This window comes from Mesoplodon bidens (genome assembly GCF_964165515.1).
Source record: "Mesoplodon bidens genome assembly, chromosome: 16".
NCBI classification, from domain to species: Eukaryota; Metazoa; Chordata; class Mammalia; order Artiodactyla; family Ziphiidae; genus Mesoplodon; species Mesoplodon bidens.
The window spans coordinates 62,841,280-62,959,302 of record NC_138173.1 but is presented as its reverse complement, the minus strand read 5'-3'; the positions used below and the strand labels follow the sequence as shown (position 1 = coordinate 62,959,302).

The following is a 118,023-nucleotide window of genomic DNA, read 5'->3' as shown; positions in this document are numbered from 1 at the left end:
TATATTCTTCCAAAGTCTAACTTTGATTTAATGCAATGTAACAACGAAAATTAAAGTCAACATAATTTTTAAATCTTTGTAAACCATTGTTTAGGGAATTATAGCAAACATGAGCACCTGCTAAATTCATCTTTTTTGTTTATCAACAAATATTGACTATAGTGTAAGACACATCACAAACTACAGAAGTAGACAGGGGATGGTGGAAGTGAACTTACACCTGCTAAATCAATAAGACACGGACCTTTGGAAACTTGACCATCAGAAGAAAAGAATCTAACTCAGTAAGCAGAATAGGAAAGATTAGTATAGAAAAGATCCTAATGCAGCAAGTAGCTGAGAAAGAAATTTGAAGGAGGAAATGGTAATGGGTCAAAGCTATGTATGGGAAAAATCCAAACAACAAGCTCTTCTAAGTAGGAACTGATGACAGAGTTTGGCTTATGAAACACAGGTGCTAATTAAAATACTGATCTGCCTCATTTCCCCCAAGGCGCCAGTCTTTGAGAGACGGGAAACAAAGCAGTTCAGAGAGACCATAGGTTAATCCATAGGGCTCAAAGACCCCTGCGCTGGGAAGTTCAGGAACAGGACTGCTCCCTCAAACACCAGGAAGCAGGGCTTCCCTGGTGGCGCAGTGGTTGATGATCTGCCTGCCGATGTAGGGGACACGGGTTCGAGCCCTGGTCTGGGAAGATCCCACATGCTGCGGAGCAACTGGGCTCCTGAGGCATGGCCGCTGAGCCTGCGCGTCCAGAGCCTGCGCTCCGCCGCGACAGTGACAGGCCCGCGCACCACGATGAAGAGTGGTCCCCCGCTCTCCGCAACTAGAGAAAGCCCTCGCACAGAAACAAAGACCCAACACAGCCAAAAATAAATATAAAAATAAATAAATTAAAAAAAACAAAACAAAACACCAGGAAGCAAAAACAACTCCTTGGGCTCCACACATAGCATTCATTACATCATGGAGCCTTTCTGGTAAACGATGATGTCCATTCTTTTAGGTCTTTGACTCAGACCCCCTACTATTTCTGCTTCCGTAGACCTTTGCTATTCAAATTCCAGAGAGGTCAGAAACTGCAGAGTGTTAGAAACCCGATTCCAGAAGCTACCATTCAAATTAACCTTATGGGTAAACAGTGTGTTCAGAAACACAAGTGCAACGACATTCCATCTTATCCGGCTTTACCAACGTGGACTAAGGAAAATTACTCAGTTGTCTTGAGCAGCTGCCCTATCAGAAAGACTACAGAACCATTTCATTCCCACAATTCCAGCAAAAATAAGGAGCAGAAACAACCCGGAAGTAGGGCGCTATCTGGTGGACTAATTTCACAGACTCCAGAGTATCACTCCCTGTGGTAGATAGAATAGCCCCCAAAGATGTCCCCATCTCACTCCCTGGAACCTGAGAATATGTTGCCTGATATGGCAGAAGGGGCTTTGCTGGTGTAAGTGAAGGATCTTGAGATGGGGGTATATCCTGGATTATCCGAGTGGGCTCAATGTAATCACAGGGTCCTTAGGAGAGGGAGGCAGGAACGTCAGTCAGAGACGGAGACGGGACAACGGAAGCAGAGGTCGAAGTGACACAGGGCCCCAGGGCAAAGAACATAGGCAGCTTCTTGGATCTGGAAAAGGAAAACAGATTCTCCCCCAAAGCTTCCAAAAAGATCATAACCCTGACAACTCATTTTGGACTTCTGATCTCCAGAACTCTAAGATAATAAATTTGTGTTGTTTTAGGCCACTAAATTTGCGGTAATCTGTTACCGCATCCATAGGAAATGAATATACTCCCACAACCATCAAATACTCCAACACCCAAACAGCTGATCAAATTCATAATTTCATCATTAAATCGAATTTCATAATTAGACCATTGTAGTTGAAGTATAAATACCCTTAGGAATAATAGCTTCTGAGCCTTATCGTTTTTTAGTATGTACAAGCTACCACATCTTTCTCTGAGAGGAAGTTTGAAAGAGAAAGAGCTTGGGGATTAAATGAGGCCAAGGGAGGACCTGTAGAGGAGGAAGGGGTGTCTAGAGGGAAGAAAGAGGAAGTCCCTGCGAACATTTTCTGTTTCACAGTTTTGCCTGGGCCTGCCCTTGGCCATGGTTTTACCTCCTGCACGTGCTTTGCTCTGTTCCACGAACCAAGGCATCACCCCTGACGCTCAGCACCATGACCTAGCTTGTTACCACCTCACGGCTTTTGCCCTTGCTGTTCCCTTGGCTTTGAATGCCTTTCCCCAGACCTTTGCAAAGCAGGCTTCCTTCACTCCACCCATTGTCACTTAGAGTGGCCTTCGCCAAATTCTCTGTCCGACCCAGCCACTTCTCCCCCACCACTCTGCAACACATTATCTTGGTTTATTTCCTTTGTTGAAAAGAATCACTAATGGACGTTATCCTGCTTGATTTCTTGTTTATTATCTGTCTCCCCAGCAAAAATACAATCTCCATGGAAGAAAGAACTTTGTCTCATCACCAGTCTATCCCCAGTACCTAGAATCATGCCTCACACATAGTAAGCACTCAATAAATCCCATTGAATGTACTGAATGAGTGAATCAGTTATGTGACACCCGAGCTCTTCCATGTCACCTTCTTGGTTCAGCCTTCCCCAACCGCGTTATTTAAAACTGTAACACATCTCCAGTCCTTCTCAGCCACCTCCCCTACATTACTTTTCTTTATAAGATTTATTACCATCTAATATATTTAATAATTTACTTAGTTTTTAAATTATTTGTCTCCCCTATCAGACGTGAAACCCCCCAAATGTAGGAACTTCTGTCTGCTTTGTTCTCAGCCTTGTCCTCAGCCTTAGAACAGCACATAGTATCGAATGGATGAACAGATGTTGCATAGGGAGCAGAATTCTCCTAAAAATCCAGATTTGGGGATCTTCTTGAAAATGTGGGAAATCCCACAGCATTGGACACCCTTCCCCACACCAGTCAGTGGAGCTGAGGACAGGCTACCTGGATTAGACAGGACGTGGGCTTTCTCAGAGCCACGTTCTCCACCACCCTTACCTCTGTTAAGAAGTTGTCAGTTGCAAAACCCATCTCACTTGTACTTTATCTCAGGGTAGAGAAATATTTCTCTAACCTTGTCTCTGTCCAAACTGAAGGAAATGGACGCTAGACTGGAAGGCCCAGCCGTCCATTCTCACTCACATTATAGACTTCAGAAATACCAAGACATTTAGAATTCCCTAAACGTGCCACACTCCGTAATCCCTTTGGGTCTTTGCATGCAGAATACCCCTGTCTGGAATGCTTTTCCTCCTTCTCTACCTGAAAACCTTCTCAGCCTGACACTGTGAATGGAACACTGAAGAATCAGGAGGTGAGAATGGAGAGGTGAGATGAAGCACGATCATATGGGACCACTGTCCTCTACATTAGGGAGTTTCTAGGATTTTCTTCTACAAGTGATAGAGAACAACTTAAGAGCTATCTGTTGTAGAGAGAAGCTGAGAGATTCTTTGCCATATAGCCTGGGAAATATGAATATGATATATTTATATAATAAAGACAATGTTATATTTCTGCCACCTGAAGTCAGTCTGTGTTTAGAACATTTGTGGTCTGACGTGGCAGTGAATACTGTTCCAACGGCAAGCCACGTCACCTCAACACGAAAAGGCTGAACAATTGTAATCGTTACAGTGCCCACTAGGGGCTGATCTCACACAACATTTCTATACCTACAACCTAAGCTCTACCCTTCCTCATTTCTGACTATTGACTTTTATCCACACCATTCTCTCAAGCCTCCGAGTCCTTCTTTCTCTAATTTGTCTCCAGTATCTGATAGCACCAAATACTTCCTTGGAAACGGACGGAGTCAGGACGGCTGAGCAGTGGTCCAGCTGAGGTTTGTACCTTCTCAAGGTCACCACTGAGCCTCGAGTTTTGTGCTCCTTGGTAGCTCTGGTAGACAGGATAAGTCAGTCAGCTACAAGGCATGGTTTATCCTTAACTGAAAATATTTTCACAATATCCATGATGGGGAGTAAAATCACATTTTGAGTGAATAGGATTTGTGAATTCTACAGTAGGTATGCAACTTAATTTTTTAAAAAGAGGTTGGACTAGCTGGAAAAATAACTATAGAGGTAAAAGGGACAAGGTTATGAAAGCCCAGAGAAGTGAGGAGGCATCTGGAGAGTTTCTCTCATTTCTCCCCCTTTACCTCATCAAATCAGTTAATTTAAGTAAGTGGATAAGATACAGAATAAAAATTTTAATGCCATTTATTTTACTGGGGGGAGAGGGTAGTTCTAGGAGCATGAGGATCACCTGAGAAGTTTTTTAAACTTACCAACATCCAAACCTCACACCAGAGCAATTCTATCAGAATTCTTCAGTTGGAGCCCAGGTAATGCATGTTTTTAAAATATTCCCAGGTGACTCAAAGCACAGTGTTGGCAACCACTTCTCAGGCCTCTTTGGGCCTCAGGTACTCAATGAGCACTTGTTGAAATGAATTTGTAAAATGAGGAGATTAACAAAGATGACTTCTACTGTCCATTCTAACTCTACAGCTCAATAAGTCCATGGCCAACTATAATATAGCTTTTTTCATATTCAGAATAATCCCCCCAATCTAGACTTTTCTGTACGAGAAATAAGCAGGCATCTATTCAACACTGGTGTAGACCGAGGAAGTAATTTCTCTACCCCTTGGTAACCGTTGGGAGAGCCATGAGATAAATGAAGAATTACATGCTATTGGACTAATATGGAAATTATCTGAGTTTGCGGTACACATATGGTATGGGTCCATCTCAGATCTTTTTAGCTTATTTGGGTGTATTGTCACAGTGGCTTAGAACTTGGCTGAAATGAAGTATTTTTTGTTTCCTTCTACATTGTGTCACTCAAACTTTGCACCTTTAGCAACAGGTAATCTAACAGTCCAATAAGAAATACGAGTTTGTCTACTAGTATAATCTGTGATCAAGGATTAAGTGAAGTATAATAGGACTGTTTCATGACCTCTGTAAACGAGATCTCAGTGACAGACAGGATATTTTCTTGGCTCCCATTACAACTGATTCCAGGAAAATGGAAATTGGCACTTTCTTGGCCCAGGTCTATGTAAGCATTTGTTCTCTCACTTTACGGAAGTAAATTCTCTTTCTTTTAGAATTTGCAAAGATTGAATTCAATGTCATTAGTGACCATATCTTTTTAGAATTTGTATAGCCTTAATGCACAGCAATTTCTTTCTTTCTTTTCTTCCTTCCTTCCTTCCTTCCTCTCTCTCTCTCTCTCCCTTTCTTTCTTTCTTTCTTTTTAAAGGATATTAAAAGCCAACTGAATCATGTACCTGGTAAAAGGTAAGCCCAGGAAAGCAAAAGTCAGGAAAAATTAATTAAAAAGCCAGTATCATCCACTTGCCTTTGAGCAGATAAGGATTATTACAGAGAAAGACAAAGTCAAGGTTCATCTTTTGAAATAAAAAAATAGGATTTCTGAGTCTAAGACAGTAGTCTTGAAAGCCAGGCTTTGTTGAGAAACAGTTTTCTGAATTAGTTTATTTTAGTTCCCACTGGCATATCTTGAGGAGAAACAGGGGAGAAAGATGAAATCTTCAAGGTGGAGCATAGCTGAGTAGAAACCATTGCCCCAATGAGATGGCTGTATTTAAACAGGAAGAGACCAAATTAAGAGTAATGTATACCTGAAATTAACACTATTATAAATCAACTCTAATTTTTTTTAAAGAAGAGTGTCTTAAATGGTAGATTTAAGGCCCCACCCCCTGCACACACACTACCCTGTGGGGTGAGAGTGTGAGGACAAACTGATCCACCTTCAAAAATAAAGCAGCTATAATATTATTTGTCAGTGTGAATGGTCGTGTATGAACATCCTCAACCCCAAAACAACTGCCAGCTTTAATCGGAGCTAAGACTCATTTTCTGCACAGAAAAGATAAGGAGCAAGACTGAACTGGAGGGCTAGTCCCTCACTTAATTCGATGCAGTATAAAGAGGACTACAAGGATGGGTACAAGATGATAAGTGGGGCCAGTGGAAAGAAGTGGTTCTTCTGATTATGACTTCTGGAAGCAATCGTGAAGGAGGTGACTTTCTTGTCGGGCTTTAATGCTCAGATAGATCTGAAGGGATTGGAGGGAAGGTTTTGGCTGGCAAAGAATGGCATGGGAGATGCCATGAAGGCCGGGGCACACTAAAATAAAAAGGATTAGGTGATGCTCTTGCTAGACTCTGGTGTCTAGTAAAATTTAATGATTTAATGACCAGAAAGCCCTACCTGAGAGATGATTTGTCCTTTCATAGCTCTTCAATGTTTTATGACGTATTAATACATCATGAACATAATATTGATCATTGTATTGAAAATCCTAACAACCATATTCAAATATAGAGAATGGACATAATTTATAATCTGTCCTATTTTTACATAGAACACCACCCGCAAAAAAAAAAAAAGAAAAAAAAATTCTTGATGTGATCAAACACCAAGTCAGGGAAAGAAACATGTACTGGCTTAAAAATCTAAAGAGACTGAGGTCACCTGTCATTTCTTGCCAAGTGTACAGCCACTGGATTCTAGAAAAATGAGAAGCTGGTTGTTCATTTTATAAGTAAACCACAAAGTTAAAGATTCACCACATATTGCATTAAAAATCAATAGCTGGTACAAGCTGGTACTATGTATTTATTTCTGATATGAGAAATGAGACACGCCTGCTGTTAACGAATAATGACACATGATACTGTGGAAGACTACCTAGGAAAGCATACCAGAGCTGCTTAGTCATATCAGTTAATCTTGCTGGTAATTATTTCAGGGCTTCTCACTGAGAGACTTCAGAATTCTCTAGGCCAGGAGTTCTCAACTGGGGGCAATGTTATCTCCAGGGGACATTTGACAGTGTCTGGAGACACGTTTGGTTGTCACAACTGGAGAAGATATACTGGCATCCAGTGGGTAGAAGCCAGAAAGGCTGCCCTAAAATGCATAGGATAGTCCCACACATACACACAAAAAAGAATTACCTGCTCAAAATATCAATAGTGCCGAGGTTGAGAACTCTCCTTGGCACGAAAATGAGTACTCGAAAAGCATTCACCCCCACATTTCTGACTCCAAATCCTAAATCGGTTCTGCAGATTTTTGGTGCAATCATTGTACAGGAATCTATATCCACCCTAATATATGCAGTTGTCAGGTAGAAAGTAGTGGCATGAATTCAAATCCTCACTTGACTATTTATTGAGTGAACTCTCGTTTAACCCCTTTGGGCCTTAGGTCCTTAGCTGTAAAATGGGGAAATAATAGTAACTATCTCATAAAGTTGATGTGATGTTTAACTAAATAAACAAACGTAACATTCTTAGAACACGGTCTTGCCCACAATACTAAATAAATGTAAAATTTTGTACTGTTAGTGTTAATTTTATCCTCATCATCATTACTTGACATAAAGAGGAATGTAAAGATTTTCATTTATCTAGACTAACTTCCAGAAATTCAGTCATTTGACTAGTAATTTTATTATTTCCAGTATCATCTCAACTACTATTTACTTAAGGTTTTTCTTTAACTTGTCACACTTCACACTCCTCATAAACTCTTCCCGTCCTCTGCAGGTTTGATACCTTAACTGTATCTTCCTAAATGCACATAAAATAATGCCATGCTAACACAGCACAGATTTATCTTGCTGGAGGCAGAGTCCACCTCCCATCAAAGAAGTTATAAACGCCAATATTCCCTTTCCCAGCTGCCTTTGCAGCCGAGGCATGAGCACGTGACCTCAGCCTCACCAACCAGACGTGCTCGGGCCGGAGTGTGAATCAGGAGCTGCTGACCAAAAGAAGCAGGCATGTGTCAATCTTCTCAGTCTCAGCAAGATGAGCTTCGGTGGCTATAGTGGCATGCAGCCCTGTGAGGCTGAGGTGGCAGAGATTCTCTCGCTGACCCAAGATTACCCAGTATTGAGTGAATTCCCAGAACTGCAAACTCAAATGCTAGAGGGACCAAGGCAAGTAAATGAGCAACGCGAGCCAGGTCAGGGGGTAGCGGGGACGGTGCAGTCTTGAGCTCTCGTATCCACTTCTAACGTGGGCATCTACTGCTCGGTTCCAGCCATTGGTTTTCCTGTGGAGATAGAAGCCCTGTACTACCAGGTCTGATTTTTTGAGAGAAACAGGAACTCTGAATTTTATGTGCACTTGATGGGCAACCAATTCAAACACACAAATAAACACTCACCGTGTAGGGCATCATTGATGGGCACGTGCCTGTGAGCCGGCTTCTGTCCTCAGGCCACCTATATGCAAATGCCGGGGTATTCCTAAATCCTCTCACTTCTTATCTCGCCTTCAGTGGAAGGGTTAATGAAGAGAGAAGTTAAAGCAGCCTCTCTATACCCCTGTAATATTTGTAAGGCTTCAAGTAGCTGATAATATTAAGTAAAAACATCATTAGTAATAATAATATTATTAAGTAGTAGTATCACTTATTACTTATTAATATTATTAAGCAGTAATAATAACTGTAATATTAGTAAGACTTCAAGACTTCCATATTTTCTTCTTCTTTTTTTTTTTTTTTTGCGGTAGGCGGGCCTCTCACTGCTGTGGCCTCTCGCGTTGCGGAGCACAGGCTCCGGACGCGCAGGCTCAGCGGCCATGGCTCACGGGCCCAGCTGCTCCGCGGCATGTGGGATCCTCCCGGACCGGGACACGAACCCGTGTCCCCTGCATTGGCAGGCGGACTCTCAACCACTGCGCCACCAGCGAAGCCCAAGACTTCCATATTTTCTACTAGTCTTCCACGCAGAAGCCTTATTCCCTGAATACAACACAGTTCCATGTCTGTATTTTGTTCATGTGGTTTCATCTTCCTTTATCAGCCCCATTTTGCCTGACTCCTTTTCCTTCTAGACCCTATTCAAGGCTCACCTCCTCCTGGAAGCCTCTCCTGGTTTCCCTTCCCACTTCTTCCTCCCCCACTCATCCACCTTAGGTTAGGTACCCCAAAATAGGAACAAGGATAATGTTCCAAACATTTTAAAAAAACAATGTCTTTGTACCAATTCTCTAGAAAACAGCTAGACAAAGCTTACCTCTTAACAGTTTATCAGGGGGTATAATCCCAGGGCAGCAAGAGTAACGGGGAAATGACTGGAGTTGGGAAAGGACAAATAACAAATATAAGACACTACGTTCCTAAGCAGGCCACCACTTCTCAAGAAAACACAGTTGGTTGCTAAGTCCTGTGTGATACCTCTCAGACCCAGGATGAAACTGCTGTACCTCAAAGCAGTTACGTGGGTGATAGGAGGGGTGAGGGATCCATATTTTAGCTCCTTCCTGCCTTCAGCCTCCCACTGGTCAAAACGTGAGCCGAGGGTTGGCGACGTCCCCACACCGGAATGAGTGGCCACGTGCACACAGACCTAACAGTGGGCCTGCCTCGCCCGTGGCACTTCCCCATCATATGAAATGATGTGTATGTGCTTTTTTCAACAATTACACGATCAATGACACCAACAGCATCCTTATCACTTACGTCTTTAGCATTTACATATTGCCCAGCACACAGGAGGGAGGGAGGTGAGTTTGGTTTAGGTCGGCAGGTATCCGTAAAACATCTAGAGGTTGTCAAGTGGAATGAAACCCATAGGTGGGTGATAACCATGTTGAAATACAAAAATCCATCTTTTTTGGCTGTGCGGCTTATGGGATCCTGGTGCCCTGACCAGGGATCAAACCCGGGCCCTCAGCAGTGAAAGCTCGGAGTCCTAACCCGTGGGCTGCCAGGGAATTCCCAATACCGCAGCTTTAACGGGCCTTGTTGTATAAGTCAGGGTTCTCCAGAGAAACAGAATCAATAGGATATATAGATAGTTATATATAAGAGGAGATTTATTATAGGACTTGGTTCACACAGTTATGGAGGCCAAGATGTCCCACAATCTGCCATCTGCAAGCAGGAGGAGCGGGAAAGCCCGTGGTATAATTCAGTCTGAGTCCAAAGGCCTGAGAACCAGGAGCGCCGAAATCCCAGGGCCGGAGGAGATGGAGGAGAGCAGGAATTGGTTCTTCCTTCACCTTTTTTGTTCTATTAGGGCCTCCGGAGGATTGGATGATGCCTGCCCACATTGGTGAGATCGGATCTTCTCTACTCAGTCTACTGAACCAAATACTGATCTCTTCCTAAAACACCCTCACAGACACACCCAGAAATAATGTTTTACCAGCTATCTGGGCATCCCTTTCCCAAGTCAACTTGACACAGAATTAACCAGCACACCTAGCAATCCAAGGTGCATGGGCTTCTGGCCTTGCTCTCCATTCCTATACCTCCCCCACTGCCTCTCCTACCCCCTCTGGCCTCTCAGGCATCTAGATTCTCTTCAGGTCCCACAGGACAATCTTACCTTGGGCGGTGGCTCTGGATAAAATGCCACCAAATTTAAAATATCTGCAGTGTATATAATATCTACCATTAGGCACCTGGGGTTTTACTCTTGTAGATGTTGAGTGATGTTCACACGCCTATACAATGCAGTTGACTTTTCTACAAGAAGGTTTTTGTGTATTTTTTCAACCAAATAAAAATGTTCCTTTTAATGGTCTCTATTGTACTAATTAGTTTTAAACACTTGCCCCCAGTAGAGTTTCTCTCCACCCCCAGAATTCCCCTGATGACACAGAACCAACAACAAAGGAGCATTTTTACATAGAAAAGGAGTCCTCACCCATATGGAATTTTTGTATTTATTAGGGGGTAAAAAGTGCCTTTTGCAATTCTTTTCACGTTTCATTTTGTGCATCCACTTAGCACATAATTATTCTTTGTGTGTTTGTTTGTTTTCTCAGCTATTTACTAGATGTCTGGCTACATAGCACCTGGCTAGATCTCTTCATTCACTGATACTTTAAAAGGCTTCATGTTTTCTAGCCATTTAACATGTATCCCAAAAGTAAACTGCAAAATTTTCAATTTTCTCTTCTCCAGGGGCTAATAAATATACGAGTGGGATTAAAAGGTGGATTTTAAAACATAAATTATGGAAAATAAAATAAGTCACTGTATCTAAATTACGAATTAAACTCTTAGTAATGCTTGATTCCACTTATTACTTTAAGAATCCTATCTCTAAAAGTAGTCTTGACGATCAGGAAAGATAAAGAAACCTAGTTATCTGTTAAAAAGTGACACATAAAGTTCACCACTTCACCCTTTTGGCAACTACACTTTGAATGGCATACTGGTCAGCAGGTGATTTTTTAACTTTCTGTTGTATCAATTACTTATCTGTTATCACTGTGCATGACTTATATTACAATTTGCTACAGCCTTTCTTTAAAGATAGTTTGGGAATATTCATGAGATCTGAAATGCAGGCTGAAAAAAAAAGATTTTTATGGAACTGCATGACTTAGTCTACCTTTTGCCATGTGTAGTTCATCAAATAAAGCTTAATCAGACTGCTAAGAGGAGCCCACACAGGCTGTGGTCCCTGGGAAAGCAAAGGGCCTCAGAACAAATAACTTTCAGCATGTACCTTCTTTATAGAAAGTTCAGGCCTTGAAGTCAGCCAGTAATATAGAGCCAAAATATGGGGGAGTTCAAAAGGCTTGGAACCCTTATCTCAGGCATCGTAGTCACAGTGTACCCTTAAAAAGTAAAATTTAATTTATAACATGAGTCAGGCTTTAAGATGCCATAAAAGTAACAGGAGTTTGAAAGTGGGGATTTTGCATCTTGCTACTGACACTGCTTTGCCCAGAATCATGAAATGAAAGTCAGAAATAAAAATACTCTTTTGCACATCGACACAGGCAATGTTAGCCTTGGGCAAATTTTTGGAACAACGACGAAAAACGTCTTTCATTGGTGCTAATACACTTTAATAAGAAAGGTCTCCATAAATGGACCTAGGTGGAATCGTAGAATCAAAGTCATCTTAAAACAGAAGGAAATTTACAAGGTACTTGGCCTAACCCTCTTGGCTTTAGAATCATAAGAATGGAAGCACATAAAGAGGAGGGAACTTGGGTATGGTCATCAGATAATTACAGAGACACGGGATGGTGTGGAGCATCTTGTGGCCGAGGTGACCAAGGAGACCCACGTGTCCTGCGTGACCTTGTTGTACACTGCCACGTGCTCTAACTCACTGCAATCAGGCCAACTCTGATTCTAATCAGCCCTCTTTACACAAATGAAATTATATTTACTAATGAAAAACATTAAAGTAATTAAAGTTTATTATTAATTTGTAATGAAAAAATAAAACCATCTGAGAGAAGATTGCTTCTGTTCATGTGATATGTATATTCCTGAAAACCTGCAAGGTTAATGTTTACAGTCAAATATAGTTTAGATACTTGTGCTCGCTTCATATGGCTCCCAGGGGTACTCAGCATGGTTAACTGCTTTCTTTCTTGAAACACTCTCTTATCTTGCCTTTCTAGCCACCACATTCTTCCAGTTCTCCTCTGCTCATACTCACGGCTCCTTCTCTGCCTTCTGCTTTCTCTGTCCAGCAGGTGACCACTGGCACAGGTAAGGCTCAGTCCTGGGCCTCATTTCTCTTTCCTTCTCTCTCCTTTTCTCTCTCCTCACACTCTCTATCAATAATCTTCCTCTGGGACTTCCCTGGTGGTGCAGTGGTTAAGAATCCGCCTGCCAATGCAGGGGACACGGGTTCGATCCCTGGTCCGGGAAGATCCCACATGCCGCGGAACAACTAAGCCCATGCGCCACAGCTACTGAGCCCGTGCGCCACAACTACTGAAGCCCACGTGCCTAGAGCCCGTGCTCCGCAACAAGAGAAGCCACTGCAATGAGAAGCCCGCCCACCGCAACGAAGAGTAGCCCCGGCTCGCCACAACGCAGCAACGAAGACCCAACACAGCCAAAAATAAATAAAATAAAATAAAATTGAATTAATTAAAAATACTACTAATCTCCCTCCAGCTTATGACTTCATACATGCCAACGATTCCCAAAGTTTTCTCTAACCCAGGCATCATTCAGGCCCAATTGCCAGTCTGCCGTCGCCACCTGGGTATCTAATAAGCATCTCAAACTGAACATGACCAAAGCCCAAAATCTTGATGCCCTGCTGGGAGATCTCTTCAATCCACCCCGGCCTTCCTCACCTCACATCTGGGAGGGACATCCTTGATTTTCCTTTGCCCTCTGTCCCCACATCCAATCCATCAGCAAATCCTCTTGGCTCTACCTCTAAATCCGAGCCCACCTCTAAACTCCGCCTTTGCATCCAGGCCAGCTCCACCGCTCACCTGCTCAGCTGCAAAAGCCTCTTCACCTATCTCTTCTGCTCTGACTCCCTGGGATCCATCACTACACAGAGCAAGGGCTATCTTTTAAACGCTAAATCGGATTGCGCTGCTCTCTTCTCGAAAATGCTTTAGTGATTTTGCAATTCTCTACGAGTAAATTCCAAACCCCTCACCACAGCCCTCGAGGCCCTGTTCGGTCTGATCTGCTTTCCCTGCTCTGCACTCAGCCCTCTCTCCCCACCCTCCCCTCCAGCTGCCACAAGACATCTTTCCTCTGTTATTCAAAGGCACCAAAGCCTTTTGACCTCAAGACGCCTTTTGACCTCAAGACATCTTTTGGCCTGAAATCGCCTCCCTTTGTCCTGCAAACGCTGTGTCTGTTCTTCAGGGCTCATCCCCCAGCCCCTTCCTCCTACTTGCCTCTCCTTCCTGCCCCCTGACAGGTGGCCTCCCCAACTGTTCACCCTCATATCACCCTGTTTCTTTCCTCACAGCCTCACACTTTTCACAATCTGTAACTATGTTGTTTGTGTCACTGTCTAGTCTTTATGTTTTCTCCAATAGAATGTGAACTCCACCAGGGCCGGGACTTGGCCTTGTCACCACCAACCCCCAGAGCCATTGGCATGTAGTAGATACTCAATAGATTATCTATTTCATTCATGAACGAAGTAGTGGATTAGTATGCGCTAATTCTCCACACTTACAAGAACGGTCATGGGAAACAATTTAAGAATTACAGAATCACTCACACGCACATACTTCATCTGTGGGTATGTAGGTGAGAATCCCAGCCTTTCTAACCTGTATTGGTTTAAAGTGAGAAAAACATGCACAGACACACACACACACACACCACACCTATTTCCAGCCAAATCATCCATTTATTAAAGGAATATTTACACGAATTAAATTCCTGCTCAAGAAATTTTTCCATCCCTTGAGGTTTGTCACAACAAGATCTGGTCCGTGACAGACAGCTTTCTAAGGAATTCCTTCCTCTCACTCACTCACTCACCAAATACATGTTGTAAGTCAGCTGCTGTTATTTCCACGTGACAGGTGCCATACAAGCTCCGGATACAGAAGGGTAAAGAGGAGATATTCGCTGCCCTGTTCCAGGGCGAGAACATGCAAACAGAGAAACAAATAAAAACAATCCAGCGGGGTGAGGGCTGACCTGGAAGAGACAGCCTGCATCCCACGATGCTACATATGCATTTGTTTTATCTCGTTTCTTTTTTATCACTTTCTCTGATGAACCGTCTGACTTCTCTGATGAGCTCTTTCTTTTTACCACCCACCAAATATGCTTTCTGAGCCCCACCTTCAGCCTTCTATTCCCTTTCTCCGTGCTCGGCCTCTGCACCTCTCAAGACGCTAACACCCCCTGGGTGGATGGCTCCCTGACCTGGCTCCGTCCCTGTCTTCTCAGACAGGCCCAGCTCTTCCTCCTCCAACTGCCCTCTGAACTCCTCTCTTTGGGGGTCTTCTGGAACCTTGGCTTCCACGTTTCCTTGCTAGAGTAGCTCCTTCCTTGGTTGCCCTATTGCTAAAGGTTGGCACCAAGTCCCAGTCACTCCCGTTGGAAACCTTGGTTTCAAGTTTTCCGTTTGCTACTATTCCAGTGCAGCCATTCTCATCCACATCAACTTTCCAAGGTCTCCTCAACCCTCCCCCTGTCCCCTCCACATATCACACTCCTGGTCGCCTCCTGATCATTCCCCAAACAGCATTCACCACTTCCAGCGCTGTCCCCCCATGCCCTTCCCCCACCCCTTTCAAATTCTTGCCACGTCACAGCCCCCAGAGTAAGGTTCATGCCCCCAGCAAGTCTTCCTCAGCCCTTTGGGATAGTCATTTACTACGTCAATTATATCTTGGCTTCCATCCTCTGCAGATAAATGTTAAGTTCCAGGAGGGCAACCAGTCTGTCTTTTACCTTCCTTTCTTCTGCCCCGTGGTGCCTAGCACAGCACTATTACGCTCCTCACTTAGCGACTGATACAGATGTGTTGATGAGTCAGTGCTGGGTTCTGAAATCCTGCAGTGTAGACCGAAGGTGTTTCATCTTCAGAGAAGCCCTGACAGCGGAGCCCTGTCAACCAGTCAGCACTGAGTCAGAGCTCACAGGGGCAGAGTCAACAGGACGGAGCCATCAGGAGAGGGATGCTGTGCGGGTACCTGGGCAGCTGTCGAAGGTGCCGGCGGCAGTGGCCAACTGCAGGCAGATCAACCCAAGAGGATGCACAGAAAGCTGTACCAGAAGAGAAAGTTCCAAGGGAAGGGCATTCTGCTCCCCTTTTGGTGGCTCCAGTCAATTCTCAGCCTCTGAGAGGCTTCAAAACACTCTGGGCTACTATTTCCACCTCCTCCTCCCATTCTCACAATTTCTCCTTTTTCCCTTTCCTTTCTCTTCTCTTACTCCCATTATGCCTTCCCTTTTGCCCTTCTGCAGTGGACATCTCTTGCTTTGGCCAGCCTACCATCCATTCACCCTCTTTTTATTAAGAGCACCCCAGTTTTCTCTGGGTGACCAGGCCCCCCCTCCCACACTCAAACCTCGTGGTTTGGAGGGGGTTGGCTCCACTCTCAGCTCCAGAGGTGACATGAAACCCAGTCCTCACAACCTCCCTCCAGCTACAATGGCCAGTTCACAGATGCGTGCTGAGTCCCAATTTGGGCCAGAGAATCGGACCAGGACATACAGTGAAACTTACAGGAAAGGAAAAGCTCTCATGTTCTTTTCTATAGCTTTGGAACTGGGAGGATGAAAATATGAATCCGCTGGCAGCCATTTTGCCTGTGAGAGGGGGGATCTCTTTAAATGGGGAGAAAGCAGAACTGAGAAATGGAGAGGGACAGTGGATCCTGGGGATATAGTTTGAGTAGCTGGATCCAGCTATGCCGGAAGCTAACTACTTTTTCCAGTTATACGAGCCATTAAATTCCTTGTTTGTTTAAGTTATTGTTAATCAGATTTTTAGTCACTTGCAACCAAAAGAGTCCCAACATACCTTCCTAAATCCAACTGTTCGTAGTATTTTAGGACTGGAAGTAAATGTAGAGAGGAAGTCCAGCTCTTACATTTACTTAGTTGAAACCCAAGAACAGGAGACTGTGACTCTGATAGTTGTACCAGAGACCAGCCTAAAATTCAGGTCTTTGCTCTCCCAGAGCTACGGTTTATTTTTTGGTTTGGGTTTTTTTTTTTTTTTTATCACAAAATGCTACATTAAATCAAGGTGTTTCCTCTTATGTAGATGCTTTATTCCTCCAACCAGAACATAAGCATCTAGCTGTGGGAACTGTGTCCTAAATTTTTCACATGCCCTGCAGCTTAGCATGATGTCTTACATGTGGCAAATATGCAATAAGCCCTTGTTAACCAATCAGTGAGTTAAGAAGGTATTTTGATCTGTGAGAGTTTTGCTTTTATGCTTACAAGATGAAATGTGTTACTTTCAGCGTTTTTACTACTGAAAAAAATTTGGAGTATGAAAATACAGTTGTTTTCAGAAACTATAATCATTTCCTGCAGATTTTAGTCTTTTTGTCTTAAGCAAGATTTATTAGCATCTACATTTATTATTTAATGTAGAGAAAAAAAGTATAAACAAACATGACAAAATATTAACTTTTTTGCTTTTGTTTATGTGGAAGAAAATAGCAGTCCAGGGACTTCCCTGGTGGCGCAGTGGTTGAGAATCTTCCTGCCAATGCAGGGGACACGGGTTCAATCCTGGTCTGGGAAGATCCCACATGCCGCGGAGCAACTAAGCCCGTGCGCCACAACTACTGAGCCTGTGCTCTAGAGGCCGTGAGCCACAGCTACTGAAGCCCTCGCGCCTAGAGTCCGTGCTCCACAAGAGAAGCCACCACAATGAGAAGCCCGTACACCGCAACAAAAAGAAGCCCCCGCTTACCACAACTAGAGAAAGCCCTCACGCAGCAGCGAAGACCCAATGCAGCCAAAAAAAAAAAAAAAAAAAAAAATCAGTCCAAAAATCAACTATAATTTTTGGGTTCTAATTAAATTACTCTAAATAAAGAAAATACTATTAATTCTCCCTGCAGAAATAGATATTAGGCAAGTGTTCAACTTGACAGTTCTATTTAGAAAATCAGCATCTGTGTATTTTTGTTATTTTGAATACTGTATGGCTACAATATAATCTGAAATACTTGTTTGTTTAACATATGAGCTTTCACCAGGGTATTTCTAAATGGACGTTTTATTAAATACAAATTATCCAGCATAATGTATTTGCTCTGAGAATCATAGCAACTGATGAGATTCTTTTGTTTGTTTTTTGAGATGTTGCATTAGTTTCCTAGAGCTGCCATGACAAAATGCCACAAACTGAGCAGCTTGAAACAACAGAAATGTATTCTCTCATGGTTCTGGAGGCTAGAAGTTCAAAATCAACATGTTGGCAGGCCTGTTCTCCTTCTGAAATCTGTAGGGGAGAATCCTGCCCTGCTTCTTCCTGGCATCTGATGATGGCTATCAGTCCCTGGTGTTCCTTGGCTTGCAGCTAAATCACTCCAATCTCTGTCTCTATCATTGCAAGGCCTTCCCCTGTGTGACGGAGTCTTCATATGGCATTTTCCTCTTCTTATAAAAACACCAGTTATAGTGGGTTCTGGCCCATCCTAAGTACCTCCTCTTAGCTTGGTGACATCTGCAAAGACCCTATTTCCAAATAAGGTCACATTCAGAGGTACTGAGGGTTAGGACCTCAGTGTGTCTTTTTTTGGGGGGTAGGGGTGAGATACAATTTAACCCATAGCAGATATATAAGTAACATTTTTAAGAAGTGATAGAGGGCTTCCCTGGTGGCGCAGTGGTTGAGAGTCCGCCTGCCGATGCAGGGGACACAGGTTCGTGCCCCGGTCCGGGAAGATCCCACATGCCGCGAGCAGCTGGGCCCGTGAGCCATGGCCGCTGGGCCTGTGCGTCCGGAGCCTGTGCTCCGCAACGGGAGAGGCCACAACAGTGAGAGGCCCGCGTACCGCAAAAAAAAAAAAAAAAAAAAAAAAGTGTTAGAAACTTAACCTTGGTGGGCTAAGAAGGAAAGACTCTGGCAGGATTGATTTCTGACTTGCTATTGAGACACATAAAGTTAGGAGATTAGAACTCTGCCTGGCATCACCACTCTGAGAACCACCAAAATCCAAGAGATGTAAATAAACAGGCCCAGCCTAATAAAGAAAGATGCAGCACCTGTAATAATTTAGAATCACTAAATATTTATAGATACTAAAAAAATAAAATCCCCAAACCCCTCCCATCACCCCTCTTATGCCCTCTTTTCCCCCATCAAGTCTGCTCACTCTTCTTTCCTAGGCAGTTCTTTTTCTGCCCTCTGGACCTCCAGCTATGACATCCTTCCAGTAATGGCCTGGGGTCATAGGAATTCCCCCTTGCGGCTGTTGCTTGGAATTATCCCAGCCACCTCCTCACACCCCCATGGGGAAGGAGAAAAGGATGAGATGATACCAGAAATAGTTCTGTTTCAGTCAAATCCAAACTTGACTGTGGGTACATTTAAATTATCAAGAGGTGGCTGTAGTGGTGGTGATCTAGAAAAATAAGGTGTGTCAGCTTCTTCCGTGGCCTCTAAGCTTTCTATCTTTCACCTCCCTGGAGCCATAAACCATATCTCTTCTTGATGAATTGCCGGTGTTCCATAACTGGGCAGAACTTATCTCCACGCTGAGCACGGCACTGTCAAATTGCCCCGGCTCCTCCTGAACTTTGAGCTTCAACACCCTGGGGTGGGAGAGGAAGGGAGGGAGGAAAACTGTCACTGATCAAGGGTTCTAGGAGGGGTTAGTGACACAGAGATCATTCCAAAGCCAGCACGGAGGTAGGGCAGGGAAGACTAGGCCCTGAGAAGTCTGGGGCTGGGAAAAGGAGGTAGTGAACTACAGAACGCAAACTAGACACCAAAGGCAAAGTAATCATGAATGGTCAAAGCGATCGTTGTCAACTTCTATCTTCTTGCCTTCTGCTCCATTCCACTGTCAGTGCCCAGAGGACAGCTGTGTCTTGTTTACCACTGCATCTCCAGCACCAGCATCCCACCTGGCACACAATGGACTCCAATCTCTTTGGCCATCTTTCATTTCCTGTAATTTGCAAAGCCCTGTCCTATTTCTGAGGTGTAGCACAAACGAAAACATCTGACCTGGAACACTTTCTCTTTTCAGATGATGCTCTTCTTCTCATCCCTTGGTTCACAGCCTAAATGTTAGCTCCTTGAAGAGTTCTATCTCTATTTAAAGTAAATTATACATACTCTCATGCACACAAGTGTGCTCGTGCACACACACTTTAGCTTCCATCACAGCATCCTGTCTGGTTTCTCCATAGCCCATACAACAATTTGTAATGATTTGTTCTTTGTATATCTCCTCCACTTGGCTGTACATTCCAGAAAGAGAAAATTCATATCCCTTTTGTTCACTGTTGTAGTCCCAGCAATTAGCCCATCCAAGAGGTGCAACAGATAAAGGTTAAAGAACAAAAGAATGAATATATAAGCAGAAGCTAATAAACCTATACGAATTTTCATACTATGTTACATGGGAAGGTAGCATAAAATAAGGATGGCATCTTAGACCAGAAGAGGAAAGAGGAAAGATTAATAACATCTAGGATCGATTGAATAACCAAAACTAAAGCTGAATCTATTTCTTCCTTATTCTACATCAAAATCAATTCCAAATGAATCAAAGATGTAAACCTTAAAAAATGAAGTCGTTAAAAAAAATTGAAGAAAATGTACAAGAAGTCTTAATCATCTTAATGCAGAGACTTTTTCTAAGCAAGTGAAAGAAGAAAAGATAGTTTTTATGTATTTAAATATATCTAACACTTTCTTCACACACATATATGCAATGAAAACATCAACAGAGACAAAAGATAAATTGGGGAATTATAACTGTTATGCTTGACAAAGGCCTGGATTTTATTATATATATTGTGACAAGTATATAATGAAAAAACTAATAACTCAAAAATAAAGGACATAAACAAGCAGACCACAGTAGAATTCATGCAAATAGCTTTTAAGGATCGGGATATATAATTTTAAGAATATCAAAGGAAAGGAATGTAAATTAAACAGTGAGATAACCATTTTTTATCTTTGAAATTGGTAGAAATGAAAAAGTTTGAAAATCTTCAGTGTTGGTCATTATGTAGAGAAAGGAGCACTGGCATATTACTGTAGGAAGGTATACACTTTGTCTTTGTCTTTTTTTTTTTTTGCGGTACACGGGCCTCTCACCGTTGTGGCCTCTCCCGTTGCGGAGCACAGGCTCAGCAGGCATGGCTCACAGGCCCAGCCGCTCCGCGGCATGTGGGATCTTCCCGGACCGGGGCACGAACCCGTGTCCCCTGCATCGGCAGGCAGACTCTCAACCACTGCGCCACCAGGGAAGCCCATACACTTTGTCTTTTGAAAGACAGCCTCGTGGGTCAGCTGGCCTTTGAAAGTCGTTCAGCATTTTTATGTCTGTGTATGGGACAACTTGGCAACATCTCTCAGAATTTTAAAGCACATACACTTTGGCCAGCTATTGCATTTTTAGATTTTATTCTACAGATAAACATGTACACATATGCAAAGATGCGTAAATGAAGATAGTCATTCAAAAGACCAAAATAACCTAAATGACCTTGAATAGTGGACTGATTAAATAAGCTTTGGTTCATACCCATAGTAGACGAACATGCGGTCACTGAAAAAGAAATGTGCCAATGTCTTGTATCTATTTAGTATATGAAGCCCAGAAGGCATGGAACAGAAGGCAATGTACCAACCCATTTGTTGAAAGAAAGCATACCAAAGATAGCTAGGCAGATAAACAGACAGATAAACACCGCTGTGTATGCATACCATTTCTGGAAGGGCTCAAACCTCAGGGCAGGGATTGAGTGGTCAGTAAGCTTACTTTTCACGGTACCTCTTCATATTATTAGGGGGAAAAATGTACCATCTGCACATATTACTTTTTAAATTTAGAAACTAGCTAAATTATAAAAATGATGTTAGCATAACTCAATGTAGCCTTCAAAAAGATCCTTTGTAATAATAAGGGTGATGTTAGTAAAATAAGACGATTTTTCAGTCTTGTTTGGTTAATGCTTTTATCACTCCAAGGCATAAAATCTTAGTGAAAACGTACACTTTTTTTTTTTTTTTTTGGCCACGCCATGCTGCTTGCGGGATCTTAGCTCCCCGATCAGGGATCGAACCCATATCCCCTGCTTTGGGAGTACGGAGTCTTAACCACTGGACCACCAGGGAAGCTCCTAAAGGTATAAAATGTTAAATGAACACCTAAAATAAAAAAGAGTAACTCTTTCAATAATCCAGGAGTGAGAAAGGTTTAGCCCTTTAGTTGTGAATAAGATATTCAACTTGAAAAGCCAACACTCGATTTATTAATAAATATTTTAGTTTTAAAAGATGGCCAACCAAGGCAGCGTGGGCAGATTAAGGTCATTTGTAGCTACTGCCACTCCCTACCCATCCCCAGCAATGTATTCAAATGCAATGCCAACGGTTACTTATTAAACTCAAGAGATAATATGCCCTGGGAAAGCCATTATAAACTTGGCCTGTAGGAGAGCTGACCTCTTAATGAAATACAGAACAACTATCTCTGAAAAAAAGAAAATGGGCAATCGCAGTGTAAGTATTTATTGCTTTCGGGAATCAAACCAAGTTCTAAATTTTGGTTAGCATGTGGAGAAATTTAAACTATGAAATCATGATTGATACTTTTATACTTTATCATTGTGATCACTCCTAATTGTTGGTTTTCACAACAGCAAACCATGCTTTCAAAATGCATTTGGAATATATTTTTTTCTCCATTAGTCAGAAATCTCTTTGGAGGCGTGAAAGAGAAGTATTTAAAACAAGGTGGTAAACAGTGCCTTGCAGAGAGCAAGTAGTTAAAATAGTATTTAAGGAATATATGACTAAAGATGTTAGTTTGCAGCAAAGCTGCACAAAGTTTCATAGACTGTGCCCATCGGTGTTTTGGGAATACAGGCTCATGTTGCAAATATCAGTAGGTAAAGATACAAGTACTCTCACAAACCTATACAACTTGGATTGAAAGGCGAAAATATCCCAGTATTTTTTCTAAACAGCACCAAATGACCAGATATTTGCAAATATTCACGGAATGGATTTAATATTTTACTTTTCTTCTAAAATGTCTAGGCTCATGTGAATAGCATGTCTATAAACTATTAATGGCTAAAAACTGACAAAAATACTACCATTTGGAGCTAACTATGCACAAGGCAGGTCAGAGTTAAATCTTGATTTTTTTTTTTTTTTTACAGTGAAAAAGGTATACTTAAAGCTATGGCGATAAGAATTTTAATAAGGTTTTGCTGCACCTAATGTGGCTTCCCACAGGAAGATGGATTTATTGTGTGTACACTAGGAGCGAAGAGAATAAAACTCCAAACTCTTCTGTAAACTAGAACTCTGTTAATAAGATTTTCTCCTTTGCTCTAAATCAAACTTGTGCTCAGATGGTGGCAAATCTAGAAGCGTTTTCTTCAAAGAGGCATTATTTTTAAAATCATCTGTTAAGTAGCATTTTCATACTAGCCAAGGTTACGAAGCTTCCATTTAGATTATCTTTCAGAGAAACTGAAACCTACTTTTAAAATACTTTTGAACCTGGAAAAAAATTTTTAAATAATAAAATAAAATACTTCTGATCCTGCCTGGGCTCCCTGGTGGTCCAGTGGTTTGGACTCCAAGCTTCCAGTGCTGGGGTCATGGGTTTGATCCCTGGTCAGGGAACTAAGATCCCACAAGCCGTGCAGCGCAGCCAAAAGAAAAAAAAATTTTTTTAATCAATAAAATAAAATACTTGTGAACCATGCAGAGGACCTCAGGAGAAATCATTGGCTCCTGGTTTAGCAGCTTAAGAGGATGTTTTCACCCTCTGAAAGTCACCCCTTGAAAGCGGCAGCTGGCTTGCGTGAGTGGTCTAGCATTTTATGTATTTCTTTTTTGACTCCCCAGAGCCAATCTTACTCCTTGTCAGAAGGCAGTCAACAGTTGTACGGGCAGGCCCAACCCTCGGCAGCCGTGCAGCCTCTCAGCCACCCATCAGGGAGTGGAGAGCCAGAGTTCCATCATCCTGTAAGCACTTTATTTTCCCTCCAAATCATAGGTATGACCAGGCTTCCTCATGGGCCCATATTACTCACCAGTGACTTGTTATACTGGACCGTCCACAATCCTCTGGTCTGAAAATGTCACCATCAGGCATTACTTCCAAGCAGGGAAATTTTTCCCTAGAAAATGTTTGTTATAACATTTGCAGCTAAGGTAAAAATGTAATTTAGGAACTCAGCTTCTCTTCCCAACAGTGTCCGCTTAATGGTGTCCTGGAACAGAGTACATGATCCTACACTATGCCCCTGTGACGTTGTAGAAAATATTAGTGGAATTTAACATGTGCATAAAGAATGAATATGTTCTAAGACTGTGTTTCTAGATGAGTAAATGCGAAACCTTTTTAAAGGACAAATTACTGCATTAGACAATGACTTGAAGATGTACAAACTTAAAACTACGACGCTTATAGTTTTAAAGCAACTACACACCAAAACAAATTTGCAAACTAAATGCTAGTAAAATTCAAGTCCATGATGTGCAGAAGTATGTTATTGATTTAGTGTAATAGATAATGTTATTTTGCTGAGATTAAATGTAAAAATGGCGCAGATTGCTATAATGTGGTTTTCCTGAGTTGCGGCATGTCTAAAATATGATGCAGTGTGTGACTTCTTAGTTCTCCTGTCACGTTTCTCTATCCAAACTACTGAGAAACTTTTGTTTGTAAGACTCCCTGTAAGACAATTGGGCCTTCTCTTGGCTAAAATGCAGGCTTTTTATATTAAACCTCCCTCTGTTCTCTGTTCTTTTACCATGAGTTTGTAACAATTAAAGTATGGCTATTTGGCATGCTTTTTACATAGAAACACAAATGCAGGCATTGAAATCATGTGCTAGCCCCTGCTCATCCTGATGATCCAGTATGCTTTATATTTGTTTTTATATATTAGTTATTATCAGCACTGAAGACACTATATAAAAAGTCTACTAGGAAGGTTGAATTCCCCAAAATATGTCCACAAACCAGAGTCCGCAGATAACTGCTTGACAAATATTGCTCTAAAGCCAATAGAATGTTGGCCAGGAAGTTACATTTTCCAAGGTACTCTGATATGGAATCCTAGCCAATTCTGAAAACTTAAAAATTACTTTTTTTTCGCTTTGTGCTTTCCTCCAATCCTTTTGCCATCATTTTTTGAACTCAAGACATGGTGTTTGTGCCTAACCTATTTGGAGCAGTAATAACGGATACTTGGATATTATCATTTGCTGAAACACAGTGTTCAGAGCTTGCTCAGCCTGGAGGCCATGTCCCTGTGCTCAGTGAGCTCTGTGCAGAGACAGAAAAATAGATCTACAGGAAAAAGCTTAGGTTCAGCCAGATGACTCTTCTATTCTACTGTGTGAATTGTTTTCAAGAGAATCACCATCTAGAGGAAAATAGAATATTGACACAAAGAGTGAGATGACTTTGCCATAAGAGTGTGGCTATAGGTGGCAGAGTCATAGACAGGGAGCAAGATCTAGGGGTGCCATGGGTAAATGTGGAAATAATCACAAACTCAAGAGGACTGTTGATTTCTGGACATTTTTTTCCAGACTAATGAACAGGCGCTAGAAAGGACTGCTGCCTTGTTACTCATAGTATGGACCCTGGGCTAGCAGCAACATCCACATGGCCTGGGTGCTTTTAGAAATGCAGAATCTCAGGCCCACTCAGACCTACTGAATCGGAATCTACGCTTTAACGAGATCCTCAAGTGATTCCCATGCAGGTTAAAGTCTGAGAAGCAATGGACTGGGGAACAAGTTCTTAAACTTAGCTGGGTGTTGGAGTCACCTGGGGAGTTCTAAAAATCACGGATGCCCGAGTCCCACCCCCCGAGAGTCTGAATTAATTAGTCTGGTGGTTGGCCCGGGTGTTGGGATTTCTAAATGCTCCCCAGGTGATGCTAATGAGCACAGAGTTTGAGAAACAGTGAACTGCACACCACGATCCTGACAAGACTAGCTCAGCACACCGCTGATGAACGAAGTGTCATTCTGAGTGTTGGTAAATGAAAACAAACTTGTAAATGTTAGAACATCAGCTCAGCGATCTGCCACAGTGTTTGTCAACGTGTCACGTTTATGACTCACTTGTGCTAATATTTAGCCAACACAGATATTGTCTGAAATGGAGACTAGTTTGGGACTTGTAGCAGGAGTTCCAAACCAGCCAGCTCAGATGAAGGTGGATCGGGAACACCTGGGAGCTATATGACAGGTGGGGACCAGGTCCAGATTCCTGAGAAGAGAAGGGAGGCTCTAGAGACAGGTGAGAATGTGTTTGGGAATTTGAGACAAAAGTAAGCACGGCTTCAACCAAGAGTGTACATTCAACTGTGATCCTCAAACTCAAAGAATCGCAGTGAACCCCAAGCAGAAACCAGCCTACACCGTGCAGTAATATGTCTCCTATCAGGAAACCTTTTGTCCCAGAAAGTTAGTCCTTCAATTACCACTATCCATAAGAGGAAACAAAAATGGCCTCTGATGTGAAAACATGACATGCACTAAAGCATACCTTCTCTATTTTTTTTTTACATCTTTATTGGAGTATAATTGCTTTACAATGGTGTGTTAGTTTCTGCTTTATAACAAAGTGACTCAGTTATACATATACTTATATCCCCGTATCTCTTTCCTCTGGCGTCTCCCTCCCTCCCACCCTCCGTATCCCACCCCTCATATCTTCTCTATTTAAGGACAACTCACCCACTTAAAGGCTAGCTACATTTTTGGCACAATTACACAATCTGGGCTGTGGAGATTTCTTGGCTATAATAGATTAAAAGCAGTCCTTTTAAAGAGGTCGGGGGGAAAGGCTGGCAAGGACAAAACCACTGACAGAAGGAAGAACGTGCAAACTGAACACTTGACCCAAGAACTCTAAAGTTATAGGAACCCAGGGTCACTTCGTGCAGGGGATGGATTCCAGCGTATCCCAGCACACCTGGGCAACTCTGCTCTACAGCTCGGCAACGTGAATCCAAAGGCCCAGCAATGATGGGCATCCCTGTGGGTTTAAAGGGGCCTTTTGAAAAGATGAAGATGATGATAATAACAGACATTTTTCAAGTGCTTGCTAGACTGTGCGCAGTTCTGAAAGCTGTGGTCCTAATGTAGAAGCATGGGTCTACTATCGGGTATTCCTCAGTGCAATAGTCCCAGATATGGCCCCCAGGCCAGCATCATTAGTATCGCCTAGGCTTTTGTTAGGAATGCAAATGATCAGCTCCCCACACCCAGACCTACTGAATCAGAAACTCTGGGGGAAGTGCCCAGCAATTGCTGCTGAAAAAGCCCTCCAGGAGATTCTGATGTTCGTTAGTGTTTGAGAACCAGTGTTGAAGCAAAAGCCTCTCACGGGCCTCACTAGAGCTGTGCCCTTGCTCTGAGCATAAACCATCCCCACCCCTCAGCCTGCCCACAGGCCCTGACCATGGCATTTCAAGCCTTCTTAGCCCCATGCCCTCCTCCTGGGCTTCTTACACCAAATGCAACCCAGAGAACTACCCCTTTCTGCTCCTTCCTCCACCCCAGACCAGGCCGCACACTCTCCTGCCTCCCATCTTAGAGCTGCACAGTGAGCTGGCGGCAGAAAGGCAGGGGGCCACTCTCCATCCTCTCAGCCAGCTCGACATATTCTTTTAGAGAAACTACCAGAATCCAGGTACTGTTTGAGGCTCTGGAGATAAAAAGAGGAATAAGATAAACGACCACAGTCCATGCCCTCAACATAGCTCACAGTCCGGTCAGGAGGCACACAAATAAATAATTATAATGACGTGTGGTGGACACACTCACAGAAACGTGTCCATCGTAACAAGGTTCAAAAGTTGGACAGAGGAGGGAATGATGCCCTGTGGGAGAAGGGAGAGTAGAATAGGGTTTCTAGAGTGGAGAAAGGCATTCCTTGTAATGCAGGGGCACAGAGAGGTCCAGGAAGGCTGGTGCTGCTGGTGAGTTGAGCTCTAGCCCTGCCAAAGCACTCAGCACATCCTACAGCAATTGCCTGGGCAGCTGCTACCCTGTCCCGCAGGCTGTGAGCTTCTGAGGGCAGACGCTGTGTCTTACTCACTGCCGTAGCTCTGGGGCTTGACACATAACAGGCGTTCCATACATATTTTTGATAGAAAGATCAATGAGCAGGGACAGAGACAGGAGACAAGACTAGACAGGAGCACAGGGTTGAGACCCGACGTCCCTCGCATGCCATGCAATGTGTATTGGTTTCCTAGGGCTGCTGTGCAAACTACCACAAATTGGGGGGCTTCAAACAATGGAAATTTAGTCTCTCAAAGTTCTAGAGTCTAGGGACTTGGAAATCAGCATGTTAGCAAGGCCACACTCCCTCCGAAGGCTCTAGGGAAGAATGCTTTCTTGCCTCTTTCAGACTCTGGTGGCCCTGGGGCACTGCACTCCTTGGCTCGGGGCAGGATAACCCTAATTTCTGCCTCCATCTTCACAGGGCCTTCTTCCCTCTGGGTCTCTATGCTTTCTCCTCTTCTTCTAAGGACACCAGTCATTGGAATTAGGACCCTCCCTAAGTCCAGAATGAGCTCATCTTTCTTTTTCTTTAAACCACCTATAGAGGTTTGGTGTTTCTTCCTTATTTATTTATTTATCTTTGGCTGCGTTGGGTCTTTGTTGCTGTGCGTGGGCTTCCTCTAGTTGCCTCTAGTGGGGGCTACTCTTCGTTGCAGTGCATGGGCTTCTCACTGCAGTGGCTTCTCTTGTTGCAGAGCACAGGCTCTAGGCACGCGGGCTTCAGTAGTTGTGGCACGTGTGCTCAATAGTTGTGGCTCGGAGGCTCAGTAGTTGTGGAGCATGGGCTTAGTTGCTCTGCGGCATGTGAGATCTTCCTGGACCAGGGCTCGAACCCGTGACCTCTTCATTGGCAGGTGGATTCTTAACCACTGTGCCACCAGGGAAGTCCTGAGCTCATCTTGAGATCCTTAACTAATTACATCTGCAAAGGCTCTATTTCCAAATAAGGTCACATTCTGAGGTTCTGAGTAGACATGAATTGGGGGGACATTATTCAACCCATTACACCAAGGAAATTGCGCTTTATTGCCTTAAGCTAGTAGTGGTTTTTAAACTTTGCACAACAGATTCCTTTGGAAGGCTTGTTTAAACAGAGAGCGGGGCCCCATCAGCAGAGCGTCTGATTCAGTAGACACTCTATGGCGGGGCCTGAGAATCTGTATTTCTGACAAGTTCCCTGGTGATGCTGATGCTGCCGGTCTAGGCACCACGCTTTGAGAACCACTACCTCAGGCAGTAGAGAAGCCCTAATCGATCTCAGACAAGGGAATGACAAGGGAAGCACTGCCCTTTGGATGGACTATGCTGGAAGCTGGTGGAGAAAGGTCTGGAGAGAAACATGACCAAAGGCAAGTAAAGCACTTGAAAGTGGAGAAAGATGATGAACCCCTGCCCCCAACTAAAACAGTGACGATGGGATTGGAGAGATGAGGATAGATTGGAGGGTCAAATCGACATAACTTGCTGACTGACAGGATATGGGAGGTGAGGGACAAGAAAGACTACAGCGGGACTCCAAGGTAACTGGCTTGTGCACGCAAGTGGATGATGGCGATGCACCCGGGGGATGAGGCAAAGTTTGCAAGGTGAGAGGATGAGTTTGGTTTGGGGATCTGTTGAGTCTGAGATTTCTGTGTTCCACCTGGGTTTAATGCCTAGCAGGTAGCTGGATCTGGAACTCAAGAGAGAAGTCTGGGATTGAGGGAATTTGTGTGTATAAATTCTGGTTTTTTGTCTGTTTGTTTTGTCTTTAAGTTAGTATGTATTTGTTCACAGACTATGGGACTCACAGTGGCTTAAATAACAAAGCCCTTTGATGATTAACCCTAACAGGAAGTCTGAAAGGAGGGGACTCTAGGGCTGGTTCAGCAGTTCAGTCACGTCGTTAAGGACTCAGGCTACGTCTGCCTTTCCATTCTGCCCCCCTTGAGGTACTGGCAACATCTCCCCTCCTGGATGCAAGACAATGGCCATGTGTGCTTTCAAGTTAGTAATCTCACATGATAGGGTCACAAGAAGGAAGGAAGGGGATGGAGAAAAAAAATGTCTTTCTCCTCCTGTACCAGTCCCCTATCAGTGAGGAAAATCTTTTGGGAACGCCCAGGCAGACATCCCTTTCTATCCCATTGGCCAGAATCGGTCAAAAGCCCATCCTAGACCAATCACTGGCAAAGGTGAAGAGGATAGTGATGGATCCTGATTCCTCTCCAGGGCTGGGGAAATCAACTTGTCAGCTAGTGTTCTTTCATTCTCTTTCTCTCTCTCACACACACTCTTTTTCTTTCCATGTCCTAGCCTTATTTTCTCCTATTGAAAATGAACTTTTTCTTTTCAATGATGGGGGAGGCAAAAGGAGTTGATGAAAGGGAGGCCTGGCCACAGATAGTTCAGGCACCACAGATGGCCTCACATAACTCCTGATTAACTACCCCAAGGAAAAGAGTTTTCTCTAAGCTTCTATACATACAATGCCAGGGAAAATTCTGATTGGCTGAGGTATGTGCCTACGTCTTTGAATATCACTGTGGCCAAAGTTGACCTTACCTATCGTTAGGGATGGGCAACATTGCTTTATCAGTATTGCTTTCTTATAACTATTGTTTTTATTAATATTACTACTACTACTTCAACGACTATGACTACTATTGGATGGACTGAAATAGAAAGGGAATGAAGATTTGAAGATCAGATGGGAAGGCAGTAAAATAATTCACCCTTTCAGTGATGGAGGTTTGGATTGTGGTGGGAATGAAAAGGAAGATAAAAATGCTAAGAAGAATTTTAAAGAAATAATTAATAAGTTTGGATCCAATGCATATTGCAACTCTCTTACCAGGGGGAAGAATAACATTCATTGTTTTGATTCTGGAGGAGACAAAAACTTGCTCAAAGCAAATTTAGCTCTTTCACCTTGTTTCCTTTTCAGCAAATCTGAACTTGTTCACATACCGTTGGTTATGCCCTACTACACAGCACTATTCCATGCTGTAACGGCTCAGCTCAGCCCCCAATATTTTCACTTTTCAATTCCATCTGCCCAGTTATCATTGACTCTGGAGGATGCCAGAGTACACTAGCTTCCTTTTTTCCTGTAAGCGATGAATCCCAAGTTCATACTCTCACTGAATTGGCAAAAAAGAAAAGAAAAGAAAAAAAAAAAAAACAGCCTTTGGCAATAGAAGAAGGAAATGGATAATTCTTTTCCAATGAGAAAAAAGTGCTTCATTTTTCATAACTCTTGAAGACATGGTTCCTTTCACAGTTGAGAAATAGTCATCACCTCCCCATCACCACCTTTCCCTCAACTTTTGTTGAGGCGGTACAGCAGTCATTGGATATCTAGAGGTGTAACCCTCTTCAGAGGTCTCTAACGCCCCAAACCATCAGTGGACAACCTCAAAGCAGACATTTTCCCCAGGACACAAAATCTGGTTTCAAGACAATGCATGTTATTCTGCCTCTAGAAGAAACTCTGAGTGGTCCAGACCAACACAGTACTGAAGGGCCCCCAAGAATGAGCCAACTGGGGCTGCCACTCCTGTGATGACAATGGCAGCTGAGAGGTGGTGGTTTTCCCCCAAAAGGCTGTTAGCTCATAAGTTAAGTTCTGATGGCGAGAATGCAAAGGGCCTCCCTGCAGAAATACCCAGTAACAAGGCTGCTAAGCTACTGGTTTTCCTGCCTAGGTGAACAGTGCTCATCTGGAAAGACATAATCATGAGTGAAATAATCAGGAGTCCATTTGCTCACCTCTCCTCTGGGTGTAGCCCCCAAAAGGGCTGCCCCAATAAATCCTCCTCTACCAGAGCTCAGGGCGTGGTAGGCCCATCACATTGTTTGCGTTTCTGAGTGTACTGCCAGTAACGTTGGAAACAGTGGTACCCACCACCTTGAAGAGTCTTAAGTTCACATGTCCTTAAGGTCAGGTCTCAACCCCATAGTCACCTTTGATGGTAAATATCACATTGACATGTATAACCCAGACAGCATAGCCTAAGGAAGCTTGTCTTTCTGGAAAATGACCTAACTATACCAATCTTCATTAAAAGGTGTTCTTAAAATGCCAACATAAAAATAACCCCAAGTTTAGGAGAAACAATCACTTTTTTAATCTAAAAAGTTTCACTTAGTTTTCAGAACACACAGCATATGTAAGGATATATCATACTGAGATCTGATCCAAGGGGATGTTTTTTCTATTTTCAGCCTTATTTGACGAATGATGCAAATATTTGTACCCATTTAGAATGATGGCCAAACTACTAATAGTCATACCTGTCACTTTATAACTGCATCTCTGAAAGGGTGAATAAACAGCAGCGAAGCGCTCCCTGTGTTCTCAGCACCCTTCAAAGGTTTCCTAACACACTTTCCTAGCTATCTTGTCTACACCCTTGGCTAGCAGACTTCAAAAGCTGAGCCAAGTGAGAATAGGATCTAAGAACGGCGGAATCAGCTTTGTTATCAGTGAGACCACGGTGACCATTAACTTTTTGCTCTGACAAGCACTTACGTAGATTTTGATTTAAAACCAAAAAAAAAACAAGACTTTTAATCAAATTTATTGTTTCAAGGAAACCACACCCAAGAAGCAATCAACTTAATTAAACAATATGCCACTAATTACCCAAGATTCATGTTTAAAGATGTGAATGACCCCTCTATTGTGTTTCAAATTGCCCATCAGTGTCTACTAAACGTATCTGTGGAAACGTCGCCAGGATATTTTCCGGCTGAATTCAGTTCATTGACTTTAAATAGTGCAATGCTTTGCATTCGTGCTAACTGGTTTCAAAGTACAAATGAGGGACCAGTTAGAGGTGAAAGAACATTGTCCGGAGAGAGAGGAGTCCAGTTTTTACCATAAGCAAGTAAGTGACCCTGGGCAGATGACTTAACCACCAAGCCTCAGTTTATCTGTAAAATGAGGGAACTGGATACATTGAATAATGTTTCCCAGACTTCAGACATAAGTGTGACCTCTTGAACATTGCCAGATATATGTGCCACATGTTGTACTAATAATTCCAGTAACTATTTTCTTTAAATCCACTCATCTTTTTGACACAAATTTATCTTAAAAAGAAACTCTGTATTAGTACCATAAATGGAAAACCAATATCAGTTGATGTTAATACAGAAAGTGAGTGTATTACATTCGAACTAAATACTATTGCCAGCCAAAGGCTCAGATCCTGTCACCTGTTTTCTGATAAAAAGACCTTTTGCGGGCTTCCCTGGTGGCGCAGTGGTTTAGAGTCCACCTGCCGATGCAGGGGACACGGGTTCATGCCCCGGTCCGGGAGGACCCCACATTGCCTCGGAGCGGCTGGGCCCGTGAGCCACAGCCGCTGGGCCTGCGCGTCCGGAGCCTGTGCTCCACAGCGGGAGAGGCCACAACAGTGAGAGGCCTGCGTACCGCAAAAAAAAAAAAAAAAAAAAAAGACCTTTTGCATGAAATAGAGAAGGTGCTTGCAAAGTAACATTTGAGGCTTTCTGGACCATACAACCTTTGTTGCAGCTACTCAATTCTGCCACTGTAGTGTGGAAGCAACCACTGACCAAATGTATATGAGTAGGTTGGCTATGTTCCAATAAAACTTTACTTACAAAAACAGGTGATGGGCTGGATTTGGCCCCAGCCTACAGTTTATCAACCCCTAGATTGGAGGAGTATGAAAGACATACTATTACCTGGCAAAGACTAACTATTCAGAAGATTCTAGAGAGAATTTTATTTTATTTTATTTTTTTAACATCTTTATTGGAGTATAATTGCTTTACAATGGTGTGTTAGTTTCTGCTTTATAACAGAGCGAATCAGCTATACATATATATATATATATATATATCCCCATATCCCCTCCCTCTTGCCTCTCCCTCCCACCCTCCCTATCCCACCCCTCTAGGTGGTCACAAAGCACCGAGCTGATCTCCCTGTGCTATGCGGCTGCTTCCCAATAACTATCTAGTTTACGTTTGGTAGTGTATATATGTCCATGCCACTCTCTCACTTCGTCCCAGCTTACCCTTCCCCCTCCCCGTGTCCTCAAGTCCATTCTCTACATCTGCATCTTTATTCCTGTTCTGCCCCTAGGTTCTTCAGAACCATCTTTTTTTTTTTTTTTTTTTTTTTAGATTACATATATATGTGTTAGCATACGGTATTTGTTTTTCTCTTTCTGACTTACTTCACGCTGTATGACAGACTCTAGGTCCATCCACCTCACTACAAATAACTCAATTTCGTTTCTTTTCATGGCTAACATTCCATTGTATACATGTGCCACATCTTCTTTATCCATTAAAAGGAACTCCTTTCTCAGTTGGAATCTAATGGGCTTTAATACCTTCAGTGTTCCATGTCACTCACTTTGAAAAATGCTTGGTTGAAGTTCTACCCTAAGAATCTATGATAAACCTCTTCCCTTTATCTTTTGCTCCTTGGATAAAGTCTAGGATTTCTTACTTGTACAGCCCTCAGTGTATATATTTTTTAAGTTGTCTTTCTCATTCACTGGGATGTCAATGGGAAAGTTCCTAATTTTTATCAGACCAATGGTTCTCAAGCTTGGTTGCACGTTAGAATTATCTGGAGAGTTTTAAAAATTCCTATACCTAGTACATACCTATATCTTAATGATTCTGATCTAATAGGCCCAGGATGTGACTCAGGCATTTGTGTATGCTCACAATTGGCTGTGGCAAACTTGCAAAGTCAGTCCCAGCCAGGGTGACCAACTAGCCCGGTTTCCCTGGAACGGGCCCAGTGTTAGCACTGAAAATCCAGGATTTCCGGGGAAATCCCCAACCTTCGGCAGTCAGACAGCTGTTCACCTTAGTGCCGGCCCACCACTGGCAGAAAATCCTCGACTCTCTCCAAGAGGGGCAGGAACAGTTTCAGAGAGGAGATGAGGCTTCAGCAAATTTCCTTAAGTAGATCCATTCTCCACTGTTGCCCCTAGAATCAATGGTGGGCAACCAGGTGTTTAAGAAATGGACGGGCACAAGGCTCCGTGCTGTCAGTCCCCAAGCTTCTTTGGCCCTCTGAGGACTCAGGTAGCACAGTGAGGAATCCATCAAAGCATCTGTCCTCTGCCTCCCCTACCTCACACTGATAGGCCTCTTTTGCTAATAAGACAAACCGGCAGTCATTGTGCATAGATTCTGTCAGGTAGGGAGAAGTGACCCTTTTTTTTTTTTTTTTTTTGCGGTACGCGGGCCTCTCACTGCTGTGGCCTCTCCTGTTGCGGAGCACAGGCTCCGGACACGCAGGCTCAGCGGCCATGGCTCACGGGCCCAGCCGCTCCGCGGCATGTGGGATCCTCCCGGACTGGGGCGCGAACCTGTGTCTCCTGCATTGGCAGGCGGACTCTCAACCACTGCGCCACCAGGGAAGCCCGAGAAGTGACCTTTTACCTGTGAAAATGTTGGACAGTTTATTAGGTTGGAAAGCAGTCACCCAAAAGGAGCAAACATCAGAAACTGGCCATCCTGCTGGCCTCATGCCTTTTCAGTCTTCAAAATGCCTCCACTAAAATGCAACTCCCTGGCACACCGTGGTCCTCGAACGACGATCCCTGTGAGCTAAGGGCAAGATGCTTTAGGAAAAGGGGGAACTGGAAGATTTGGGATGAGATGGGGAGATAAGGAGGAAGAGTCCTGAGAGCCTGCTGGAGAAGTTCAGAAAAGCCAATCCCTTCCTGGCCAGCTCTGATCACCATTATGAGATCTCTCTGCCCAGTACTCTCGTTGTCTTTTTTTCCCCTGCTTTATTGAAATACAATCGACGTATAACATTACGTAAGTTTAAGGTGTACAATGTGTCGATTTGATACACTTATATATTGCAAAATGATTACCAGCATAGCATTAGCTAACACCTGCACCATGGCACTTAGTTACCATTTCTTTTTTGTGGTGAGAACAGTTAAGGTGCTTTCTTAGCAACTTTCAAGCATATAATACCGTTTATTTACCGTTTATATATATAGATTATATATATATTTGTATATAATACCATTTATATATATTATATATATATATATTTATATATAATACCGTTTATATATATATAGTTTCTGTATTATTTAACTATCATCACTATGCCGTACATTAGATCACCAGAAAGTATTCATCTTATAACTGCAAGTTCGCACCCTCTGGCCAACCTCTCCCCCTTTCCCCCAGTCCCTGGGAACCACCATCCTAGTCTCTGTCTCTATGAGTTCAGCTTTTTTAGATTCCACATATAAGTGATATCATACAGTATTTGTCTTTCTCTGACTTATTTCACCTAGCAGAATGTCCTCAAGGTCCATCCACGTTGTCACAAATAACAGGATTTCCTTCTCTCTCGTGGCTGAGTAATATTCCTTTATATATAATATTCCTTTTCTCCCTTCCTTCCTTCCTTTCTTTCTTTCTTTCTACCACATCCTCTTTATATATTCATCGATTGACAGACACATATGTTGTTTCCATATCTTGGCTATTGTGAATGATGCTGCAGTGAATCACATTGTCTTAATATCTTCCTGAGATTCTGCTGGGTACAGCAGGTATTAGTCCCATTTTACAGAAGAGAAGCAGAAAATATGATTCTATTTGACTCAGAAGGAATACTGGGAGCAGAGTTTGACAATAACGCCTCTTCTGCACACACACTTTGCCCTGAGAGAGGCTGTCCCTTTTGCCTTGCAAATAGTGATAACTGGCCTTCATTTTTCATTTCACTTCCTATTTTCTCATCATCAAGAACATTTATTGGGGCCTCCCTGGTGGCGCAGTGGTTGAGAGTCCGCCTGCTGATGCAGGGGATACGGGTTCGTGCCCCGGTCTGGGAGGATCCCATATGCCGCGGAGCGGCTGGGCCCGTGAGCCATGGCCGCTGGGCCTGCGCGTCCGGAGCCTGTGCTCCGCAACGGGAGAGACCACAACAGTGAGAGGCCCACATACCGCAAAAAGAAAAAAAAAAAAAAAAAAAAAAAAAAGAACATTTATTGATCCCATGGTCATGCAAGTGGTCCTCAGCTTCCCTGGTCAGCAGACAAGTCACAGGTCTCGAGTGGTGTTTCTACTAAAAAAACAGCATTCTAATAGTTGAAATGAGCTTTCTATCATTAAAACTTTTTAAATAAATAATTCTGACAGGAACAAAAAAATGCTTGATGAGAAGTCAATAGTAGAGTTTCTGTATCCAGACTGTGTAGGTTTGAATTCCATTACTTACTAGCTGTGTGACCTCAGGCAATTAATTAACCTCTCTGTGCTCTGACTTCCTCATCTGCAAAATAGGAGGTAATACCTACTTCATAGGGTTGTTGGGAGGCCTGAGTGACTATACGTAAATTGCTTGGACCAGCGCCTGGCCCTTAGCAAGCGCGTTATATTCAGCTGTCATTCTCAATTTGAAGTGTTTCTCCCATAAATTTCTCTTAAACTCTTAGCTCCTGTTACTACTTCTCTACAAGTACAAAATCGTTTCTGATTTAGGAGAGAATTATGTAATCAGCTATTTTAAAGTTGCCACACAAGGCACCATGTCAGGCGCTCATTCAACACTCGGCAAGAATCAGGTCAAGAGGGAAGGAAGTAATAAAAATAACGCTGAGCCCTCACCACATGCCAGCATCCTGCTAAGCACTTTTGATCCATATCCTTAGAACAACCCACAAGAGATAGATACTATTATTACCATCTTTCAGATGGGAAAACAGAGACTTAGAAACCATAGGGAGAGAAATAGCATCACGCCAGATTCAAGGGTAGATATCTTGGAACAGGGGGGTCACCTATGTGATCAGAAAGAAGTCTCTCTCCCGAAATGAACCTCAGCATCCCCAACTCTATACAAGGCAAGTTTAGCCCAAACGGCCAATGTTAACTCAAGTACCAGTAACTAGCATGGGGATGGTCATTGCTAAATGCTGAGGAGAATACAGGCAGGCATGTCTGAGCCTCTCCCCAGCACGGCCTTCCTTTTGCTCCTGTTTAATGAGACCAGGCCATCGCCTAGCTCTAATCCTGGCCCTCTTTCTAGTCTCCCCAGCCCCCCTCCTGATTCCATGTCAGCTCAAACAGTAGCCCTCTTGAGATAGTGCACAGCGAGGCCTCTGCCCTGTGCTCCCCAGCATTTCCTCGGAGACTTCCTGTCTCAGAGTCTGGATACCAAGCAACCACTTTTAAATATTTACTGAGGAGACTGCAGCCAGACAAGCCTTCTGGGGAGCAAACAATCCAAATGCCACTCCCATTACATTCTGATATTATTTCAGAGTTTACAAATGACCCTTACATCCTTATGTCACCCAGCACCCCACCTCCTACGTGCCACCCACCGTGTGCTTACTGTAATCCGGCACTGTGTTACTGCATCCCGGACACGACTGCATCCGAACTTCACGCTACCCATGAGCTGGTGCACATCCACTGGGAAGATGAGACAACAAAGGCTCGGAGAGATGGGTCAGCTTGCCCGAGGTCCTAGGACCAGCAAGAGGCAAAGCGTAATTGAACACAGTAGGTCTGACTCACGATTAGATCAATCATGTTTGTTCTGCAGCGGTGCTGTGACAGGTCGTAGTAAGCACACGTGTACACAGACCCAGAAAGCATCATGCTGTAGTCTCTCCCTGGAATATCCTTTCCCCCACCTCCACCCCTCCTCTTCCCCCTTTTTTTCTGCTTGCCTAACTCCTACTCATCTTTCAAGAACCAGCACACATGTCAACTTCTCCATAAAAATTCCTCTTTCTCCTCTCAGCTATTGGCAGCCAAAGTGCTTACCGTATCATAACGCAATTGTCATTGATCTATTTCCATGTTAATTTCTCTGAGGACAGGGACTACGATTCATAGACATTGAGTCCCCCCCTCACCTGGGGTAGTGCTTGCCACACAAGAGATGTTCAGTACTTGTTTGCTGAAGGAAGAGGAGGAAAGAAAAAAAGGAGATGGAAGGAGAAAAGGGAAGAAGGAAAAGGAAAAAGAGAAGGGAGGAGAGGAAGCAGGGGAAAAGGGAGGAACAGTTCAGAGGATGATCTAATTTGCCAGCTGTGCATTGCTTTTTAATGAATTCACATGTCTCTCGCGGGACAGTATATTCTTATTTTCCAGTCTTGATGTTATCCAAATAGAAGATCAGGTCACCTGATCAGGTCGCACCTACTGATGAGCAGGAGTGTATTTAAATACGGGTGTACTCAGGCTGGATGACCCACCTGGAAAATTTTGGTTACTATATAATGTATAGAGCAACGAGTTTGCAAACACATCCCTCAGCTAACTTTTTCACACGCCCCCTCCCCAGAGTTTGCTGTGAGTTGGAGGCAGATTTCTTGAAACCCCCTTTCGATCATAAGAGTTAAGCCTTCCTTGAACTGTACTGGCTCAGAAGCCTTTGAGCAGGTAGGTGTCTGTTGCTCCACTCTGGCCCTTCTGCCTGGGGGTATCAGATACAGAGCCACACTTCTTCCTGGGCAGTTGATGTGCTGAAGCTGGCCCATCCCTGAGTCATTTCGGAGTGGGTGTTTTCAACATTCTTTCTGCCCAGGTGACACTGCTTCCTAAGCTCCTAAAATTTCAGTTATTTTCTCTGCATTCTCCCTCCAGAAAAAAATCATTCATTTGTTTCCTTGTTTTAAATGCAAGAACATGAAAACACAGAAAAGTGACATGTAGACGCACTGGAAGGAAGAAAAAAACAGAAAAGCTCCCAGCGTAGTCATGCACCAGGCAGTGCCCTTTGTAGAGTTAGGAGTATTCGTTTCATTTTGAGCCTGACACACCAGCAAGATGGCCAGCATTGCACCCGTCTTGTATCTCAATGGGACCCTCACACCCAGGGGTGCGAATTAGCACACTGGCCAGAATGTGGTGTTGCGGTGTCAGCCCAGATCACCTGGACTCCACAGAGCCTGAATTTTTCACCATTTTACTGCCCCGGGTGAAATGCATGCCTGGATCCCAACCGCAGGTGATGAATGAAAAACTGATACTCAGAGTGCCATTTACAAGGTGAAAACCCCTCAGGCAATATTCTGGAAAGGTCCTTACTGATCTTCCTTCAGCAAATATTGCTTACATTTATTGAGCACGTGCCCTCTGCTAGGCTTCACTTTAGATGTTTTGCATGAATGACTTCATGGAAACTCTCACAAGAGACCTATGAGATAGTGGATATTATTATCCGCATTTTGCCATGAGGCAACCACAGCACAGAACGGTTCCCAAACTTGCCCAAGGCCACAGAAGTAATAAGCCGAGCGCTGGATTCAAATCTAGTCTGACTAGAAACCTATGTTCTTAAAGTTGACTATTATATCCTCTGTGGCTACCTATTATAAACATGGTGTCTGGGGCATTGCGAGATAGATAACAGATGGATAGATGGATAGATAGATAGATAAATAGATGATATATAGATAGATGATAGAATCTCACAATATCAAGTTTGGAAGATGTCTGTATATTTCTATATGTATACCTTCCAAATCTGTCAAGTCAAAATATGCAGAATCAAAACCCTAAATATCACTACAAGACAAAAGCCAAGAGTTGGCCCAAAGCAGCAGAGGCAGGACCAGCATGCCTGTGGTTCCTCTAAATATCTGGCACTGGAAATGTTATCTCATGTAAGCCTCAGATCTCAGAAGGCAGACACTGCCCCCATTTTACAGACGAGGAAATGGTGGCTTAGAGTTTAAATGGCCCAACTTTACATGACTGCTGAGGGGCAGGACCACATTCAAACTTAGATCCACGTGGGCTCAAACCCAGACTGTGTAATCATTTTTTTTTTTTTTTTTTTTTTTTTTTTTGCGGTACGCGGGCCTCTCACTGTTGTGGCCTCTCCCGTTGCGGAGCACAGGCTCCGGACGCGCAGGCTCAGCGGCCATGGCTCACGGGCCCAGCCGCTCCGCGGCATGTGGGATCTTCCCGGACCGGGGCATGAACCCGTGTCCCCTGCATCGGCAGGCGGACTCTCAACCACTGCGCCACCAGGGAAGCCCTGTAATCATTTTTATTAACCTCTAACATCATGTCTTTTTTAATGTGTCTTCTGAGTGTCAATGAAAATGCTGTTTAAAAACCAAACAAAACAAAACCAAACCAAAAAAAGGAATGTTGCCCCATCTCTTTTACGCCTTGTAGTTGAAAGCAGGTGGACTATCCATTTATTTGCCTCAACCCTCACAAACTCAACCCTCTGTCCCCATCCTGGAGTCCCCTGCACGCCCATTTTGTGTCTCACTCACATTCCCGCAGACCTGCTTTATATGGAAGTTCTGCTCAGTGGCCTCAGGTTTCAAACACAAAATCTCCTGATGGGCAAACAGGCTCAAGGCCCCGAAGTCAGCTGCCTGGCCCACTAACAATGAACAATGGAAGTGGAATGTCCTCTCCGTGTATATTCCCGAGAAATTCGTTACCCAGATCATCAGAACAAGCCAAGGACACCCCTTGCATCAACACTGGCCATCGCTGATGAATGCATCCATTGTAGACACTGTCCCAGCCATGCCGAGGGGAAGATTCCTTCCACACAGACTGTTTTCTTTTTCTCTCTTTCCTTTTTAAATCACATCACATGGTTCCTTCCCTCTGACATCAAATATTCTGCTGTTACTAGGAACAAGATGCAATTCTCTTCTGATAAGGAAAGCTAACCAACATGGCTGAGAGTCATTCATTCCTAGAAGGGGACAGGGACTTCAATCTGCCCTGCTGAGGGTCATGCATTCGATATAGATTTTTACGCTGCTTTATTTGTAAAGCAAAAAAGGAAAAAATTAAGTCTCAATATCATCTTTATTCCTAACATGGGGTTCAACACTCTCCCACTGCACCCCACGCCACCCCAACAGACATTGCTATTATTTTGGACTAAAAGACATTTATTTTTACTCATTTTTTGGCCTTGGATAAACAAACTGGACATGTTCGGAGGGTCCTTTTCCCATTCTTCTGCTCTTATAACTCTGTGATATTTGTATCATGGAACCATCCTGCTAAAACAGAGAGGGAATGTCATTTCCTACCTGTCAGTCAGACAGTCCTGGTTCGAGCCCTGGCTCTGATTCAGCCGTTACCTGGCCAGGTGATCTTAACCAAGTCTCCTCATGGCTTCTGAAAGCCCTGACAGCACCTTTGAGCAAATGAGGAAAAAGTATTCCTCTGGGGGGGGAGAAGCAGCCCTGCCAGCACAGAGCTCGGCAAGTGTATCCCCAGCAAGACCCAGCTCCCACTGCCCTCAGGCCGGGCATAACCTGAACAGCCATTCAGAAGTTCACAGACATTCTCTGTTCCAACTTGTCAGTTGTGAAGTGGGATAGATAATAAGTCCACCAAACTCTTGCACTGATGAGGCTAAAATGACACACAGAATAGTTTATGAAGCCTGTCGCGAGATTTCTGCAGCTCTGGTTTAACTCCACCTCACTTCCTGAGTCGCACCTAATACTCCTGATGAAAAGCAAAGACAATTTATTTCTTTGAGATTGCTACTTCCCACACTCCCACACCCAGAGAACCAGCCCTTTTAGAATGTGATCAAATGGCAGGGTGGGCTTGGTCAGTGTGCAGCCTGTGCAGCTGCACAGGGCCCCACTCTTAGAAAGGCCCTGCTCTTCGTTAATGCTCTGATGTCACCATCTTGAAATTCTTAATCATTTTTGAACAAGGAGCCCCTACACTTTCATTTTCCACTGAGCCCCACAAATTACGTCTCTGGTCCTCCCAACAAGCCTTCAGAAGCACCAGATAGCCTTCTTACAGCCCACAAAAGACTGGGAAAGGAACAGGGGACACGCCATCGCTCTGCCGAACACGAAGGCCCCAGTCATAATTAGAGTGTGAGGCACGATGGTGCACGGGACCCCAGAGCATGAGCTTTAGGAGGCAGATTGAGCTGGTGCAAACCTGCATCCTGCAAGACCACAGACGAATTCCCTAACCTGCCTGAATCCAGGCTTCCTCCTCTGTAAAGCAGACAACAAATGCCTACTCTTCCCTGTGAATGATGAAGAAAGGTCTGTCAATGAAGAAGTTGTCTAGCACATGGCGGGTGCTCAACAAATATGAGTCCCTCTCCCAGCTTGTTTCAGGAATAGATACTTCAAGATGAGCCAATGGACTACATTCCAAAAGGCAGTGGGGTGATAGGGGGCCCTGAGATCCCTTTGGCTCTTAAGATTATATGATTCTCCATTAACCAAAACCTAGAAGCCAGCCTTCCTCCAGTCCATAGTTATTCAACCTCAATCTTTCTCTCTCTCTTTCTCTCTCTCTCCATATTTCCAACCTTCTGGTCTTTGCTTCATTCTGAACCCATGCTTCCTTCATGTAGTGGACAGCATGGCTGCCAACAGCCCTAGACTCACACTCTGTTGGCTTAGCAAACCCAGCAGGGAGAGACATCTCTCTCCCAATATCTATATATCAACCCAGGGAAAACTCTAATTGACCCTGCTTGGATTACATCCCCACTCCTGAACCAGTCACTAGTGCCAGAGTGACAGGGTGTGTGTCCACCCAAGGGCAGGATGATGGGGCTCAAGCTTCATGACTGACATCCCCCCGTAAGACCACATGAAATGGGGGAGGGGAAGTCCCCCAAAGGACACAGGGATACCAGGCAGATAAATGCAACTCGTCCTCTGTGCTTTATGTGGTTTACTGCTCATTCCCAATAGGTGCCCAAAGAAATGAAAGGAGGGACAGGGAAATCGGGGAGTGTAGACAGTAGCTCTTAAACCAGCCTTCACTGAAGGATGGAAAATAAGTGACATATGTCATCAAAGACCATCTCTGTGAGGAAAGACAAAGACAAAGACAAAGACAAAGAGAAAACACAGGGTGTGTTCAAATCTACTCGTTGCATGACTGCAACTAACCTGACATCTTTAAATTTTTAATAGCCATGCATTGATTTTTATGCTTACCTTTTGTTTAGGCAAGCAACACTGTTTTCCACTTCAGTGCTAATAGAAAGTTTCTTTTTGAAAAATAACTTTAAGCAAATACAAAGTAGGTCAATTGAAAGAAAAATAATAAGTAAATAATAATAACGTAGACATAGATAGCTGTGGACATTCAGTGCATGTATTATGCCAATGACTGAAGTATGGGAAACACTAGTACATATACGGAACTTTTTCTCCCCAAGGAGCGGTAAAAACTAATAACTCTGCTATTGCTGGTCCATAGGGTTATCTCTGGCAAACTAAATATTATGTCTCTCATTGTGTGAATGGTAAAGCTTTTAGCCCAGATTGTCAAATGGATCTGTAATAAGATCCTAGAATCCTCAGCTTCTGGCTGACAACACCTATTCTCTAGACATATTGTGTCTCGTGGCGAAGGTTGAAAACCAGCATTCCAGGACATTGGCCCACTGTATTACTCTCTGTTTCAGAGACAGACACACAAAGGTGGGGTTGATATGAAAATCACTTCTCCCAGAGTTGGCCGGGCTGATTGTCCTTGAGAACAGAGGGGGCCATTCTCTGTGGTCATCCAAGTCCAGCTGGATCCAGGGAGTACCAGCCATCTCTGGGGCCAGAGTTTCCCCAGCTGATTTCCACATGTACCCATGTGTAAAGCGGCAGCTGGTCCCTCGTTTGGATGTCTGCTTGGTCTTCCCATTAGCTGCCAACTTCAGCCAGAGATAATTATTAAATGCCTATATTGTCCACTCAACCTTTTCAATTATTTTTTTCTAGGCCAAAGAGAGAAGTCATCAGGGTTTTGATGCTGATAGAGATGCCAAAAAGCTGAACAAAGCCTGCAAAGGAATGGGTATGAAAGATATTTTGTTTGCTAATTTACTACTGAAGTTGATTAAACTTGATCTCATGTCCAACTTTCCCACGATCTTAGGAAGATGACCTCCCAATTATGTCGTATCTTCCAAGCTAAGTTGATCACTTTTAAGGTTCCCTTTATAAAAGTTCTCAAAGTTATAAGCAGATCCTATTACTCGTCAGGATTCAACATCACAGCTAGAAATTTAATATTATGACATTTAATTTGAACTTGAGATGGGGGAAACTTCATGAGAAGTGTCGTTCATACAATTCTAATGTCATCTAAACACTCTGATGCCTTTTACGGGAGCTGGTAGGGAATCAGGGCTGATGAGAACTGGTTTAGGGACCTGGAAGCTGTATCTACGAGCAGAGCAAGTGGAGATAAAACTGTGGCCAAGGTTGAGAATCAAGGGGCAACACTGGAGCAACTATTTACATCCAGGCCTAAGTGCATGGCCAAGGATGGGAGACTAAGCAAGAGATCAGGAGTAAGGTAAACCCAGGAACAAGGTGAGATGAGGGACGGAGCATCTAGGGCTAGGGCCGTGAAAAGAGGCTCTGGAACCCAAGGAAGTCACTGAAGCAGCCGCATAGCACAGGGAGATCAGCTCGGTGCTTTGTGACCGCCTGGAGGGGTGGGATAGGGAGGGTGGGAGGGAGGGAGACGCAAGAGGGAAGGGATGTGGGAACAGATGTATATGTATGACTGATTCCCTTTGTTATAAAGCAGAAACTAATAAAAAATAAATAAATAAAAAACAAAACAAAAAACAAAACAACAAAAAAACAAACAAACCAAAAAAAAACAAGGTTCTAGTCCCAGAAGCTTGGAAGAAGGTGGAATTCGAAGCTCAGATAGAAGGATTTACCTTGAGTGGGAGGGGGGAGGGGAGGGAGGGAAGACTGAATGCAGAAATAGATACATTCATGGGTGTTATAAGAGGAGAAGGCTGAAGGTGGTCACGTCTAGTAATGGGACATGGCTCCATGAGTGTGAGGCAAAGTTATCTGCTAAAGACATGGGTCTGACAATGGAGTATGGAGTTTGGGTGATAATTTGGAATACTAGCTCTTGAGTAGAAAAGAAGGCGGAGGTGGCCAGTATCGACTTCTCATGCTGAGAGCCCTACTGAATAAGAGAAGAAAAAGAAGGAGGCGGCCAAAGAACAAACTTACCTGGCTTCAGTGGTATCTTAAGTTCTGGAGCTGTACAGACAAGGCAGCTTTACAATAATAGGTAATGTCTATTGAACTCTTTTGCCATACATGTTGCCTGCATTACTTCATTTGACAATAGCAAACCTCATTTAATCCTACTTTTCCAGATGGTTAAAGTGAGGCTCAGAAGGGCTAAATGACTTGTCCAGACTCACACATCTAGTGAGTAAGTGGTCAAGCCAGCATTAAGCCCAGGCAGGAATTAATTTCCTGCTCTTGACCACCAGCTGATGACCTTCCAAGCTTAGGGCAGCTTTCATCTCCATGGGGGCCTTCAGAGTTCTTTAACACACATCTCACATCACTCAACAAAGCAACAAACACTTATTATTAAGCACCTTCTCTGAAGGGTCATGTGTGACATGTTTAGGGACCTGCACTTTATTCTGAAACAAGGTGGAATCAAGCAAGAATTCATCTGGAAAGCAACATAGAGAGTTGACTGGAGGACGGTGGGAAGGGAGATAGGGGGACAAGTTAGGAGGTGACCAGGGGACAGATGATGAGGCTGCTGGGCAGTGAGTACAGACAAGAAGGAAAAGGTCGGAGGCATTAATGGTCAGACACCACAGGGGCTGGTCACAGACCAGTCGGCGTGCGAGGTAAAGTGAGAAGTCAGAAAGAACCCCCAGGTTTCTGTCTCATGGAACGAGATAGGTGTTATCATCCATCAAGAAAAGGAGTATAGGGCTTCCCTGGTGGCGCAGTGGTTGAGAGTCCGCCTGCCGATGCAGGGGAAACGGGTTCGTGCCCCGGTCTGGGAAGATCCCACATGCCGCGGAGCGGCTGGGCCCGTGAGCCATGGCCGCTGGGCCTGTGCGTCTGGAGCCTGTGCTCCGCAACGGGAGAGGCCACAACAGTGAGAGGCCCACATACCGAAAATAAATAAATAAATAAAAATAAAATAAATTAAAAAAATAAAAGGAGTATATTAAAAAAAAAAAGAAAAGAAAAGGAGTATAAAAGGAGCCTCCAGTGTGCTGGTGAAAGTGTAGGTCTTACTTTAGACATGTTGAGTTCAAGTGCCTGAGAAAATCCAATGGAATGATCCACATTAGTAGAAGTATGTCTAGAACCCGGGAGAGAGATGTGGACAGAGACGGTAGACTTGAAAGACACCAACACGTGGGTGGTGGTTGAAGCTATGGGTGAGGATGCGCTCACCCAGGAAGTCTGTGTAAAGAGAGGAGAGATGCAGGAAATCCCAGCATTTAAAGCAAACGTAAAAGTAAGACTTGGAAGGAGCGGCCAAAGAGACAAGATGGGAAACAGGAGAGAATGTGTCTCCAGAAGTAAAGGGAAAAGGGAGTTCCCAGAAGAAAGGAGTGGGAAACAGTATAAAACCCTATCCACCCTGAAGTCAAGTAAGATGAGGAGTGAGAGTTGGATTTTACAGCTAAGAATAAATTGACCGTCTATGCCAGAGTGGTTCTCAGCGGACAGCTGGACGTAGAAGGCTCACGGCCCTTCACTGGGGTGAGAATGGGGATGAGGTCCTATCCCATCAGAGAAGAGAGAGGCTCACAGCTGACAGAATGTGGAGGTGACGGGAGACTAGACACATAAAGAAGGAGTCCCCTGAAAGGGAGAGCTTGTAAATACAGGAGGGGAAGGGGGTTGCTGACCAAAACAAGATTTTAGAAAGCCTGGAGGAGGGGGAAATTCAAAACACAGGTATCAGGATTGACCTTGAATGGAAAGAGGAGGTGCGACTGAGAGCTGGAATTGATACATTCATGGGGGTAACAGGAGCAGAATGTTGAAGGAGCTCTGGCCCGGCAACGGGACATTGCGCAGTAAGGTGGGAGGCGAGGTTATCTGCTCAAAGTGTTGGGTTTGACGACGCAGTGTGAGGTCTGAGTGGTGCTTTGGAATAGACGTTGAGTAGAGATGACCAGGAAATGACTGCTGACCCGCTGTGAGGTCTCTGTTGACTAGAGAGACCACGATTTCACATGGGCTCAGTCCACATGGCTCTGTGATTTTCTCCTGCAGCCTGAAGGCAGGACAGGGGAAATGGATGTTAGGTTGACCCCGGGTTTGCTGATCAGGGGTTCCAGAAGAACGAGAAAGTGAGGGCATTTGAGGGGGCAGTACCTTGGGAGAAAAAAGATAGAGGGATCAAGGGGCAAGGTTGATTAATTTCCTCAACTTTATTTTCTTACATCTACTGGGGAACTTTTAATATTCTAGGCGTTGAGCCAAGCACATTATATACAAAATCTCATTAAGTTATTCTCACAAAAATCCACTTTTCAGATGAGGAAAGAGGCTGTGACAGTTAAGTAACGTACCCAAAGCCACAACCCTGTAAGTGGTGAACACTGGGATCGAACCAATTCCTATCATTGCCTGAAGCACAGAGGCAGTGGGTGGGGACAGGGCTGTTTTATTAAATTTTCCTTTTCCTTATTGTGCTATAATTCACCTACCATAAAATCCACCCTTTGGGGCTTCCCTGGTGGCGCGGTGGTTGAGAGTCCGCCTGCCGATGCAGGGGACACAGGTTCGTGCCCCGGTCTGGGAGGATCCCACATGCCGCAGAGCGGCTGGGCCCGTGAGCCATGGCCGCTGAGCCTGCGCCTCCGGAGCCTGTGCTCCACAACGGGAGAGGCCACAGCAGTGAGAGGCCCGCGTACCACAAAAAAAAAAAAAAAAAAAAAAAAAAAAAAAAATCCACCCTTTGACAGCGTAGAGTTTAGTGGCGTTTAGTGTATTCACAGGATTGTGTAATCATCACCTCTAATTCCAGAACATTTTCCTCACCTAAAAGAAACCCCACGTAGATTCACAGCCACTCCCTTCAGGTCCAGTCAACCACTGGTCCACTTTCTGTCTCTACGGATTTGCCTATTCTGGGCGTTTCATGCACCTGGACTTATACAATAGGTGGCCTTTTGTGTCTAGCTTCTTTCACTTGGCATAATGTTTTATGAAGACAAGTGCCAGATTTTTACTTAGAGGTAAATTAGTGCAGATTTACTTTCCTAGGAATGGGTGCTGTGGTAGAATAAAGATGGCCATAAACTCTTTGTGTGACTCCAGAGAAAAGAACTGGGATCCACAGTGGAAGTTCTAGGAAGCCATCTTTTGCTTCTGTATAAGGAACTATCTAACTATAGAACAGTCTGCCTTGCCCAAGAACTGCTGAAGTCCCAAGGGAGCTGGGGTGGGAGACAATCTGGTAGGAAAGTGGTAGAAGGGATTTCTACATAGTAAGTATTGTTCAATAAATGGGTGGGGTGGGGCTGGACGTGAAGGATGACAAGCAGGCTGCTGGGTTTGGGGGCATCAGAGGAAAGCTCAGCAGAGAGGAGCTGGTCCTTGCTCACATCCTGGCTAATCCTGTATTCGGACAACAGCTGTTGGGAGGTATGTTTGCCTGCAAATGTCAGGATGTTTATAGCTCTGAGTTGTGCTGAGCAGCTGAGCCAGCCTCACAGGTGTTTCTCTGCTGCCTCTCGAGTGAGGGCCTGGCATCTGGATGTGGGTTGGAGACAGGAGCTGAAGTGGGCGTGGGAATGAGTCAGCTGTGGTTTATGATGAATCCCCAAGCTCTTAGCCACCACACAAGTTTAGTTCGCTAAGCACAGATGGGGCACCTACTGAATGCCAAAGTCATGCAGTGTACTCCTCCCCCTCCTTTGGGTGTGGCCACAAGGCGAGGCCATTCTTGTGCTGGTGACTGTTGGAGAGCCCCTTCTAGGTGCCAAGCTCTATGCTGGGTACCACACGCACATCACCTTGTGTAACCCTACCAACAACCCTGTGAAGTTGTACTATAATGACAACAGATGAGAATGCCGAGGCTCAGAGGTTAAACACTTGCCCAAGGTCAAAAAGATATGAGATGAGGGTTGGGTGATTGCAACCTAGGGCCATCTCGAAAAGACATCATTTGGATGAAGGTCTAGAATTCCCACCTCTACGAATAAGAGCAAGCCCAAGCAGAATCGTACCATTGGCAAAATTCGTCTGCAAGACCATGCACCTATTTTGTTGCTATACCAGCCCTGCAAGGTCTGGATTTAAATGTCTAGGGCCATGCTGTCCAATAGCCACCAAGGTGAGGCATACAGGTCACTTTTAATTTTTTTTTAAACAGACCTCTCTCAAACTGCTTTTTTTTTTTTTTTTTTTGGCCACGAGGCACGTGGGATCTTTGTTCCCCGACCAGGGATCATACCCACACCCCCTGCATTGGAAGCTCAGAGTCTTAACCACTGGACTACCAGGGAAGTCCCCATTTTTAATTTTTGAGAAGCCAAATATTTTTTAAATGCAGGTGAAATTAATTTTAATTATACTTTAGCTAACTCAATACTGTATCAAAAATATCATTTCAACACATAGTCAGTATCAAAGTTATTCATGAGATACTTGACGTCCTGTTTTTTTGTTGTTGTTGTTGTTTTTGTTTTTTTATGTGGTACGCGGGCCTCTCACTGCCGCGGCCTCTCCCACCGCGGAGTACAGGCTCCGAATGCGCAGGCTCAGCGGCCAGGGCTCACGGGCCCAGCCGTTCCGCGGCATGTGGGATCTTCCCGGACCGGGGCACGAACCCGTGTCCCCTGCTTCGGCAGGTGGACTCTCAATCACTGCGCCACCAGGGAAGCCCAATGTCCTATTTTTTGAATTAAGTCTTCAAAAGACCGTATGTATTCTACACTTGCAGAACATTTCAACTTGACCAGCCACGCTTCGAGTCCTCAGTCGCCACATGCATCCACTGTATCAGGGAGAGTAAGGTCAGAGGCCCTAGGCATCAAAAAGATTACGTGCACTCCTCACCTGCTCACCCACCTATGCAAATCAAAGTAATAAGAATGTTGTACCATAAAATAACATTTGATTCTTACAAATAACATAAAACTGACAATTTCCTTGTTTGTGGTTTCTTTGGTGCCCCTGCTTTCCTGGCTCCTAAGTACCTGCTTGGTCTGGGTCTTGGTTAACCCAGAACCCCCAACGCTGGCACTGTCAGGCTTTCCTCTCAGGGCTCCATGCCCACCCTGTTGCCCCCATCCCAGCAAGGCCCTTCTGAAGATGACGTCTTAATCCGATAGTGTGTGGACCCCAACATTCATTATCCTCTCTGAAATGTAAGAGGATGTTTGTCATTCTCCCTCCGAGAAACACAGAAACAGGGGCTTAGAGGGAAAAGCTGCTATGGAGCTGCTATGGGCAGAGACGGCTGTGGCTGGCTTTGGGGCCTGCTGGGAAGTGGCTCACTCATTAGGCACCAGAGTCCCAGGGGTATCGGGGAGGGAACTTCAAACCCAGAGGTCCCCACCCTGCTGAAACTCAGCTCAGTGTGTTCCCAGAAAATGGCTGGAAGAGCCAAAGCCAGGAGGCCCTGCAGCACTCCCGGGGTTGACGGTCACCCAGTTCTGACCTCTACTGTGTAATTACTGTGTCAGATGAACAGTCAGAGCTGAGGTTCCTTCTTTTCTCATTTTTTAAAAAAGTCTTTCCCAGAACCACTGGGGACTGGTCCCAGTGCCTCAAATCATTGTAAATGTTTACAGGAAATTGTTCCACTGCACAGACTGCTTATATGACACACATACTGTGAAATGTAAAATGAGGACACTGTTCGGTAAATCGCTTCTCGGTCGGGTAGTGGGAACAGCTCCCTGGATAAACCTGATACCCGGACTCAAAGTGCTCAAGAGAAATCTAGTCATTTCCAGGCTCTCCCCCACCTCCAGGCTGCTGCTGGGACATCCCCAGACTGCTTTGCTCTCTGCTTTCCTTTTAAAAAAACATTCAGGAAGGAAAATCTAAAAAACCTTAGTTTTAAAATTTTAACTCAATTTTCCTGAATTATGCAGATATGGGTTGACTATAGCGACAGAATAGAGGATTTCCTACTGGTCCCTGCTAAGTACAGGCCACGTGAGTAGCACACACAGCTTACAACCATGCAGAGACCAGCTCCGTCATAATGCAGCGCAAACCTCTCCATGCATGCATTTACACGTTCGTTCACTCAGCAAGTCAAGTCTGATGAATACTGAGAGCCTTCTCTGTGGATATTGCAATGAGCAAAGCCCCCTGCTCCCACGGGACTTGCAGTGTGGGGTGGCAGAGACAGGACAGAGGAGGAGGACAGGTAATGTGAGGGACACCGGCTGGTGTCCCAGAAAAGTCCAGCGAGTTGAGTCCTGAAAGAAGGATGGAAATAAAGGTGAGGGACAAAGCTAAAGATCTTGCAGGCAGAGGGAAGAGCCCAGGCTGTTATTCTGGATTTGAAGGGGCCTAGATAGAAAGGTTTGAAGCAAAAGAGTGAGCACGCTGATGTGCTCCACAGAAAGGTCACTCTGGAGACTGTGGATGCTGATTGGAAAAGGTGAGAGTAAGACAGGAACACCATCTGGGGGTCAGCTCTGGTGAATGATACGACAGAGGTGAGGATGGAGAGAGATGGGTGGGTCTCAGGGCTACCAAGGAGGTGAATGGTGAGGTCTTCGTGGTGACAAATTAGATGTGGGGCGAGGGGAAAGAGAGAGCGAGGGGTGGGCACCCACACCCCTCCATTCCTGGCTGGCACAATACAGCGAATGGGCCACCTGGGAGGCAGGAAGCCTCCTTCCAGAGATGACAACTGTAAGGGTAAAGGTCTGAGATGCAGAGGTCTTAGACCTGGGCTGGAGCAGCCCATGTGAAAAAAAAAAGTTGGGGGGCTGGATTCAGAGATTTTTTTATGAGAAAAAGAAATCCCTTTTGAGGTGAGATTTCTGGCACTCCCCTGGTTAAAAAGAAACAATGTCACAGAGGAAGTAACTGGATACACAGTACGCAGGTGAGGCTACAGCAGGAAATGAAGAGGAAGGACAGAAATAAGTGCTGCAAGTGAGCCGGAATGAGGCAGGCAACGAACGCTGACTATTTTTGCAAGTGAACTCATCCTAGAATTTTCTGTTTCTCCAACTGGAATCAGAGAGCTAGATCTTCCCGGAACCGTAAAGGTGGAACTAGTCCTTGAGACTAGGTGAGCAGTCCACGGACACAGAGCTGGTGGCTGTCCTAGGAGCAGCGCACAGCTCTCTCACCCCTGGGTCAGAGCCGTCTTTCTAAGTCCCAGCACTGGCTTTCCAAACGTGGCACTGAGGGCTGGGGCCAGAGTCAAACGCCTGAAGTCTTTGCCAGCACCCCTTTTTCTTCCCTCCCCCGTCTCCAGCCCGTCTTCACCCCTTCCCGCACCCTTGACCCAGATTTTTCCTGTTCCCAACCCGTCCATCAAAATGCATCTGCCCCGTATTTTGTTCCTTCAGGATCCTGATCTCTCAGGGGAACAGGAGCCAACGTACAAGTCCAACTAACTCAATTCCACGGAAAAATTGCCAAGCATGCTATTTACAGGCAGCAGACATTGAGAGGAGGGCTAGGAACAGGCGAATGCAGGAAATCTCCAGACTTTGGGCTGTGAAGAGGGTTTTTTTAAATTCCTTTCTTGAAGTTTTGAGATACTGCTGAGGACAGCGGATGGACTGGCTTCCCAGGGCTGCCATAACAACGTACCACACGCTGGGGGGCTTTAAACAGACATTTATCGTCTCTCAATGCTGGAGGCCAGGAGTCTGGAACCAACAAGTCAGCAGGCCATCCTCCCGCAAGGTGCTAGGGAAGGACCATTCTATGCCTCTCTTCTAGCTTCTGGTAGCCGCAGGCGTTCCTTGGCTTGTAGATGCATCACTGCAATCCTCCGAACTCACACGGAGTTCTCCTGTGTCCCTTCACACCATCTTCCCTCTGTGTGAGTCTCTCTCTGTGCCCAAATTTCCACTTTTTATAAAGACACCAGTTATACTGGATTAGGTCCCAACCTAATGATTTCACTTTCACTCGATTACTTCTGTAATGACCCTATTTCCAAATAAGGTCACATTCTAAGGTACTGGGGGTTAGGACTTCAATGTATTTGGGGGAGACACAATTTAACACATAATAGTAGGTGTCCCGCGACAGCCAGGTTACAAGAGAGGAGTCGGATGGGAGGTCTGCCAGTGCCAGGGTGGACAAAGCGATAATATTCGAACAGAGCTTTACTATTGTCTAGATACGAATTTTTAGAGTCTCTGTCTCATCCTCTCACAGTCCCTATGTGATCAGATTGTCATAACTTCCTTCTACCAGAGAGTAAAAGTGAGACTCAGGGCAGCACTGCCCAATAGAAACACAATGCAAGCCACACATGGAATTTCCAAATTTCCAGAAGCCACATTTTTTAAAAAGTAAAAAGAAACAAGTGAAATTAATTTTAATAATATATTTTGTTTAACTAAAGACATTAACATTCTAATAGGTAATCGGTATAAAAATTATTGAGATAGTGCTTCCCTGGTGGCGCAGTGGTTAAGAATCCGCCTGCCAATGCAGGGGACACGGTTCCAAGCCCTGGTCCAGGAAGATCTCACATGCCGCAGAGCAACTAAGCCCGTGCACCACAACTACCGGCCCGTGAGCCATGGCCGCTGAGCCTGTGCATCCGGAGCCTGTGCTCCGCAACGGGAGAGGCCACAACAGTGAGAGGCCTGCGTACCGCAAAAAATAAATAAATAAATAAAAAATAAAATAAAATTAGGGAGTGAAATGAGCACACGCATACTTCCAAGTGATGATTCTGGTGGCAGTGTGGAGGGCAGGCTGCAGAGACCGGAGCCTGGTGTCAGGGAGACTGAGAACAAGCAGCGCCTGTTCCGCAGTGACGGGGAATGAAGAGGGAGGAGTCATCTTGTAGCTGAGACAGATGTGGGCGTGGCGGTGTCGGAAAATAAAAGAAACGGAAGGTGGGCCCGCAAGTGACTTTGGATTTTTTAATTCAGGTGATGCCACACACTGAGATGAAATTAACAGGGTGGGGAGTGGATTCAAGGATAGACCGGATGAGCTCAGCTTTAGCTCCATGGGGAATTGAAAGGCCCTGGGATCTCCATGGGAAGCTGGCCACAGGCAGCTGGAAATGAGATCTAAACTCAGGAAGGGTAAGGGCTAGAGGTGCTAGTTTAGGACTCATCAGCCAAAGGGCAATGGTCACGGGTTGGGGTGGGGGGAGTGATGGCCATTAGCAAGGAGACCTGGCAGCTGAGTGCAGAGCGCAGGTACAAGAAGGGCTGATGGAGGATGCTGACAGGGAGGTGGTGGAGGGGCTGGAGGGAGGGACGGGGGACAGACGCAAAGCACTCAAGCAGAGGACAGTCAACAAATTCCAGTACTGCCGAACAGTAAGGTACACGCGGCAACGAAGAAGAGGGTCTGAGCTGTGCCTCAGTTTCCTCCTCTGTAAAGACGAGTTTGAGCCAGAAGGCTTCTGACGCTCCTTCCAGCTCAGTCACTGGGGTGACAGCCCAGGGACAGTGGCCTCAGAACAAGCCTTGCCTGGATCTGACGCAGCCCTGGGGCACTTGGTCATGTATGCTCCCCGGTGTCCCAGGACCCATGTGCACCTCAGGGCAACCATGGACCCCTACTTGGATTTCATCCTCACAACAGCCTTGTCTATTATCACCCCCATCTTATAGGTGGGAAAACTGAGGCTTGGTGAGGCTAATTATTTGCCTGATGTCATACGGTTTAAGGGATTTGAATCCAGTCCGAAGAAACTGAATTCAGGGTTCGCTGATCAAATAGTCTTTCTCACCCTCACACCTGCAACACCTGGGTCATCTTTCCAATCCTGTCTCCAGGGTCAAAAAATGATACGTTCCCCTTCTTTCTTAGTCATTATCGTTTCAGTGCTGATCAAATACCTACAATGAACAAGTATTACTATGAACATCAGGGAAAAAATCGTTTTAGGAAGAGTGTGATTCCAAAGAGTTTAAAGGGGAACTGCCCCACATGCTCCCAATTAGGACTTTTCTCCTGAGATTAACAAGTTTATGGATGGGCTTGATACTATAGCAATTTGGGTCTGTATCTTTTTTCTTTTTTTGTGTGTGATACGCGGGCCTCTCACTGTTGTGGCCTCTCCCGTTGCGGAGCACAGGCTTCGGACGCGCAGGCTCAGCGGCCATGGCTCACGGGCCCAGCCGCTCCGCGGCATGTGGAATGTTCCCGGACCGGGGCACGAACACGTGTCCCCTGCATCGGCAGGCGGATTCTCAACCACTGCGCCACCAGGGAAGCCCTGGATCTGTATCTTAATCTCTTCCACTCCATTTTAAGTACCTGCAGACCAAGGAACATACCTTTTTTTTTTTTTTTGCAGTTTTTTGGAGGTATAAGTCACACACCTACAATTCACCCATTTAAAGTGTTCAATTCAGTTGCTTTTAATGTATTCACAGAAATATGAAACCATCACCACAATTTAGAACATTTTCATCCCTTTAAAAAGAAACCTCCTTACACTTCAGCTATCACACCTCTGCCCACCCCCTCCCCAGCCACTATTGAACTTTGTGTCTCTACAGATTTCCCTATTCCGGATTTCCATGTGAATGGAATCATAATATGTGGTCTTCTGTGACTGGCTTCTTTCACTTAGCAAAATGTGTTTCAGGTCCGTCCCATTCATACTGTAGAATGTGTCAGTACTTCATTCCTTTTTCTGGCCAAGTAATATTCCACTGTATGGATATAGCACCTTTTAATTATCCACTGTCCACTGATGGACATTCAGGTGGTTTGCACATTTTGACTATTATGAACGATGCTGCTATGAACATTTGAATACAAGTTTTGTGTAGACATAAGTTTTCATTTCTCTTGCATTTATGCCAAGGAGTGAAATTAAGGAATAGACCGTATTTGTTCCTCTTTCCACTACAGTGCTTAGCATTGTGCTTCATGCAGTGTGAGGCCTCAGTGGGTATTTGTCAAGTGAGTGAAAAGAATACAGTTCTCAGCATAAGATATTAAAGCCAAAGGGTCCACCTAGGTTCCACCAAAGCCTGTGACCACCACCCTGGCTTCCCCAGATTGACTAAAATAAACGTCCATCTTGTTTCTTGCTCATTGTGATTTTGTCTCTCTCTCCTGCACTTCAGGAACTGATGAAGCCACCATCATTGAAATCCTATCAAGCAGGACATCGAATGAGAGGCAACAAATAAAACAAAAGTACAAGACAACGTATGGCAAGGTGACGCCGAGGGTCCTCGGCCGTGTGCACATGGCCTTGGTCTTGACTGTCTCTTCTGCTTCTTTTATGTTCCCAAGTCAGTGAGGACTATCCTTAAAGCTTTATTGAGTTAGCCCAAGAGAAACGAAATGAAACAACTATTTAAAACTTTAATTGACTTCAGAACAACTGAAATGGCCTTGTTAACAGCCTGTAAAATCAATATTGGTTAAGTCATTATTTTTCCAATTGACTTCTTTTTAAGTTGATTCCTCAGTCTTCTTTTCCCACTCATTTGGATTAATTCCACATACTAACTTATAGATAGGCCAGGGATTTGAAAACCAGTTTTCACAGGTGGGTCTTTATGTAAGAATTCTTCATTTATTCAGGTGTCTTCAAGAATGATACATTCTTTATAAGTGATTGTTACAAAAACTAAAAAACCAAAAACCAAAACCAAAAATCCCTCCATTTCGTTAAGCATCAACGCCTTTTTCTTTCTTTGCGTTATCTTTTCTTTCATTCTTCTTGTTGATGGTGTTACATTTAGAAATCTTTAAGAATGCATTAGGCTTTCTATTTTCTTTATTAATATAGCATGAACATGATTTAACATTTTCTTAATGTCATTAGAATTATCAGTTTGCCAAGTAAATATGAATTATTATGCTGCATTCTAATCCAAATGTATACTTCCTTTACAGTTTCAATAACTCTATGTATAAATAGATATAGAGACAAAGGTGGATTTTCTTACTTATTTGTCACTGGGGAAGCAACAGTCTCTCTAGGCCTTGGTCTCCTCACAAATAAAATGAAAATGGTAATCTGCCTCCCTTCTCAGGTTGCTGTGAGAATCAAGCAGGGTAATGCTGGCACCTACCAGTACAGGGAGGCTGTGATAGGTATGACTGTTTCCACCTTACAGAGAGAAAAAGTGGAGCTCATCTGTTTAAATGACTCATGCAAAACCACACACTTAGTAAGAAAAAGAACCAGCACTCAGATCTATGTCTTCCACCTCCAGGGCCAGTCTCTACTCCTGAAGAATCCACTGCCATGAGAGGAGCTATTTATTTATCCATTAAACAGTCCAGATGTGCTTTTGCAGTTCTTCTGCTTCCCTCTTCACAATCAGGCTTGTCAATGTCACTCATTGATGACCTTGGTGAAAATAAGTGAAGCTTCAGTTCAGCTGCATTGAATTGAATTGAATGACATTGAACTTTCATCCTTGTCAGCGTGCCTGACTATAGCATCCTCTCAAGTGCTGTGTCTACTCATAGCCTACCGATATGGAAAGTCAGATACGGGCATTTTAAGCTTTGGTGTAAAATAAGTGTAAATGGGTTCAAAGTGAGGACTCAGGGGCTCTGTTAAAGTGCACGTGCTCTAGCGCAAAACTCTGCAATACCTACATCTGCCAATCATTTGCTTACTTTCCAATTCTCAGCTGTGTTTCAAACAGCTGAGACTGCCCAAGAGGTGATCGAGAATCATACCACAAAGTTAGAAGACATTGGAGACAATCACATCTAAAGTCAGCTGAGCTCAAAAGAGAATAAGTATCCCAAGGTGACACAGCTAGTTAGCAGGAAACCAGGATTAGAGCCGAAGAGTGCTGAGCTGGCTCCTAGGTCCAAACAGAATGTAAACACACAAGGATTTGTTTTCATCCTTGTGACGTACGAGAGAGGCAGCTGGGATTTCTCTTCTCTACAGTTCTATATAATGCCCATCTGACTTGAAAAAAGATTTCCAGTCTTCAGGTGGATCCACACCAGAGTACTGACCAAAGGCCTGTCTTCACAAGATCAGGGTTAGATGCAGCAACTGCCATGGGATGGAGCCAGTAATATCACAACCTGCTATTAAGACTGCAGATCCCAGGGCCTTGGACAAAAATCTTCTGGGATTTTCCTCCCAGGCCCAGAGCTCAGAGGTTCATTTGAGAAATAGCTGATTTGCCTTCTCTCTGAGAGTTCCTTTCAACATGAAATAATCATCATCATCATCATCATCACCACTTACTGAACATTGAAAATGTGCCAGGCACTGTGTTCAGTGTTTACGAGGATTGTCTTATTTAATTCTCCCAACAACCTTAAGAAGTCAGTCTTATTATTCTTCCCATTTTTCAGAGAAGGAAACTGACAGTTGGTGAAATTAAGCACATTTCCTAGGTCACAGAGCTACATGACTGTGTTGTTAGACATCATGCCATGGTGCTGAGTAGCCAGGCCCACGCCATGCTGTAATTTGGTCTATCGGCTTCCAGTCTGACCCACACGGGGCTGTCTCTGTGTGAAGGTCTTGCTCTGAGGTCCTTCATTTAACTTGGGACATTGATGACTCTAGTTGGACTGAACGCCCATTCTTGACGCTTTTCTCATTAAACCATCAGGTCGGAGGGAGACGGTAGGAGCAGGCGGTCCACCAGTGATCGGAGGGGGCTTTGCCCAAAACAGGATGCCAGAGAGAATTTCATGCACTTCCCTTCCCCCACCTGAGTTCTTTCCCACGTGTGTCCCTTTCAGAATTTAACAAAATGCCAAAGTGACTGTATATCAGGTTTGCCCAGGACAGTCCCTCTTTAATTCCTGTTGTCCCCCTGCAATTATTAATAGTGCCCCCCCTTTCACTGTCAAAAGCATCCCAACTTGGACAATGAATGATCTGGTCTCCTAGAGATGACAAACCTGTATTTCAGTCTTCTCTAGCCAAGTATTTGGAGATGAGTCCTTTATCTTATTGAGGTCCAGTCCACGGGGATAATGCAATACCTCTCCTGCCAGGGCTGTTTTAGGGATCCGTGAGGAAGCTCTCTGAACCCTAAAATATTCTGCAAATGCTGGTTGTTACTGTGATTCATCTTTGGGGTCCCCAGCCCTGAGCAGGGGATCTTCCCTCTGCCTCTCTGCCAGCCTTGGCAGAAGATGGATGGGCACTTGGGTGACGACTGTCCTCCAGAGCAGGTCACTCATGCCTGTAGAGCTCCAGTCTAGATTGTGCCCCGTGTGTCCACGGCAGGTGTCCTGTGGTGGGGAGAGCGGACACCTGTCCCTCTGCTCTCAGCACATTCCCAGACAAGACTCTCGCCGTCTTCCCACAGGACCTGGAGGAGGTGCTCAAGAGCGAGCTGAGTGGAAACTTCGAGAAGACAGCCTTGGCCCTTCTGGACCACCCCAGCGAGTATGCCGCCCGGCTGCTGCAGAAGGCCATGAAGGGCCTGGGCACGAACGAGGCGGTGCTCATCGAGGTCCTGTGCACGAGAACCAATAAGGTGAGTCCCAGCCGAGCCCTGGACCAACTCCCAAGGGAGCGTCCATGTGCCCATTAGAGGTGGTTACAGCAGCCAGAAGGGAAAGTCCTCCCTGCATTCCACCCACGGGGTGAGCAAGTGTCTAGGCAGAAACGCGTCCACTTGTTTCACACTGGAGAGATCCCTCTTCCAATCTTCTGATGGTCAGTCTTGGTGTTGCTGCTCCTGGCTTGACAGGATAGATCCTTCCAGAAGCACAGTGTCAATCCAGCTTTCATTTTTCTAAAGAGATGCACAGTTTTACATGAAGGAGGAAAGTTCTACTTTACCCTCCCAGGCTGACTTTGCGGGTCTCCTGGTACAAATAATACAATAACAGTCCAAGCGTGGCTGCATCTAGCAGAGAGCACAAGAACAGGCAGGGGGGTGGGGGGTGCCAGGGCGGGTCCCAGTGAACACCCCCGGGGCTGCCACCACTTCCCCAGAGGTTTCCATGTCCTCTATCCTGTCCTCCCCTGGTCCCTTGGGCACATGCCACCATTCCAGGAGCTGAGAAGGACGTGCGTTAAGGCCCTCACAGAAGCCCATTCATCTCTGGTTCCAGAGCCCATAAGGGCCAAGGACTTCATCAGGAGAAGAAAGGGCCCACGGGTCATTATCTGGGGTCCCCCTGCCTCTTCCACAACACCCATCACATAGAATGGGGAGGTCCAGCAAGGAAATGCCAGGAAAATCCAACATCCTTGAGGCCTCCGGGTAGGAAACAGAAACAGCACTTGGAGCCGATGGCGAGGAAAGCTGCCCCAGTGCCCTGACACTGCAGTGCCGTTTGAGCCCCCAAGGGCCTACCACCTGGGCTGTCTCCTCCTGCCCAGCCTGTGTCGTCCACCCACGTCTCCTGAAGCACCACCAGGCTCCACGCTACAGCTGCAAACCCCTTTCCCGAACATCTCTGGACTTCTCTTCTTCCCAAAGGATAATAAAACCCCTCCATTTGGGGGAGTTGCAGGTTAGGATTGTGCCTTAAGGGAGGGTTAGTGCAGGAGGGCGGTATCAGTTCCGTCCAATCACCACACAACTCTCCCTACTCAATATTCCCATCCTTCCCAGAAGCACCAAAGTCCTAGCGACCAGGCAGCCAATATTTGGGCAGCCTGCCTTGGCAAGAAGGTTAATTGGGTCGTTACTTTTCTTTTTTCTTTCTTTCTTTCTTATTTATTTACTTACTTATTTACTCATTCATTTATTTATTTGTTTATTTATTTATTTATGGCTGTGTTGGCTCCTCGTTTCTGTGCGAGGGCTTTCTCTAGTTGCGGCAAGTGGGGGCCACTCCTCACCGCGGTGCGCGGGCCTCTCTCTACCGCGGCCTCTCCCGTTGCGGAGCACAGGCTCCGGACGCGCAGGCTCAGCGGCCATGGCTCACGGGCCCAGCCGCTCCGCGGCACGTGGGATCCTCCCGGACCGGGGCACGAACCCGCGTCCCCTGCATCGGCAGGCGGACTCTCAACCACCGCGCCACCAGGGAAGCCCCATGGTCGTTACTTTTCTAATCACGCTTGCCTACACGTGGTTCACCCTCAGCCTAATTTCTTTCAGGTCCTGGTCTCAAACGATGAGCAAGTTCTTTTTTTTTGTTCAATCAAATAGATCTGACAGTTAAAAGAAGGAAAGCAGGGAGAGAGCAGGCCTGGGTTCGGGCAGGTCCTCAGAGTGGGCTGGAAGGAGGAGAAAGGGCACGGGGCTGCAGAGTCACACGTGTTCGGCCCCCACCTGCTTCCTCCTCTCTCCCACCCACCAAAGCAACATCGATCGGCCTGGCCCTCATCTTCTGTCGCTCCCTCTCCCTTCTCCCCACCACGGCCCCATGACTTGTATTTTAAACCGTTTATGAGAGATGCTGTAGGGAAACGCCTGCTCTTATACGCTGCTGGTTCAAGTGTAAACTGAGGCCGCTCCCAAGTGGCTCAAGCCATTGCAATATATACAGCCATACCTTGTTTTAGTGCGCTTTGCTTGACCGCGATTTTACAAATAGCACGTTTGTGGCAACCCTGCATCGAGCAAGCCTATCAGCCCCATTTTTCCAAAAGCATTTGCTCACTTCCTGTCTCTGTGTCATATTTTGGTAATTCTCACAAGATTTCAGACCCTCCACTGGCAGAAAGATGGCGACTTGCTGAAGGCTCAGGTGATGGTTAGAATTTTTTAGCAATAAAGTATTTTTAAATTAAGGTATGTGCATTGTTTTTTTAGATATAATGCTATTGCACACTTAACAGACCACAGTAGAGTATAATCATAACTTTTGTATGTACTGGGAAACCGAAAGATTCGTGTGACTCGCTTTATTATGATACTCGTTTTATAGGGGTGGTCTGGAACCAAACCCACAACCTCTCCAAGGTGTGCCTGTAAAGCAGTTCTTCCTGGCACACACCCTAGAGAGAGACTTGCACTCCTGTACACAGCAAATTGTTTACTGAGTGCAGCCTTGTTTGAAGTAGAGAAAAACTGAAAACAGCCTAAATGTCCATCAATCAGAGGCTGGCTAAGTAAACAGGGGCTTACTGTAGGATGCAACCTTTCGTATCCATTTAAAAAAAACACTAGGTGACTAACTAATGTGCAAGCATAGCTGGACCTCCAAAACCTATTACTGAGTAAAAAAATAAGTCAAAGAACAAACAATATGAACAGTATTCCACTTTTTAAACACATACACAAAACAGTTCTATATATTTGCAGTAGCACAAACATATGTATACAAATGTAAAGGGAAAATATGCACTGAACTTCTAACACTGGCTACCTGGGTGGGGAAGGGGGAGTGAGATGGGGTGAGGGGGTAGTGACAGAAGATGTTAGCTTAGCTGTAATGTTTCCACTTTTAACTAAGGATGACATATGCTAAAGGACTCCACACAGCTGGGGACTTGCTCTAGGCCTAGACCTTGACCTGTAGGGACAACCCCCTTTGGAGCAAGTCATAAAGGCATCCTGTGTCCAGAGACAAGCTCCTGCCTCTTCCCTTTGCTTGTCTCTGCCTATATTATTGATTAACCCCACCTTGGAGTACTGATTTTTTTTTATTACCTCTCCTAGGAAATCATCGCCATTAAAGAGGCCTACCAAAGGTGTAAGTGACCGTTTGTTCTGACTTTAAAGAATGTTCCTTCCAAAATACCTCTGGGGGACTAAATCTGCTTTCTCTCCTCCTTTCTTCTTCCCCAAAAGTATTTGACAGGAGCCTTGAATCAGATGTCAAAGGTGATACAAGCGGAAGCCTAAAAAAAGTTCTGGTCTCACTGCTACAGGTAAAAGTAAAAAGGTCTAACCTGCTTTATGATCTTGGGAAACAGCCCTTGACAGCATGGGACCATGATGAAAAAGGCAATTTAGATGATAAACGTTTCCTTCTTTTATTAAAAATGTTACTGAGGGATCATCAACCTGTGTTCTGTCAACCCAGCTCTTGTGAAATTATTCAACGGGTATTTTTCCCATCATAACAATCCGCCTAGTCATTTGCAGTTTACAATCCCTTTTTTTTCCTTTTTTTTTTTGCGGTATGTGGGCCTCTCACTGTGTGGCCTCTCCCGTTGCGGAGCACAGGCTCCGGACGTGCAGGCTCAACGGCCATGGCTCACAGGTCCAGCCTCTCTGCGGCATGTGGGATCTTCCCGGACCGGGGCACGAACCCGTGTCTCCTGCATTGGCAGGCGGACTCTCAACCACTGCGCCACCAGGGAAGCCCTACAATCCCTTTTTGTTAGTGAGTTATCTCATTAAGCATCACCACCTCACTTTGCCAGTGAGGAACCTCTAGGTGTACACACAGTAAGACACGGCTTAGGAGCAAGAACCAGCCCATCTGACCCCAAGTAGGGCCCTTTTCATGACACAACTTACTTCCAGGATTCACCCCAAGTCTAGGCCTGTAAGAACTGCTGCAGGGAGCTTGGCCTGGAAAGCAGGGCTTTAAGAATTGGCCCAGGGCCTCCCTGGTGGCGCAGTGGTTGAGAGTCCGTCTGCCGATGCAGGGGATACGGGTTCGTGCCCCGGTCTGGGAGGATCCCATATGCCGCGGAGCGGCTGGGCCCGTGAGCCATGGCCTCTGGGCCTGCGCGTCCGGAGCCTGTGCTCCGCAACGGGAGAGGCCACAACAGTGAGAGGCCCGCATACCGCAAAAAGAAAAAAAAAAAAAAAAAAAAAAAAAAGAATTGGCCCTGCTAGGACACAGCCCCCGCGGCCCCCAGCCAGATGGCATCTGCACTCTCATTGACACACCCATCTTTATGAGCTTTGTGTGTTTCCTCTGCTTCATTACTCTCGATGTGGAGAGACTGATAGCAGAGAATACACAGAGTAGGCTTCACCTGTAGCACGAAGAGTATATGTGTTCTCCTGCTGTATAACAAATCGCTGCAAACTCAGCAACCTAAACTATGCAGACCCATGATCTAGCGGTTTCCATGGGGCAGGGGTCCAGTTGCGGGTTAGCCAGGGTCTCGCCAGGCTGAAATCAAGGTGTTGGCCAGGGCTGCCATCTCATCTGAGGCCTGGGGTCCTCTTCCAAGCTCACTGGCTGTTGGTAGATTTCGGTTCCCTGTGGTTGTACAACTGATGTCCCTGTTTTCCTGCTAGCTGTCAACCAGAGACCACTCAGTTCCTAGAGGCCATCTGCAGTTCCCTGTCATGGCCCCATAGACAGTTCAGAGCATGGCTATTTGGTTTCTTCCAGGCCAGCAGGATTTCATGTCTCTGACTTCTTCCATCTCTGACCTTAAAGAGCTCACCTGATTGGGTCAGACCTACCCAGGATAACTGATTAGGGATTTTAATTACATCTACAAACATCCCCTTTGCCATATAAACATAATATGATCACAGGAGTGGTATCTCACCATATTCACAGGTCTTACCCACACTCAAAAGAAGGGGATTATACAAGAGTGTGGGCCACCTGGGTCATCTTAGAATTCCACCTGCCACTAAGGGCTTAGGTTAGACCTCCAAAACTTTCCATGACCAACATTCAGGGCTCTTCAGGGCTGGGACCCTGAGAAGTGACATTTGATATTTTGGAAGGAAGACTAATAGCTTCCCAACAGACTCATTCTAGGGGACATCATGAGGTTTCTTAGAGGTCAGTGGAGTTTGTGAGTGACCCTGGTTTCTACAAAAAAAAAAAAAGGAAAAATGTGTTGTCACAGAAGCTACTCTGTTTATCAGTTGTGGCCAAAAGATGGCAGCAAAGAGCAGCATGGCCACTTTGCCAGGTTTTGTCTAGCTTCAGGCCACCCCTCTGAAATGACCCCCTTTTCTAGGACTTTCCCTTTTTGTTTTCTGTGGTCAAGCAGGAACTCAAGTTAATAACAATGTGTTGATTTTTCTAGGCTAATCGCGATGAAGGAGATAATGTAGACAAAGATCTAGCTGGTCAGGATGCCAAAGATCTGTACGAGGTAAGTATGCAGATGTGTCAGTCCCTGCAAATCCTTTTTTTTTAAAAAATTAACATTATTTTCAACAACTGTTACTTTATTTTATGCGAATTGGAATTACTTGGGAAATAAGTATGATCTTTAAAATATTTTTCATATATACGGTCTTCATGAACCTAAAAGAATTGCTTTTTCTATTCATATATTCTGGGGTTAACCACCTTAGATCCATTTTGGAACAAGGGAAGGTATAAATAATATAAATATGTGAGGTATACTTGTGGGTTAGAAGTTTAAAGTGCTAGATCGATCAATGTGGCTTAGATTCAGTGCATATTTTACTGTTCCCTGTTAGGGAGGCCTGGTCACACTCTGTTTATTCAGTCTTTTTGCAAAAGGCTTTTTCAAAATGTTTGCACTCGGCCCCTAGGCAGGGGAAGGCCGCTGGGGCACGGACGAGCTTGCCTTCAATGAAGTCCTGGCCAAGAGGAATCACAAACAGTTACAAGCCACCTTTCAAGCCTACCAAGTCGTAAGTGATCCAGTACTAAGGCAAGGAGTTCACACGGAAACTGAGTCTCAAGTTATTTCCAAAACAAGCCGAGATCTGGGATATGGAACTGGGCGGCAGGGGGCGGGGTGTCTTTTACAACAGTGGTTCTCAATCAGGGGTGATTTTGTACCCCCAAGGGATAGTTGATAATGTCTGGAAACATGTGGGGTTGTCACAACAAGGTGCGCTGGGGCGAGCAGCTATTGGCATCTAGAGCGTCAAGGCCAGGGATGCTGCTGAACAGCCCACAGTGCACAGGGCACCTCCCACAACAAACAGTCATTCGGCCCCCAGTGCAGTGCTGAGTTTGGGAAACCCTGCTTTGCAACAGAGGCTAGGCAAGCAGGGGAGTGTCAAGTTTAGGAGAAAAGCCCTAGAGTCAGAGGGTACAGGTTCAAATCCCGGTTCTACCACTAACAGGTGACCTGATGTCACCATCCTCATTTGTAAAACAGAGACCGTGAACATCAACATCCCACCCTCACGGGGTTATTTCAGGTGTTAAGTAAGACGAACATAAAAGGCTCAGGACAGTATCTGGCATGTGGTAAGCTTACAAATGTTTGCTGTTACTATTATGCCAATTGACAGTTGGGCTAACAGTGCCTACTGCTCCCAAAGCAGATGTGATAATACCTCAGAGATACAGTCTTGGAAAGATGTGTATCAATTACTTTCATACAATTATTTTTTTTAATCTAATGATAATTTTAAGTCAACGAGGTGAATTAGCTATTTCAAGGCACTTAGTGGTTAGTCCTTCCCTGAAAATCAGTCTTTAATTGCAAGAAGACTTTTGTGGAATATCAGATTTTGTTTTGGTCTCCTATTTTATATTTGTGGAATGCTTTTAACTATTCAAAGGACATCTGTGCCCTGTGTCTCATTTCAATTTCACAAGAATACTGTAACTCAAATGTAGGCCGAAGAGCCATTGTTAACCACAACTGCTGGAGGAGGAAAATCTGTTACAAGTAAGGAACCATCTGTAACTTATCAGGACCACACAGCAAGTCAGTAGCAGAAAGTGGATGAGAACTCCAAGATTCCCCAGCCTGAGCTCCTACCTCAGCTACAGCTGGCCACTCCTCACTCAAAATAGCATTTCCTATGTGTTGCCAGCAGATGAAAAGACAACAAAGCTTTGGAATTTTATCATCACTGTATATAAGCCCTTAGGGCCCTCTGCTTTCAAATCCTGCCCAGAGCCGTGATCAAAGGCAGCTGACCCTGTACTCCCCTGGCCCCTGGGCCTGGAGCTGTGCAGACTGAGCTGGAAGCCTTCTCCATGACCTAGACCCTCTTCCCATAAGACTGCGGCCATGGATGGAGTTTCTGGGGTGGCTGTCATTGGGGATCACTATAGAAACACACGTGTGTGAGGGTGTGTGTGTGTGTGTGTGGGTGTGTGTGTGTGCGCATGTGTGTACATGAACTACTGACTATCTAAGGATACTCCCTAGGTCGACTGTTCTCAAAATTAATCCCCAAACAGCAGAATCCATATCACTTGAGACAATGTTTAAAATGAGAATTCTTAGCGCCCCGGCCCTGGACCTGCTGAATCAGCTTCCTTGGAGTTAGGGTCCTATAGTCTGTTTTAACGAATCTTCCAGATTCTGATACATGTTAAGGTTTAACAAGTCTGCTCTAGGCTACTAGCTGCATGACCCGGGCAAGTTATTAAGGTTTCTGTGCCTCAGTTCCCCCAACCGTATAATAGGGATAATAATAGTACCTACTTCACAGGGTTAGTAAGGATTAAATGAATTAACAGATTTAAAGCATTTATTGCCTGGCATGCAGTAGGTGCTCAATTAACATTAGCAGTTGTTATGAGTCACCTTATGCAAACCGACAGTGTCAAAACAGTAAGATAATCAATTGATCTGATCATTCTTTCCAGGAAACCAGCTCTAAAATGTTACCTATTCATCATTCCGAAAGCCTTGTTGGAACACTGTTCACCTTGATCTTTATCATTGATCTTCCGAGTTCATCCTGATCTTGGGAACCTGGCTCCTTAAATCTTCTCATGGTCTCTGGCTAAAAGCACTAAGATCAGTGAAGTGTATCATACGGCATAGGTTGTCCTGGCATAGAGTCGAATTTTAATTTTTGGCGCTAAAACTCAGGTTTTTGCCCTTAATCTGCCCTCTAAACCTGAGTCTTAACTGTTGACAATCTCAGAGACCCCAGCCCAAGCACCAAAGCTTCCCCAACTCCGCAGCATTCATGAAAGATTATTACCGTCCCCAAATCTGCCAAATATGAAAGGCTTGTAGAGTTATAAAGTTCCCCAAACATGGCTCAGTATAAACTGTAGGTACACATACCCAGAGCCCCAGGTCACTGCCTCACCACCACACCCCTCACCACTTCTCCCCTGCCCTGAAGTGTTCCTAAGCCCACTCCAGAACCTTTAGCCCTTTAACTGCTATAAACAAAGTCAGAGTGCCCAGGGTTCTGCCGTGGGCACGCTGTCAGTTTGGGGCATTGGTTTTCAAAGAAAGAAACGTGTCTCCTATTCTTCTAATAAGCTCCCCACAGGCAATGCTACCTGGTAAACTAGAAGCCTTTGAAGCTTGTCTGGAATCCACCCTGGCAATGGGTTTTTGTACCGAGATCAGAAAACCTGGTTTTGTCCAAAGAGCCCCCCTAAGAATTAAGTGTTCCGATAAGTGAGAAGCATTCCATTTGCAAAGGAGCATCTCAGTAGCTTGGGCCAGTGGATTGTTTTCCATCTGTGCTCAATGGAGTCCCTGGAGGTGCCTTGGTAGCTACCAGGAGAGAATGGGGGGGAGGAGGTAGGTAGAGAAGAAAGGGCAATGCCATCTCACTGTATCTCATGAACAGTGCCCCCGGAGTTGGGCAGTGAAGAGACTGAGAGGGTGGGAACCTGGCATTACCGTCTAGGGCTGCGGTAAGGAGCCCATCTCCCGCCTCCCCAGAACAGCTCTGCTTTCCTGCTTTTATCTGTTGTGTAGGCTGAGATGCTACAGAAAATTTAAAAACACTGTTCTAGCCCAGTACTAACAATAATAATGGAAAGTGGTTTAATGTGAGGATTTTTTTTTTTTTTTACTAAACACAGACCTGTGTGAGGACAATGTCCTCTTGAAACACAATCTCAGTCTACACAACAAGAACCCTGTTCATGGGGAAAGTGATAGCAGTTTCTTCTGAAATACCAGCTCCCACATCCAACCCCCAACCCCTGAGAACAGCTAAGAAAGGGGCTGAAAGCCCCCCCAACCCAATCCCCTTCTTATCTAGGTCGATTCCACACCAGACCTCTAGATGGGCCAACTGTGATGAGGAGATCAAGCTACGGGTTTCATTAAATCTGGACCCTCCTTCCCGCCACATCTGTTGTGCTCGTATCACAAAGAACGTGTTGTTTACCAGTGTTTTCAGCATAAACTACATAAACTCCACTGTCATGTCCTCAAAGGCCCCAACTATTTATAGACTCACAATTGTGTCATATCCTCAGGAAATAATTTCTAAGAAAGAAGTTTCAGCATTTCTAATGCTTAATTGCATTTCCCAAACCCAACCAAAAGTGCTCCTTTCTCTTTATATGCCTGCCCTGAGCTTGGCCCAGGAGGTACTTGTGTTAAGCGTGGTCACAATTTACTCTGAACTTCAGCTTCTATAAATATTTGGAAGGAAACCTAATGTGTAATGCTGTGCAGAACGAGCTGGCGGTGAATATAAGATCATCTGGAGTCTCCCCAGAGGGAAAGAAAGCAGCATTTGACGTGGTCAGCCCGTGGCTCCCAGCCCGAGGAGCCCCACAGTATCAGAAACATTAGACCAAGTCCTTACCATGAACTTCACAACCTCTATTCATGTCACCCAAAGTGTAGGTGCCCGAGCTCCCAGTCTCAGTCCACAACGGAGGAAGGTGTGGGAGATGATTATAACCAGAGCCTCCTGGAAAATTGAAAATGGACAGAATTTTTATAAACACATAGGAAACTCAAGTACATAGAAACATAAAGAATATTGTTGCAGTATTTATTATTCATTGTTTTTCCACTCCCTGATTTCACAGAGGAGGAAACTGAGGCTGAGGGAGTGGTCCTGACTGGGGTCACATCCATTAGGGGTCAAATCAGGACTAACACCTAGGCCATGAGAGTCCCCACTCGCATGGTGGGCAACCATCCCCAGCCCTGCAAGGGCTGAGGCCAGAGAGGAATCCCAGAGTTCCTCTGGTCCTTGCATGACCAAATCTGGAAGAATCTATTGCTTTTTGTAGAAGAATGAGCCTCAAGTGCACCAAGGCCAAAAGCAAAACCTGGACTAACAGCCGCGCTTTCTTTCTGCAGCTCATTGGCAGAGACATCGAAGAGGCCATCGAAGCAGAAACGTCAGGAGATCTGCAGAAGGCCTACTTAACTCTCGGTAAAGTAAAGCTAGGAAAGCCCCTGATTTGGGTTGGACTCCCTGGAACCAGACTTGGAGACAGAGGTTGGTGTGCAGGAAGCTTTCAGGGACTAGCTTGAGAACCACACATCCAAGCAGCATTGGGAAGGGAGAGAATGAATGTGATGCAGCTGCAACAGGAGCTGTGCTGGTCCCCCAAGGAGCCCTGAAGTCAGGATGTCCAAAGTGGAGGCAAGGGGACCAGGTCTTCACACCCCACATCAAGCAGCCGTCCGGCTGCACCCAGGGAGCATTTGCAACCTTGGGGAAGAGAGCCCCCTCTTTTGACTCCTAATGGATGTGACCCCAGTCAGTCCCTCCCTCCTGAGAAGGGACTCAACCCTGAGCAGCCAGCAGGTAACACTTGGCATGAGTGCCTGCTGTCCTGAAGACAGCAGCTGGGGGACCTACCACAGCATCCACGACAGTCCCACTAAGATCATGGAGCCCCGAGAGCCTCCATCAACAGTCTGGGACCATTGTCTTAGTCTTGTGGGGCAGCATGCGGTTCATGTGACACATACTCAAAAGCACCCAGGTTTGGATCCAGGAACAAGTTTCTGCGGGTGCCTGATGGCCCAAGGGTGACCTTTTCCATTTGGTTCCCTTCAACACTGGAATGAATGAGGACTGTGTAGAAAGCAAGGCGGGGGAGACTAGATCAAGGCCGTGCCAAGCAAACGCCAGGCATTTCTCTCCAGGTGTTGCCCATAGGCAGGAAATAGCAGAGAGATGGGTACCGGGCTGTGGCTGGCAGGCTCCTTTCTCATTTTTGCAAGCCCCGGAATGAAGGCATTGTCCATTGTCTGCACTCCGGTGGCGAGGAGGCCAGGGCAGCAACCCAAATGGCACGAGAAATGGAGAGAATATCCCCAGAAGAAGACGAAGAACCAAAAAGCAGCCCCTGGAAGCTAAAAAATGTGCTTTCGCTGCCAAACACGTTTGTTTTGTTTTTCTGATGGGATTTGGGGGGCAATGTCAGCAACTGATTTTTTTTTTCCACCCTCATTTTGCATTCAGATTAGCGGGTCTGCTATTGTTATAGAGGCCTGAACATCCATAATGTCACTTCCATCCCACAATGGATACACACAAATGACTGTCCTTAGGGCTTTAAGGATTAGTGTCTTAAGTAAAGGCCATGAGAGATCTACTCATGGCCCAGCTACAAGGCTCCAAAGCTTTTCTGTACCTGCAGCGTAAAGAAGCAGGAAAACGCCAGAGTTCAGTCAGAAGATTAATACTAATTCTTATTAGTATTAAGTATTAATGGTCATAAAACCATTCAACCCTTTAACATTTACTTAGCACCGGCCTGGGCCAGCAGTTGTGCCAGGCATGGGGATCAGAGGTAAATAGGTCCAGCTCCTGTTCTTAAGAAGCTTCAAACTCATGGCAGATACACACAAATCAACAGACTGAGCTACAGTAAAGATAAAACCAAAGACAATCAGAGCAAGGCAGGTACAGAGGAAGGAAAGCACCCATCCCTGCAGCTGGGGGACCATGAAATGCAGGAGTTGGGTGGACTCCACTGGTAGCAAACATAAAAGAGATTAGAAAAGACCTTGAAAAGGAACCACACAAAGAGTGGAACATGGCTTCATGACTAGATTCTCTACACACTCCCCACCCTACTCCCACCTAACTCATAAAGATGCCAGTTTGCCACTAAAATTGAGGAGGAGGTGTTAGGAGACCAAACGGTTCCCACCGCTTGCAGCCTTTGGAACAGCACTTCTCAAAGTGGGGTCCATGGACCCCCTACATCAGACACACGTGGGGAGGCGTGTGAAAGTGCAGTTTCTGGAGGCCCACTCCAGGTTAGCCACTTAGGACTTCCTGGAATGCAGCCCAAAGCCACACGTCGACAAGCGCCTCCCGTGATCATCTTATGCCCCCTGGAGTTTGAGAAGCCCTGCTCTGCAGGCCAGGAGGGGCAAGAGGCACCGCGGGCTGGCTGCCCGCCCTTCCTCTCACACGCACGAAGATCTTTATTCCCGCATCCTCCCAAGCTGGCCCCACCCAAACTTTCGGGGTATTCCTGCCACTGAGAACAACAAAGGTTGCTCACCAGGCATAGGCTGTATATGGTAGAAAAGTTGAGAGTTTTCTCCCCAAAATATCAGGAAGAAGGAATGTTGGGGGGAAGTCACAGGTGTGGGGACGGAACACACTGAAGTTAGGCAGACGATCGCTGCAGCGTCTGTACGAGTGCACAGGACGGGGTCCACGGGAAAACCTTGTGAGGCCACTAGCTCAGAACGTCGGGGGGTGTGCATCACAGTGAGTCTCAAACACGCTGCTCCCCAAATTGCCAGGTTCACCTCCCCACCCATCACCACCACCACCAATCCAGCAGCTTGTGGATTCAGACTCCTGGGTCTGGGCTTCTCCACTGACACTCTGGTGGCTGCCACATGACCTATAAAATAAGGAGACAGACCCCCCGCTACAACCTAGACTCTGCTTTCCTAATTCTGTTCCTCCCCCTTCCTTGTAAGCATTCTATCGGCAATTACCTAGAAGACAAGAGTTCTCACTGCAGGACATATTAAGGATGTGCATTCCACACTTACGCTGAATGTATTACTTATTATTTATCACTAACATCAAAAATGTTAAGTGTTCTAGGTAAATGTCAGCAACATACACAGTAAAAGGTTCATTCTCCCCAGTGTTAGTCCTGGTGGACCCAATATGAGCCTTGGAGGAGGGGAGAGCAATCATGATTTATCCCCAGGAGCAGAGATGCACCCCATCCCCTGATTGGTGAATAGAAACCATACTTTGTGGATTAGATCATACTTTATTCATTTCTGGCTGGGGCAGGGCCAGAAAAGGGCAACTAGCAGCATCACAGGAAGGTGCTCTGTGGACAGGATCAAACACTGCATCAAGCCCACATCCCAGATGGAAAACTAAGATGATTGTGGGGACCTTGGGAAAGATTCAGAGATGAGGCTCACAAATAAAACCCAGTGAGGGACTTCCCGGGTGGCCCAGTGGGTGAGACTATGTGCTCCCAATGCAGGGGGCCTGGGTTCCATCCCTGCTCGGGGAACTAGATCCCGCATGCATGGCTCAACTAAGATCCCATGTGCCACAACTAAGACCCAGGGCAGCCAAAATAAATAAATAAATATTTTTTAAAAATAAAAAAATAAAACCTAGTGAGGAAAAACAAAAGAAAGGAAGGTTGTTTAGCATGGGCAGAGGAGGGCCACGGTCCAACTGAGCGTATCTTCAAGATTACGAAGTTTTATATGGCAAGGTTGCCAGCCAGTCCGTGTCTCCCCTCCAAACCCAACTCCGATATCAGAGATTTCTCTTAGAGATGAGAAGGTATTTCTGCTGGTGAGAATCATGAACTTTACAGGGAGGACCTGAGGATGGTCACAGCCCTCCTCCTCCTCCCAAGGGTCTTCAGGGAACAGGCGAGGTTCTTAGGTGTCTGAAGGGGTTTTGGTTGAAGGGTCCAGATGCCCTGACCCCAGGGGAATCTTCCAGATCCCATTATCAACAGTGTGAAGTCTGCTCCTTTCAAACACCCGCCTCAAAATTCCATCAGCTCCAAGGGCAGCCAGGTGACACTCTGAGCCAGCTCTGTTCCTTCCGAGGGTCTCTGTGTTATTCCACAAAATGCAAACACCTCACGTTCTCTCTCCCTTTGCCCTGCCCAGTGAGGAGTGCCCGGGACCTCCAGGGCTACTTTGCTGACTGTCTGTACAAGGCCATGAAGGGGGCGGGGACCGACGAGCAGACCCTCATTGACATCATTGTGACCCAGGCGGAGGTAAGACGCACTCGTTGGGCTCCACCTTCTTCTTTTGCCACCACTGATGTCATCTACAGGTCGTTTTTAGTAAGAGCCTATTTACAGAAAGAGTAAAAACAGAGAGGGCCCTTGCCTTCCCAGATTTTGTAGAGGACAGTGTGCTGTGCTTCAGTCTGTTTCTTTTTATAAAAATACAGTAACGTTAGCGGCTTCTATTCCTGTCATCTGTGGCTCCAGAGAGCTCGGGGAGCTCTGTGGAGGGAAGCCGGAGGGGCTGTTCCGGATAGGGCAGCTCCATTTTCAGGAAGGGTAAAACAGACACTCTGAAAGGTGAACAATGGACTAGATCACCCGAGCAAGTAATTTCCCGACTCCTGAGCTAGGCCTTTATTTCCTTAAACACACCCCAGAAGCACAATTTTGCACAAAAAACCACATCAGTACAAGACAATGTTTCTCAACCTTTTTTAAATTAGCGATCGGCCACCCTCCCCCCAAGGGAGGCTTCTTAGACCCAGTTTTTTCCTGTCACTCCCCTCCAAGAAATGTTAACACGGCATACACTGTATATCTGTTTATGTTCCCTATGTACATACGTAGTTAATTTTACATAAAAAGATTAAGATGTTTTTTCACCCTCTAAGAACCAGTTTTTGCCCCCGTTGGGAGCAATATCGCCCCCCTTTGAGAATGCATGAGTATAACAAAGGTACAGGGAGAGGAGTGGCCAGAAGCTTGGGAGTAGCTGTGAAGACTCAGATTCAGAATACAGGGCCACAGAGAGGAGGAATTACACAATAAATGGGAAATGGCATTTCATCCACAGCAGAGAGGCCTTGGAGAGTGAAGTGGAACTGGGCACTTGAAAACCACAGACATTTTCCCTCAAAGACATGTTAAGTGAGGGGGAAAAGATAGCAACCCAAATTCTGGCCCCCAGCTTTTTGACAAATAATACTTAACATCTGACACTGTTTTGAAATATAACTTAGCAACACAACTATTCTTTCGTTTTTATTTCTATTCCTGGAATTTCTCCTCCCCCTCTTTCTCCTCCTCTCCCTCCTCCACAATTCATATTTCCCTCTCTCTCTTAAAGCCCCTTTCTTTTTCCTCCTCCCCTTTCCCTCCTGCAGTCTCTCTGCCACTCTCTTTGTTTTATTTTGGTTGCTCTGATTCTCTCTTTCCCTTATCTCTCCAGGTCTCAGCCTTCTCTGTCTCTTAGTAACTCACCCCCCCCCCCCCAAGCCAGAGTCTCTGGAGATCCTAAGACACTCCAAGGAGCAGGTTGGTGACAAAGCCCAGCAAGGATTCTAAAGACCCCAGGGGGGCTGGACCACTCCGAGGGCTCCTCAGGGTGCTATATTCACTCCAGCATGCGTGAGCTGTAGCGTGTTTATTCCAAGATGCTCTGTCCTATCTCAGTACTGACCACAGGTCCTGGGTCATCTCCACATGGGGACCATTCCCTCGGAATGCTTCCGGCCCAGCCAGATATATTGGCCAGATCCCCTAATCCCCCAAAGCCACCTGGTACTAGAACAGAGCCCCGTGAGCCCCACCCCACCCCTGCACTGACCCCCCCCACTTCCTGCCCCTCCCCCAGCTGAGCAGCCTACCAGCCAGGGGAGCAGGGATCACAGCCCACCTGCCTGATGCAGTCTCTCTCTTGTGCAGCATCCACTTCCAACAATTCCTCCCTCTCCTACCCTCTCCTGCTTTCATCTTTCTCTCTCCTGTTGGGCCCTCTAATTGGGGCAGGAGGAGAAAAGAACCAGAAGCTTGAGCAATGGTTTGTGAGTCTCTCAAGAAAGCAAGATGGAGTCTAAATTAAAAACGACGACAACAACAAAACTAAAAACAAAAAACAAACAAAAAACTCCTGGTTAAAGAGAGCTCTGTGCTTCTTTTATGAGACTTACTGTGTTCTTTCTGGAATTATATCTTCCATGGTGCAAGTATTATCTCCTTTACTAGGTGGTCAGAATCTTCAGAGCAGAACAATCTTTTTATTTGTGTTTCTTCTGAGTCCTTTCCCCACCTCCAGCACCTAGGTTTTTCAAGCTTTTCAATGAGTTACAGTTGTTCCCTGAACACCACGGATTTGAATGGTGTGGGTGCACCCATATGCAGATTTTTTCAGTAAATAACAGTACCTGTATTTTCATTTTATGGATCTTTAAATTAACTAAGTGTGGGGAGAAGTTTGTGCTCCATAGAGATCACAATATGTAGAATCAAAAGAACTAGGGTTTGAGGCCTGATTCTATCCAAACTGTTTCAGCTTCCTGCCCTTGGGTGAGTCATTGATCAAATTCCTTTGTTTTTGAGGCAGAGATAGCAATACACAGATTCTAGACTGCACGGGGTGGCGGGGGGTGGGGGGTGGGGTGGGGGGGGCGGTGTCTGCGTTCCTAATTCCTGTATTGCTCAAGGGAGGGCCAAGCATAGATTCAAAATAAGTCCTCAACATTGATAATGAATTGAATTTTGTTGTTTGGCACTAATGTCCTTGCTGATGCGGGTACAAGAGAAAAAAAAAAAAAAGGTGTCATTTCAAACTGTGTTGACAGTTTTCTTAACCTTATACTAAGAGTCAGCAAACTGTGGCCTGCAAGCCAAATCAGGCCCACCACCTGTTTTTGTACAGTCCTGTTACCTGAAAATGATTATTTTAAAGTAACTGTAAAAAACTCAAAGGAAAAATAGTATTTTTGTAACACATAAAGTCATATGAAATTCACGTTTTAGTGTCCATAAACAAAGTTTTACTGGAACAGACACACAGACACTGAACTCAGCTTTCCTATTCTCAGCCACGAGATAGGAAGAAGAATAACTCCGACTCTGCAGGGTTGCTTTGAGGCATTAATGAGCAAGTGAGAATGACGTGCTCAGAACAGCAGCTGCCTGTGCTTATGGTGAAAACGCTATAAATGTCCCCTGTAAATGTCCCCTGTAAATGTCCCCTATAAATGTCCCCTGTAAATGTCCCAGTTGCTTCTGTCATGTCTCCTACAGGTGGACCTTCAGGGGATAAAAGCCAAGTTCCAAGAGAAGTATCACAGGTCTCTCTCTGACGTGGTTCGCTCAGACACCTCTGGGGACTTCCAGAAACTGCTGGTGGCCCTCTTGCACTGAACCGAGCCAGCACAGCAGGAGCACAGGGAGGAACCACCTTTGTCAAGAGCCCCACCCCCCAAACCAGATTTGCAAAAGCCACTCCAGCACGAAACACCCTCACGGGGCCTGGTTTACCTCCTTGGCAGCGTGAGCCATGCGGCCAGGGCAAACTGTTTAAGTTAAGGGCAGCAGGCTCAAGACGCTTGACTGGATCACCCTGAATGCTGGTTGAGCGAGTATCTGGGCTGCCCCTTAATTTTCCTTGAGGGTAGTCACTGAATGCTTTCTGAGCACAGATGAAATCTGCAGTTGATGAAAAACTATGCCTTCGTAATAAAACATTTAAAAGAATATGTATCACACAGGGATATGTATGTTCTGGGTAAAGAGCAAATGGTTGAAGTACAAGAAAGACCAAAGTAAGCAATTCATTCATTTTCCTTCTGTGTGCTCAATTTCAAATCCTCCATGTTAACTGAAGATGTGGATTACGCCTACATCACCTGTTTTTCCAAAGACTGGGTTGATTTGCTTTGGTGTTTGTCCTGTAAATAAATGACTTGTGAAATTCCAACATATTTGGAAAATGCAAACAGTTACATTTATTAATAATCACCAAGGACAGCCACCAAGGCCAGCAGCAAGGAAACAGCTGACTTGCCTATTCGAAACGTAACGAGAGGTAAAATTCCCTGATCTGCTACCTGGTTTAAATGGTTCTTCTTGCTTCTCTAGACATCTGAGCCACTTGAGTCTTCCCTCGGATCTTCAAATACAATTAGGCTGGGCACAGTGCCAACAGGATCAAGGTTAATGGTCTGACTCTCAAATGGATTGATTCTGCACCAATAGCATCTCTGTTCCAAGGTGTTTGTCTCATAGCCACGTGCTGCTACACATAAAGGGGTCTGTCATGAGAACACAGACACCTTGGTCCAATAATTATACTTATCGTTCACTGGATGATGATTTGTGCCTGGCACTGCTAAGTAGCTTACTTTCATACTTAATTTTCCCAACATCCCTATGAGGTTAATATTACTCCCATTTATGAGCTGAAGCAACTGAGACATTAAGTAATCTGGCTAAACTCATTCACAAATGACAGAACCGAGATTTGAATTCAGGGCTGGTGGACTCCAGAATCCATCCTAGTAACCGCTTTTCTTGGAAAAATAACACAAAGTACATGGAAATGGGTCTGTATTCATTGACCTGATTAAGTTCCTACTATGTGCCAATCACTGTGCTGGGCTCTGGGGATACAAAGGTAAAGAGAACACTGGCCACACCTTGGGCAGTTCATTCCCAGGCCAGTAGTGTAGATGGATGCCTCCAATATTCATCAGACGCTATAAGTGCATTGATACAGGCATGTAAAGCTCTCTACCCATGAGTAAGAAGAGGGAACACAGAGCTCTGCCTGGGGGAACTGGGGAATGCTTTACAGAGATGCAGTTGTGCTGGGTTTTGAATACATAGAAACCTTCCAGAAAAACAAAGAAAGAAGCACACGGGTAGAGGCTTGGAAACATGAGAGAGCAGGATGCGTTCAGGAGGCGCTGAAATCCATTCTCCTGGGGCACAGATGTGGTGAAAGGAAGAAGAGGGTCGGGGAGGCGGGTGACGAAGCATATGTTTGGGTCACATCAGCCGTGGTTTTGCCTTCCAAGTGTGAGCTGGGTCCTCTGGGCAGGGGTGGTCATTGGAGATGTTTAAATGAGTGAGAACATGATCAGATTTGGGTCTTGGGAAATCACTTTGGTGGTGTAATCAACACAGAGCATACCAGCCCAAGCACGCTGTGCTGTGTCTTTCCAGCGGCTGTAAAAGCGTGATCAACAAATTAAGAAGTTATGTTAACATCTGTATCCTCAACATACCGGTTTATCTACCTAACAGACACTGCTGTCATTATGAGCTTTAACACGTAAAATGGTTCAGTGACAAAACACACTCACGTTCACTTGTTGTCTTTTAAAAAACAAATGAAAACAACCAGTTCTCAGGATCTGAGCTTATAGTAAGGACAGAAAAACAAACCAGTGGACTGAAAAGAGACCTATTAAAAACAGCCATCCTTTGATGGCTGTTGAATGCCATGACTGACCTGGAGAAGAGAGGAAAGGGATTTCACAGGGGAGGAAACAGGCTGAGTAAGATGGAGAGGCAAAGTCATTTGCTCAAGGTCACACACAGGAAGAATCAGGGCCAGAATTCAAACGCAAGTCCTTCTGACCCTGATGTCTGAGCTCTTAGCCAATTAGCTCACGTCCATGAGTGCTTTCTCCAGAGCTTGCTGCTCCAGGCACCAGGCACCTCTCTGACTGTTGGACACCACTCACAGGCAGAAGCCAGTTTCCACGCTTGACCTGGGGGCTGCCTCACAAGAGAACTCCCCCGTCTGGTCTGTCCCCAGAGTGTCCCACCCTCCCTGTCCTCATGGTCAGGAATTTCCTCCTTTTCCCTTCCATACACCCCTGCCCGGCCCAGGCGCCCCTCCCCTCTCCCCAGGCCCCTACGCTCAGAGGGCAGGGCCCGCCTGGGGATGGGGAAGGAGGAGAGGACAAAGGTAGAGGAAGGGGGGAGAGCAACCCTGCCTTGTCACCCTCCCGCTGCACAGCCCTGTCCCCCAGTCCACCCACCTACTTCCCCCAGGGCCACTGGGGGAATCCTAGCTCCTGCCACTGGGGTGTTCGGGTAGGTGGGGAGGGGGTCTGAATCCCTCCTCCAGGGCTGCACGGGGAGAGCAGGTCCTGTGGGTGCACGTGGTAACTCACCATCCATTTCCCCATGAAATTCTGTTCTGGACCCTGACTGGCTCACCCCCCCGTGACTCACCTGTCATGGGCCTTAACCACATCAAAGGGGCAAAATACCTGCCTCCACCACCGCCCACAGACTGCCTTCTGCTGCATGGCGACACCACCTAACCAGACTTTTGGGGCCTCCGCCTTGAGGCAAACTGCACTTTGTCATTTTTCTCTTTTTTATTCTAGGCTCTTCCCTCACCCGGACTCAGGATCGCCAAATCCAAGGGGCTGGAGGGCAGCTGTCTCATGCCTATTCCAATCCCTCAATGAGCATGAACTGAGAATCTGCTGGGCGTTGAGGACCCAAAGGTGAGCCGATCACACCTGGTCCTGCCCTCACAGAGCTTCCTGTCCAGGGGGAGACAGACATTTACCAAGTAAACATACCGAGCTAGAAAATAATCACAGGTTGACATGACATGTCAATGTTTTACTGATTATGCTACTGGTTGTAAATTTTCTAACTTAATAAAGCTCAAGAGTTTTTGCAGTAAATTTAAAAAAAAGAAAAGAATCACAGGTTACAATACCAACCATTAAAGGAATGAAGTGGGTGCTGTGATGGAGGGTGACGGGGGGCTGGGTGGGAAGAAGGGAGAAGGGAACCACTTTAAATGTAGCAGCCAGGGCCCGCCTCTCAGGGGAGGGAGAATTGAGCATTAAGACCTAAGGAATAACAGGGAATCATCCATATATTAGGTGGGGGGGATTTCAGGCCTAGAGGACAGATCAGGACAACTTGGGATGACGTGGGAAAGCGCAGGGGTGGTCTCGGAACCCCCTGGCTGGTCAGCATGGTTGATGCTCTGTGAATGAAGGCAGGGCGAGGGGCAGTCAGCAAGGCAGTTAGGGCCTAAACGGAGCACGGCCTCACACGGTAAGGTGTCTGGGTCTTACTCCAAGTGCCTTTCCCGTGCGGGAGCCCCACATTCAGGCTCCAAGGTTTCACCTCTTCTTATCCTCATGGCTCCCAGTATGACTGGGATGGAGTGATCGAGCAGTGGTATCACCCACGCACAGTCCCAGATCAGCCCAACCTCTCTCTTCTCCTGGTTGAGCTTTTCTAAGAGGATTTTGGTGTCCTTTCCCACAAGGTGACTTAATCAGAACCATGTGACATATCAGAGAGTTTCTAGAAACACTGGATTCCACTGGATCACACTGAAGGGTTGTGGTATGTTGGTAAATGTTTAAAAATTAGCCCTCTTTGGGGAGGGGTAGCTGATCTGCAGCACTTGCTGATTTCCATGGTGTAAATACTCCCACTGTAGCCAATTCAAGCTACCGCTATGATGTCACCGAACACAGGGTTCAGAAAAGATGGGAGTAGCACACCTGTATATAGTCTTTCCACCACACATATACAAGAGACGCAAAAAACTTCAAGAGCACAGATGATAGTAAAATGTAGTAAGTAATTAGAAAGTAATAAATTTTGAGTATCTATTACATTTTTATCAATATAATTTAATTGTAGGTTTACATAATTTAATTTTGTTTTTGTTTTTTGCGGTACGAGGGCCTCTCACTGTCGTGGCCTCTCCCGTTGCGGAGCACGGGCTCCGGACGCGCAGGCTCAGCGGCCATGGCTCACGGGCCCAGCCGCTCCGCGGCATGTGGGATCTTCCCGGACCGGGGCACGAACCTGTGTCTCCTGCATCGGCAGGCGGACTCTCAACCACTGCGCCACCAGGGAAGCCCGACATAATTTAATTTTTTAATAATGACTATGATTAACACCAGCTCATCAAATTCATGCAAAATTAACAACTGGCTCCCATGAACCCATAGGAGCCGATGCCAGCGCTCCATTTGGTGTGAGTTTCCATCCCATTTCTTCCAGGGGACTCCCGAGACGATTTGTATCCTGTCCCCAGGTACCTGCATAAGAAGTGATTATCCTGAACACTGTTCCCCCAGGACAAAGTGTTGCTACCTACCATACATCTCAGGGGCACAATGAATGGTTGTGTATGTTGTCTACTGCACAAGGCTGCCTGGTGGAGGGGATGTTTGGGACCTGCAACCCAGCCCTAGTCCCTCCATCAGATTTTGCCTGCAGGACTACAGCTGCCTAGAGAGGGCGCCTTCCACTAATTTTCACCGAGGTACCGTATGGACTGGTCCTGGAACTGTAAGTAATCTATTTTACCTGTGAGAGGCCATTCAAGAGACTCTTCCCTGGACAAAATGCCCGTTACCAGCTTCTTATTCTAAAAAATATTTAGATTCTGCCCCTCTTGGCATATAATCAATAGAGCCACATAATCGATCCCTGTACATCTAAGGAGAGTGTTTAAAAGTGAAGATTAGGGCTTCCCTGGTGGCGCAGTGGTTGAGAGTCTGCCTGCTGATACAGGGGACACGGGTTCGTGCCCCGGTCCGGGAAGATGCGGCTGGGCCCGTGAGCCATGGTCGCTGAGCCTGCGCGTCCGGAGCCTGTGCTCCGCAACAGGAGAGGCCACAACAGTGAGAGGCTTGCGTACCACACACACACACACACACACAAAAAGTGAAGATTAAAAAGAAAAAGGAGACGAGAATAACGGTCCAGAAGAGGAGACAGAGGTTATGCCCCATATACGGAGACAGATGGTGGCGCAGAAGAGGGATATCGGGCTGCCTTCAGGAAGACGTCAGCCCAATCCGAGTTAGATGTGTCAGCCCCCAGAACACCCCGCCATCCTCACCCAGAGGGCACTGGGTCCCTGCCCCAGCAGTGCAGAGTCTGGCTCCTGCAGCAGCAAAAGACCGATGCACAGGACTCCTCCAGGCTGCAAACTAGCTACTTCCCAGACCACACTACAGCCCATAAAAATGCCTCAGATAAGCCCCCAGAAACTAGATAAGTCAAGAAATAAAGGTGCCAGGAAACCAGAAGTGGTATTCGGCTCTCCATACCAACAAGCAGGAGCTGCCACACTGTATGCAGAGAGATGACAAGGCTGCCTGCTTGTGCTACTACAATTTCTTGCATGACCAGGGCACAGAGCGGTGACCATTATGTTAAGAGAGGGTCAAGAGAAAGAAAAGTGGGTGGGGTGGGGTGGGGGCAGGGAGACAGGGTTTCAAAAGAAACGTTTTATATTTATTTTATTTCTGTAAATTTTAGGTTTACAGAAAAGTTGTAATTATATTACAGATAGTTCCCATAGATCCCACGCCCAGTTTCCCAAATGTAGCATTAATAGTGTACATCTGTCACAACTTATGAACTAATATGGATACGTTATAATTGAGTAAAGTCAATACTTGATTCACATTTCCTTAGTTTTTACCTAATGTCATTTCTCTGTGCCAGGGTCCCATGAGAATACCACATTACATTTAGTTGTTATGTGCCTTTAGGCTCCTCTAGACTGTGACAGTTCCTCAAACTTTCCTTGTTTCTGTTGACCTTGACAATGTTGAGGAGTACTGGGCAGGTATTTTGTAGAATGTCCTTCCATTTGGGTTTGTCTGATATTTTTCTCATGGCTAGACTGGGGTTATGGGTTTGTCTGGAAGGTCACAAAGGTAAGGGGCTATTCCCATCACAGCATTGTCAAGGATACAAGGGTACAAGGGTACATGCCATCAAGGTGACTTAACACTGCTGACGTTGATCTTCTGGCTCAGGTAGTGACTGTCAGGTTTCTCCACTGTACTCATTAAAAGGAAGTCACTGTGCATGTCCCATACTTCAGGGGCAGAGAGTTATGTTCTACCTCCTGGAGGGGGCAGTAGCTACATTATCTGGGATTCTTCTGTTCAGGTTTGTCTGTTCTCCCCCATTTATTTATTTATTCAATCATTCATTTATATCACTATAGACTTATGAATACTTATTTTGTACTTTGGGTTATAATCCAAGACTATACTATTCATTTTGTTGCTCAAATTGCTCCAGCTTTGTCTACTGGGAGCTTTTTCAGTTGGTTCCTGTGTCCCTCTGACTGACCCCCTCACTTTGCTTCTTGAGGACTTCTTTTGTTTCTGGTACTATAAGGTGCTCCAGGCTCATTTTGCATATTCCCTTCCCCAGCCCTAGAATCTGCCATTTCTCCAAGAAGCCCTGGTCCTTTTATGGGAGAATGATATTAGAAAACAAAATCTGGGCACTGGGTGTGCTAATTGCTTCTAGGCGCACTCAGTGGACAGAGCTAGGAAATATAAGTGTATATACTAACCCATGTAAACACACGTATCTATATTTATACATATATGTAGGTAGATGATACAGATATAGCTGTATAGGTATAGATGTAGACATAGACATAAATCCACCTGTATCTATATTAAGTTAGACATGAGTTCATACAATGTCTTCAGCTTTCATTCAGCACCACACGGTTCATGCTAGTAGGATATTTGACATCTTGAAAACATCACAATGAGACAAGAGAGTGGGAGGGAAGCTCCTAGAAAAAGGAGCCATGGGGGAAGAAGCAAAGAAAACCACACAGTGCCCTGCATGTGCCACTGATTGACTGTATTTCCATTTTGTATGGCAGAGTTTGTGCCCAGATGTGGGGAGAAAGGGTAGTCCATGTCTGAATGGGCCTCCACTACCAGGTACCCAAGGAAATATCCTTAGGTTCTGAAGAGAATGCTCCATGGCTCCATTGTGACCAATCCAGAAATACTGAAGTCTTCTGTTCCTAAGGCAACCAACTTCCAATGAGTTCAAAATAATGTTCAGCCAACAAAGGAAAGGGAAATAAAGGCCATCTTCGGCACTAGAATGAAGAGACAGTGGGTTCTTATGTCAGTCTCTTCCTGAAAATGATTTTTTTCCCCCCTATAAGTGTAACTTTAGGATTCCTTAGAACAAGGATGTCTCAGAACAAAAGAGGCCTGAAGCATTTTTAGACTCTGGGCTAGAAGAAAAAAAGCACTGGTTTTGAATCATTCCTCGCTGTGAGTAACGTGGCCCAGGATAATATGACTCACAAACCAAAATGGACACACTAACTGGCTGAACTCTGAACCCAACCCAAGTATTAATTTTTTTTAACTACACTGAAAACAAAATCAAAGTTGTTGTTTTTAAAATCCTACCAAACCAGTTCAAATTAGAACCAGTCTTTGGAAATGGTAGAGCCAGAAGAAAAAAAGAATTAGAAAAGCAAAATCATTTCCATACAAGTATTTCATTCAAGTGTCTGGCACATACAAATATGCACTGTATATGTATTTCTATCAGTAGGAGTTCTTTTAAATGAATCTCACTTAACCTATTTGCCAGATTAAGTAACATGCCCCGTACTCTCTATAAAGTCTATTAGTGGAGGTCCTGGATGCTCTGAAGGCTGGTGGCTTGTGGGGCACTGGGTGGGAAGCCCTCCCTTCTGGTGGATCGTGTATTTTGCAAGAGTGCATTGTATTTGTTCCCTAACCTGTCTATACCTGTTGTACTCACTATTGTAATTACATAATTTAATTCAATATTAAATAAGTCGATCAACTATAAGTACAAAAGGAAAGACTTCTTGTTTCTATGAAAGCTAAATCAAATGCTTTGGAAAGACTAGATAAAGGTGTGTTGCATTTAAAATAAAAAGACTGAACGACAACACTGATGCCCATCAGTGGCTCATCTGCAAAGAAAAAGTTTTCAGTAAATCAGTGTACATTTGAATGCTTTATATGAAAAATAAAATTATGTATGTTTTATTGTAAGGATTCTCTGCTTTTGGCTTAAATAAAATGGCCAATTGCCCTTATCCAGTGTGGCAGATAAGCGGGTTTCCATTCTGTACGTATCTTTTCTTCCTTCTGAAACACTAATTTGTCTGTGATGATCACACAGGCTTTTCTTTCCAAGGCACCACCATTGCCTCCTCTGTCTCTGGATACCTAACCCTCTGTGCAGTGATTAAGAGCAGGGAGGGGCTGAGGAGAGAGGAAGACCAGGGAGAGGCTCCAGGTGGCTCCATTCACAGGCTGTGCTGTTTTGGGAAGCCACCTTGCTCTCCTGAGACTCAGTTTCCTCATCTGTAAAATGGGGGTGATAACAGTTCAGAAGCTTCCCTACTTAAGGACCAGAAGCAAAAGAGCCTTCATAGATGAGAACAATACACCTCCAGGAGAAACAAGGAGACTGCCTGCTAATAAGAGACGTCTTTAGAGGTCACTTACTCAGTGTCATTTTGAGTTTACCAAAAACAACAGCAACAACCTGTTCATGTATAAGCGGAGGAGCCGAACCTACCTAGTAGGATCTTGGTGAGGGTTAAATGAGATTACGTATCAGAAGCCCTTAGCACAGAGATGGACCCATGCCAAGAGCTCCCTATACACTGGATAAATTTTTGTCTAGCCAAGTCCCCCCATTCTCTGTGCTAGATGGCCATGACCCCTGAAATGGAATCTCAAAGCAGTCTATTGCACGAGGAAGCAAATCTAAGTTGCAAATGCCAGATGGATTCAGGAACCCCACATTTTCCCACCTGGACTAACAAGACAGACCGGGGTGGTCTCCCCACCTACAGTCGCGTCCCTTCTCCAGGCTATTTCCCACCCCACAGCCAGCATTGCAGTTCTCCTTACTGCTCTCTCCCACACTGTCCCCAGGCTCCCAGAAGGGTTTGCCACTCTCACACCTCAAGCCTTTATGCTTCCTCTCCACGGGGATGTCCAACTAGCATCTCATACTAAATGCATCCAAAGAAAAATCTTGATTTCTCCCACAAGATCTGTTCCCTTCCTGGTCTGCCTGATCTCAGTAACCACTCCCAGCTACCCAGTTGTTCAAACCAAAGTCTCTTTGTTTCCTTTCATCCCTCAATCCTCAAGGACCATGGGGCAGGTCCTATTAGTTCTGTTACTCAAAATAGCTTCGACTTTCCATGTTTTATCACCTCCAAAGCTCTCACTCCAGGTCAAGCCTCCATCCTCTCTATCCTGAATCCCTACAATGGCTTCATATCTGGGTTTCCTGCTTCCCTGGTTGCTTCCTCTCTGACTCCTTCTGGAACCTCCACTCTCCCCCATCATTCACCAGGCACCGGCCACACTGACCTTTTTTCTGCTCCTCAAACTTGTCACGCTTCTTCCTGCCTCAGGACCTCTGTACCTGCAGTTTTCTCCACCTAGGACCCCCCTTCTCCCAGACTGCCCCGTGATCCGATCGTAGTGTACGTCTCCCCCTCCAGAGGCTTAAGTTGGCCATCCTGACTAGTCCCATTCCCAACACTGCCCTCAAAACACACCCAAACTTTCCCTTTAACATTATCTTGTATCGTCTTCATAGCCCTTGTCACCATCCATAGTTATCTTATTTGTTTACATATTCATTGTCTACACCCCCCATTAGAATATAAGTTCAAGGAGGGCAGGGACTTTTTCTCTGTTATTCACCGCTGTAACCCCGCACCTAGAACAATGTCTGGCGCATTGTAGGTGCTCAATAAAATGTGGTTGAACAAATGAACACCTAACACAATTTTCTTCTTCCCCTTTTCCAGGCAGCTTTACCCTCTGACTTCCAAGTTTCCTTTCTGTTGCAGCATCACAATCTTGCCTTGCCTGCCCCACCCTCATGTAGCTAGTCTCCCCCCTCTAAGCACTCCCTTTTACACAGTTCCATCAGAGCACTTAGTGTATTATTCTTCATCATTCTTTGTCCATATCCCCAACTAGACCAGGAGCTCTGTGAGATGAAGGACCACATCTTCCTCAGCCTTCCAGCCCCAACACACACAGCAATTCTCTATATCCCTCACCACCCTGCCAGCCCTGACCGCTAGATTATTTCATATCTAACCTTTTCCTCCATCCTCTTCTCTATCACAGTGCTGCCTATATAGCACTTATCATCACCCCAAATCATCTCATCTCTAGTTATTCATTTATTTGTTCTGCTTATCTATTGCCTGCCTTCCAAACTGTATCCCTAGTGACTTGAACAGTGACTGACACATAGTAGGTGCTCAATAAGGATCCGTTTACAAAGGCCTCATTCAATGTGTTTGTTAAGTGAAGGACTAATTAATCAATTAGCCACCATGACCACTATAAATCTCGGGACACCCAAAGAACAGGGAGATTCGATGCTATGTTTACAGCAGTTACTCACGGTTTCCAAAACAAGACACATGGACATGATTCATGAAAATCACATTCTGAAGCAAATGTTTGTGAGGAGAGGGGGGAGGAGAGGGGAACGGGGCAAGTAGACATTTGGCTAATGAGCAAAATGGGTCTCGAACTGCTCCAGGGCATCTACTGCCTGAATGACTGACTGGTTGCTTCTTTTGTTTGGCATTGAGTCAGGAGCAGCAGGTCTCTCTGCAGCTCTACTAATTCTATGCCAATTAGTCCAATTAGAAGCAGGTCTATAGATTAATTGCCCAGATGTTTGACTTCATCAGAGGTCACATGGCATACTCAGCCCAAGAAGATTCACATAGATCTTGGCACACAGAGGATGGAGGAAGGGATGACACTCAGCAAAACAGGTCTCAAAGGCAAGTTCTAAGATGACTTAAGGCAGTTTCAACAGCCACTTTCCAAGAGGGAGACCTCAGGCCACCTGCCTTCACCAGGCCCCTCAACCTGGGCCAGCTGGGGAGTAGGGACATGAGATTTGCTGGTGACGTCGGCTTGGCATCTTCCATGTGACATGTAACGAATATCAACCATATTAAGTCACTCTAGGTCCCCAGCATTGCTGAAAATGCGATAAACAGAAGTTGGGCCATGGGCCACCACAAGGGCAGCGAAAGTGGAGGCTGGAGCTGAGCCAGCTGATGGGGCCAGCAGAACAGAGTCCAGCTCAGGACTGCCAGCCACCAGTCCCCAAAATAATGTTTCACCAGGATGACATGTGAGACCTGGCTAGAACTGGTCTACCCCAGTGGACGGAAATGGATGGCTAATTCTAAACACATTATCAAACGTACAAATGTACCCAAGAACCTAGCTGGCTTCACTTCACCTCTGGGCAGGGTGTCTGTAAGGAAGATCAAAAGAAGAGTTATTGGTTTCTACTTTATGTCTTATTATGAATAAAGGAGGCCAGTTAATCATGCCTGAAGTTTGTAAGAGATGTGAGTGGTACCCAGCAGAGTGCTTTCCACCCTTGGCTGCACAGTGGAATCGCCAGGGAAGCTTACAGAATGCTGAGCCTGGGCCTCACCCCAAAGATTTGGATTTTACTGGACTCAGGGGTGCAGCCTGGGAATTGGGAATTTTTTAATTTCCCCAGGGCTTGAATGGGAAGCCAGGATGAGAACCACTGCCCTAACACAGCTGCAGATTGAGAGGCTCTGAAACCCAGCCCCTGCCTTCACCCATGGACACTCCCCCAAACTCCCATCACCCTACGGACTCATTTTAAGCAAAGAGGAAAGGGAAGGACCACTCACTGACTCCTGTCACAAAGGGCCCTTCTGGGGACATAAAGTGTACCTCTATACAGGTTATACTGAAGTCCTCATAATTTCCTATAAAATCCTAATTCTTAAACTAGAATTCTCAGCCATCTATCTACCTGCTCATGCATTCCTCCAACAAATACTCTTTGAGCATCTGCTATGGACTCAATGTTCTTGCTTGCATGAAGATTTCATTCCATTAGGGGAGACAGAATGAACAATAAGATGTTACAAATAGAATAATTTCATTAAACAAAAAAGTGTAATAAAAAATAAAACAGGGTGACATGACATAGAGAGACAGGTGGGGGGGACAGAAGCCACTTCAGGTGGCCAGGAAAGGTACTTGTGATGGAGTAACATCAGCTAAGTCCTGAACATTGAGAAGCCAGCTGTACGACTACCTGAGGGAAAAGCAAGTGCAAAGGCCCGGCTTCAGTCTCCTTGTAGGCCCACTTCAACTCCTCTGCTGTCCCACTGGGTGTCACCAACTCCCCCACCTTTGCATTCTGGCCTTGTCCTACCAGAAATGCCATCTTCCAATCCAAATCTATGACTGCTCAAAGGATCCCCTGCCTTCTAGAAGCTTCCCTGATCCAGTCCCTTCCTCATTCTGAATGCTCATTACCTCACCTGAAATGTCTGGAAATGCCTTTGATAAATCGCAATGGGTATAAAAGCATAAGACTCGATTATTACTATTCATACCTCCTTAGCCTCCTGCCTGATTTGCGCTGAATCATCACACCCTTGATTTTGTGGTCTTGTTGTTTCACCTGGGTACAACTGGTCTCCTTCCATGGGATCTTTGGTCCTTCTGGGCATAAGTCAGGTTTTCTGCTCCTTTGGTATTCCTAGTGGCTCCTCAAACAGAGCTAGGCATTCATTCATAGCCCCTGACCAGAGCTCTTTATAGGAGGATTTGACTAGGTTGGCAATTCAGTGCTTGTTTGCATAAAAGAGTTAATCAGTAAGCCTTGCCTCCAAACCACAGCCTTCATTCTCTTTTGTACTAGCATTATCTCCATTTTATAGGTGAGAAAGCCAAGGCACAGAGAGATTAAGTAACTTGCTGTGGGTCACACCGTTGGTAAGTGGCAGAGCTGGGATTCAAACCCAGGTCTACCTGGTACCCGATGCTGGGCCACACTGCATGACCTGGTCCTGAGAAGCATGCAGGTCAGTAGTCCCAGCCTCAACTTTTCAACAAAGAAACTAAAACTCATAAAAGAATGAACAGAGGTAGCTTGGTTCATAGATTGAGTTGGTGCCAAAGCCAGGGCAGTTGTTCATGGCTGCGGATGCCAAGGCCTCTGGGCTTCTGCTTTGCCACACCCCTTCAGAAAGGTCAACGTTCTGGTTGGGATTCAGCCGAAGTGCCAGGTCTTCACTGTGCCCTCTACTGAATTCCAGTGCTGTCAGGGTGCTGCCGACAACAGATGACATGACGAAATGGTCTGTGGGCAGAGGGCCAGGGAACATTCATTCGCTGTAAGTAATATTGTCTCTCGTTGTTTCCTCTGTTTGGACTGCTGGAGTGGTGGAGATGGGGAAGGACGGGAGCAAGAAGTGAGCATTATCCAGCTCCCCGAGCAAGGCACATGACCTCATCTGCAGTTTGGGCTTCATGAACGGTTGCCAGAGTTAGCAAACGAAGACAGGATACACACTTGAATTTGCATTTCAGGCTGTGAGAACATGTTTTAGCGTAAGTATGTCTTGCTCAGTATTTGGGACATACTTACGCTGAAAACCCTACTTAACGAAACCTGCCTCCCAGGATTATGGTGAGGATTAAAGAACACACAGGGGGGCTTCCCTGGTGGCGCAGTGGTTGAGAGTCCGCCTGCCAATGCAGGGGACACGGGTTCGTGCCCCGGTCTGGGAAGATCCCACATGCCGTGGAGCGGCTGGGCCCGTGAGCCGTGGCCGCTGAGCCTGCGCGTCCGGAGCCTGTGCTCCACAACGGGGGAGGCCACAACAGTGAGAGGCCCGCGTACCGCAAAAAAAAAAAAAAAAAAAAAGAACACACAGGACATAGAGTGCTCATAGGTACCTGACTATGGCAAAGGGGTGGCACTAGGTCTGTTCAAAGACTGCTTTTTGTCCTTATATGACAGCTGGCAACACACCCTGCCCTGGACCCTCATGCAAAATAGAAAAATGGCCACCATGGATGATCGACTCACAGTTTAATAAGCAAATTCACCTGGAGAAGACACTGCTCCTTTCAGTAGGTGAGGCTTTCTTGCTCTGCTTTGCCCCCAGGGAAAACAGGGTGAAAGGGTAGAATCCAGTGGCCAAACCTGGTAAGTCCAGAAAAGTTCCTCATGAGAAACAATAATAGAAGAGATAAAGGGTTAGCAGTTTTGCAAACAGAAATAACTTGGCTAAGCAAAAGGAGAAAATGAGGTGGGGAGATGGTAGGGGGAGGGGTGTAGGTGGGGAACAGGGCCTGGGGAGAACACGAAGAAAATTTGTGGGAGAATGTCAAGTGGGAAAGGCCTGTTGCGCCTAAATCAGAACATCTGGGCGCCTTGTACGAGGCATGGGGAGGATGGGAATGTTTCTCAAAGGTCCTCAGACAACCGCAGGCACAGCTGTGAGGCAAACGAGTTTGTCTTCAACACCCTTTCCTCCGCCCTTTCAGCAGTAACTCCAGGTCTGGCCACCCCTCTGCCCCGTGATCCTCTCACATCTCAGAAACATTGTTCTAAGCAAAGCACCACCCACCTTCATCCCCCACTTCCTCCCAGCTTTGGAACTGTTCTGTTTACTTGTCCAAAGTGCTCCTTCTCAGACCCCAACCCTTATGTGACAAACTAACCACAGGGCTGGAACCTTCTTTCTAGGGATAATGCACATTTGGTAACATCTTCTAGAATGATCTTTTTCCCTTCTCCCCTGCACTTTCCTCCTCACTGTTGTCTAATTCATTACCTGCTCTAATTGGCGGAAGGAGTGCTTTTTAGGGAGAAGAGAGGGTTACCGTGCGGCCTGGTAAAAATGAGATCTTTGTGTGTCTCTCCAAATGCATTCCATGAGCAGTGAAGACAGTAGGTGTGCAGTAGGGGTTCAATAATTTTGTGTTGGGATGATTTAATCAATTAGTGTGTGCTGGTGACTCTCCTAATTTCAGAAAAGATCATCCTCATTACTGTTCTTATGCAATCATTTCTGGAGGAAGATCCACTAACCATTGGGAATCTCGGTCGTGTCATCAGCTGCCCATCCCCCGTCTCTATAATGTTCTACTTTGGAACAGAGAAAGTTTCCCTTCAGGCACTTGTGTTGAAGAAAGTTCCGGAGATGACAGTGGGAATGATGTGCACATCTTCCAGGTAGAATGGCAGGTTTCTGATTGCTATTATTACCACCAATATTCTGCAACGCCTTTGGGCGACCGATAATGCACTAGGTGTTACGAAAAGTTTAAATAGCAGATTCCCTGACCTCCAGGTCATGTCTGAAACTCCATGGTCTGTTCTGGCCTGCCCATTGGAATGGAAAACACAAGAAGATACTTCCTACTTCCTTACCCAAAGCCCTGGGGAGTCAGGCAAGCTTTCCTAGCAATGGGGGTTACCAGATCAACTGTGCTGTCTTTGCTCACTCTTTTTTTCTATCTTTTGATTATTCAGGTGTAGGAGAAAGTAAAGTGCTGACAAGGGAAGCCTTTATCCAAAGGGCTCCTGGAATCCCTGGTAGGTTCTGAGGACTGAACCTCAAGAACAATGTGTGAAGCTAATACGAAACAGTGTCTCTCTGGTAGCATCTATTTCCCACCAAAAATGATTTACAAGGAATGGTGAACACTCACCACAACCTCAGAAAGATAGGACTGATTACAACCCAATATCAGAATCAACTCAATATCAGAAGCAGACACGACTGGCTTGTGAGAAACAGTGAGTGATCTATTCATGCTTTATCTCATGAAAGAGAGGAGATTCAATTCTTTGAAAGTCAATAAAGAGAGAGTTCTTTTCTTCTACACTCCTGCTCCTTGACTCAGAGACTGGACTAATCTTAAAACTGACCAGCTATCCTCTACTACACAAGTGACATCTTTTTTTTTTTTTTTTTTTTTTCCAGTACGCGGGCCTCTCACTGTTGTGGCCTCTCCTGTTGCGGAGCACAGGCTCCGAACGCACAGGCTCAGCGGCCATGGCTCACGGGACCAGCCGCTCCGCAGCATGTGGGATCTTCCCGGACCGGGGCACGAACCCATGTCCCCTGCATCGGCAGGCGGACTCCCAACCACTGCGCCACCAGGGAAGCCCACAAGTGACACCTTTTGAGGCAGCCAGAGTACAGCTTTATACACACACACATGCACCCCCAAAATCTTTCTGTATCCTTTTAGAGACTACAACTTTCAAGCAACCAATAGTACAAGATGTGGAAGACGGTGGGGAGAGTCCCTGCCAGGGATCCTCTGCATCCTGAAGGTGGAGTAGAGTTGGTAAAAATCAAGCTTTGAAAGATGTGGGGAAGACAAGAAGAGCCTGTTGGGGCATTTTTTGGACAGTTGGGGGTTATAGGTTTTTTTGCATTGCAGATAGAAGAAAATCACACCTCAACCCAACAGGGCCAAACTCTGTGTATGTCATTAACCCTGGGAATGGAGCTAGGAAGTGGGAAGAATAATCAGCCATCTCTCCAATTATAGATCTAAGAAGGATATTCAAGTAGCACCCAAGGGGATAGCTAACCGTTCCAAAGGCAAGCTGTATAGTCTGTTATTTGCCCATCCCTGGGTCTGGATTAATCTTCTCATTCAAAGATGAATACATAAAGAAAAGAGACAGACTGAAAGTATACTGCAGGACATGAAAAGAGAACAGTATTCTGAAGACTCAAGAGTATGTCCAGAAGAAACTTTTTCAAAAACTTCAGCGTCAATAGAAAGAAAAATGACATTCCTTCTGTAAAACTGGCAGAAATCCATTATGATCATACTGAGACAGAAAGAGAGCTAGAAGAGCTATGGGATTATTTTGGAGGGATAAAGATGCGATAACATATTTCAATTCTGCATTAGAAGCAGCAAAGAGGAAAACTAACCATATGGAAAAGTACACCAGTGGTAAAAAGGGTAAATTTGGGTGAGTATTATAGAATGCAGGGATAAGCAAGTAAATATTTTAAAAGAGATAATAATTTAAATAAGGAGGCCAAGTTAAAAGAATATATCTGTGTTGTTCAGGAAGGAACAAAACTGCAATAGAAGTAATAAAGATATAATTGAAGAAAAATTTCCTGGGCTGAATGAAGTCTGGAATATACAAATCAACAGTCATGTTTTATAGGCAAAATTTATAAAAAGAATATACACCTGGACATATCCTGGCAATGCTTTTAATTAAAAGGATAAAAAAAATTTTTAACAAACAAAAAAGGATATAAATCAGTCAATTCTCAAACTTCTACTCTGCAGCACTGAATTTTTTCCAGGATAAAATGGGTGGTTTTCAGAAATTTTTGATGAAAATAATTATTTATTTATTTATTTTTAGTTAATATATAATTGACATATAACTTTATATTAGTTTCAGGTGTACAACATAATGATATGATATTTGTATGTATTGTGAAATGGTACCCACAATAAGTCTAGTTAACGTCCGTCACCATACATAGTCACAATTTTTTTCTTGTGATGAGAACTTTTAAGATTTATTCTTTTAGCAACTTTCAAATATGCAGTACAGTACTACTAACTATAGTCATCATGCTGTACATTACATCCCCATGACATTTATAACTGGAAGTTTGTTATGAAGAAAAAAATTCTTGACCTAAACTATTACACCTAGCCAGAATGTTGTCCGTAGATGGTAGGAAACAAAAAGAGAATCTAAAATAAGGAAGGATTCAGAAAAATGCACCTCTCCCATATTCTACCTAAAAAAATTCAAATCAATGAACCCCATTTAATAGAAGGATGAGTCAGAATTAAGCATTTGAGAATGGGGAAGTTGTGCCATAAAAGAACTGGCAGTGAAAATGTAAATCAGCTAAGTATGGAGCTATGTCTAAATAATTTTTGTAAATATGATATAAAGCAAATAATAAAGCCATTCTTAAAAGACAAGCTATACTATATGAAATAATTTGATGACAATAATCTGGGCCTTAAATTCCGACTTTTCAGAAATGGTGAGGACCTGTCCATTTGGGCTGCTATAACAAAATACCAAAGACTGGGTGGCTTATAAACCACAGACATTTCTCACAGTTCTGGAGGCTGGGACTCCAAGATCAGGGTGCCGGCATGGTTGGGCTCTGGGGAAGGCCTTCCTCCTGGTTTGCAGGTGGTCACCTCTCACTGTGTCCTCACATGGTGCAAGGGACAACCTAGCTCTTTGGGGCCTCTTTTCTACCAGAACAAATCCTAATAACAAGGGCTCCATGCTCATGACTTAATCGCCTCTCAAAGGCCCTGCCTCGGGCTTCCCTAGTGGCGCAGTGGTTGAGAGTCCGCCTGCCGATGCAGGGGACATGGGTTCGTGCCCCAGTCCGGGAAGATCCCACATGCTGCAGAGCGGCTAGGCCCATGAGCCATGGCCGCTGAGCCTGCGCGTCTGGAGCCTGGAGCCTGTGCTCTGCAACGGGAGAGGCCACAACAGTGAGAGGCCCGTGTACCGCAAAAAAAAAAAAAAAAAAAAAGAAACCTGGAGTAGCAATACTCATATCAGATAAAATAGACTTTAAAATAAAGAATGTTACAAGAGACAAGGAAGGACACTACATAATGATCAAGGGATCAATCCAAGAAGATATAACAATTATAAATATATATGCACCCAACATAGGAGCACCTCAAGACATAAGGCAACTGTTAACAGCTGTAAAAGGGGAAATTGACAGTAACACAATAATAGTGGGGGACTTTAACACCTCACTTACACCAATGGACAGATTATCCAAAATGAAAATAAATAAGGAAACAGAAGCTTTAAATGACACAATAGACCAGATAGGTTTAATTGATATTTATAGGACATTCTGTCCAAAAACAGCAGATTGCACTTTCTTCTCAAGTGCGCATGGAACATTCTCCAGCACAGATGACATCTTGGGTCACAAACCAAGCCTCAGTAAATTTAAGAAAATTGAAATCATATCAAGCATCTTTTCTGACCACAATGCTACGAGATTAGAAATGAATTATAGGGGGAAAAAAGTAAAAAACACAAACACATGGAGGCTAAACACTACGTTACTAAATAACCAAGAGACCACTGAAGAAATCAAAGAGGAAATCAAGAAATACCTAGAGACAAGTGACAATGAAAACATGACAATCCAAAACCTATGGGATGCAGCAAAAGCAGTTCTAAGAGGGAATTTTATAGCTATACAAGCCTACCTCAAGAAACAAGAAAAATCTCAAATAAATAATCTAACTTTACACCTAAAAAAACTAGAGAAAGAAGAACAAACAAAACCCAAAGTTAGCAGAAGGAAAGAAATCATAAAGATGAGAGCAGAAATAAATGACATAGAAACAAAGAAAACAATAGCGAAGATCAATAAAACTAAAAGCTGGTTCTTTGAGAAGATAAACAAAATTGATAAACCATTAGCCAGACTCATAAAGAAAAAGAGGGAGAGGACTCAAATCAATAAAATTAGAAATGAAAAAGGAGAAGTTACAACAGACACCGCAGAAATACAAAGCATCCTAAGAGACTACTACAAGCACCTCTATGCCAATAAAATGGACAAGCTGGAAGAAATGGACAAATTCTTAGAAAGGTATAACCTTCCAAGACTGAACCAGGAAGAAATAGAAAATATGAACAGACCAATCACAAGTAATGAAATTGAAACTGTGATTTAAAATCTTCCAACAAACAAAAGTCCAGGACCAGATGGCTTCACAGGCAAATTCTATCAAATATTTAGAGAACAGCTAACACGCATCCTTCCCAAACTCTTCCAAAAAATTGTGGAGGAAGGAACACTCCCAAACTCATTCTATGAGGCCACCATCACACTGATACCAAAACCAGACAAAGATACTACAAAAAAAGAAAATTACAGACCAATATCACTGATGAATATAGATGCAAAAATCCTCAACAAAATACTAGCAAACAGAATCCAACAACACATTAAAAGGATCATACACCACGATCAAGTGGGATTTATCCCAGGAATGCAAGGATTCTTCAATATACGCAAATCAATCAATGTGATACACCATATTAACAAACTGAAGAATAAAAACCATATGATCATCTCAATAGATGCAGAAAAAGCTTTTGACAAAATTCAACACCCATTTATAATAAAAACTCTCCAGAAAGTGGGCATAGAGGGAACCTACCTCAACATAATAAAGGCCATATATGACAAACCCACAGCAAACATCATTCTCAATGGTGAAAAACTGAAAGCATTTCCTCTACAGTCAGGAACAAGACAAGGATGTCCACTCTCACTGCTATTATTCGACATAGTTTTGGAAGTCCTAGCCTCGGCAATCAGAGAAGAAAAAGAAATAAAAGAAATACAAATTGGAAAAGAAGAAGTAAAACTGTCACTGTTTGCAGATGACATGATACTATACATAGAGAATCCTAAAGATGCCACCAGAAAACTACTAGAGCTAATCAATGAATTTGGTAGAGTAGCAGGATACAAAATTAATGCACAGAAATCTCTTGCATTCCTATACACTAATGATGAAAAATCTGAAAGAGAAATTAAGGAAACCCTCCCAGTTACCACTGCAACAAAAAGAATAAAATACCTAGGAATAAACCTACCTAAGGAGACAAAAGACCTGTATGCAGAAAACTATAAGACACTGAGGAAAGAAATTAAAGATGATATAAACAGATGGAGAGATATACCATGTTCTTGGACTGGAAGAATCAATATTGTGATAATGACTATACTACCCAAAGCAATCTACAGATTCAATGCAATCCCTATCAAATTACCAATGGCATTTTTTACAGAACTAGAACAAAAAAATCTTAAAATTTGTATGGAGACACAAAAGACCCTGAATAGCCAAAGCAGTCTTGAGGGAAAAAAATGGAGCTGGAGGAATCAGACTCCCTAACTTCAGACTATACTACAGAGCTACAGTCATCAAGACAATATGGTACTGGCACAAAAACAGAAACATAGATCAATGGAACAAGACAGAAAGCCCAGAGATAAACCCAGGCACCTATGGTCAACTAATCTATGACAAAGGAGGCAAGGATATACAATGGAGAAAAGACAGTCTCTTCAATAAGTGGTGCTGGGAAAACTGGACAGCTACATGTAAAAGAATGAAATTAGAACACTCCCTAACACCATACACAAAAATAAACTCAAAATGGATTAGAGACCTAAATGTAAGACCAGACACTATAAAACTCTTAGAGGAAAACACAGGAAGAACACACTTTGACATGAATCACAGCAAGATCTTTTTTGATCCACCTCATAGAGTAATGGAAATAAAAACAAAAATAAACAAATGGGACCTAATGAAATTTCAAAGCTTTTGCACAGCAAAGGAAACCATAAACAAGAGGAAAAGACAACCCTCAGAATGGGAGAAAATATTTGCAAACAAATCAATGGACAATGGATTAATTTCCAAAATATATAAACAGCTCATGCAGCTCGATATTAAAAAAAAAAAAACCCAATCCAAAAATGGGCAGAAGACCTAAATAGACATTTCTCCAAAGAAGACATACAGATGGCCAAGAAATACATGAAAAGCTGCTCAACATCACTAATTATTAGAGAAATGCAAATCAAAACTACAGTGAGGGGTTTCCCTGGTGGCGCAGTGGTTGAGAGCCCGCCTGCCGATGCAGGGGACACAGGTTCGTGCCCCGGTCCAGGAAGATCCCACATGCTGTGGAGCGGCTGGGCCCATGAGCCATGGCCGCTGAGCCTGCGTGTCCGGAGTCTGTGCTCCGCAATGGGAGAGGCCACGACAGTGAGAGGCCCGCGTACCGCAAAAAAAAAAAAAAAAAAAAAAACCCTACAATGAGGTATCACCTCACACCAGTTAGAATGGGCTTCATCAGAAAATCTACAAACAACAAATGCTGGAGAGGGTGTGGAGAAAAGAGGACCCTCTTGCACTGTTGCTGGGAATGTAAACTGATACAGCCACTATGGAGAACAGTATGGAGGTTCCTTAAAAAATTAAAAATAGAATTACCATATGATCCAGCAATCCCACTACTGGGCATATACCCAGAGAAAACCATAATTCAAAAAGACACATGCACCCCAATGTTCATTGCAGCACTATTTACAATAGCCAGGTGGTCACGGAAGCAACGTAAATGCCCATCGACAGACGAATGGATAAAGAAGATGTGGTACATATATACAATGGAATATTACTCAGCCATAAAAAGGAACGAAATTGGGTCATTTGTTGAGACATGGATGGATCTAGAGACTGTCATACAGAGTGAAGTAAGTCAGAAAGAGAAAAACAAGTATCGTACATTAACGCATATATGTGGAACCTAGAAAAATGGTACACGTGAACCGGTTTTCAGGGCAGAAATCGAGACAGAGATGTAGAGAACAAACATATGGACACCAAGGGGGGAAAGTGGCGGGGGTGGTGGTGGTGGTGGGATGAATTGGGCGATTGGGATTGACATGTATACACTGATGTGTATTAAATTGATGACTAATAAGAACCTGCTGTATATATTAAAAAAAAAGATAACATTCTTTTCTCCCAGTTAAAAAAAAAATAAAATGAAATAAACCGTCTGGAAAAGGCAAACAGTCTCCAGTGTCAGTCTCTGTCAGGAAATTCCATTCTTCTTCTTCTCTGCCTTTCCAGATAAGGGCAGGGAAATACGACTTATCCCTTCCCTCAAGGAGCTACAATACAGAAGAGAGGTGAAAACACGTTATTAACATTCAGCCTGATGTGAGAGCTTTTCAAAGATGTGTGTAGGGCTTCCCTGGTGGCACAGTGGTTGAGAGTCCGCCTGCCGATGCAGGGGACACGGGTTCGTGCCCCGGTCTGGGAAGATCCCACATGCCGCGGAGCGGTTGGGCCTGTGAGCCATGGCCGTTGGGCCTGCGCGTCCGGAGCCTGTGCTCCGCAACGGGAGAGGCCACAACAGTGAGAGGCCCGCATACAGCAAAAAAAAAAAAAAAAAAAAAAAAAAAAAAAGATGTGTGTATAAAACTCCCCTTTGGGGGTGACCCAGAATTCATGGTGGGAGGCGAGTGAGGTGGGAAGGAGAAAGGTCGAGGAAGGCTTCCCTTCAAAACACTTAAATCATTAACTTGTCTGTCTACCAGATTGTGAGCACCGCAAGAGCAGGGACCTTGTCTTACTCAATGGATGAATGGATAGATGGATGGATGATGAATGGATACATGGATGATGGATGGTTGGACAGACAGATGGATGGACCCTTAGTTAATCAGACCAATTCAATTGGTCTTGCTCAATTCACATTTCCCCTAGGGATTCTAACTAATCCTACTTCTAAAGGATTAAGGTTCATCCTCCCAACAGACCTTCCTCTGTAGGTCATCCACTTTCTATACCACAGCAGCAAATTGCCAAACTATGCCCCAGTGGCCTAGAGAGAGTCATGTTCCTGTCTAAATTCCTATCTCCCCATCAGGGAGTGCCTGCCCGGGAGGGCAGAGACGCCAAGGCAGCGTATTATTCTTTGTGACTCACAGTGCTAAAACAGCAGAATAAGAATGTATCCTTGATCGTATTATTTCTTTATTCCTGATTTGATTTAGAGCTCAGAAAGCTGATTTGTGGCATAAATGATGTATGAAGTCAGACTTTTGTTTGTGGGGAGAAGTGGGACCAGACAGCCGGGTTATGTACCAACCATCCCCCAGCAGTCCTGACATCATCTCTGTCGGCCTTTTCCCCCCCTTGCCCTCCCTGGGGGAAAGAAAATATGAAGAGATTTTCTGGCAGTGGGACAGCATGGAGGAAGAGTTGGGAATGCACTCATTTGCACGACTGGCCTAGTAAAATTAGCTCGGCTTTTAGCTCGCAGAGGACAGTCGTCATGGCAACCCCAGAATCAAGGAGCAGGACGCCTTTTGGCCATTGTCTGGAGCACAAAGTCCTTATTCAGCTTTCCACAAGCGGGTTAAAAAAACATACCCAGACAGATAGGTACAGATGCCGATAGACAGGCACTCACAGACACAGAAAAGTTTTCAAATCACATAGCAAGGGGCAAGTTCCTTCCTACAGCTTTTGATGATCCAGATCACTGAAACCGTATTTGTCTGCTCCTCAGTTTTCTCCTGCGCCTGCAGACTGTGGGAAGTGGAGATACTCTGATGCCATCAGAGAACAGTCTTCCAGGTCTCAAGGAGCTGTCCCAAAGCCTTTAAGTGTACATATGTCCCTTCTTGAAACACAGGTCCTGGGAACTGTCCCAGCCATGGTTCACTGGTTAGTGTGAAAGTAACACCTTGCCTCGAAGGGTCTTAGGAGGACTGGAGATGCGTGATATAGCGCATTTTGTGGCTTCCTTGTCTGTAGTTGTCAGACGTGAGGCTGACCTGAGCAAGCAGGACTGCCCTTCCGTGGGAATCCAGGCCCAGCTCACCCAGACAGGAAAGAAACCGAGGGAGGCCTCCCGAGTCCAAGCAGCCTGCAATATCAATGCAAAACTCTATGGGGAAACTGAAGGCTTTCTGAATTTACTTAAAAGGGCAAAATAATAAAGAGTACCAGCTGGCAGCTTGACTGGTGTTCAGACCAGAGCCTCTGGCTTCGGGCCAGAGATGTGCAGAATCTCGGATGAGGCCCTTTGCTGAGGCTCAGCCCCTAGCATTCCCTTCTCTGGCCTTTTCAGGGCACAAACCACAGGGTGAGCTGAGAGACGCACGGCTCAGAAGTCACCTGCCCGTATCTTCGTGGCCAGGTGAGAAAATACAGAAAGGTTAGGTGACTGGTCTAAAGACACACAGCCTGTCCATGACAGAGCCTGGACTGGAATCCAGGACTCCTGAAAGCTGAATAGGAAATGAGAAACATAGCAATTGCTCAGGGCAAAGGAAACAGGTAGAGTGAGTAGGAGACTAAATTAGATGCTGAAAACTGGGCACCAGGACCTACTGGAATCTCATGAGGTTATTTTCAGAGTAATGGTATAATACTAACCACAATTCACTGTGAACCTACACTGTGCCAGCACTTTACTAGATGTTTCTCATACATTATTCCTCTGTGACAAGGTTACCCCCATTTAATAGATGGAGAAACTGAGGCTGCAAAAGTGGTTACCAAAGGGGAAGGGGAGAGGGACAGATTTGGGGTATGGGATTAAGAGATACAAACTGCTATTACAAAATAGATAAGCAACAAGGATATATTGTATGGAACAAGGAACTATAGCCATTATCTTGCAATAACTTTAAACGGAGTATAATCTGTAAAAATACTGAACCACTATGCAGTAAACTAATATGACATTGTAAACCAATTATACTTCAATAAAAATATAAGCTACCTGCCCAAGACCACACAGATGCTGAGAGGAAGTGTCAAGATTCTCCCGAGTCTTCATGCCCTCGAAGCCTGACTCTTTTTTTTTTTTTTTTTTTTTTGCGGTACGCGGGCCTCTCACTGTCGTGGCCTGCTTCCATTGCGGAGCACAGGCTCCGGACGCGCAGGCTCAGCGGCCATGGCTCACGGGCCCAGCCGCTCCGCGGCATGTGGGATCTTCCCGGACCGGGGCACGAACCCGTGTCCCCTGCATCGGCAGGCGGACTCTCAACCGCTGCGCCACCAGGGAAGCCCGAAGCCTGACTCTTGACTCCTTAGGACACCAACTTTCATCACAAGGAGAGGCAAGGAGCTGAATGTCCTCATTTATCTTAAGTTCCCATATGTTCAGACCCTAAACTAAGACATCTCCCAGAGAAGGTCAGGACATAAAGTTAAGACAAAGAACATAACACTTTGGGGGACAAACAGATTCCTGAATTGAAAGTAGCCAGCTGGGGTTACATGCTGTGGGTGATAGATACGTTTTTTGGATTGGGCTTAGTGTTATATGTGTGTGTTTGCTAGGAGGTAAACACCAAGATTATTTGTGTCTTTTCCTTATGTTTAATGTAGAGCCAGAATTCTCCTAGTAGGCCAGGCCAATGGAATGGGGCCTGTTTCTTTTTAAACTTCAGAATCCTAAGGATTTATTAAAGTTGGTCAGACACTGAGGCTGCACACCAGGGCTCGTCTGAAGACTTGACAGGGCTGGATTCCAGAAGGTCTAATTAGTTAGAAAACGTAGGGGAAACTTCAAGATTCCTGCCAATGGGTGGCACCATGTTAGTTGCCCTCACAACAAACTCTTGGCTTGCCCACTGGCTGGAAGAGAAATAATATAGTCATTTGAGAACAATAAGGAAGTTATTTTTTCCTTGTGCTGACTCCGAGGCCAAGGGCTAAAGCACTAGCTTTGGAGTTGAGAAGACCTCAGTTCAGTTCCCAACCTTGAATTCATCTCTTGCTCTGTGGTATAAAGCAATTATTTTACTTTTCACTTCATCATGTTATTGGGTTTGATCAAAATGAGGGGCATCCAGGGCTGCTCCAGAGCACAGTCTGCATTGCAGAGTCTAATGGACGTGCACCAAGCTGTACATGGCAGCCCTGCCTAACTTATACAGCAGGTGGGGCAGGAAGGCCACCCAGCAGAGCTCCCTCTCTTTCCCGAGTCTCCATTCTGTTATGCTCAATTCAGGAACTATATATAATTCACCCACTATGTGTCAGGCACTGTGCTAGGTGCTGGGGATAGAGAGACAAATAAGACAAAGTTTTTGCTGTCCAGACACTTCCATTCTAACAAGAGGGACACAAACAGGCAAACATAATTGCAATGAGGGTAGGAGGCACGTACTATTGGAAGGGTGCAGAGGGTGTGGAAACAGTACAGAGGAGTACTGAGAGGGTCGAGGAAGACTTTCAGAGATGCTGATATACAAGCAACGTTTTGAAGGATGATTCAGAAGTGAAAATAGAAAGGACAGCAAAGGGAAGAGCACATACAAAGGCCCAGAAACGCAAACAGGGACCTCAGGCCCTTTCAGGAATTTGGCTACTTGCTCGTACGTCCCCAGCACGGCTCAGAAATGCAAGAACAGTCAGTCACCAGCTCTGATAGCTGTACAAACAGCCGCTCTCTCCAGCTCCTTGCTTGTACCTCCAAGGGTCTCTGACCCACTTGGCTCAGATCTTTTGCTCCTAATTCTGGCCTCCAGGCGTCTGGCTCCAATGACATGGGATGGACATGTTTTCCTGACCTTGATTTTCTTCTGGGCGTGATCTACTCTGTGATCTGCCACTATGAGAGACACTCCCCCTCCCACCATGCTCTGTGGTGCCCTAAAGGCCAGCCCAGCCCAGCCTTCCCAACAGGGACCAGACACAAACACGGATCTGCAAGTTGTCTGAAGGAGCTAGAGTGAAAAACATAAGTGGGACAGGGAAGTGGCAGGAGACCAACATGGTTCCTGCTGAAGCGCATGGGCTTTATCCTAGAGACGGGGGAGCCCCTGAAGGGCTTGATGCAGCGGTGGGGGGAGCGTGGAGACTGGCAGATTCTGATTTGTCTGCTTCAGGCTGACTCTGGTGGTGACGGGGTGGATGTACTGGAGGGAGAGACAGGAGCAAGGGGAAAATCAGTGCAGGAGGCTGTTGCAATAGTCCAAGCAAGACTTGAGCAGGAGAGAAAGCTGGGCTTCCCTGCCATTCACTGCTGGTACCCTCCATCGGGACCTCCCCGGAGGCAGGGGCAGGACAGACCTGGGGTCCCTTTAACTCATCCTGGCTGTTCTATAGCCCTCCATCATGGTTCTCTTACATTTGAAGGCCGCATCCTATTCCGTCACCATCATTGTTCTCCTCTCCACCTCCCCCTCCTCCCCCTCCCTTGCCTCTCCCCTCCCCTCCCCCTCCCCCTCCTCTTCCTCCTCCTCCCTCTCCCCTCCTCCTCGCCCTCATCTTCCTCCTCCCCTCCTCCTCCTCCCCCCTCCTTCTCCTCTTCTTCCTCCCCCTCCCCTGCCTCCTCCTCCCTCTCCCCTCCTCCCCCTCCTCTTCTTCCTCCCCCTCCTCCCCCTCCTCCTCCTTTTCTTCCTCCCCCTCCTCCTCTTCCTCTCCTCCTCCCCCTCCTCCCCCTCCTCCTTCCCCTCCTCCTCCTCCTCCTCCCCCTCCTCCTTCCCCTCCTCCTCCTCCTCCTTCTCTTCCTCCCCCTCCTCCTCCTCCCCCTCCTCCCCCTCCTCTCCCTCCTCCTCTTCCTCCCCCTCCTCCTCCCCCTCCTCCTTCCCCTCCTCCTCTTCCTCTCCCTCCTCCCCCCTCCTCCTCTTCTTCCTCCCCCTCCTCCTCCTACTCCCCCTCCCCCCTCCTCCCCCTCCTCTCCCTCCTCTTCCTTCCTCCCCCTCCTCCTCCTCCTTCTCCTTCTTCTTCCTTTCATTCTCTCTCTCTCCCTCCCACCCAACCCCCTCTCCTGGAGCAACATATTTTGCCTCCTTCCTCTAGCACAAGCCTCCCTGAAGGAAGAAAATGGAAAAATAAGACAGAAAAGCAAATCTGCACTATAAAAAACTAACTGAAGAATAGTCAGCAGGAGTCTTGTGAGAAGCAGGTATGACCCACAAGACTACTGCCCTTGCCACTTTAAAACAGAAGCCCCTGTGATAAGGAAGATCAATAAAGGTTTGGTCTTTCCCACGTCTAGAAACTCTGGGATGCTCCACAAATATTTCAAACAACTTTCATCACAGACACCATCACCTTGGAGCCTGGAGGAGGAACTCTCAGCCCTCTGCAACGATCCTGCCAGCAGACAGTAGGAAATAGAGACCCGCTAAACAACACCCTTGGGCCCATGTGCTGGCTTCCCTGTGACCATCTGCCACCTTCAACTTGCCCAGGACTATCTTCAGCGACTTTCCCCAGGTCACAGCAACCTGTTTACAGACATCTAGAATTCCCAGGCACTTTTAGGACAAGGGACTCGGGATGTGCCCAAGTGGGCAGCAAAGTCTTCTCTAAGAGAAGCCATTCCTCCAGATCTATTTCTGCCGATGTAAACACTTGCCAAAGAAACAAGGCATGTGGGCATGCGCCGGCCCTGCAGGCCCTCAGGTTGCTGCAAAAGGCAACTGGAAAGTCACATGTCATAACAGTGCAAAGTACATATGCAACTATTCTTAGCCCTGGAATGTATACACTGTCTCCCTGCCCAGCAGTTCTTTCACAAAGGTCTAGAAAACTGTGAAAGTGCCTTCAGCATAAACAAATCCAGAATTCCCCCAGGACAAATTATTTGCCAACTGAAGGAAAGGCCTGGGTTTATGGTTTCATTTGGAGCAAGAGGTGGAAACTCTCCGGAGGGACCAGCCGGAGCAGGTATCGGTGGATGTCACTGCAGCAAAACAAGGTAAATAGCTCGAACGTTTAATTCTTCTGCAGGTAGACGGGCAGCCAGGTGTCATCCAATAAACCCTGTCCAGGGTATTGTTCGGTCTCTGCTTTCTATTTACCTCATTTTAAAAACAAATCCCACAAGACTCTGTGAAGTCATGCTTTAAAAAAGAAAAAAAAAAATCTCAAAGGTCCACTTTCATCCCTCATTTCTGTCTTGTTACAGAGGCCACACCCCCAGAATGACATCTGTGGGGAATGACTAACACCCAGAAAGATGTTTAGATGAGTTTACTAAATAACAGACATGCTGAGAACCTGGAGAAAGGTTCACAGACTCCTGCTGGTCAAATGCACAGACTGTCATTTTGCTTCAGGTTAACATTTCAGACCATGTGACCATTTGCCACCTTCAACTTGCCCAACTTATCCAACCACCTTCTCTTTCTTTTGGTTTTTCTTTTGTTTTGTTTTGTTTTTCTCAGATTGTCCACAGATGCTATTTGCCTGTTACCTTTGAGAGTAATCGTAACCAAAAAGAGAGGTGTCAGCTGTGAGGCCCAGGCCACAGGTGGTCTCCCTTTCTGATCTTCGCTGAGCCATATTCTTGGCAATACCCACAGGCGTGTTGGTGAATGGACATAGGTGCTCTAAGTCTTGGAGCGGCCGCAGCTAAACCCTCCAGCACGTGCTCCCTCTCGGGACTTCTCCCCATCTTTGTAGGATGGACGAGGAATCGCCAGATGGGCTGCTCTTCAAAGACCATGACTTCTCCTCTGACTTGTTGAGGCAGCTCAATGGCTTGAGGCAAAGCAGGATCCTGACCGACGTGAGCATCTGCGCTGGGGCCTGGGAGGTCCCCTGCCACCGCAACGTGCTGGCCTCCAGCAGCCCCTACTTCCGGGCCATGTTCTGCAGCAACTTCCGGGAGAGCAGCGAGCCCAAAGTCCAGCTGAAAGGCCTCGACTCCGCAACTCTGGAGCGGATCATCCTGTACGTGTACACGGGCGAGGCGTACATCACAGCGGAAACCGTCCTGCCCTTGCTGGAGGCCGCCTCCATGCTGCAGTACCCCAAGCTGCTTGAGGCCTGCTCCTCCTTCCTCCAGAGCCAGCTGGCCCCCAGCAACTGCCTGGGCATGATCAGACTCTCTGAAATCTTCAGCTGTGAGACCCTCAGGAAGAAAGCCAGGGAGGTGGCCCTGACGTACTTCCCCGAGGTGGCCGCGTCAGCTGATCTGAAGGAGCTCCGGGCCTTGGAACTGAGAGACTACCTGGGAGATGACGGGCTCTGTGCGGAGGAGGAGAAGGTGTTCGAGGCCCTCATGGTTTGGATCAAGCATGACCTCCAGACCCGGAAGCAATACATGCAGGAACTGTTCAAGCAGGTCAGGCTGCAGTACGTCCACCCAGCCTTCTTCTACCACTTCATCGCCAACGACGCCCTCCTGCAGTCCTCGCCCCCCTGCCAGACCATCTTGCAGACAGCCAAGAGGCAGATGTTTTCTTCGTACAGCACCACCAGTGCCCCGGACCTCCAACCTCTGTGGCATGTCCCCCCAAGAAACTCTTACCAAGACTTCCTCATCCTCTTGGGTGGAAGGAAGGACAACCAGCAGACCACCAGGGACGTCCTGCTGTACGACGGACAGACCGGCCAATGGCAGAGCCTTGACAAACTCCCGGCCCGGCTGTATAAGGCCTCGGCTGTCACCTTGCACCGCAGCATCTACCTGCTGGGAGGCATGGCGGTGGGCGCGGTGAACGGCGTGCCCAGTCCCAAGGTCTACATCTTCTCCCTGAAATCCAATCAGTGGAGGCTGGGGCAGCCCATGCTGGCAGCCCGCTACTCCCACAGAAGCACTGCCCACAGGAACTTCATCTTCTCCATCGGGGGGATTGGAGAAGGACACGAGGTCATGGGCTCCATGGAGAGATATGATAGTGTCTGCAACGTCTGGGAGAGGATGGCCAGCATGCCACTGGAGGTCCTCCACCCTGCAGTCGCTGCGAAAGGCCAAAGACTCTACCTGTTTGGGGGAGAGGACATCATGCAGAACCCTGTGCGCCTCATCCAGGTAAACGGTCCCTCCCACCATGGCTACACATACACACACGCACACCACATATATACATACACAAATACATGCATAGACACATACACACATATACACACGCATATACACATATGTGCATGTACGCTGCATACACATACATATACACACACACACACACATAATATATCATACATACACACATGCTTGTCAGTTGCAGGGGAAGGAAAAAGGAGAGAGGGAGAGAAGGAAGGAAGGAAGGAAGTTCGTTTAATTTCAGCCAGATTTTATCCATTTATGAATTCTTTTTGTGTAAGATTAGTACATACAAAGGTACATCAGATACATCTAAAGGTTCTACCTAGAACACATCGAATGCCAGATAGTGAAGTCCTATAGGAATATTGCAGATGCTTCTAACCAAAATCAGTAAGGCCTTAAAAGAAGACTCCCAAGCACTGGTCCATAGTCTGTTCCCAAATCCCCTGGAACCTGACCTCAGATCTGCTGAATCAAAATCTCTATGTATGGGGTCTTGACATTTGCTGTTTACAGACGTTTACAGGAGATTCTAAGGCATAGCCAGGTTGTGGAACCCCTGCCTTAAATGATAGGTAGATGCTAATTTCACTAACAAGCTGTGTGAGAAGTGTGATTAATAAAGATCAAAATGTCAGAATATTGGGTGTTTTCCACCTTGACACAAGTTCTAATCTCTGCAGTTCACCTAGATATGAAAAACTTCAAGCCTCTACGTGATATATAAAGATAATCAAGGAGGCCCCTGAGATCTGCTGTGTTCATTTAGAGGAGTTATATTGGGTGCCAACTACAGAGAAGGCCCTGGGGACGTGGACATGAGCAGTAAATCCCACTTACCCTCCAGGAGCTTATGAGACAACTGAAATTCAGATGCTGAACAGAGGGGTGCTCTAAGAGCATAAGGGGTGCCCTAAACCAGTCTCGAGGGAATCGGGGAGGGTGTGAGGGTTCAGGGAACTCTGGAGGGAACTCTGTGAGGTTGGTTTAAGCTGACTTGAGCAGAGAGGCCGAGGAAGAGAGAAGGCAGGTGAGGCTGAGAGTAAAAGAGGAGGAGGACGCACAGGGTGGACAGAGGGCTGACATGGACAGAGGTGGGCGGGCAGCTTCTCTGAGCAGATGCGCCTGCGTCTGGAACAGGAGCCACACTCAACTGCTGAGGGAGGGGTGGCGTTCCCGGTAAGGGAACAGCTGGCACGAAGGCCCTGAAGCAGAAGGGGCCACGGCCCTCCGCCTGGAGGAGCTGAAAGCATGACCAGGTTGCAGCAAGTCTGTGCGCCAAGGCGGCGCTGGGGATGGTCAGTCCCCCCGTAAGCTCTCTCAGCCCCCTTCCCAAGCCACGCGAGCAACCCCCTCCACCAGACTGCTGCCCCTGAGACCCTCCTGCAGAAATTCCAGAACATTCCTGGGGGGGTGAGTGTGGAGATGAGGCTGATCTGGCAGGGCTTTCCAGGCCTTGTCAAGGAATTGGGGTTCAAGCCTAAGAGTAGCAGGGTGGGTGAAGTAGTCAAATTTGCATTTTTAGAATCTCCTTCTGGATGCTATGTGGAGAAGGCACTGGAAGAGGCCCGTGTGGACAAAGGAAGGAGAGTTGGGAGATTCTTCTAGAGGTCCAGGCAAGGGATGATGGCAGCTCAGACTACGCTGGTGCCAGTGGAAACACAGAAAAGTGATCATTTCAATGCAATCCTTTTCTTGTTTTTCTCTCTCCTTCACTTCTCCAGCCCATATTGTCGACTCTTCCCTGACCATCTAGGCAGATTCTAAGTCTGTTCCAAATCCCACTCATTGACTCGAGCCAAGGGAGACATGTTCTGATCCCCTCCAAGCTCTGGCCACACAACACAGGTGTAATAAAGAGCTTCTGTGTAGAGCTAGAGCCCCTCCTACGTTTTTTTAAAACTATTTTTCAAAATAAAGTCAACAGCTATGTTGATGATTTCACATTACAAAATTGTTACCGATTCCTAAGAATAAATACAAAACTCAAAAAAGCTTTTAAGCTACCTCATCAAGAAATGCTTATTTAGGACAATTAAACAAGAAGCTTAAATAGCCAAAAAACAAAAACCAAAACACTAACATGTGAGTGATCCTTTTACACTGCAGTCATGAGAAGGGGAAAATGGGGCAAGTATTAATTTGGGAGCTCTTCTTATCTACTTAGCATTAGCTTTGTAATGGAAATTGTACTCATTCAGATATCATTCAAGATGAATGCTTGGGGTTACTTGATGGGGTAGGCTGGGTGTTCAAATATAGGTTCAAAGATTTCTTCATCGGATGGTTTACCTGCACGCAAGCATTCTTTTTAAGGACGAGGCTGCCATGGCGTTACTGTGCAAATTGTGTGTGTACGCGTACCTTTCTACCTGGCCTTCTTTCTACCCCTATTGCTGGATGGCGTTAAGCAAATCCTTTACTATAACAAAGTATCACTTCCTCCATGGGTCAAAGACCATCCTTTGTTGTCCTTGCCTCATCCTCTCTGGCGGTATGGTGAGGACTGTGAACAAATGTTTAATCTATTTTTGAAACCATCCCCAAAGCTAACAGAGAACAGAAAGCCAGGAGCCAATTACTCAAGTAAAATGCAACCAGTGTTTGCTTTTCCCCCAAGGATCTCATGTTTCCAAAGAGTGTTCCCTACATATTTGCAGATGAAACCATGAGGCTTGACGGCCACTTGGTTGCCCCTGTCTCTAGCTGTGGCCTCCTCTATGCTTCACCAACTTTAAGGACTGACAGAGACTTCAAGAGGGCTTCAGTCTTGAAAGCCTCCATCAAGAAAGCCACACCGAAGAAAAAGGAACCGTCCTACACTGTTGGTGGGAATGTAAACTGGTACAGACACTATGGAGAATAGTATGGAGGTTCCTTAAAAAATTTTAAATAGAGTTACCAAATGATCCAGCAATCCCACTCCTGGGCATATATCTGGAGAAAACCATAATTCAAAAAGACACATGACCCCAGTGCTCACTGCAGCACTACTTAACACGAGCCAAGACATGGAAGCAACCTAAATGTCCATCAATAGATGAATGAATAAAGAAGATGTGGTATATAAATATATACACAACGGAATATTATTCAGCCATAAAAAAGAATAAACTAATGTCATTCACACAACATGGATGGACATAGAGATTATCATACTAAGTGAAGTAAGCCAGACAAAGACAAATATCATATGACATTGCTTATCTGTGGAATCTAAAAAAAACAAACAAAAAGATACAAATGAACTGACTTACAAAACAAAAACAGACCCACAGATATAGAAAACAAACTTATAGTTATCAAAGGGGAAATCTGGGGTGGCAGGGGGATAAATTAGGAGATTGGGATTAACATATACACACACATATATAAAATAGGTAACCAACCAGGACCTACTGTATAGCACAGGGAACTATACTCAATATTTTGTAATAATCTACAAGGGAAAAGAATCTGAATTCAGTTATATATATATAACTGAATCACTGTGCTCTTCACCTGAAACTAACACAACATTGTAAATCAACTATACTTCGATTTTAAAAAATCTATAAAAGGGACTTCCCTGGCGGTCCAGTGGTTAAGACTCTGCGCTTCCACTGCAGGGAACACGGATTTGATCCCTGGTCAGGGAATTAAGATCCCACATGCTGCGGGGCACGGCCAAAAATACAAACCATCACCAAATATCTTTAAACACTACTAATACTGAAATAAAAGCAAATTAAAATAGTAAATGCTTTTTTAAAATCTATTTAAAAAAAAGAAAGAAAAGCCACATCTCCATGGCCCCAAGCAGAGCCACAAGTGTGGTGGATAAAGGCATGGATTCTGGGTTCAATCAGACCAGCTCTTCTACTACTCTAGCTGTGTGACCTTGAGCATGTCATTTCACCTCTCAGCCTCAATGGTCTAATCTGGAAAATAGAGGGAAGTAATGGTATCTACATCATAGGATGGTTGTGAAGATCAAATTTGGTAAAATGATAAAATATAAGGTCTTTAATATGGTGGCAAAAATATTTTGTACAGAAAGAATTTCCAGTCAAGAATATTGGAATATTTTGTTCCTTCGTCTCTTATATGAAGTCCATCCTACATCTCTTGTGCTAAATTCTCCAGTAATGAACTAATTGGCATTGGACATCTAAACTTTAAACTGAGGGATCTAACAGGAGCACGTGTTCTGGGAACCATGATTTGCTGCTCTATTTCAGACCAAGGCCATGGAGTCCTGCCTCCACCTCTTTGCTCTTTCTTCCTTTTCTCATGCTTACTTTTTTCTGGGGTTCTAATGACTTTCAGGCATGACCTGTTATTCAAAAGCCTTCCTCCTTTAGCCCTAAATTTATTCTTGGCCCTAAGAGCCTCTCGGATACACTGGAACATTTTGAAATTTAAACATGAGCCAGAAATAAAAATGATTGAAAAATCACTGGTTTTACGCATGTCCAAGCTGCTCTATTTCCCACTGAAAGGAAAGAAATGCCCCAAGCAAGGTAAGCAAACACATACTACAAACACTTAGCTCTCGGTCCATTCCACAGACACACAGCCACTGAGCTCACAGGGCCACATAAAGACCAATTTCTGGGAACATTCTTCTTTCTGTTATTTAATTATATTTTGTTTACTGATAGTAAGATAAGTACATTTTAAGAACTGGGAAAAAGAGCTTCCCTGATGGCTCAGTGGTTGAGAGTCCGCCTGCCAATGCAGGGGACATGAGTTTGCGCCCCGGTCCGGGAAGATCCCACATGCCGCAGAGCAGCTGGACCCGTGAGCCATGGCCGCTGAGCCGGCGCGTCCGGAGCCTGCGTTCCGCAGTGGGAGAGGCCACAACAGTGAGAGGCCCACGTACCGCAGGGAAAAATAAAAAATAAAAAGAAAAGAAAAGAACTGGGAAAAAAGTGAAAAGAAAGAGAAATCACCGCTCTTTCACCCTCTTAATTACTGTTTCTATCTTTTAAAAACGTTATCACTTTAAAATGCAGTGCCGTGATTATATTTCTCTATCAGGTTTATCACATTTCCAGAAATACGTGGTTCAAAATGGAGACGAGAATGATCAAGAATGTATGTGCCCCTGCCGTGGTACTTGGGGAGCGGATTGTCATCGTGGGAGGTGAGTTTTAACAGAAGATCGAGAGGCTGGACACGAACTTGGCATCTCCCATGGGAAAACGGTCACTGATGTTTTTCTACAAGACAGTCTTTCTTTTTTTTTATAAATTTATTTATTTAGTTTTGGCCGCGTTGGGTCTTTGTTGCTGCGTGCGGGCTTTCTCTAGTTGCGGCAAGCGGGGGCTGCTCTTCGTTGACGTGCACGGGCTTCTCATTGCGGCGGCTTCTCTTGTTGCGGAGCACAGGCTCTAGGCGCGCTGGCTTCAGTAGTTGTGGCACATGGTCTTCAGTAGTTGTGGCTCGCGGGCTCTGGAGCGCAGGCTCGGTAGTTGTGGCGCACGGGCTTAGTTGCTCTGTGGCATGTGGGATCTTCTTGGACCAGGGATCGAACCCATGTCCCCTGCATTGGCAGGTGGATTCTTTAACCACTGCACCACCAGGGATGTACCAAGACAGTCTTTTTAAAAGCACATAACTGAACCACTTTGCTCTACACCTGAAACTAACACAACATTGTAAATCAACAATTCCTCAATATAAAATAAAAAATAAATTAAAATAAATAAAATAAAAGTACACCCATCCAACTAGCAGAGTGTGGACGACTTGACAAAGCTCTTTTCTCATCCAGAAGTTTCTCCCGGTCAAACAAGGAATGAAATAATGAACCTATTTCACAGAGCTGTGATCATAAAATGTGCTCATCTATCTAAACCACTTAGCACCATCCCAGACCTGGGGCAAATACTCAAAAAAACATTTGCTGTTGTAAATAAGATTAGCTGCTAAGGGATCATTTCTCTGTAATTGTAGTATAATACTATGGTTAAGAGGGCTGGTTTGGGGGTCAGATAGACCTGGGTTCAAATCCTGACTCTGCCACTAACTGGCTGTATACTCTTAGGCAAGTTATTCATCTCTTTGTGCCTCTATGTGCTGATCTGTAAAATGGGGATCAGAAGAGTACCCACCAGATAGGGCTGTCATGGGGACCCACTTCCGAGTTCCCAAAGGCTCCGTCTTGGGATTGTTAAAGCTCTTGGATGAGCACATGAGAAAGATGAAAAAACTAATGAGGCTGAGAAGGCCACTGGAATCTCTGCTCTCAATCTAAGAACGAACGACATAAGTGTTGCCCTCACTTCGAGTTAAGATGCAGAGACTGAGGTCAGACGGATCTGGGTCCAAATCCCAGCTCTGCCATACACAAGACCTTGGGCAGGAGACAATGTTATGGAAACATTCCACGCTTTAGCTCAAGAGTCCAGCCTCAGGGTTAGGCGATGACAGAGATCAGACAGGTCCCTGGACCGCTGACCTCCAGTCCCAAATAAGCATTGCTGACCTTGTCGATATGCCATTTGGTTTTCAGGTTACACAAGGAGGATCCTTGCTTACGACCCTCAGTCCAACAAATTTGTCAAATGCGCAGACATGAAAGACCGGAGGATGCACCACGGGGCCACGGTGATGGGGAACAAGCTCTACGTGACGGGTGGGCGGCATCTGACCACGGACTGTAGCATCGAGGACTCGGCCTCCTTCGACTGCTACGACCCTGAGACCGACACCTGGACGTCCCAGGGGCAGCTGCCTCATAAGCTCTTTGACCATGCCTGCCTCACTCTCCGGTGCATCCCCCACCCCTCCACCACCCCCTGAGGCCCACGAGAAACTGAGACGTCATCTGTCCTAGTCAAGATGCTCTTGTTGCAAGAGACAGAACGCAACTCCAAAAAGCTTAACCCTGGAAGGGTGCAGGGAGAGCTCACAGAACTGAAAGTTCCAGAGCCTGGAGGCCTGGGACCAAGCACACTGTTGACAGAACACTGTCTCTCTGTCTCTGTCTCTCTTTCTTTTCTCTCTCCCTTTCCCTCTCTCCCTCCCTCCTTCTCTACCTCATCTCTGTTAGGCTCTACTCTACAAATAAGCTTCTTTATCCACACAGTGTGAGAACAATGGCAACTGATAAATCCAGACCCACACTCTCTAGCTTGGCATCTTCGGGAAGAACTTTACCATTATCCATATAGTAACTGCCTCTCAAAACGATGCTGATTGGCCCTTTTTGAACTCCATGCCTCCCTCTTGAGACAATCACTGTTTCTAGATTGTGCTACTATAGTTGGCTTGTCCTGGATCATGTCTCTACGGGCAGAGGTGGGGTTAACGGTTGTCACTGACAACCTATCTGAACTGCGCATAATGGGATAGAAATGGTTCCCCAAAGCAAGAAATAAATGCTGAGCCGATTAAAAAACACATCTTCCCAGGACATCACAGAAGTTCAGAATGAGAGGGCAAAGACACCCGAGAGGGTTTCTGGAAGCCCTTGGTCCAGGTGGTAGCAAAAGCAATCGCCATGACTGTGTTTCTCTGCATTCTAGGATGTAGTGCACTGGAATTCCAGAAGAGTATGTGAAACTCAGTGTCCAGCGTTTGCAAAATTATCTGCACCAGCAGAATAAAGTGTGTTTCTGGTGCCAAATGATGTTTTTCTTCTAGCCTCTGTGGCGCTGTAAACCTACAGAATTAAGCAAGATTTTCAATTTGGTAAATGTTATGAGAATTGCTGTTCTGAGGAAAGCCAACAAATTCCTTCAGAGATTACCGCAATTACGGCCCTTCTAACGCCAGGGCTGACTTTCCCTATGGCCCTCTTTGTCTCAAAGAGCCTCCCACACTGGCTCAGTCCCAAACTCAGGAATTAGTTGAAGCTGCTACCACATTACAATCACCTGGGAAGATGTCTGAAAATGGGGCCACGTCCCATTCGGGATGGACAGACAGGGATTCTCACAGGTGGGACCAGAGTTCTGTATTTTTGAAAAGCAGCCCAGATCATTGTAATGTACATGCAGTGAGGTCGAGAACAACCCTCCGCTCAGCTGCGGGCACACAAGACCTTCACCTGCTGGCCCCATCCCCATCCTGGCCTGGCCCCCACCCCTAGCCCAGCAAGGGAGGTGAAGTCCTCTCCCCACCTGGGATGAGTCTTGCTGCCCTGAGCCTGGCACCACGGTGCCCCCAAGCTGACGCCTTCCTCCCCGTCCAGCTCTCCACGTCCATGTTCTGGACTTTTCCTTTCTTCCTAGCTTGTGTTTTTTGCGCTCTTTCTCCTGCTGGGGTCTGAAGCTCTGCCCTGATCCCCAGACCACTTGGTTGTGGTCCAGACACCCTCCCCAGATGGTCATCCTGGACGCTGTCGCCTGAGCTGTTGGCTGGCCTTATTTCAGCCTCTTCTCTCTTTTTTTTTTTTTTTTTTTCTTGCGGTACGTGGGCCTCTCACCGTTGTGGCCTCTCCCGTTGCGGAGCACAGGCTCCGGACGCGCAGGCTCAGCGGCCATGGCTCACGGGCCCAGCCGCTCCGCGGCATGTGGGATCTTCCCGGACCGGGGCACGAACCCGTGTCCCCTGCATCGGCAGGCGGACTCTCAACCACTGCGCCACCAGGGAAGCCCAGCCTCTTCTCTTTGAACCTCTTTGTTCAGGCTCTCGATCCCACCTCTCCCTCAAACCATACTTGTGAAAGTGACCAGTGACTCCGACAGTGCCTACACGGCAGCCCATTTTCACTTCTTGTTGGACTTGACCAGTCAGCAGCATATGACCCACGGACCCTCTCTCCATCTTGAAATAGCCTCCTCTCGGCCTCTGGGACACCCACTTGCTCTTGCTTCTCTTCCTCCTCCCTGCAGTTCATTCTCGTCTCCTTGTTTCCCTGGCAAACACGTGGTGGTTGACTCACCCCAGTGCTCAGCCCTGAGACCGTTTTCGTATCTACTCTCACTCCCGGGGCGCATGAGCTCTCCCAGTGCCTGGCTTTCCATACTGTCCCAACGCTGCTGCCTTTCCAGCTTTCTCTAACTCCGGACTCCACTGCTCGCCCTACGCCTCCACATCAGTGTTAAGTAGACACCTCAGACTAA

General features: G+C 45.5%; 2 protein-coding genes across 2 annotated transcripts; both read left to right on the top strand.

The window, feature by feature from the left end:
- Positions 1 to 21,977: 21,977 nt before the first annotated feature.
- Positions 21,978 to 77,296, top strand: ANXA13 (annexin A13; the record flags this gene model as incomplete). Its single annotated transcript, XM_081258246.1, has 12 exons — positions 21,978 to 22,028; positions 23,391 to 23,510; positions 44,306 to 44,381; positions 56,605 to 56,699; positions 59,794 to 59,964; positions 63,049 to 63,082; positions 63,181 to 63,260; positions 65,343 to 65,411; positions 65,821 to 65,922; positions 70,281 to 70,356; positions 74,061 to 74,173; positions 77,177 to 77,296. 12 exons carry the CDS (start codon positions 21,978 to 21,980, stop codon positions 77,294 to 77,296), a joined length of 1,107 nt encoding a protein of 368 aa, XP_081114372.1.
- A 30,302-nt stretch (positions 77,297 to 107,598) lies between these two features.
- Positions 107,599 to 115,756, top strand: KLHL38 (kelch like family member 38; the record flags this gene model as incomplete). The annotated part of the gene is made up of 3 exons (XM_081258616.1): positions 107,599 to 108,952; positions 113,990 to 114,095; positions 115,467 to 115,756. The coding sequence occupies exons 1-3, from the start codon at positions 107,600 to 107,602 to the stop codon at positions 115,754 to 115,756; spliced, it is 1,749 nt and encodes a 582-aa protein (XP_081114742.1). The 5' UTR covers position 107,599.
- Between the last annotated feature and the right edge of the window lie 2,267 nt (positions 115,757 to 118,023).